Source organism: Camelina sativa, chromosome 5 (assembly GCF_030686135.1).
Source record: "Camelina sativa cultivar CO46 ecotype springtype chromosome 5, ASM3068613v1".
NCBI classification, from domain to species: domain Eukaryota; kingdom Viridiplantae; phylum Streptophyta; class Magnoliopsida; order Brassicales; family Brassicaceae; genus Camelina; species Camelina sativa.
In genome coordinates this window covers 36,349,891-36,476,474 of record NC_141884.1, presented here as the reverse complement: position 1 = coordinate 36,476,474, position 126,584 = coordinate 36,349,891, and the positions used below count along the sequence as shown (strand labels likewise).

Below are 126,584 nucleotides of genomic sequence, written 5' to 3'. Positions count from 1 at the left end.
GCAAGCAAAAAATTAAATCGGTAAAGTATTTTTATTAATTGTATTTATTTATTTTTTTATAGTGGTGATTGTTATTCAATTTTATTCTCTTGGTTAAACATGATCATATTTTTATTCCATGATTTTTTTTTATTCTACAAGCAAATGAGCAAAGACAACTTTTGAAAATTTTATATGATTCATCGGATACTAATTTTCTGCTTTTTTTTTTTTGTTGTAGTGGTTGTTTGGAAAGCAAGATCAAGCAATCATAGAATTTGTCTATGGATTCTCCATCTTTAAAAAATATAGGTTGTATTATTTTCTATATTTTGTTTTGTAGTTTAGTAATTTGAAATAAAATTTTATATGTAACCTAATACATATTTTTTTTGTTTCAGTTGAATTCATGGAAGATCATTGATCATAATTGTTGATCTACAAAACTGGATATAATAAAATTCAGCTATTAATTTTTGCTAATCTGAATCTTTATTTTTCTAAATAATATTGTTGCTAATGTTTTTTTGTAATAATTATAGTTGCAGAAAATTATGGTGGATTCTGTTCATAACAAATTTATGGTAATTTTCTAAAAACTTGGATTTTTTTCTATTTACAAATAGATTTAAATTATAATTCTATTTATATGTAACCTATTACATATATTTTTTTGTTTCAGTTGAATTCATGGATGATCATTGATCATAATTGTGGATCTACAAAATTGAATATAATGAAATTTAGATATTAATTTTTGCTAACCGAATCCTTAATTTTTTAAAATAATATTGTTGCTAATATTTTTTGTAATGATTATAGTTGCACAAAAATTATGGTGGATTCTATTCATAAAAAAATTATGGTAATTTTCTAAAAACTTTGATTTCTTTCTATTTACAAATAAGCTAAATATTTTTTTATGACTACTATTTAAATAAATATTTGTGACTAATATTCCTTCTTCCTCTTAAATTGATAGAAAGAAGAAGGAAGGAATATTAATTGGATTTGGGACTTTATATCTCAGAGATTTTTCAAGAACGAAAGAGATTAAGGAAGATTAGGAAGAGTTTTTTTTTTAACAATTTACAATTATTGTTTATTTGAAATTGCTTTAGACGGATAAATAATATATAATAGATAGTAAATTTCTCATATTTATAATAAAAAAAAATCAGAAATCTAAATTTTATGTCTCATTTAAAATTTAAAAGTAATAGAAAATAAATACTAGAATATATTACAAATATTTCTTTGAGAATATCCCTGTTTTTAAAATTAGTAAATTTCTACAGACCTTTTGTTTCACTTTTAAAATTATTTTTCTTTTAAAAACAAAAATTAGAAGAAAAAAAAACATAAATCAAATATTCATATCCAATTTAAATTTTTTTTAAAAATGTGGAAATAAATACTTAAATCTTTTGTAAATATTTGTTTCAAGAAATTTTATATTTTCTAAAATGTTAAATTTCTGTAGATAATTATGACGGTTTGATTTGGATAGAAGAAATTGAAAATCTCGAGAGGGTATACTAAAAATATCCATTTAATTTGATGATATGATACAATCTTTTGTGATATCGACAAAATCTCATAGGGTTGATGTAAATCTCCGGAAAACCCATGTTATTCCGGCTGGATACTCTATCACCAAAAGAAGGAACAAAGATTCTAAATAAAACAAAAGGTCCTGACAATTAAAATGTATATATATTGAAAATATAAATGAGTAATTTTAACAAATTATTTTTCTTTCACTTTTAAAAATAAACTGTTTAAAAAACGTATTATTAATTTTAAAACAAAAATTAGAAAATCTCAAAAATAAAATAACCGAATCCCATTTTAAATTATTAAAAATGGAAAATAAATACTATTTTTGAAGATTAAATTATAGCTTCTCTTTTAGTTAATTCTTTTCCATTTACATTTTTGTTGGAATCCTTTTTAGCCTTATAATTAATTTACTTTTTGGTTTGTTAAATTAGTTGAACTATTATATATTTGCCCACACAAATTTATAAAAGAATTGAATTAGTAATATATATTTGACCACAAAAAAGTTTAGACAATAATTCTTTTTAAAAAAGTTTTTTCCCGCACAAGTCAAATTGTTATTTGGTTAATTGAATGTAATTTATTTTTCACAAAACAAAATTATAAATAAGTGTTTAACTTTACTGTTGTAGGTCTAATGTTGACACATGCTCAGATAGAAAATATATGTTTAACTAAAATAGAATTGATGCTGCGATCGAATGGAACGTCTCTTACGGTGTTTGAGAAAATGCCTAAACCAGATAATAGTATGATAAACACATGTGTAAATAGGCTTATCGCAGATGAGAGAATATATTAACCTCATAAACAACAGGAATTGTACAATGAGTTATTACCTATGCTAACTGAGGAGCAAAGACGTGTTTATGAAGAAATCATTCACTCTGTGAATCACGACAAATGTGGTATGTTTTATGTTCATGGATTTGGTGGTACTGGAAAACTTTCTTGTGGACTATTCTTGGTGCTGATATAAGTTCTAAAGGTAATATTGTTATGAATGTTGCTTCAAGTGGTATAGCTGCTTTGCTTATGGAAGGTGGTAGAACGGCTCATTCAAGATTTGGTATTCCAATCAATCTTAATGAATATTCTGTGTGTACTATCGATGCCGAATCGGATCTTGCTGACTTAATTAGAGAAGCAAAACTCATAATATGGATATTGAAGTAATAATTTTAAGAAATACTAATATTAAATACATATCTAAAATTCCATCTTTATTTTTTTATTTACAGGTGAGTAGAGACGATATCTTAGGTCTGATAGTATTGAAACGTCAGATAAAAATGCTCATGATAATATGATCTACACTCAAAAATTTCGAAACAATATACAAGTTTCTGGATTGCCAAGCCATGTTTTAACGTTGAAAATAGGAGCACCTTCATGTTGCTAAGGAATATAGATCCTAAGGGAGGTTTGTGTAACGTTACAAGGTTAATTATTACTCAGATGGCCAATCATGTAATCGAAGCAAGAATCGTGACAGAAAAAAGATTAGTGATAGAGTACTTATCCCTAGGATGTATGTTAGTCCACCTGATGCAAAGTTTCCCTTTCGTATGAGGCAACGACAGTTTTCTGTTACTGTGGCATTTGCAATTACTATAAACAAAAGTCAAGGTCAGACGCTAGAACATGTTGGATTGTTTCTACCAAAACCGGTTTTCACACATGGACAGCTTTATGTTGTCTTCTCTCGAGTCACAACCAGAAAAGAATTAAAGGTGTTACTTACAGATAAAGATGGAAAATGCCAGAATAAAACACTTTATGTTGTTTTCAAAGAGATATTTGAGACTGTATAATGATGGTTTGTAGTTGGATAATTGTTTTGGATATTTAGACTTGAATTATATTTCTTCTCTTAAATATAGTGATTTTTAATATCTTTAACACTACCTCTATTTTATAGTCAGATATAGACTTTCACATTGGAGAAAACCATTTTCTAATTTAGACTTATTCTATATTATAAAATAATAGATGAATACACTGTAGATGGTCTAAGAACATATTATTTAAAATTTTCACATGATTATATTTTATTTAGTTTCAACAATGTTGTTTGAAAACATATAATTGTTAGCTGTATCATAAAGTGTATATATAATTTTACATCATATCTATTAACTACAAACTTTACCTTTAATCTGTAATTATATATACTAGGATTTCAGCTCATATGTTATCGTACGGGAAAATGAAAATTTAAAATGACTAACTTTATGGTAATTCTTTAACTGTATAGTATAAAAATCATAAATAATGACTAAGATTAATCAACCAAATAGTTAAATAAAATATTTGTTGTATATATAAAATGAAAAATCGATTTAGTGAAAATAAGAGAATAAGGTTAAACATATATAAATCTAAGTTTACTGAATCATACTCAGATAATCAATTTTGAAAGATATTTATATTAAAAAAAATAATCATTATTCTATCAAAATTTATAAAAAATAATAAGAGAATCAGGGAGAAAGAGCTATAGCTGCAACAAACTAAATTGACTAAAAAGATAAATCTATAAAAAATTAGAAATCACAATTAATTACCTAAATTAATACTTGGAAGAGATGATCAATACATGTAGATGGAAAACGACACCAAATAAAAGTTAGATGAATAAATCATAAATAAAACAATTCAAAATTTTTTAACAAAGATGAGTGAATCAATGTTGATTAATAAATTGAAAGAAAATAATACTTATAATTTTTAAATTTGGAGGTGTTAAACAATACTCAAAGAACAAAAACTCTTTTCAAGGTCCATAATATATATATGTCCATAATAAATGTGAACACTGAAAGTTGTGAATACAGCAAAGAAACACAATTGTTGGATCAAAATATTACAACATTTAATATCATTAATAAATCTAAACATCTATATGAGATAATAAAAAACAATCTTATCCCTTATATTTAAATTTACACCTAAAAGTGAGTTTGCTATAATATATAAACATATAAATCTATGAAAAATTAATAATCACAATCAATTACCTAGATTAATAATTGAAAGAGATGATTGATGCATGAATAAATGGAAAACGACACCAAACAAAAGTTAGATGAATGAATCAATAAATAAAACAATCCAAATTTTAACAAAGATGAATGAATCATGTTGATTAATAAATTAAAAGAAAATATTACTCATAATTTTTAAAACTTGGAGGTGTGAAATAATACTCAAAGAACAAAAACTCTTTTCAAAGTCCATAAAAACAAAAATGTGTGAAAACAAAAAGAGGTGTGAAACAAAAAGGTGTAAAACAAAAAGATGCGAAAACTAACAAGTGCAAAGATTGAAAGCTAGGGTACGACGAAGAAACACAATTATTGGATTAAAACATTGCAACTTTATATAAACTAAAAGATGTAAAACAAAAAGGTGTGAAACCTAACGGGTGCCAACATGGAAAACTGGGGATGCGACGAAGAAACACAATTTTTTGATCGAAACTTTGCAACTTTTGAGATTATTAACAAAGAGTGAGATAATTAATGATACTCAAAGAGCAAAAACTTTTTTTAAAGTCCATAAAAATCTGTATATATATAAAAACAAAAATGTGTGAAAAAGAGGTTTGAAACAAAAAGGTGTGAAACAAAAAGGTGCAAAAACTAACAAGTTCAAACATTGCAAGCTAGGATACGACGAAGAAACACAATTGTTGGATCAAAACATTACAAATATATATAAACAAATAGGTGCAAAACAAAAAGGTGTGAAAACTAACAGGTGCCTACATGGAAAGTTGGGGTGCGACAAAGAAACACAACTATTGGATCAAAACTTTACAACTTTTGAGATCATTAACAAAGGGTGAGATCATTAATAATACTCAAAGAACAAAAACTCTTTTCAAATTCCATAAAATATAAATTAAAAAAAAAGGTGTGAAAACAAAGAAGTGTGAAACAAAAAGGTGTAAAAACTAACAAGTGCAAACATTGAAAGCTAAGGGTACGAGAAGAAACCCAATTTTTGGATCAAAACATTGCAACTTTATATAAACAAAATTATAAACAAAGAGGTGTAAACCAAAAATTTGTGAAAACTAACGGGTGCCAACATGGAAAGCTGGAGGTGCGACAAAGAAACATAACTTTTGGATCGAAACTTTGCAAATTTTGAGATCATTAACAAAGGGTGAGATCATTAATAATACTCAAATAACAATTTTTTTCTTTCAAAGTCCATAAAATTCTGGTATATATATAAAAACAAAAAAAGTGTGAAAACAAAGAGGTGTGAAACAAAAAGGTGTGAAACAAAAAGATGTGAATACTAACAAGTGCGAAAACTAACAAGTACAAACATTGAAAGGTATGGGTATGAGGTAGAAACACAATTGTTGGATTAAAACATTGCAACTTTATATAAACAAAAAGGTGTGAAACCTAACGGGTGCCAACATGGAAAACTGGGGATGCGACGAAGAAACACAATTGTTGGATCGAAACTTTGCAACTTTTGAGATCATTAACAAAAGGTGAGATAATTAATAATACTCCAAGAATAAAAACTCTTTTCAAATTCCATAAAGATATGTATATATGAAAACAAAGACGTGTGAAGACAAATAGGTGAGAAACAAAAAGTTGTGAAACAAAAAGATGCGAAAACTAACAAGTGCAAACATTGAAAGGTAAGAGAATGACGAAGTAACACAATTTTTGGATCAAAACATTGCAAATTTATATAAGCAAAGAGGTGTAAAACAAAAAAGTGTGAAAACTAACGGGTGCCAACATGAAAACTTGGGGGTGCGACGAAGAAACACAATTGTTGGATCAAAACTTTGCAAATTTTGAGATCATTAACAAAGGGTGAGATCAATAATGATACTCAAACAACAAAATTGTTGGATCACAATTGTTGGATCACAACTTTACAAATTTTGAGATCATTAACAAAGGGTGAGATCATTAATGATACTCCAAGAGCAAAAACTTTTTTCAAAGTCCATAAAAATCTGTATATATATAAAAACAAAAATGTGTGAAAGCAAAGAGATGTGAAACAAAAAGGTGTGAAACAAAAATGTGCAAAAACTATCAAGTGCAAACATTGCAAGCTAGGGGTACGACGAAGAAACACAATTGTTGGATCAAAACATTACAACTATATATAAACAAATATGTGCAAAACAAAAAGGTGTGAAAACTAACATGTGCCTACATGGAAAGTTGGGGTGCGACAAAGAAACACAATTGTTGGATCAAAACGTTGCAACTTTTGAGATCATTAACAAAGGGTGAGATCATTAATAATACTCAAAGAACAAAAACTCTTTTCAAATTCCATAAAAATTTGTATATACATAAAAACAAAAAGGTGTGAAACAAAAAGGTATGAAAACTATAAATTGAAAAAACATTGAAAGCTAGGGGTACGAGAAGAAACTTAATTTTTGGATCAAAATATTGCAACTTTATTTAAACAAAGTTATAAACAAAGAGGTGTAAAACAAAAATTTGTGAAAACTACGGTGCCAACATGGAAAGCTGGGGGTGCGATAAAGAAACATAATTTTTGGAGCAAAACTTTGCGAATTTTGAGATCATTAACAAAGGGTGAGATCATTAATAATACTCAAAGAACAATTTTTTTTCTTTCAGAGTCCATAAAATTCTGTATATATATAAAAACAAAAAAACTGTGAAAACAAAGAGGTGTGAAACAAAAAGGTGTGAAACAAAAAGATGTGAATACTAACAAGTGCGAAAACTAACAAGTACAAACATTGAAAGATAGGGGTATGACGTAGAAACACAATTGTTGGATTAAAACATTGCAACTTTATATAAACAAAAAGGTGTAAAACAAAAAGGTGTGAAACCTAACGGGTGCCAACATGGAAAACTGGGGATGCGACGAAGAAACACAATTGTTGGATCGAAACTTTGCAACTTTTGAGATCATTAGCAAAATGTGAGATAATTAATAATACTCCAAGAATAAAAACTCTTTTTAAATTCCATAAAGATATGTATATATAAAAACAAAGACGTGTAAAGACAAATAGATGAGAAACAAAAAGTTGTGAAACAAAAAGATGCGAAAACTAACAAGTGCAAACATTGAAAAGTAAGGGAATGACGAAGTAACACAATTGTTGGATCAAAACATTGCAACTTTATATAAACAAAGAGGTGTAAAACAAAAAAGTGTGAAAACTAACGGGTGCCAACATAAAAACTTGGGGGTGCGACGAAGAAACACAATTGTTGGATCAAAACTTTGCAAATTTTGAGATCATTAACAAAGGGTGAGATCAATAATGATACTCAAACAACAAAATTGTTGGATCACAAATTTACAAATTTTGAGATCATTAACAAAGGGTGAGATCATTAATGATACTCAAAGAGCAAAAACTTTTTTCAAAGTCCATAAAAATCTGTATATATATAAAAACAAAAATGTGTAAAAACAAAGAGATGTGAAACAAAAAGGTGTGAAACAAAAATGTGCAAAAACTATCAAGTGCAAACATTGCAAGCTAGGGGTACGACGAAGAAACACAATTGTTGGATCAAAACATTACAACTATATATAAACAAATATGTGCAAAACAAAAAGGTGTGAAAACTAATATGTGCCTACATGGAAAGTTGGGGTGCGACAAAGAAACACAATTGTTGGATCAAAACGTTGCAACTTTTGAGATCATTATTAAAGGGTGAGATCATTAATAATACTCAAAGAACAAAAATTCTTTTCAAATTCAATAAAAATTTGTATATACATAAAAACAAAAAGGTGTGAAAACAAAGAAGTGTGAAACAAAAAGGTATGAAAGCTAACAATTGCAAACATTGAAAGCTAGGGGTACGAGAAGAAACTCAATTTTTGGATCAAAACATTGCAACTTTATATAAACAAAGTTATAAACAAAGAGGTGAAAAACAAAAATTTGTGAAAACTAACGGTGCCAACATGGAAAGCTGGGGGTGCGATAAAGAAACATAATTTTTGGATCAAAACTTTGTAAATTTTGAGATCATTAACAAAGGGTGAGATTATTAATGATACTCAAAGAGCAAAAACTTTTTTCAAAATCCGTAAAAATCTGTATATATATAAAAACAAAAATGTGTGAAAACTAAGAGATGTGAAACAAAAAGGTGTGAAACAAAAAATGTGCAAAAACTATCAAGTGCAAACATTGCAAGCTAGGGGTACGACGAAAAAACACAATTGTTGGATCAAAACATTACAACTATATATAAACAAATATGTGCAAAACAAAAAGGTGTAAAAACTAACATGTGCCTACATGGAAAGTTAGGGTGCGACAAAGAAACACAATTGTTGGATCAAAACGTTGCAACTTTTGAGATCATTAACAAAGGGTGAGATCATTAATAATACTCAAAAAACGAAACTCTTTTCAAATTCCCTAAAATTTTGTATATACATAAAAACAAAAAGGTGTAAAACAAAAAGGTATGAAAACTAACAATTGCAAACATTGAAAGCTAGGGGTACGAGAAGAAACTTAATTTTTAGATCAAAATATTGCAACTTTATATAAACAAAGTTATAAACAAAGAGGTGTAAAACAAAAATTTGTGAAAACTAACGGTGCCAACATGGAAAGCTGGGGGTGCGATAAAGAAACATAATTTTTGGATCAAAACTTTGCAAATTTTGAGATCATTAACAAAGGATGAGATCATTAATAATACTCAAAGAACAATTTTTTTTCTTTCAAAGTCCATAAAATTCTGTATATATATAAAAACAAAAAAACTGTGAAAACAAAGAGGTGTGAAACAAAAAAGTGTGAAACAAAAAGGTGTGAAACAAAAAGATGTGAATACTAACAAGTGCGAAAACTAACAAGTACAAACATTGAAAGGTAGGGGTATGACGTAGAAACACAATTGTTGGATTAAATCATTGCAACTTTATATAAACAAAAAGGTGTAAAACAAAAAGGTGTGAAACCTAACGGGTGCCAACATGGAAAACTGGGGATGCGACGAAGAAACACAATTGTTGGATCGAAACTTTGCAACTTTTGAGATCATTAGCAAAATGTGAGATAATTAATAATACTCCAAGAATAAAAACTCTTTTCAAATTCCATAAAGATATGTATATATAAAAACAAAGACGTGTAAAGGCAAATAGGTGAGAAACAAAAAGTTGTGAAACAAAAAGTTGTGAAATAAAAAGTTGTGAAACAAAAAGATGCGAAAACTAACAAGTGCAAACATTGAAAAGTAAGGGAATGACGAAGTAACACAATTGTTGGATCAAAACATTGCAACTTTATATAAACAAAGAGGTGTAAAACAAAAAAGTGTGAAAACTAACAGGTGCCAACATGAAAAGTTGGGGTGTGACGAAGAAACACAATTGTTGGATCAAAACTTTGCAAATTTTGAGATCATTAACAAAGGGTGAGATCAATAATGATACTCAAACAACAAAATTGTTGGATCACAATTGTTGGATCACAACTTTACAAATTTTGAGATCATTAACAAAGGGTGAGATCATTAATGATACTCAAAGAGCAAAAACTTTTTTCAAAGTCCATAAAAATCTGTATATATATAAAAACAAAAATGTGTGAAAACAAAGAGATGTGAAACAAAAAGGTGTGAAACAAAAATGTGCAAAAACTATCAAGTGCAAACATTGCAAGCTAGGGGTACGACGAAGAAACACAATTGTTGGATCAAAACATTACAACTATATATAAACAAATATGTGCAAAACAAAAAGGTGTGAAAACTAACATGTGCCTACATGAAAAGTTGGGGTGCGACAAAGAAACACAATTGTTGGATAAAAACGTTGCAACTTTTGAGATCATTAACAAAGGGTGAGATCATTAATAATACTCAAAGAACAAAAATTCTTTTCAAATTCCATAAAAATTTGTATATACATAAAAACAAAAAGGTGTGAAAACAAAGAAGTGTGAAACAAAAAGGTATGAAAGCTAAAAATTGCAAACATTGAAAGCTAGGGGTACGAGAAGAAACTCAATTTTTGGATCAAAACATTGCAACTTTATATAAACAAAGTTATAAACAAAGAGGTGAAAAACAAAAATTTGTGAAAACTAACGGTGCCAACATGGAAAGCTGGGGGTGCGACAAAGAAACATAATTTTTGGATCAAAACTTTGCAAATTTTGAGATCATTAACAAAGGGTGAGATCATTAATAATACTCAAAGAACAATTTTTTTTCTTTCAAAGTCCATAAAATTCTGTATATATATAAAAATAAAAAAGTTTGAAAACAAAGAGGTCTGAAACAAAAAGGTGTGAAACAAAAATATGTGAATACTAACAAGTGCGAAAACTAACAAGTACAAACATTGAAAAGTTAGAGTATGACGTAGAAACACAATTGTTGGATTAAAATATTGCAACTTTATATTAACAAAAAGGTGTGAAACCTAACGGGTGCCAACATGGAAAACTGGGGATGCGATGAAGAAACACAATTGTTGGATCGAAACTTTGCAACTTTTGAGATCATTAACAAAAGGTGAGATAATTAATAATACTCAAAGAACATAAACTCTTTTCAAAGTCCATAAAGATATGGATATATAAAAACAAAGACGTGTGAAGATAAATAGGTGTGAAACAAAAAGATGCGAAAACTAACAAGTGCAAACATTGAAAGGTAAGGGTATGACGAAGTAACATAATTGTTGGATCAAAACATTGCAACTTTATATAAAAAAAGATGTGTAAAACAAAAAAGTGTGAAAACTAACGGGTGCCAACATGAAAAGTTGGGGGTGCGATGAAGAAACACAATTGTTGGATCAAAACTTTGCAAATTTTGAGATCATTAACAAAGGGTGAGATCAATAATGATATTCAAAGAACAAAATTGTTGGATCACAACTTTGCAAATTTTGAGATCATTAACAAAGGATGAGATCATTAATAATACTCAAAAAGCAAAAAAAAATTTCAAAGTCCATGAAAATCTGTATATATATAAAGATAAAAATGTGTGAAAACAAAGAGGTGTGAAACAAAAAGGTGTGAAACAAAAAGGTGTGAAACAAAAAGGTGAAAAAACTAACAAGTGCAAATATTGCAAGCTAGGGTTACGACGAAGAAAAAAAATTGTTGGATCAAAACATTACAACTATATATAAACAAATAGGTGCAAAACAAAAAGGTGTGAAAACTTATTGGTGCCTACAAGGAAAGTTTGGGTGCGACAAAGAAACACAATTGTTGGATCAAAACTTTGCAACTTTTGAGATCATTAACAAAGGGTGAGATCATTAATAATACTCAAAGAAAAAAAACTCTTTTCAAATTCCATAAAAATTTGTATATACATAAAAGCAAAAAGGTGTGAAAACAAAGAAGTGTGAAACAAAAAGGTGTGAAAACTAACAAGTGTAAACATTGAAAGCTAGGGGTAAGAGAAGAAACCCAATTTTTAGATCAAAACATTGCAACTTTATATAAACAAAGTAATAAACAAAGAGGTGTAAAACAAAAATTTGTGAAAACTAACGGTGCCAACATGGAAAGCTGGGGGTGCGACAAAGAAACATAATTTTTGGATCGAAATTTTGCATATTTTGAGATCATTAACAAATGGTGATGGTGAGATCATTAATACTCAAAGAACAAATTTTTTTCTTTCAAAGTCCATAAAATTCTGTATATATATAAAACAAAAAAGTGTGAAAATAAAGAGGTGTGAAACAAAAAGGTGAAAACCCTAATTTGAGAAAATCATGAGATTCGATAAAATTGCTGATCTTCTTCCCGGAAAAACTAATTGGCGTATAAACGCCAAGGTCTTACATTCTTGGAGTATCAGCGAGTTCTTTACAAAAAAAGTACTGCTTCTTGTGGATGTAGAGGTTAGCGTTGTTAATTGAACATCATTCTTACTTAAATTTCAAATTTTAACAGTTATATATGAATTATTACACAATTGTTATTAAACTGTGAAGGGTAACACAATTGAAGCTACATTTTTACCAAATACACTCGCTAAACTTCAAAAATATATCGACGATGTGATTGATATGATATTAGAACTTTCAAAGTAATCAATCCAACTCTGAATGAGAGGAATACTCATCATCCTTATCAAATTAAATTCACGGACGATACTACTATGACGTTGGTCCAACAATTGAGTCCAAAGAATTACTTTTGATTCGAGGATTTGGATGATATATATCGTGGAAGCACAGTTAATATTGATATGGTACAATCTGTGAGTATAGTTAATTGTAACTTTGTGTTTGGGAATCTAGAATCTTTATAGGATTTGTTGTAACTTTGTGTATTGGCCCCTCCCTTAGAAAAGTATGAATTAAACTTTTATAAAATGTAGATTTGCAACACTTTGGAAAACTAAATTCTATCTTTTCCCCAAATTAGATGTTTGTGGGTGTATAGATGTGGAAGATAAAAGAAGACCTGAGAGTGCCATTAAACGTAATGAATTTGTTTTCACGTTGTTGAATTGCAGGTAAAAGACATTTACTCTACCTTTAGGACAGTTACGTTTTAAAATTGTCTATTTTAAGATTTTTTATTAATTTGATAAATATGTAGGAATGAAACTGTGAAGTGTCGTGTCAAAGATAACTACGCTTCTGAATTCATGTCTAAATGGCAATCAAACAGGTGCCATCTCATATACAAATCCGAACCTGAGTCTTGTGTAATGCGGTTTGTGAAAGTCGGAGAATATGAAGGTATGTAACATAAAATAGTTCTGATATAATCATCATAAGATAACCAATATATTCTCTCTGCAAATGTTTAAAGGTGCACCATGTATCGAAAACACATTGACCTCTTCGAAGATCTTTATAAACCACAGTTTGAAGGACTCGTAAGATTTGATTATGTAAAAATAACTTTGTATACTTTATATATGATTATGTATGATGTTAAAATAATTTTGTTTCATACACTTAATATATTTATAGGTCTGAGTTTGTTGGACGTTATTACATAAACCATGTAATGGAGCATCAAAGTGAGAGCTCGGAGACTCAGTCATAAAGAATGTACTCAGAAATGAAGTTACCGTGGCTTAATGAACTTTTTGTATATGCAAACTTTAGTATAATTTTGAATGTTTGTAGTACCAAACACAATGGTCTAAACGAAAGTATATTTATGGGTTGCTTAAAATATTATTTTAATGGTCTAAACAAAATTACATATTATATTGTCCCAAATTATTATATCAAGGTAATTAAAATTGACCGTAACAATTGTATTTGGCTCATTTAAAACTTTGTTACGGTCAATTTGGGCTTAAACTTTATAAATGAACTTTAAAATTTCAATTAAACTTTAAAAATGGACTTTAAATTTTAATTTATATTTTGCATATGTAGAGTAATACTATCAATAAACATTTTATTAACTATTCATTTTATTATTTTAAAAAATGAAAAAAAAATATTTAATACGAAACTTACAAAAAATAATTTATGTCTGAACATACGAACTAATATAAAAATTAAAAAAAATTAAACAAGCTTTTAAAATATAAAAAAATTTTAATTCAATATTTTAAATAATTAAATTAATTTTTTTTCTTTTTTCTATTCAGTTCTTGCCCGCACAAGCGTGCGGGTAAATCACTTAGTAACCTCTTAGAATTCATAATCTTGTGATTTTTCGTCGTACAGATATGTTGTAATTTAAAAAAATATATAACAAAAAAATATAAAAAATCATAAATCTTGTTGAGTACGTAGTAGAAAAAACCTTTAATAAAATTTATTATTATTATATTTTTGTTCGATAAAATTTGATGATTAGTAGAATATATCCTTTAAATTTTGGTTCTAAATTCCATCAAATTTCCTTTGAATTCATTAGGAGAGAAAGTAATAGAGTGGCACATGTTTTAGCTAAATTTGGCTGTAACAAATTGTTTGTGCCAAATTAGCTATTTCAAACTTACTGATAATCAATATTACTCTAATACTGTTTTTGTGCCAAATTGGCTATTTCAAACTTTCTGTAATGATTTTCCTTAATCAATATATATCATTTGTGGAAAAAAATAGTAGAATATATCCTTTATCATAAATAAATTAAAAACTTTTAATAAAAACCTTTACTTAATTTTGATGATAAATCCTGTTGCATAGGAAAAAATTACAACGTATTTTTTTTTGTTGTTTTCTTTTTTCCGCAGCATTCCGTGAGAAAAGGAAAATACTTTTATCAAAATTTTGTTTTTTGTTTGTAAATAAATTAAAAAACAGAAAAGAAAAAAAGGAAATTAGGGTTAAGTCGGTTTATCCTCCTTATAAGTTACTCCCCAGTCCCCAAGCTACTCTCAGATTTCAAAGCTTAGCTTTTTCTATTTGTTGTCGCTTAACTTTCTATTTGTTACGATGGTGGTGTTAGATTTGAAGTTTGAGAAGTTTCTGGGACAAGGTGCATTCGGTTCGGTGAGTCTCTTTAAGCACGAAAGACAACGCGACGGCAAAATTCTCCACGCCGCCGTGAAAACTTCCGACGATCAACACGCCAAGGCTCTCTGCCAAGAGTTTCAGATCCTTTCAAAATTCAAAGGATATTCGAGAATCGTCCAATGTTACGGGAACGGAGTGCAAGCGAAAGTCAACCAAAAGGGTTACGTGGAATACAAGATTCTCATGGAGTACGCGGCTGAAGGAAGCTTGAGCACTTTCATGGACCGTTTCGAATACGGGAAATTGCCTGAGCCGATGATCAGAGAGTTTACACGTATGCTTCTCGAGGGTTTAGCCACGATTCATGGACACGGCTATGTTCACTGCGATCTCAAACCCGAAAACATCCTTGTTTTCCCTAGCCGTGTCTACGACTACAAGACCGGTGCGTGGAGAACGTCTTACGAATTGAAGATTTCTGATTTCGGGTTGTCGAAGAAAGAGGGAGACACTAAGTGGTGGCATCCCGATCAACCGTTTGCGGGAACACCGATCTACATGTCCCCTGAATCGATCTCTCACGGAGAGATAGGGAAAGGACTTGACCTATGGTCGTTGGGATGTGTTGTGTTGGAGATGTACACTGGAAAGAGACCATGGTGGCATACACACGATTACTTGGAGGATCTCATGAATTGCTACGAGCCACTGTTTCCGAGTAATCTTTCTTGCGATGCAAAAAACTTTCTCATGACCTGTTTTGCGTCCGAACCAGATGAGAGAAAAGACGCGTTAACATTGTTGAGGCATAGCTTCGTACCTAGAGATAAGTTGGCAAAGCTGAAGACTGACAATCCCAAGGATTTGACCCTGGAACTGGAGAAAATTAGACTGATGCTTTGCGAAATTAAGAGTATGTGTTAATTTCAAGTGTTGATGAGTTAATCAGCCAGAGCCCTCGTCAGCATTGATATGATTCATTCACTTTTACTAGAGTTATGTAAAGATTGTTTTTTCTTTCTTAATTAGTAGAGTTATGTATAAGAGTTGATGTCTTTGTTCTACAAATATGTTTCTAGATCGTTTAGAATCTTGTAATAGTTGAATTGAATGTACCAGATTCATATGTTCTCTTTAATCTTCTCTGCTACTCACAGTTTACTTATTTAGAGTCCTAATATCTCGATTATGCAGCTTCCGCTGTTTCTTTTTCTCTGTTTTTCATGGGTTAAACAAATTACATATAAAAAAGTTCGGATCTTTGATATTGTTTGCTTCATATATAACCTCAGTAGAGTATGAGTGTGTTGTACTTTACACCAGTTTACAAGGTTTGATGAGTTTTGTTTCCTTCTTCTTCGGCAAAAGATATTTTTATTTAAGTTTGTTGTATTTTTACGACCAATGCTTTTTGTTTCCTTATTTTTTTGGTTATATATTATTCTTAGTGTAGCGAAAAAAGACAAAAGTAACGGATGAGTATGGCGTCGAACTACTACTCTGCTCAGATAAAGCAATGCATTGGGTTTGGAACTAGAAATCAGTGTCGCCATGTGAAGATGATCCACGGGAATATTCTCAGAACTCTTCCTAATCTAGAGACGTTTTTGCATAACAACATCGTCCACGCGTATGCTGTAATCAGAAGCTCAACTTATGCACGCCGAGTGTTCGATGGAATTCCCCAGCCTAACCTTTTCTCCTGGAACAATCTTCTTTTGGCTTATTCAAAATCTGGGCATATCTCAGAGATGGAACGTACCTTCGAGAAGCTTCCTGACCGTGATGGTGTTACTTGGAACGTTCTCATTGAAGGGTACTCCTTGAGTGGGTTGGTTGGTTCAGCTGTCAAGGCTTATAAAACGATGATGAAAGATTTTTCTTCTAGTTTGACTAGGGTTACGTTGATGACAATGCTGAAACTTTCTTCTAGCAATGGACATGTTAGTTTGGGCAAGCAGATTCATGGTCAGGTTATCAAGCTTGGGTTTGAGTCTTATCCTTTTGTTGGGAGCCCATTGTTAGATATGTATGCAAAAGTTGGTTTTATCTCTGATGCAAAGAAGGTTTTTTACGGGCTAGAAGATAGAAATACGGTTATGTACAATTCGTTGATGGGAGGGCTTTTGGCATGTGGGATGATCGATGATGCTCTGCAGTTGTTTCGAGGAATGGAGAAAGATTCAGCTTCTTGGTCAGCGATGATTAAAGGTCTTGTTCAAAATGGACTTGAAAAGGAGGCTATTGAATGTTTCAGAGAGATGAAGATAGAAGGCTTGAAGATGGATCAGTATCCTTTTGGAAGTGTGCTACCTGCTTGTGGGGGATTAGGAGCAATAAACGAAGGGAAACAAATTCATGCTTGTGCGATCAGGACCAATCTTCAGGATCATATATATGTAGGCAGTGCTCTGATTGACATGTATTGCAAGTGTAAGTCTTTAAATTATGCAAAGAATGTGTTTGATAGAATGAAGCAGAAGAATGTCGTGTCTTGGACAGCGATGGTTGTGGGTTATGGCCAGACTGGGCGTGCTGAAGAGGCTGTTCAAATTTTCCTTGATATGCAAAGAAGTGGAATTGACCCAGATCATTATACTTTGGGACAAGCGGTCAGTGCATGTGCCAATATAGCTAGCTTAGAAGAGGGCTCCCAGTTTCATGGAAAAGCTATAACTTCTGGCCTAATACAGTATGTCACTGTTTCAAATTCATTGGTGACTCTGTATGGAAAATGTGGAGATATTGATGATTCTACTAGGCTGTTCAACGAGATGAATGTCAGGGATGAAGTCTCTTGGACTGCAATGGTTTCCGCGTATGCCCAATCTGGAAGGGCCATTGAGGCTATTCAGTTGTTTGACAAAATGGTACAACATGGATTAAAACCTGATGGAGTGACTTTGACTGGTGTTATTTCAGCTTGTAGTAGGGCAGGATTAGTGGAGAAAGGACAGAGATATTTTGAGTTAATGATAAATGAATATGGAATAGTGCCGAGTAATGGCCATTATTCTTGCATGATCGATCTCTTTAGTCGATCTGGAAGGTTAGAGGAAGCCATGCGTTTCATAAGTGGGATGCCTTTTCCTCCAGATGCAATTGGTTGGACTACTTTACTCAGCGCATGTAGAAATAAAGGTAATTTGGAAATAGGTAAATGGGCGGCTGAATCACTCATAGAACTAGATCCACATCATCCTGCTGGCTATACCCTATTATCAAGCTTATATGCTTTAAAAGGGCAATGGGATTGTGTGGCCCAGTTAAGGCGGGAAATGAAAGAGAAGAACGTGAGAAAAGAACCTGGACAGAGTTGGATAAAATGGAAAGGAAAATTGCACAGTTTCTCAGCTGATGATGAGTCAAGTCCATATTTAGATCAGATTTATGCTAAGCTTGAGGAATTGAACCAAAGAATGATATGTAATGGTTACAAACCAGATACCAGTTTTGTCCACCACGATGTTGAGGAAGCTGTTAAAATAAAGATGCTTAACTATCACAGTGAAAGGCTTGCAATTGCCTTTGGATTAATATTTGTACCCTCAGGCCTACCTATTAGAGTGGGAAAAAATCTTAGAGTGTGTGTGGACTGCCACAATGCTACTAAACATATCTCCAGCGTCACTGGTAGAGAGATACTTGTCAGAGATGCTGTTAGGTTTCACCGTTTTAAAGATGGAACTTGTTCATGCGGAGATTTCTGGTAGTTTTCATCTTGGAATTTTCATGATGACTGTCCCTTGCTAATCTGACAAATCAAAACAGATTCAGGAAGATTCAGTTGTACTGTCAGTCATTTTACTTGGATAATGAGCATAAAGAAGCGGAACAAGTAGGACTTATCTCTCTTTGCTTCCAATATTTTCTCGCTTTCTAATAATCCTAGCCTGATTTTATATATGCTGTCAATATTTGTGAATAGGATTCTGAGCCTGATTAGTTGCATTGGACTTCAGTTGGTGAATTGGCTGAGAGATACAGGGTGCATTCATATAATTTGACTGCAACATCGACAGAGTTGGAAAACATGAATGGTAAGACCTATCTGGATTTGTGACTTTATGTATTATAAAGTTGAAGATGGGTGGTGTAGTTTCTGTTTTTTTCAGTCCGCTAACTGGAAATCGGTGCATTATAAAGGCACTATAGTTCTTTGAGATTTTAGTCTACACGTAACTTATATGTATAAATTGCTGAGCATCTTTAATTTAATGATGGTGGGATCTCTTTTACTAAATGATTAGAGTTTGTACAAGGATAGGGGAATCCTGATCAACCTTTGAACTTTCTAGTCCGGTCACTGACAACCTTTGAACTTCATCACTTGATGTTTTCATCAATAAATCAACAAACACTGATGTCAAATCGTAGTTTCTGGCTAGGTACATCATTTGGGGCTCGTACAGTGTAGTTGTGAATCTCACTAAGATGCCAACGAGACCTTCCAGAAAATCAGTTGCATATCTGCTTCTTCGTGTTCCACTTCTTTGAATCAGATGGATTGCATGCAGAATTTCAGACACTATGCTCTCGTTGACCAGTGCTAAATTAAGATTCAGATTTTGATGAGGCAGTTTAGCAAGTAACTTGGCTGAAACAGCATGCTTTTCTGTTATCTGATTTGCTTCTATTGGGCACTGGATAAGATTTTCTGGCTGGCCTCTAGTTTTGCATTGTCTCTCTGATAGCATGTGACCAATGTAGGGGGTAAGTGCTATCAGAAGTTTTAATGCCCCAACCCCCAATTCTTCATGAGGATTGTTGATGAGTTCTATCGTGGCAAAGCTTGCGTCGGTTTCTTTGATCACTGAGACAATTGTTGCCATTGATCTGGGTGATTTGGGCAAGGATAGGAGAATCCTGATCAAATCAATGTTAAGATCATCTGGGCTTGAGTTCTTGAGCATGTGGATGATGTTGTATACAAAGTAATCCGAGCCTAATGTGTGCCCATAGTATTCATCTCAAATGTCTCATGTTCCATATGTTGGCAAGCATTGTAGCAGCTTCATTCCTGGAGTTCATCAGATCACTGAACATTCGCTTGGTGAACATCTCTTCGACCATGAACTTGATGATGCCAACTTCTACCAGTATCTGGTTGTTGGGGTGATACAATGAAATATGAGCAAGTGCTTTGAAGGCGGCTCTTCTAGCGTCAATATTTTCATATTGCACCACGCCAATGAGCGCAGGGCAAGCCTTCTCAGCTACGTAAGTTTTTTTCTCATGTCCAAATCGATTTCCACAAGGTACGCAGCCATCGCCACCTGAGTCTCTTCGCTCCCTGCCACATGTCATTCGGAAGTAAACTGATGTTAATCAACATCAATTCTATGCTTCACAAACTTTGGAGAGAAAAGCATTATGTATTTACCTTCTGCTAGATGCCCCAGAAGAGGTTCCAATCCAATTAATAGTCCACTCTCTGCCATTTGCTTGATGTTCTCAGGACACTTCTCTAGATATTTTAAGATTTGGTCTGATGTTTCACACGCAAAGGCATCCAACTCTCTGTTATACTTTGCGGTAACTAACATCAGTATCGCCCCCGTAGCAGTCCCAATCTTCTCACATGCATGTTGGGATTTCGAAAGCTCAAGCAGTAAGGCTAGTGCTACATGTCTTACAGGCTGGTGACTGCTTCCCAATAATTTGATTATGCGTGAGATAGTTATGGTATTTCCTGAAAGATAACTTTGAAATATAAAAGTCTATTGAAACAAGTATTGTAGAAGTGTTGTGTCTAGGAGAAAGAAATACAGCAGACAGCAGTGCATATCATGTAAGGTAGTGCTTTTGCATAATAGGTAAATAAAAGAGATCCAACCTTTCCATCATCAGTGTCTTCATCCGCCAGTGACCTTAACAACTGTAGCAGTTCATACCTCACATCTTTACTTCTGTACGTCAGGTATCTATCAAGAAGCTGAATGATCCCAGCTTCACGAACTTGTACCTTGTTGTACTCTTTCCCTTCACAGGTCATTTGGAGATTTCGTAATGCATCGATAACCATACTTTCTGAACCGCCTAAGGATAAAGCTGCATGAGCCACTTTGATTCTTGCTGCCTCGTTACGTACTTTCCATTCCTGAATAATGGTTTTCAAGACAACATTTACAGTCAATTCAGTGGTCAACTTTTCCCCGGTAACTGGACAGCTAATCTCATCGGCGTTTGCAAAACTGTCAAACCACTCTGTTACTGCTTTTCTCTCGCAGGTTACTCCTGCTTCTGTTGTGACTGGATCTTCCATTATCTCTTTGGTCAATGGGCAGATGAAAGCTTGGTATGGAGGCTCCATGAACTGTGTCACCTGTGGTAACATTGACAATGATTCACTAAGATTACCATACTTTCTCTGGCTTGGAATATCTTGTAACTCGGTAATTTGTTCAGGTGAAGTTTTGAAGTTTCTCTTTTATTTTTTTTGTTTTCTCTCTGCCTTTATAAAAGTTAACACTCTTAATATTTCTCTGTTTGTAGAATTCTGAAGCAGCTCAATCACACAGATCAGAGCAGTCTGAGGAAGAACCAGACAACAATGGTGATAAAAAGAGGAATAAAGATCAAAGTCCAAATTCACCTGGGAATAAGACAAACAGTGGGAAACAACAGGGCAAACAAAGTTCTGATCCTCCAAAAGATGGATATATTCATGTGCGGGCACGAAGAGGCCAGGCCACAAATAGCCATAGTCTTGCAGAAAGGGTACAATTTCTAAAACTATCTTGGAAGTTGAAGTTGAATAGAAAGCTATCTCTTCTTGTATTTTCGTCTTAACTACTTTGTAATTATAGGTTAGGAGAGAAAAAATTATTGAAAGGGTGAAGTTTCTTCAAGATCTTGTACCGGGTTGCAACAAGGTAAGGTCTTTTTAAGTGTTGATAATGATGGATATTAATATGTAAGAACAGCTAATGCAGAAAAATGAATGTGTGATTGCAGGTGACTGGGAAGGCAGTTATGCTTGATGAAATCATAAACTACGTACAATCGCTACAATGCCAAGTTGAGGTATGACAATGTCCTAATTCTCAATGAAGTGTTCTTTGTGTTTGCTTTTTATGCTCAATTCTTTTTCTCATTCTCTTTTGCTTAAAACAGTTTTTATCGATGAAACTTGCAACTGTGAACCCACAAATGGACTTTAACCTTGAAGGTCTTCTTGCAAAAGATGTAAGATATTTTTGCAAGTCTTTCAACTTAATTCTCCTTATCATTTGAATCATCATCCTACTAAGGTTCTTATAAACTGAATTCTATGCACAGGCACTTCAACTACGAGCTGGTTCTTCATCTACAACACCATTCCCATTAACTATGGAGCTGATATTGTTGGTGATTGTTTATGCAAAATAGGAAACAACTGGATGGGAGTGTGATTTGCAAAATGTGATTCACATTAACTATGGAGCTGGTGATGTCACACCCGACCCTCAAGCAGCAGCTGCAGGTGGAAACAGAAACCTGTTTTACTCTTTTTTTCGCCAAGTAATAATAGTTTGTTTTGGTAAACCTTCTATGTAATTTGTTTTCTTGTTACAGCATCTCTTCCAGCTGCAAATATGAAGGTTGAGCCATAATATTTCTTCTTGTTAGATAGAATATGAAGTTATTGTAATCTTTTTATTTATTTAATTAAAGTTACTATGTAGTATATTATAATGATGTTATTAACGAATATGATACTGTGACTACTTGTACTACTAAGCGTTTGAGATTAGTGGAAGAACCGCATAACAGTATAAATTGTGAACACTAACAATGCAAAATGATAGTTTTGTATAAGTCATAATAACATTTTAGTTTGCCATCTATCTCCATATTTGTACAGTATTGTGTATTGGGCAAGCCCGGGTATATTAAAATTTGATGGAATCAAATTCTAGTATACACGTAACAAACTGTAAAATTATTAACAATGTAAAAAATATAAGAAAGATTGTATATAGCAAATTGTTAAAATATACAAATTTGTTTAAATCTAACTACACTTATTTTCTCCACAGTTTCAATCTTCCAAGCTCATCTCTAGAATCATCCCTTTGTTTTGCATTTCGTGGATGGGTGGTAATATCTGCAACCGAGTAATCATCAGTTAATAAACTCAAATTACAACACGTACTCTCCTTCCTGTAATTTTTTGGTGTTCTCGAATCAATTCTATCTCCCATCTCAAATAAATTATGAAATGTTTGGATCAGATTATTTTATTAAGAGGGGTTATTGGTTCTATGATTTTAATGGATTTGGAAATCCAAACAAAAATCATGTGTTATTCAATCATTGATTTTAAAATACTCATCAAAATTTTGTGTTATTGGTTATATGATTTACAAATACTTGTTAAAATCCCATGTTATTCATTTAATGATTTGTTTTTGGATTTCAAAATTCACATTATGTTTTAAATGGATTTATATGGATTTGAAACTGTAAAATAGAAGGATTCAAATCCAAGGATAAAACATGTTATTTCAAAATTCATCTGTTATGATTTTTAGAATTTACAATTCTATATGTATTTAGAAATCATCTCTCCAATAACAGCCCCTAAGATAAATGAAGATACAATTGATAAACAAACTAATTGCGTTTAACTTCATGTTTGTGTACCGCATCATCCTGAGAATAACTTCCATGCAAATAATTACTCCAGGTTTATCTTTGAAATATTGGAGCTCTAATCTTTCATTTCTTCAACCTGAATCAATAAAATTAAAGAGAATTAGTATAAGATAAAGAAAATTTAATATAAATAAAGATTAGTCACAAACCTGTATAGACTTTTGCGTTTTGGTTAGCCTGTGGATATTGCAACCTCACAAAAACCGATGTAGAGGAAGAAAGACTACCAAAATCCAGATGAAAAATAAAAAAAAAATGATCAGATGAATATGAGAAACAAAAAGATAATGATCAGATAAATTACGAGAAACAAAAAGATGAATAAATTAAAGGTTATGAAGAAAATAAATGAGAAAAAAAAATTAAAATGTTGGAGAGGAATACGAAAGGAGATCAAATAGGAAAAAAAAATGAATTGAATTAGAGTTAAATAGGCGTTATAAACCATGAACGGTTTTATCTTGGTTTTTGAACCTGATGGTGGTGGTTACATAAATTTAGGAATTTAGGTGATTACAGATTTTTTTTAAAAATTTAATAGTAAAAAAATAGAAATAGCCCATACATTACAATCATGTTTTTTTTTTAATTAATGGACTTTTATTTTTTTCTTAATTTAAAAAGTAAAAAAAAAAATTGATGTGCTTTCATTTGATTGGCCAGGTGACTTATGCTTTATAGGATAAAAGATAAATCGTTTTAAAGTTTGCAAAATAATTGTTATAATGTATAATATAATATATAATAGACAAGATTATGGTTTGTGCTACAATATGGGTTAGATGTTTTTCTCTACGATCGAAAATCTGTAACTTTATATTTAAAAGATAGTTGATGTTATTGTAAAAAAATATATTTATCTCTTATTCACGTTGAATTTTTATTTTGGTTAGATTAATTTTGGCAGAGTAGTATTTGATTTTATTAAATATTTCGTAATGCAGTGCTTAATAATATTTTGCTTTGTTTTTTGTTAGTTACTTTTTAATGATATAGTTATAATTATGTGCGGAACAATATAATTATGAAAAAATAATATAATGATTGTTGGGCATAATTTTAATCATATAAATTATAATGGATAAATTCTATTATATTTATGATATATTCTATAAAGAATAGAGAATTATGCATTCTCTAGAACATTGAGTCAATACCGGCCGTAACGGTAAACATTGAGTCAATACCGGCCGTAACGGTAAGCATCAAGCCAATACGGGTCGCAACGACAAGCATCAAGCCAATACAGGCCGACACAATAATTAACAAGCCAATATGGGCTGTAACGACAAACAACGAGTCAATATGGGATGTAACTGACTTTGTGACCGACTCTGATTTGCTACGACATTATCAAGAGAATATTTGACTCAATCTTATAGAGAGAATATTCGGAACGACCTTATCTCATGAAGAGGCGGTTACTCAAACCCAAATCCCATGAGGATTAGGGTAAAGGGACTTCCCTATAAATAGGGAGCGATTTCGACATGATAGGGGAGGGAAATCGAAGCCAAAACAAGAGACCAAAAACACAGCCACACGACTCAATTCCAAAGCATTGCTAGGGTTCCTAAATTGACTCGTTGTGCCTTAAACTCTTGTATTTGAGCTTGATATTTGATCAATAAAAACAACTATTCAACATCTATTTCTTGTTTCCGTAGTCTCTAAACGAATCAATTACTTTTGCCCAAACAATTGGCGCTAAAGAGAGGGGTAAAGTAAACTACATGAGATGACAGGAAACGGAAGTGATACGGCTAACATTGATGCGAATGTCGCTGCTCAGCTTGAAGCCCTGAATACTAAGCTGAACGAAGCAGTCAGAAGCTGACACAGATCGAGGCAGATAACGCTAGGCTTCGGGAGGAGAACGCCTCGCTGGTGACAGCAGGGAGAATTTTTATCGAAGCAAGCACTAGATTTCGCGGCGTGCAAGTGAATCAGATGCAAGACCTTAACTCAACACCTATAACCAATAATCGAACACCCACAACGGAAGACGGACGGCTGGAAACTCCTCGTCAGGAAGAGAACGACGGAGGAAACCATGACAGAAGGCAGGCACATGAAAGTCTAGTTCGAGAAGAAAATTTGGATCAACAAGGAGTTGTTAACACACCGCGCATGACAGGAATCGAGTATGGACAATTCGCCCACTTGGAAGCAATGTTCAACAAACGATTTGGAGAGATGGAATCTATGATTGAACGACTACCAGGTGTAGCTCAGCCAATTCGGAAGAGCAAATTACACTTGTATGCTGACACACCATTCTCTGATGAAATCACACTCACTTAGATGCCAAGAAAATTTGTGCTACCAACAATGAAGATGTTTGATGGAACATCTGACCCAGATAACCACATAGCGCCAATACAAACAACGAATGTTCACGACGGCCATTCAAAGAGAATATCAAGAAGCTACCATGTGCAAAGGATTTGGCTCAAGCCCCGTGGTTTATCAACTTGAGAAACGGCTCAATAAATTCGTTTGCATCATTGACAGATTTTTTTGTTGAACAATTTGCAAGTAGCAGGAACCTCAAAAAGACAGCAGATGACCTTTATGAGGTGCGACAAAAGAGAGATGAGTCATTACGTGCCTATGTGGGACGATTCAACAAGGAGAAGGTGTTAATACCAAGTTGCAACATGTCTACTTCCATATCGGCATTCAAGAGAGGTTTACTCCCATATGGCGACTTGTACAAAGAGCTAACCAAATATCAATGTAGAACGATGGAGGATGTACTCTCACGTGCATGGGCACAAATAAAATGGGAAGAAAATACACCGTATCGACATCAACATTCGTCACATTTTGACTCTCGCATAGTAAAAAACGAAAGATCGACACGAGATGATAAACCTTGACAAAGACATCGAAGCGAATACACTAGCGTCATAAGTAATGGTGAGGAACCTTATCAAACTTTAAACAAAACTGAAAGTGAGGAGCGCAAATCGTCAAAATGACAAAGACATCAAGGACGTCTCGATTTGGTTAGGCATGGTGGTATCAGGTTATTGAAAGGTTTAATAAGTTATTATTCATTTTTGTTTTTAGTTCTAGTTTTACTTCTTTTAACATTGATAGATTTTTTATATAAAATAACTAAGTTTTTAGTAACTCATTACCAATTATGAGAGTATACTTTGTCAACTTGGTAGCCATGTGCTGATGACAAAAATCAGTAAGAAAATGCTTACCCTTGGAGAACCAATGCTGACGAATCAACAAACTTGAAAAGTTTATGGATGCTTACCCATTGAGGAAGCAATTTTTCAATATGATAGTCACTGCTAACCAGTTGAGGAAGCAGGCACTAGCAAATTATGTGACGAATCAATGGATGCAAAAACTTGACAACGAAACACTCGTTAACAAGAATCTTATGGTGAGACGCTTGATGCACAAATCTTCAAGACGTTTTCTACTAAAACTTAGAACTCATGTCATGAACATGAGCAATAAATCTTGTTGCAAGACAATAAAATCATGTCATTCGATGTGAAGTTTGTCACGATACAAGATAAACATGACTTACAACACAGGACATGGTCCTGAAGTTGTTCATATAGTAGTGAGGCCATTGATACACGAATACGTGAACGATAGGCTCACTACGAAAATTGGATAATCACCAGAAACGTGAAACATTCGCTACAACTGCCTATTAGCGAGACGTCGCTCTGGGAATGTAACAAATCTGGAATCCACCTGATGGTCGGATCCAAACTTAGCAAACTTGACAGCAAAACGCTTGCTAACAAGAAATGAGCTATGAAACACTTTAATTGGGTCACGAACCCAGATCATGTCACGAGCATGGCACTAATGATTTGGCTATGACAAAATCGTTGATGTATAGCCATTATAATTGGCATTTTAGGGGCAATGTGTAGCCAATTCTTGAAATTGGTTAAGAACCGCATTGTCATTTAAAAGCCAATATAAAGGCAATGTGTAGCCAATTCAAGAAATTGGTTAGGAACCACATTGTCATTTAAAAGCCAATATAAAGGCAATGTGTAGCCAATTCAAGAAATTGGTTAGGAACCACATTGTCATTTAAAAGCCAATGTAAAGGCAATGTGTAGCCAATTCAAGAAATTGGTTAAGAACCACATTATCATTTAAAAGCCGATGAAAATGCAATGTGTAGCCAATTCAAGAAATTGGTTACGAACCACATTGTCATTTAAAAGCCAATATAACGGCAATGTGTAGCCAATTCAAGAAATTGGTTAGGAACCACATTGTCATTTAAAAGTCAATGTAAAGGCAATGTGTAGCCAATTCAAGAAATTGGTTAAGAACCACATTGTCATTTAAAAGCCAATATAAAGTCAATGTGTAACCAATTCAAGAAATTGGTTAGGAACCACATTGTCATTTAAAAGCCAATGTAGAGTCAATATGTAGCCAGTTAAAGAAATTGGTTAGGGACCACATTGTCATTTTGAAGCCAAAGCTGACTCAACATAAAGCCAATTCACGAAATTGGGTAGGAGCCACATCGTCTATTTAAAGCCAACGCGCGTATAGCCAATTCAAGAATTGGGTTATGGTTGCACAGTCGTTTCCAAACCAACTCGGAGTCAGTGTACACTGAATTCGAGAAATTAATTATAGCTGATTTGTCATTTTAGAATAAATGCAACAAATGCAGGGCCAATGTGCAGCCAATTCAAGAAATTGGTTAAGGCCAAATTGGCGTTTTCGAGCCAATCCGGAGTTCAGGTGCGGCCAATTCAATAAAGTGGATATGGCCAAATGTCAACTTAAATCAACACTGAGTCAACCGTGTATCCGATTCAAAGAATTGGAGCCAATCCGAAGTGAAGTTGTGGCCAATTCAGGTAACTTTGGTTATTATAACTTTATCGTTTTAGAGCCGATGTTAAGCCAATTCACCAAATTGGCTAAGGCTAAACCAACAAATTGCAGCCAATGCAGAACTAATGTGTAACCAATTCCAGAAATTGGTTATGGCAGCATATTGGTTTGAGAGCCAATATGGGATCAGTGTGTAGCCAATTCAAGAAATTGATTACGATAACTATATCGTTTTAGAGCCAATGCGAGGCCAATTCATTTAATTGGCTATGACAAAATTGTCAATATAAAGCCAATGCGCAATCGATTTGATAAACGGTGATGACAAACAATGTCACAGGTCTTGCCATGGGATAAACATCGTTCCAAAGTTACAAAACTACAAAACTACAAGATCACGATGTGGATCACAATATCATTATAGGAAGGCAGTGAATTAATCAAGTGAGAGAAAACGGCTACATCTAAAGGTATGTCATGACTTATACAAATATTTAGCTTTTATATTTATTAAAATGATACCATTTGTCTATACTACTCTCTAAATTCTTACTAAGAAAATAGAGAGTGGGGGCAAACTGTTGGGCATAATTTTAATCATATAAATTATAATGGATAAATTCTATTATATTTATGATATATTCTATAAAGAATAGAGAATTATGCATTCTCTAGAACATTGAGTCAATACCGACCATAACGGTAAACATTGAGTCAATACCGGCCGTAACGGTAAGCATCAAGCCAATAAGGGCCGTAACGACAAGCATCAAGCCGATACGGACCGACACAATAATTAACGAGCCAATACAGGCTGTAACGACAAACAACGAGTCAATATGGGATGTAACTGACTTTGTGACCGACTCTGATTTGCTACGACATTATCAAGAGAATATTTGACTCAATCTTGTAGAGAGAATGTTCGGAACGACCTTATCTCATGAAGAGGCGGTTACTCAAACCTAAATCCCATGAGGATTAGGGTAAAGGGACTTCCCTATAAATATGGAGCGATTTGACATGATAAGGGAGGGAAATCAAAGCCAAAACAAGAGACCAAAAACACAGCCACACGACTCAATTCCAAAGCGTTGCTAGGGTTCCTAAATTGACTCGTTGTGCCTTAAACTCTTGTATTTGAGCTCGATATTTGATCAATAAAAACGATTATTCAACATCTATTTCTTGTTTCCGTAGTCTCTAAACGAATCGATTACTTTTGCCCAAAAAATGATAATTATGTAATACATTTTAAAGACAAAATTGTACCATAAAGACTTTATATTATATTATTTTCTATAAAAAACAAGAAAACTAGTAAGTATATTATTTTCTATAAAAAAACAAGAAAATTTGTGAATTAAGTTGATCATACAATTGTAAATCTATCTATTAAGTTGACAATACAAATGTAAATAACTGTTATGTCATAATGTAATCGCATTTATATGAACAAAATGATAAAGTTTAACAACCAATTTTTCAGTATAATCTTTAACATTTTTTATTTAATTCGCCGTATATGGCATATGCTAATCCATTTTATCTCATCACCTGCGAGCTCTTAGATTTTGTTTCTTTCCTTAATACATAACTAGGATATATCCCGTGCTTAAAGCACGGATCAACATTTTTAAAAAATTTATAATATAATAATAAAAATTATTGTTTTATTTAAAAAAAAATATATGAGATAATATTTATTTTGAATTGTTATGTAAATCTATTAGTCTATTTGAATACTTATTATTTTAGAATATTATAGTGTTTTATTTTTGATGTATTATTACATTTTTATATTTTTTATTTGTTCTATTTGCATCATTATTTTATGAAATATAAAATAGTAATTTTAATATTATAATTGTGAGCAAATAAAAAATATTAAATTATCATTTATATAAATTTAGTTTTACCAACCCGCCGATGTGGAAATTAAAACACACATTTTCATACATTGAGTAATATATTTTCGTTTTTAAAAATTCAAATCACAACATATGCAAAAAAAATATGCATTTTATTAATTATAAGTATTATATGAAAATTCCACAAAATTTGTAAATAAAATAAAATAAAGATGATAGGAGAATTATAATTTAGTTATTAAAAATAATTGTATTGTATACTTGGATATAAAATCTTAGTTTTTAAAATGCTGATTGGTTTATATATATTTTTAAAAAAATAATTAGTAATTTCGTCCATAATTTGTTAGAGAGAGAAAATATTTTTTTAGATTTTTTAATATTTGATCTGTGAGTGTTTTTTATTTTTAATTAATTATATTTATTTAAATTAGTTAATTAAGCTTAATTAATTTTTTCTAATGGCAATTGAATGTAATTTTTTACGCATTTTAAGGTTAGTTTCATATTTGTACTTCTCAATTAATATAGTAGGATTTCTTGAAAGCTTGATTAATAATAAAATAAATGAGTTAAATTCATAATTCTAATAAATAATAGATTTTTTAAAATTAATAATTAAGTTATGGAATATTCATTTTTAAGTGGGAAATAAATGAATATGCCTCGTAAACACAACTCTATTAATAGTTAAAAATAGAGTAATGGTTTATAACTTTCATGAAATATTTTTTTAAATTAGAAACGGTTTACACAAAACTGACCGTCAGTCTTTTGAGAGATGATAAGAAATCAAATGTCGACTCGAAAGCCATATCGAAGGAACTCTACATGCAAAACCTACAAATTTCTAAACAGACTAACCAAAGAACTCTAAGTTTGAAAAATCCATGAAACCTAAAAAATTGCCTAGACATATTTATCTGAGAACCCTAATTGTACTTACAATCTTTACCGATTATTTACCGAAAATTCTGTGTTCAAATATATCTTTTGTCTCCTTCTACCTTCACATGATTAAAATATGATATTCGTTACCTTGGAGAATGAGAGTAACTAGTTTACCTATAACTATAATAAGCACTTTTTTTAATAATGTGAAACCACTTAATATTCAACAAAAAAAACATTGCACATAATTTCACTTCCCAACTGCAATTGCTAGATAAAGATTTGATACACGGTTAATATAAAGTATAAACTAATAAATTGTAGTAGTGTATTGATCTATGTTAATGGTAAATGAAATATTATGTTGGACATACTAACATAAAATTGGAGCCATATGATCCACGATCTCATCGATCAAATATATGAACTTTACACAATAGGTCATATGAGACTATTTTGTTTATCATTTGTACATAATACATGACGTTTTCATGCTTATTTTTTGTATTTTGAAGAAGAGAGTTTTCAAATTTGAAAAATTCTTGAGCACAATAATAATGATTCCCCAATCAGATATCTAGCACCGATTCTAACAATTAATAATGTCAATTTGCTGAGTATGGGTACTTTTTGTTGTATCAGAATGTGATTACTTTAGACTACCAAAAAAACTCATCATTAGATCAATTTATACTTTAATATTTAAGAGATTAATTATGATAAATACAAGATTAAGATACAAATTCGAGAGTTAAAGAACATTAGTAGATCAATTTGTGTTTTAAACTTTGTGGAATCAGTAGACATATAATGATTTTGTTATAATTTTTGACTATTATATTTTCTACATGTTTTGCATTAATAGTACTAGTTCAATATAATACAAGTAGATGAGATTAGGAGTATTGAGAGCACCTTATACCTCTCACTTTATTTTATCCTCTAAAATAAGTAATATCATTTTAAATCCTATTTTATATCATACTCGAAAATAGATTAATGAGTATTATAAAGTAATATTATCTATATTTGGAGTAAACTATTCTCTATTATAAAGTGAGACTTTTTATTTACAAAATGATTTTTAACTTTGAAAAGTTTTTATATTATACTTTGAAGATTAATATTATAGAATAATTTTTAGTCATCTAATTGCATAATTAACATAAAAAATTAACTTGCATCATAAAAGAATTCGTCATATTAAAAATTACATAATAAAATAACCTACTAAATATTTCTTTACTTGCATAATAGATTTTTATTTGTATTACGCCATTGTATGTATATATATATATATATATATATATTTAGATACAAATAAAAATCTACAGAATTCAGATATTTAGATATATATTTCTTTACTTGCATAAGAATAACCTATAGAATTCAGAAATTACATTACGATCGATTGGGGAATCAATACTTCTTGTGTCTCTCGACGATGGCTCCTCGCGAAAGAAAATCATGTGTTGATGATGATGATAATAAAGAAAATCATGTGTTGATGATGATGAAAATCCTAGATTCTCGGAGGCCTAAGATTAAAAAAAAATTATACATTTTCGTGATCAAGAGTGTTATAACTTATAACTAAAATTATATATATATTTTTATAATAAATTATAGATAATTGAGATTTTATTTTTCATCTATGAAAATAAAATTTTATGTTACATACTATAAATCTATAATATTATACAAATTTTTAATCTATTTTCTTAATTAACACTTTTTATATACGAAAATACTATAATTTTTAAAAATATATATTGTAAAATACTAGAGATAAATAGCAATACTTTTTAATATATTAAATAAAATTTTGAAACTTAAAATACATATTTTACAAAGTGCTAAGATAAATCGACACAATTCTAAATTATATTTTAAAATTAAAATTTTATATTGCTATAATCATTTTTAAAATCTCTAAGTTAGATTATAGAATAACATTGGATACTGGATATTAATATATTAATATTTAAATTATTTTGATTTATGTTAATGGTAAATGAAATATTATGTTGGACATACTAACACAAGATTGTAGCCATATGATTCACGATCTCATCCATCAAGTATATGAACTTTACATATAGGTCAAATCAGACTATTTTGTGTATCATTTGTACATAATACATGACTATTTGAAGCTCAATTTTTGTATTTTGAAGAAGAGATTTTTTATATTTGAAAAATTCTTGAGCACAAGAAGTAATGATTCCCCAATCAGATATCTAGCACTGATTTTTTTTTTTCAATCAAATTTCATATATTAAGTTATCGGAGATGAATCTCTAAGAGAACCATCTATCACCGATTCTAACAATTAATAATACCAATTTGCTGAGTATGGGTACTTCTTGTTGTATCCGAATGTGATTTCTTTAAACTACCAACAAACTCATCATTAGATCAATTTATACTTTAATATTTAAGAGATTAATTATGAGAAATATAAGATTAAGATATAAATTTGAGAGTTAAAGAACATTAGTAAAGACTGCAACATTTGAATTTGTGTTTTAAACTTTGTGGAATCACTAGACATAAAATGATTTTGTTATAATTTTTGGCTATTATATTTTCTACATTGTTTTGCCTCTCTCGTTGATAGCATGATATTGAATTTGGCTTTAACCAAAAAAAAAAAAATCCAAATTAATAGTACTAGTTCAATATTGAATTATAGATAATTCAAGATCAAAAGTGTTATAACTTATAACTAAAATTATATATATATATATATATTTTATAATGAATTATAGATAATTAGTACTTTGTTTTTAATCTATGAAAATAAAACTTTATGTTATATACTATAAATATATAATATTATACAATTTTTTAATCTATTTTCTTAATTAACACTTTTTATATACGAAAATACTATAATTTTAAAAAAGTATATATTGTAAAATACTAGAGATAAGTAGCAATACTTTTTAATATATTAAATAAAATTTTGAAACTTAAGAAAAAGAACATTGAAAATATATATTTTACTAATATATCAAATAATTATTTAAATTTGGGGACCAATAAGAAGGCCAAAAATTCTTAATATTACGGGTCTAAGGCAATTAGCAAATGCCTTTTTTAACTTACTCATATAATAAACTCACTTAATATCCTAAATCCTGAATAAACTCATTACGATCACTTATAGGTTTTGGTATAGGTTTTCGATCGAATAAACTCATTAGGACTACTCGATCCAAGTCGTGTGTTGATGATGATGATAATGATTTGAAGATGAAGAAAGAAAATTTCAAGCAGAGATTTCCAGGCTTTAAGAAGAAAGCCATAGAGCTCTCTATCCTCTGCGGCAACTCTGTTGGTTTCGTGTGTTACACTCCCGACGACAACAATCTCCATATCTGGCCAGAGCCGCAAGAGAAACCAGCAGCTGTTGGCCAAGTTCAATGCGTTGAGTGATCACAAAAGAAAGAATAATGCTTGCGATCTCTACGACTTCCCTGATATCAAGGGTTTGTCGGGTGAGGATTTGAGGAGACATGTCGATAACCTTGATTCTCACCTAGTTGGAATCAAGCAACTAAAGATAAGTATACTAAGAAGAAGAGGGAACACGAAGAACCCTAAGCCGAAGGAGACGGAGGGAGAAGATAGGGTTTCAGATCGATTAGGGTTTGGTCACGTCGTCTTCGGTGGCTACCACGAAACAGCTATGGGATCTTCCGAGGTTTCTAAGGATGTTGGTGTTTCGGATTCTTCTCTGCTCGATCCTTTCACGTCCGGCAGCGATTATTTTCCGGCGGATGACTTTGGGGTTTGTGCCAACGATGGTGCTTGGGATCTTTCTTGGATGGATTTGGACTTTTCTTCAACATTGTTTCCTGCAGGCTACGATCCACTTCTGGGAGCCACTGATGAGGCGGGCACTTACCAAACATTGGTCACAGGATCCGTCTTCTAAGATTACGATTTTGACGGCATGATCACTATTAACTAGGTTTATAATTCACCTATAGTATATGTATTCTCAGTGTTGATCATTATTATTAGTATTTTTTAACTTGTATGTTTTGCTCTAACGCAAATCCATGTTTGTCAAGTTTGTATTTTCTGATTTTCTCTTGTTTTATTATTAACTGAGTGAATGAATGAAATCTCTGCAATTGCTTCTTGTGATAAAAGGTATTACTAACATTCACGTCGCAAAATATGCAAACTTGAAGGTAAAGGTATAAAAAAATATGTAAGAAAACGAAGCTTTCCCTTTTTCTCAGCTCTCTTCAACCACATGCTCCTCTGTAATCCTCTGTTTTGGTAGTCTCTTTAGTTTCTCACCACATGGAAACAGTAAGATGAACACAAATCAAAGAAGAAAACAAAACCGGAGAGAGAGAGACTCTTACTGTTTTAAGCACTCTTACTGGGATGTTATTGATGGGTTGTTGCTGCCTCTAATGGCGAAAGAAAAAAAAACAAATCTGTGTGTATGATATTTACACGTTTTCGTCTCTGCTATTGTAACTACTATTAGTGCCAAATAGTAGTGCGGAGTACTGTGATAGGGTAAGGCAAAGATCGATAAGACCTACAAACAGTTCGGTTCACTGCCAGATTAGAAGCTAAAAAGAGATCAGTCAGGATATCTGAGCCTGAACCATGACAACGTAATCAACCTGTCTCCTCTTGAATAGGTCTTTCATATTCAACTGACTCGCAAAACGTAAATAGAACCATATAGATGTGGAAGGAAGAAGGTTTCTTGCTTCAGAGTTCAGACTCTGGACCGAAGAAGGCTTACCAACTAGTTGTTGTACATTCTGATTCTTGCCTGGTCATGAAACGAGATCTTACAGGTCCGGTAAATTGTGGTTTACAGAACAGCTGAAGATTATACATCAGAGTTCGAGTTAGAGAATGCATAGATATAGTTCAATACCGCTTTTTTTTCAGTCCTCTTAACGCTTCATTATGTGGATTCTTGAATCCAATATGACATCTTGTGCAATGAGCAATGACAAGGAATGATGATCTCTGTATGTAGCTATTTCGAACTGTGAGTTTCCGAAATCCAAATCATTTGCAGAGTCTCCCTGTCTCCAGAAACTCCCAAACACAAACTCTCCTTTCATGGAAAGTTCATGCATCATCTCCTCAATGTCTTGCATGCAACTTAATCTCGACACATGCTCCTCTCTGTCTCTGCAATCATCCTCCTTTGTCGGTAGGAAGATCTTCGCGTTTCTTCTCTTCTTAATTCCTCGAAGCCTTCTGGTCACAAATCTCTTCATTTTATGTGCAAGTTTACAAGGAATCTTGAAGAAGACAAAGATAAAGACTTGTAGTATAAAGCACTCGCAGCAGCAACAAAGGATAACACAATCTGCTGCAAAAGCACCACAATCTTCTTCCATTACTCTTGATGCATTGAAATAACATGTTAAGCTGAAAACAAAGATATATGGAGATGGAGAAAACAAAACTTAAGAGGTGATATCTTATTGTGTCAAAGGAATATGTTCCTTGCCAATATTGGTATCAACAAAAGGCAAGGCAAAGCAACACCCATGTGTTTGTTTTTGCACATATTACAGAATCACACATGTGATCTTAGACGCTTTTAGAAGCATTGTTTTAGGAAGCTTAGACGTCAAAACAACTAACAATCTTTCGTTTTCGGGTAAATCAGCCTTTCTGCATCTGGAAACTAAGCCAGATGAACACACAATTGACACAGTGAGATATAGATGGAGCATTCAATATAAGTATAAGATTGAGAGATAATATGACAAGGAAGTAAAGGTAAAGGTATAAATAAAATAGATACAAAAGTATTTCCATGTAAGAAAACGAAGCTTTCTTGTGCCAGAAGCCTAGAACATAAGTATATTACCCATCTATATATCTCTTTTTCTCATCTTTCTGTTCAACCACATGCTCCTTTGTAATCCTTTGTCTCTACAAAGTCTCTTTAGTTTCACCACATGGAAACAGAAGGAAACAAAACCAGAGAGAGATTCTTACTGTTTTAAGCACTCTGTGAAGGTTCTGCTTTGAGAACAGGATGTGCAGGTTTGAGGCGCAGGATGGGAAGTTTTTAGACAAAACTGGGATGTTATTGATGGGTTGTTGTTGCCTCTAATGGCTAAAGAAAGAAAAAGAAAAACAAATCTGTGTGTATGATATTTACACGTTTTCGTCTCTGCTATTGTAACTACTATGTGTGAAAAAATCTGTACTGTAGTTTTGGCTACCAAATGCCATTCTTCTAAATAATCTGATCTCTGCTGACTGTTGAGCTGAGTTAAAGACTTCGCTTTCGCCTAGTCTCATTCCGTTGGTAAGGTCTTCTCCAGCTAAACTTTCAAAAGCTCTCACAATCTGCAAAATAAAGGTATGATCAAGATTAAGTTTTAAGCCAAATAAACTCATCAATCTCGAGGAAAGAAGAAAAGAAAAATGTTTTGTACTTGTCCCATCCGAGGTCTCTTGGCAGCTGAATGGCGCACGCAGGCTCCCGCTGCTTCTATCATTCTAAACATTTCAGAATCCACATAGTTTTCTCCAAGCTTGGGGTCTGCTAAAGAATCAAACTCCTCGGTTTCAATGGCATGACTTATCAGAGGCCGGGCCTGAACAACAAATAATGCAAATGTCAAACGACTTGATGACTTGTACATGTTAATGGAGGTTTAAATAGCAAGTCGTACCCATTCAACAAGGCTCTCCTCTCCCAGTGGTTGTGATGTATCCACCGGTTTACGTCCAGTGATTAACTCAAGCAGAACAACTCCAAAGGAGTATACATCTGATTTCTCTGTTAGTTTTCCACTTGATGCATATTCAGGAGCCATGTAGCTGTGAAGTAGATGAATGAAATATATCAACCAAATGCCAAAATATAAGACCCTTTAATCAAACAAGACAAGCACCTACCCAAATGTTCCAATAACCCGTGTTGTGATATGAGTGTTACAATCAAGAGCTAATCTCGCAAGACCAAAGTCAGAAACCTACAAAAAAAAATTGAGAGATATCAAAAACTGTTTTAAGTCACAATGTAACAGAAACCTTACAAATCTTAATATAGTAGAGACTAATAATGTGTACCCGAGCATCAAAGTTGTCCTCTAAAAGAATGTTAGACGACTTAATGTCCCTGTGAATGATACGCGGGTGACCTGACAATAGACAATTTAGTAAGAAATAGCCATAAACCACTAAGACTAGTTCTTGGTCCTCACAGTTGTATGCTAAATTTAGTAACTTTTTCCAAAGAGGTGTGAGGTTACAAACTAGTGGGATGAGCATCAACTTACAGTCTTCATGGAGATAAGCTAGTCCACGAGCCGCACCAGCAGCAATTTTTACACGAGTTGCCCAGTCCAGAGCAGATTTTGAAACTGTTTACGAGACATGGTAGATAGTGTCAGTCTCAGTGATGTGCATATATATAAAGAGTAATCTTGGAGATGTTTTTACTTTACTTTACCATGAAGGTGGTAGTAAAGGTCGTTGTTAGAGACATAATCATAAATGAGCAATCTACGGTCACCAGAGATGCAATGTCCCACGATAGAAACCAAATGGCGATGATGAATCCTGCTAAGAGTCTCAACTTCAGCTTTAAACTCTCGGTCGCCTTGTCCTCCACCAATTTTAAGTTGTTTCACAGCAACTACTCTCCCATCCGGTAATATCCCTTTATATACACTACCAAATCCACCTTCACCCAATAAATTTTCTTCTGAAAACCCATTTGTTGCCTTCACAAGTTCTTCATAAGAAAACAATGCTTTCGAATTGCCTAAGCCGCCAGATTGTGACTGTGAGTAATGATGACTGCCAGAACGCTTGCTACCTACAATAGGTGCAGATGACTGCATCCTAAAAAACGCTGAATCTGTACATAAAGAATATCAAGAAACGTAATGAGAATCAAGAAACACACAAGTAACAACTTTTATGATTCCTATCAAACTCATAATACCTGATCTTGCGGTAGAGCTCATTGGTGATGGCGTAACATCGCCACCACTAACAGCTGAAAGACGTTTCTCTCGTCTCCTCAAGCACCAGACAAAAATTCCAATAAGACTGAACACAACAAGCGCCACTGCTACGCTGATACCAACAACAGCACCAGCACCAAGTCCACTACCATTAGTTGAACTTGAAGTATCATGAGGAGGCCTAAGAGCAGGGTTGTTCTGTGATGGGTTGTCAGAACCTGGGACAAGTATTTCAGGAGGAGAACGTGGAGGAGGAGAAGAGATTGTTGTTGGTGGAGTATCTGGACTTCTACTGGGAGGTGCAGGTTTAGGATCCTCTAGTGGTGGAGGAGGAGACTTCGTGGGACGTTCTGAAGGCGGTGAAGGAAGAGGAGGAGGAGGAGGAGGAGACCGAATGGGACGGTCAGAAGGCGGTGAAGGAGGAGGAGGAGATTGAATTGGACGCTCTGATGGCGGAGGAGGAGATTGAGTGGGACGGTCTGAAGGCGGAGGAGGAGATTGAATTGGACGCTCTGATGGCGGCAGAGGAGGAGGAGAACGTTCAAAGATTGGTGGTGAAGGCGGAGGCCGTGGAGGAGGAACAGAAGCAGGAGGTGGAGGGACTAATGCAGGTGGTGAAGGCGGACTACTTGGTGGCTGCACCGTTGGCGGTGGTGGCGGCGATGAAATTGAAGGAGGAGGTGAAGGGATCACTGGTTGCGGTGGTGGAGGAGAGCTCTCAGGTGGTTTAGGCGGTGGTGCTCCATTCGGTACCGGTGGCGGTGAAGTCACAACCGGAGGAGGAGCTCTATTTGGCGGAGGAGCTGACGGAGGAAGCGGCGATGTTACTGGTGGTGAAGTGTCGTTATTCATCGGCGGTGAAGCCACCGGAGGAGACGGTGGAGAATTAGAAACCGGAGGTTGTACCGGTGATGTTGCCATCTCAAAATCTACTTCTCATCCAAAACAAAATTTGAAATCTTTCCTCCAAAAACACTAAATTTTAAGAATCAAAAGCCTAAAAAATGCAGAGAGTTTGAGTAAGACAGTATCCTGAAAGCACCAAACTTTACCAACCAAAGGAAACACTAAACGTGAAGGAAGTTACAACTCTCAAGATCACACACAGCTAACAAGATTATACCCTAATTTACTCTAAACACACCAAAAGCTTCAACACAAAGCAGAGTAGATCAAACCCCCCCAGATCGTTTAAAAAAAATTAAACTTTAATTGCTTCCCACCAAATTCTAGATCACTCACGCAAAACCAGATCACTGAGATTATAGAAAATGTAATAACTCAGATCTGTAAGAGCTTTTTCTTCACTTAAAAAATCATAACTTTTTTAAACATCTTCAGCCATTGAAGAACACAAAGTAACTAACTTTTGTCTTGTCTCTTCTTGTTCTTCTTCTTGTCTCAAAGTTGGAATCTTGAATCAAAGTTTCATTCTTTCTTTTTTTTTTCACTTTCTTACGAGCTTCCTGAAATTTTAATTTTCTTTTTTTTTCTTCAGCGTCTTCTTTCTCTGGGGGAAAGCTTCAATGCTACGTTAAAAATCAACGGTCAAACAAAATTGAAAGGCTTTTAATTCGTTTTTTAAGAAAAATAAATAAAATTTGTTTCCACTTTCCATAACTGATTTAAATCTCTTTCAGCTACTTTCCAAATTCACCGTAAGCTGAGCTCTCTTATTTTTCTCAATTATTTTATGCATTTTATGTACGCGCTTTGTAATCAATCTCACATGACGACTGATCTTTTGTTTTTTTTTGTTTACCCTTGATCTGAAGAGGCTAAAATTGATTCTTGATTAAATTGTGTATCAGATTTTTTTTTTTTTAATGACAAGTAGTTGTCTGCTCAATAATAATGGCGGTTAATATTATATCGAAATGTGGTTCTTATATTATCTATTTAATATTTCTATTGTAGTTTTAGTTGACTTTTTATATATGTCGTAAGTTGTGGTTTGACTTGACCGCTTGTAAAATTAATTTAAAATTCTACAGCTTTGCAATATATGTTGAGTTTTTTTTTGTTTTGACATCGTATATATTGCGTTTAAAAGGACAAAATTTCGTGGGAATATAATAAAGTATAGCAGCACATGACATCTAAAGGACAAAACTATTAAATGGAGTACATTTATAAATTAGAAAAAAAAAAAAACGTCTAAGATCTCATTTTCCGAACTAGAAAGATTGTGATGAGAGCACTTATGTCATTACCGGGTGTCTTCACGCTAACCCTTACGAAAACGAACACTATAAATCAATTTGTGGACAACAAACAGAAATAGATTGGGCAAGTTAACGTTGAAATGGTCCAAATATTTTGGGTAGAAAATTAAGGAATATTTCAGGTTTGGATTAGATAGTGTGTTGGACAATTAAAAAAATACACGTGGTTAACCAACAAATAATGAAATCTGAACATAAGTATTTGCCACATAATTATAAACTAATTCACATTATACTTCTTAAATTAAAAATTTGAAGATCTTCAAGACGGTTTAACTGTAGTGATGTTCGCTAAAGAATAACGTTTTTGTTCTTTAAATTCTTCAAAAACAACGTTATTTAGTGAACATCACCACATCGACTAAATTTGTCTTTTGTCATTGTTGGTAAAAAAAATATTTCAAGGCTTGTAAATTGGTGTTAGGTGTCTTTGGTGGTGTGCTTCTTATTAGTCTTTCTTTAATGTTTGAGATTTTCTTTTTGTGTGTCTTGTCTAAGAATAACATGGTCATATGGATATTTTTTGGGTCCGGAAGAGCCATCATAATTGCAAAATGTTCTCACGAGAAAATTCTATACACAACAAGAAAAATAAAGTGCTATGGCCTATGGTGAAAGGGAGAGACTTTGATAGTAACATGAAATATACGTGTCGCCTTCAAAACCTTAAAACCAAAAAGAACATTCACTAAGCCGTGACGATCCCAAAACATTCCAACCACATTTTTTTCTTGTTTACACTCTCGCTCGTATCTCAGCACCACGTGCCATTTCTCCATCGTTACTTTGTGAACAAGTCATAAAATTAAAAGAGGAGACATGTGGTGTGAGAGCTAAGTGAGGATCTTAAAGGAAAAAACAATTCTAATTATATAAACGCACTTGTTGATCCCATCATCATTGCTTGCATAAGAGAGGTGTAAATTCAGAAACACCTGCCACCTCTCTCTGTCTCTCCACTTATATATATATATATTAGTATAAATTATATTCTTTGTTTCTATCATGACCATGTGTTCATGTGGAATGCATACTATGTCAAACTGGAATGATGTGAAACCAAGAATGGGACTGAAAAATGTAGAAGCTGATACACAAGATGACTAATGGATTAATGTGTCATGAGATTTTAACCCAAAAGCAAAATTTATTTATCTGAAAAATAAAAAAAAAAAAGACATCTGAGAAATATAGAGCTCTTGTTGAATGGCTGCTGCAACTCCCAGTTTTTTTTCATTTGCTCTCCTGATCATATATATCCGTTCTGTGTTTCATCATTAAGGAACAATCAAAACAAAATAACAACATTCCAAAGAAATCATCAAAACTATCAAATTCATGTAGCCACTTTCCAAATCCATATAACAGACTCTACTGTATATCAAGCGAAGCTTAACAACAAAAGGAACCAACATCAGCTCAAACTATTATCAATAGATTCACTGAAATGTTTTTGCTCTCACTACTATCAGGAACTTGACAGGGTATATAAGAATTTTCAAGAATCACATCATGGAGAAGAGAAACATACCAAACTATGATCACTACAAAACTATCATAAGTGATTTTTGAAACCTAAGAATATCTGAATCCATCAACTTACTTCCTTAACATCCTCAGATTGGTATATAGATGGTTTATAGTTTCAATTCTAGAAATAAGATGTATAAGACACACACAGATTGAACAAACTTCAACAAAAACATGATGCAGGAAATGAGAAAAATGGTAAATTTCACTATCTACACAACCATATTATGAGTTCCTGTGATATAATTCAGGATCCACTACCTTAAGTCCCTATGCTTACACATATCTTATCACAATGCGAAACCTTAATAAGCATCGGTTTAAATTATTCCTCTTCTATGCGATTGAAAATAAACCATTTCACAATCTACAATGCTAACTAACATATCAAATTGAACTAACTAAACCCAAAACCCAAAACATGCATTTTTCCAAACCCAGAGCCTCCTTCACAAGTTCACTACTTTAGAAGCTAGTCATTCCAACAAAATTATAACAATCCACTAGAGATTCCAAAATGACACGATAAAAAGCAAACCAAAAAGAGGATACACAAGATAGAAGCCATGAGCGAAAGCACCGGCGAGGACAAGACCGAAGAGACGGTCTCTGAGAACTGGTTTATGCCTCAAAGTCAACCGGATCAAAGGAAGAGCAGGCGCGTAAATGAGAGGCACCAAGAATTTGATCGGAGCTCCTTTCTTCTTCCTCTCCATTACTACTGGTTTCGAAGGATCGCTTGACGACGCCATCACCACCGATACAGCCCAGAGATAGAGAGATCCCTTTCCCTTCCCTAATTGCGATTCAATTTAGGGATTTTCAATTTTTTTTTTTTTTTTTTTGTGTTTCTTTTTCTTTTAACTGAAAGGTTTAAGGAATATCATAAACGGACCTAAATTAATCAAAGCCCACGACCAAAGTAGTGTTTACTGTTTGTAATAACTAGAAGAGAATGATTTATAAGGTTTTTTCAAAATCGTTTACAAAAATTTAAGTACTTTATAAAGTTTTATAGAGTTTTAAAAAAGATTTTACATGGTGACGTCAAGAAACACGCATGACGCATCTACTATATGCACAAGATTATTTTGTAAATTAAATTGTCAATCAGTTTCAACTTTCAGAGCAAAAACACAGTATAGTATATATATCCTAAGAAATTGAACCATATGTAAAGCAAGTCTCTAAGTCTCAAGCAGATGTAGCTAGCAGAGACAACTACAACTGTGAGAACTGAAAACGAGCTTCTCCTTCCGAAGTGATTTAACTGTGGAGGAGCTTATCACCGTTAAGTAATTCCGAATTGATTTGAGAGAGTTTTTGAGTATTTGATTTTGTATTGCTTTTTCGAAAAAAGGGTTCGATCCCTTACAAGTGACACCCCCCTTACATATTTATACCGACCAATTAATTACCCAATTAATGTACAATTAATAAGACACGATTTGCGCGGACTAATTAATCCTCTTGAATGCAGGAATCTTTGACCGGGCCCGAGCTGCGAGCTGACCAGCATGAAGCGTCTCCGCGCTCTCTTTCTTTCTCCGGGCCTGATTGGCCGATCGGTAACATGCTTTCGGCCCATTAGACAAGCCCGGCCTAGGCCCTCTTGCCTATTACCCGAGATGGCAGATCGTGGGTACAACAATTGCCCCCCAAGTCTCCCGAGCTGAACAGTTCGGGGGACTTTTAACCTTCGAGCGATCAATTTCGGGAAACTGAATATTTCCCCATATCTCCACGATTTGATTGAGGTAATGATGGGATTTGCCTTCCCGAACAAGCCTCAGGGCCCACTAGGTGGCGTGTTGGTTATAAGAGAGAAAAGAAACGGTGCGAGACCTTTCACTTCCCCAGGCAATCATTGCTTTCTGGTGCCGTGTATAAAGGTAATCCTCGACTTCTCTCTCACCCTTAATCTTCAATCGTGTTTATGTTTTTATGCTCTTAGATTTTCTCTCTTTTCTCCCGTAAACCTCTCTACTTTCGCCGGAAAAAACCTTTACTCTTCCTTCGTTCTTCACTAACTTCCCGGAAAAGAATGTCTCCTCCGAAATCCTCGTCGGGTAAACCCACAAAACCCCTGATTCCAGGCGTTTTTGGCCCTCATCCGCCGTCAATTCTCTCGGCGGCGAACCTGGCCGAGGTTAGAGGCTCCACCGGGATTTTGTCTGAGATTGAACTCAGATTCCCGGAATCCCACGAGTCCCCGGAGAACCCTCCTCCGGGATACTGCTGCGCGTTCGAGATTTTCTTCTCCGCGTGTGGCCTGTCGTTTCCCCTTCCCGAACTCATCGTTAAGATGATGTTCGAACTGGGCTTCGCTCTCCCCCAAATGTGCCCGAACTTCGTTTGGACCGTTATGTGCTTGCAAACCCTGGGGGAGGAATTCAGTTACCAGCTATCACTGGCGGACTTCCTCCAGGTATACACCGTGAAGACGGGTCGCACTAAGGGTACACTCTACGTGAGCCCGCTCTCCGGACTGAAGGTCTTTGATGACCTGCCTGAGAAAGACGAGAAATGGAGAAAATCTTACTTCTTCTTCCCGGTCAACGAGCTCACTTTCGGCCATCGCACGAGCTCGTTCGTTTCGAAGTGGACCTCGAAAATTGGTAGACTAGCGTTTCCTACTAGGTCCAACTCGAGTGTAATTTTGTCTCTTGTCTCATTTTTAATTGTTTCCTTTTCAGATCACTTCGAACGCGGATTGCTTTGCCCTATGTTTGCTTAGTTCTTTTCGAGGTTCTGTAGCCAGGGACAGATCGCTTGGGATTCTTTCTCCTGCGAGAGGATCAGAGAGTCCGCGGCGAGGCTCGGAAGGCGTTCTCTCGTCTGTTCCACGCCCTTGAGCGTTTCGGAGATGAATTACAGGAAAGAAAGGGCGTGCCGAATTGCCGAAAAAGAGGCGAAGAAACAGATGGCGATGGCCCTCGCCAAAGGCAAAGCTCGCATTTCTAGCAAGAATCCCTCCAGCTCCTCCGTTCCCGAGGTGAGCGGGACTTCCGCGCCTCCAACTGGCTCTCCCGAGCTTGGTATTGAATCAACCGGGGCTCCTGTTGGCCCGGTGATCCCCCCCCGTGATTGTCATTGCTGATTCCAGTGATGAACCACGGGAGGTCGCTCCTTCCCCCCCAATACCGAAGAAATCCTCCGAAGAGGCCTCCTCTCAGCAAACTGATTCATCAAAGAAGAGGAAGGAGCCTGAGACCGCCTCCTCTTCGCGTGAAAAGGGGCGAGCCCGGACTGGCCCGTCAAGGGATGAGCGAAGTAAATCTAGCTCGAAAGACAGGGGTCCTTCCTCGGAGGGGAGATTTAAGGAGGCCCCACCGCCTAAAGACTCCGGACGAAATCCTCCGAAGGAACAACGTCCTTTCGCCCGAGGTAAATTTTCTTAACATTTACTTTTATACTTTTGACTGTTCGATAGTTGTTACTGAAATGACTTGCCCAAAAAATCTTTCAGCCCCTCCTGCGTCCCCAGCCGATCTAATGCGGAGCTACGTTCGTCCTGGAGTTCGGATCCCGGCATTCGCGGACATGACCGAGGTCAATCGCGCAAACTTCTTTCGCTTCGCGGATAAAATCGGCGAGGTAAATATTTTTGTTTCTCTTTGCCCCCTTTTTTTGTTTTTGCCCAACGGTCGCTTAATAAGCTATCTTTTCAGCTGATGATCGAGTTTAACTCCTCGGTTGCGTCCTATGAGGAGCAACTGTTCGCTTCCCCCTCGTCTTCCGAAGTACACCTCCTTCAAGAAAGGATCGCTGACTTAGACGCTCAGGTTAAGGAATATGCCCGACTGGAAGCCGAGAACGCTGACACCTTGGCGAAAGCCGAACGGATCCGAGCTCGGATGAAGAAGGCTGAGGTAGATGTGCTCGACCTCGGGGTTGCTAATGAAGACCTTCGCGACAAACTAAAGAAGGCGGGGGACCTTTACTTTGAGGCGGCGGAAGATGCCAAGGCAGCAAAAAACAGACTGCACGAGATCGAGCTCCGCAACCAGTTACTCGAAGCTGGCAACAGCTGCGAGATTGAGAGGGTACGGAGGGAGGAAAGGCAGGCGATGAGGCGAACTCTCCGCCCCTTGGTTGAGGAGGTGAAGGTCACCTTCGAAGAAAGGGAGAAACTAGCCTCGCTCCAGATCCGAGCTGCCGAGATCAGGGCTAACCGGATGCTGGTCGAGGAGATCTCTAGAGGCGAGATCCAAGACATGGAGGCCGAGCTCGGACTCCTGAAAACTGACGAGGAAGAAGCCGATGAAAAGGTTTCCAAGGTAACTCCTCGTGATCTCGACCTTGCTGCCTTCTCTGATCTTTTGGCGGATACGCCCGACCTCTTGTGTAGTGAGCACCCGCTTAGTGTCACCATAGACGAGTCAAGTACTAACCTCGGGCGAATCTCGAACCAGGGGACGGACGACTACCTAGCGAACACCAGGTCGGAAGGGGAGCTCGCAGAGATGGGCCTAGCCCTATCCGAAGCGGCGTCAGATCCCGCTCTCCCTGATCCTTAGTTTTTAATTTTGGGGTTGTTTTGGCACGAGGTGCCCCCCGTTTGTAGTATTTATTTTGAGATTGCTTTGGAGTGTTTTGGTCGTTGTGACCACTCCATTTTTTGTTGTGCCATTCGAAATGTGAACTGAACTTCCACAATCTTTTGTTTTGAAAAGATGACTAGCAGAGAAGAACACGAAGTGAGAACTTCGGTTAAATAATTCGAAAAATGGCACCCCCAACTTTAGTAAGTAAAACTGAGTACGAAGTGAATACTTCGGTTTAGATAGGAATTTGCGAAACTAAACGGAATTCGATGTGAGAACTTCGGTTTGAAGTTTTCGCAATCATTAATCTTTTATAGTAAAGCTGAGTACGAAGTGAGAACTTCGGTTTAGGTTTGCGAAGTCGGACTTCGGCTTTAAATGATAGGTGCGAAGTTGGAACTCGGCATTCTTTTTTTTTTTTTTTTTTTGGACCATTATTAATAAAAAAAACTTTAAGAAAACTTTAAATTTTATTAATATGGATAGCTGAACCCGAAGTGGGCTGTCTACGTACCCTTATCGGGATCAAGCTAAATCGTAGTTCGATACAAATAAATTAGCTGTAAAAAAGCTTAAGGTGTAAAGAATTCCATGACCTCGGGACTGGCTTTCCCTCTGAATCCTCGAGCTGATAGACCCCATTTTGGACTTCGCGAGTAATTTTGTATGGACCTTCCCAGTTAATTCCCAGTTTTCCTGCATTGAGCTCCCCGGTGTTCTCATGGACTTTCCGGAGGACTAGGTCGCCAACTGCCAAGGGTCTGCCTCGGATTTTGGAGTTATAGTACCGAGCTACTGCGTTCTGGTAATTTTGGATCCGAACCAAGGCCTGATCCCGACGCTCGTTGATTGTGTCGAGAGTATCTTGTAGGAACTCCTCATTCTCCTTAGCGCAAAGTGGATTTAGCGAGGTACGGACTCCGAGCACTTCTGTATCGGCTGGGACTACGGCATCAACTCTGTAAACCAGGGAGAAAGGTGTCTCATTAGTGGCCCGCCGAGGTGTTGTTCGGATCGCCCAGAGGACGCCCTGCAGTTCGTCCGGCCAGCGCCCTTTACGGGCATCGAGCCGTTTCTTCAAGTTGGCAAGTATGACCTTATTCATCGCCTCGGCTTGCCCATTACCTTGCGGGTAACGAGGAGTTGATTTATTGAGTCGAATTTTCCACTTCGCGCAGAACTCTTCGAACTTCGAGGAGATGAACTGTGGGACATTGTCCGTGATGATTTCACACGGGACGCCGTAGCGGTAGATTATGCTCTTAAGCACGAACTGTTCCACTTCGTCATGTTACTTTCGCATAGGCTGCCGCTTCTACCCACTTGGAGAAATAGTCAGTAAGAGCGAGCACGTACTGGACTCCTCCTGGTCCTCGATGTAATGGACCGATGATATCCATAGACCACCTCATGAAAGGGTAAGGTGCGGACACCGAAGACAGGAGCTCGGTAGGTTGATGGATTGACGGGGCGTGCTTCTGGCACTTCTCACAAGTTCGAGAATACTTTTCGTGGCCCGTGACCATGGTAGGCCAGAAGTAACCTTGCCGTTTGATTTTGAAAGCCAGAGTCCAACCTCCGGAATGATTCCCATTGGGACCGTCATGAACAGCTTTCATTAGCATCGCGGGCTCTCTGCCAGCCACGCACGTTAGATAAGGACCGGCTATACTTCGGCGTAGAAGTATTCCGTTGTGAATGCAGTACCGCGCACTGATGACCTTGCGTTTCCTAGCTGCCCACTTGTCGGCTGGGAGTTCCCCTTTTTCCAGGTAAGCCCAGATCGGGCTCCGCCAGTCGTCTGCCCCCCAGCTGTTAGAATTCGTGCCGCTCGAGGTGGCATGTGGGATAACAGCTTGATTATCAGCTGGTGAGCTCGATGATTCCGGAGTTGAACTTACGTTGAGCTCGGCGAGAGGTGGGTGAACTTCCATTGGAGTAGGCAAGACAGGGTCCGGATCTTCCGAGGGTAAAGAGTCCGCAGCCGTCTTACGAGCTGCTTCCTCAGCGGCCAACTGTTTTTTCATTGCTCGGGTGACGACGTGTGTGCTCTCCAGCCGGATGCTTGGGAACTGGATGACTTCGACGGGGATGATCCTTGTCGTCGCAGTATCCGAAGTGGATGCCAGAGATGCTAAAGCGTCCGCAGCGGAGTTCTCACTTCGTGGGATCTTAGTGATTTCGAACTCCTCGAACTTGGCGACTAACTCCCGAGCTGTGGATAAATAAGCCTCCATACGACCATCCTTTGTTTCGTACTCTCCCAAAAACTGGTTGGTGACCAGCTGCGAATCGCAAAAAGCCCGATGTTTTCGGATACCAATCCCCACTGCGAGGCGTAAGCCAGCAAGGAAAGATTCGTACTCGGCTTCGTTGTTGGACGCACTGAAAGCCAAGCGGAACGATTGCTCGATCACTTCGCCTGTAGGAGAAGTGAGGCGGACCCCAATTCCTGCCCCCGATTTGGAAGAAGCACCATCAACATACAACGTCCATGGAGCCTCGACGTTGTCGCTAGCCGAAGAGGCTAGTGGGAGTTCGATCAAGAAATCAGCCAGCACTTGTGACTTCGCACAGGTTCGAGTCCGGAACTCGATGTCATATTCGCTCAACTCGACAGACTATTTAGCTAGCCGTCCGGATTGGCTCGGACTATGTAATACCGTTCGAAGTGGCTGCGTTGTCAGGATAATGATTGTATGGGACTGGAAGTAAGGCCGCAGCTTTCTTGCCGAAGTGACCACTGCTAGGGCCAATTTCTCCATCATAGGGTACCTGGACTCCGCCCCAGTAAATGACTTGCTGATATAGAAAATTGGCCGCTGCTCCCCCCTTTCCTCACGAACCAAGACTCCGCTGACTGCACTGTCCGAAACGGCTACGTAAAGAAAGAGCGACTCACCGAACTCGGGCTTAGCCAATACCGGAGGTTCGGACAGATAGGCTTTGAGCTGAGCGAACACCTCCTCGCACTTTGCGTTCCAAAAGAAGTTTTTTCCCCCTTTTCGTAACAGCTGGTAGAAAGGGAGGCATTTGTCCGTAGACCGGGAAATGAAGCGGTTGAGAGCTGCGATCCGTCCGTTAAGGCGTTGCACTTCGCGCAAGGTCCTAGGAGAACTCATAGACAGGAAAGCGTTAATCTGCCTCGGGTTTGCTTCAATTCCTCTTTCTGTGACGATATACCCCAGAAATTCCCCTGATGGGACCGCAAAGAGGCACTTCGTGGGGTTAAGCTTCATCCCGAACTGATTCAGGATGTCGAAGCAGACTGTCAGATCAGCGAGATACGAGCTGGCTTCCATTGATTTCACCAGCATATCATCGATGTAGACTTCCATGGTCTTTCCGAGTTGATGCTCAAACATTCGATTTACCAGCCTCTGGTAAGTTGCTCCCGCATTTTTTAATCCAAAAGGCATCACCTTGTAGCAGTAGATTCTGCGGTCCGTAATGAATGCAGTCTTTTCCTGGTCGTCCGGGTTCATAAGGATTTGGTTGTAGCCAGAGAATGCATCCATGAAAGACATCAGCTCGTGACCCGAAGTGGATTCAACCAACCGGTCGATATGCGGAAGTGGAAAGCTGTCTTTGGGGCACGCCTTATTCAGGTCGGTAAAATCAACGCAGACTCGTGACTTTCCATTCTTCTTTTTGACTACCACTGTGTTTGCGAGCCACTCAGGGTATTTTACTTCGCGTATCTGTCCTGCCTTCAGTAAGCGCTCAACCTCTTTGTTAACGATTTCAGCTCGCTCAGGGCCTAGCTTCCTTCGCTTCTGCTTTACAGGTCGGAACGTAGGGTCCACATTCAGCTCGTGGGAGATAACTTCTGGACTAATGTCGGGCATCTCGTCTACGGACCACGCGAAGGTGGTCATTCTTTCTTTTAGGAAGGCTATCAGACTGGCGCGGAGCTCGCTATCCAATCCTACTCCGATCTTTATTTCCTGATCCGGGAACTTGTCATTGATGAAAATGGACTCAGTGAGGTCACCTTTTAGCTGCTTCCGAACTGGATTCTTCGGGACCTCGAGCTGTGGTTGCTATTGGATCAGGAGCTTGTGACTTGCGAGGTAACAGCTCCTGGCCGTCCTTTGGCTTCCTAGAACCTCCCGGACTCCTTGTGGGGTCGGAAATTTGACGCACTGATGGTACGTCGAGGCCACCGCCTTCATCTGATAGAGCCAGGGAGTTCCCAAAATAACATTATAGGCCGCAGGTCGGTCGAAGACCGTGAACTCCACCATTTTGACCACTCCTTGAGTGGACACTGGTAATGTGATCGTGCCCAAAGACATTGACGTCTCGCTAGTGAACGAGACCAAAGGTGAGGGCGGTCCTGCGATGTGCTCTTTCCCAATACCCATTCTGGTGAGTGTCTCAAGGAAAATCAAGTCTACCGAACTCCCAGTGTCAATTAGGATTCGGCAGACTTCATGGTTTGCTACGTCAAGCGAGATGACGAGCGCGTCGTCGTGCGGAGTGTCCAGCCCCTCAGTTTCCTTCTCGGAGAAAGAAATTTTAGGTAGATCGCTTGCTACCAACTTAGCTCGCTTCGGCTGGGGGCTAGTGAGCTTCCGCTGATGGTCTTTGATCGCAGTGACGGAGTTCCGAAATAGACGCGATCCTCCCATTATCACGTCGATTCTTTTCTTGGGAGCTTCACTTCCATCGGACTGCTTCGGTTTCTTTGAAGGTGGAGCGTCCTCGTCCAATTCGGGAATCGCTTTTTGCTCCAATTCCTCAATTGTGACATTCGGCATTTCTCCTGCCACATATTTTTCTGGGAGGAGATGCATCAGCTTCTTACAGTCACGAGTAGAATGACTGTTGGTTTTATGGAGCTCGCAGTACGTGTCCTCATCTCGGACCCATTTGTTACTTGGGAGTACACCACTCTTGGAGCGCGGTGAAAATGGAGGTTTGGACGGTGAATTCTTTGGAGAATTTTTTTTGGGAGATTGAGTGACTGCGAAAGTGCTCGGCCCGGACTTCGGAGTCGTAGGCGGAGTCTTTTTGGCAGGTGCTTCGAACCGTGGCTTTCCTGCTGGCGGAGCGTTTTGTTTTTGCGCAGCAGCGAGTTTGTCCTCCTCTGCGACTATCCAGTTCGAAGCCCGGTGTAATGCGTCCTGAATAGTTGGGAAACGATTCACGGACAGCTCTTCGCGGAAGCGAGATTCATACCAGAGGCCGTTCTTAAGCGCGGCCAGGGCAGTGGAGTCCGAGAGTACGGGAATCTTGACCTGGATCTCCTTGAACTTTGTTATGTAAGACCGCAGGGACTCTCCAGCCTTTTGGCTTAAGTTCCAATACTGAGCATCTGTCACCGCAGTTTCGATTAGGCTAGAATACTGCTTGACGAATGAGGTCGACAGCTCGGTAAAGTTTGTTATGGAGCCAGCTGCTAAAGATGCGAACCAAAGCAGTACCGGTCCACTAAACGTTTCTGCGAACAGCTTGCAGTACCCAGCGTCTGCTTCGTGGGGCTCGAGGTCCACCCGGCTAGCTGTTAGCAAGAAAGTCTTGAGATGATTGGTAGGATCTCCTTTTCCTTCGTAGCTCGAGAACTTAATTTTGCCGGTATCTTTGATGCGGACTCGAGCTATTTGATCGGAAAAGGGAGTTCGCCTCGATTCCTCGATCACCCGAAAAATATCCGGAGCCGAAGTGGTTGCACTATGCATCACAGACCGCATATCCCGGATTTCGCTCTGCATACGGAAGATCTCGGGATTGGTGACATACCCCGGAGTCGAAGTGTTTCCTTCTACAGGGAGAGGAAGACGGACTGGGACCTCAGAAGATCGGAGGACACCAGGCTGAACCGGAGTATGGCCATCGCCAGTCAGCGGTGGCGCTGTTTGTGTGTTGGTTTGGGGCGGGAACGAATCTCCCGGAGTGACATTTGTTGCTGCCACTTGCGAGGTGGAAGGTGGAGTCACACCAGAGAAATCCAAAGCACGTCGACGCGGGTTTTGGTCGGAGGACAGGAGGTCGACCCGGTCGGCGTACGCGCGGTGGGAGGCCGAGAGATCGGCTACGGACGTAGTGATTTCCTCCAGACGAGTGGAAATCTGGCCCTCCAAGCTGTCGAAACGTTCAGTAAGAGCGGCGGAGGCGGCTTGCTGACGGTCGGACTTCTCGGACAAGTCCTGCAGGAGCTTCTGGATCACCTCCAAGGATGCCTGATTGGGAGAGCCGGTTGCCATAGCGGTGGTTGTGTGGAGTGAGCTTGTGTATGAAGTCGGAACTAACGAGAGTCAGGCGATAACTCCCCCTCCTTCTAGCGCCAAATGTGAGAACTGAAAACGAGCTTCTCCTTCCGAAGTGATTTAACTGTGGAGGAACTTATCGCCGTTAAGTAATTCCGAACTGATTTGAGAGAGTTTTTGAGTATTTGATTTTGTATTGCTTTTTCGGAAAAAGGGTTCGATCCCTTACAAGTGACACCCCCCTTACATATTTATACCGACCAATTAATTACCCAATTAATGTATAATTAATAAGACACGATTTGCGCGGACTAATTAATCCTCTTGAATGCAGGAATCTTTAACCGGGCCCGAGCTGCGAGCTGACCAGCATGAAGCGTCTCCGCGCTCTCTTTCTTTCTCCGGGCCTGATGGGCCGATCGGTAACATGCTTTCGGCCCATTAGACAAGCCCAACCTAGGCCCTCTTGCCTATTACCCGAGATGGCAGATCGTGGGTACAACAACAACTTTTTTTTTGTGCGTCAAAAGCAGTATTTATCGTAACAAATAAAGTTTTGGTCGCTCATCATGACTTGGAATGTCTATTATAGTAACACACACTGATAGTCTGATACAAACAAAGCGCAAAAGAAAACTAGTTTTCTCTTTTATCAGACACTAGGAAATATCCCGTGCTTAAAGCATGGATCAATATTAGAAAAAAAAATTATAATAAAATAATAAAAATTATTATTATATATTTTAAAAAAAATATTTTGTTTGAGATAATATATTTTTTTAATCGTTCTGTAAATCTATATATGTATTTTGAATACTAATTATTTTAGAATATTATATTACTTTATTTTTGACGTATATTACAGATTTATATTATTTGTTTGTTGTATTTGCATAATTATTTTGTGAAATATGAAGTAGTAATTTTAATATTATAATTATGAATAAATAAAATTTATTAATTTATCAGCTATATAAATTTTGTTTTACCAACCCGCCAATGTGAAAAGTAAAACACACATTTTATTTTCATAGATTGAGTAATATATATTTATTTTTAAAAACTCAATTCACAATACATACAGAAAAAAATCTGCATTTTATTAATCATAAGTATTATATGAAAATTCCAAACAATTTGTAAATAAAATAAAATAAAGATGATAGGAGAATCATAATTTGAAATTATAAGCTGGTTTCATAGATCCTTAATAACTCTTGTTTAGGATCATTTTGACCGCTTGTTGATTTGTTCCTTCCTTTGGTCTTTTTTTTATTTATAGAAAATTAGGTTTATGTATGATTTTATCTCGTTGGTGGGTTTTATAAGCTGTGAACTACTTGTTTAATTATATTTTGATAGTTTATCCTGTCATGTTTCATCATTTGTTCTGTGTTATTTTTGTAGTCATTCTTCGATCTGGAAATGTCTACGATCAAGTTCAAGTCCAAGAGTTGGTATCCGGAATTTACTCCTAATCGTAATTTTGTTACATGTTCTTGCTGCGGAGAAAAAGATGTGCACGGTACAATCTGCAGACATGCTACTTGCAAGTACTCACTCTGCGTTACTTTTGCTACGAACCAAAAAAATTCAAATCTGGTGTGCTGGAACATCAGTTGTTTGGTTGAGCCACCAAAACATATTATATTGTAAGTTTAGAAGTTGCATTGAATTGAATCTAATCATATGTATTTGCTGGGTTAACTTTTACCTTACACGTTGATGATTGTTTTTTTTTTTTTTTTTTGCTGAGATTATCATAAGCTTGTGCACTAACTAAGCACCCACCTTCCATATCTGTTTCTTTTGTTACCATTTGCATATGCTTCTAGATTGTAGTTAACAACGAAAGAGAGCAATTACTTGTACTTGAAGATATTTGGCTATATAGCCATATATCTATACTAGTATAATTGCATCACTTTTTGCTCAAAAATATGTTTTTGGAAATATTTGCCATTAAATGCTTATATTCATATCTAAACAAGTTTAGTTAACTCTCTCTACTATCCTTATAACCAAACACAATTAAAATATTTTAAATATCCATATATATAATATTCTACAATTAATATAGATATTTAGAAGATTTATCCCAGATTAAAAAAAAATATTCTCCTATCATCTCTTTTTGATTTTAAAAGTTAAATGTAGTGAATCATCATATAATACATAAAGTTAATAAAAATGAATATTTTTCTTGATAAATTGTGATTTGAATTTTTAAAAACAAACATATCTTACTCAATTAATATGTGTTCAACATATATACATATATAGTACATTTATCGCATATAGTAAATTATAAAATTTTAAGAAGTTTACGATTTATATTTGATATATCTAAACTTAATAAAAGTTTAAAATTTTGAATATTTAAATATATTAAAATTTTAAAATAACACAAACGAGTTATATTACATGACAGGTTATATGACATGACAGGATTAAATTGATAATACTAAAAAAAATTATTATTAATATGATAGTTACAGGTTAAATCCTCATTTTATTATTTTAACAACACCAATATAAAATATGTCGAATGAAACTAATTTAATTAAGATTATATTAAATAAATATTTTTGTGCAGTATACCGCGGATTATATACGAAATCACTAAAATTAACAAAATAGTACATTAGCAGAATTAGTATTAAAATAGTATATTAACAAAAAAATTTATGTAAAAACTTACTTCGGGTCATAATCTAGTAATTTGCAAATTTATAAGTAGTTATATGACTAGGATCAGTCCAAAGTAGGTTTATTACTTGTACTTGAAGATAATTTTTATTCACACATGTTAAGATAGTGATTAAACACATAGGATGATGATCCTAAATCCCTGCGATTTGTATAATAATTACACTAATAAATTTGACAAAAACTAAATCTTTCTTTTGTTTGAAACCTAACCATAATAAGGAGTATGTTTGGTATAGCTTTTTGAAATAGACAAAAATATGGACCACTATGACAAATGATGTATTATTATTGGTTGTTAAAGTTTTTCACACTTTTAATTTCATCCTAACTATTTGATATCATTTATTTTATAGTAATCAAATTTTTATTTTATTTTGCTTCACATCAAAATTTATTACTTTTCATACTCTATAAATAGAGACTTGATTTATATTATTTGAAAATATTAAAATGAATAAAATAAGGTGTTAAATTTTATTAAACAAAACCATTGTAGATGACAAAAATTAAATAGATGTTGAACTATTAGGTGGAGGAAAGAGATGATTATGTGGATTGTTAAAAAAAAAAAAGGAATGTGTTGAAAATAAAAACATATGTATATAGTCTTATAAAAACATTGTCTTCAATCGTTTAAAAAGGTGATTAGATTTTTATTATATTTGACATACGGTATACCGCTAGACAAGTTATTTGGTAAAAAAAAAAAAATTAATATTAATTATGTGTTAGTTTTGTTACTTTGTTTAGTGTTTAGAATTGTATTTTGATTGTTAATTCTATGATTTACCTACATTATACTAGAGAACAAAAATTTCTTACATAATATTAATTTAGTCAAGTTAATTAGATATGTCTATTACTCTAATATTGATATTGTTAACAAAATATTAAAAAAAAAAATTACCCATCTATTACCGAATGAATGATATGTTAAATTTATATTTATATTAACCAAAACCTGTTATGTATATTTTAACTTGTGACAGGACAAAATTCTTAAAAATTTAAATATATTTTTGATATTTTAAAATTTAAAACCTTTATAAAGTTTACTTTAAAAAAAAACAGAAATATTTGTAATATTTAAACTTCTTATAATGTTTATAAAACGTTTTGAATCACATCATATGAATAAAAAATCACTAATTTTATTAATTAAAGATATTATATAATAATTTAAATAAAAAATGACATATTTATGTTTTAACTAAGTTGAGAGATTTTCTTATCTTTTACATCTTGCCTATAAATAATTTTAGAATTTTGGTAACTAAATTTTGTAAGGATTAATATTGGAAACAAAAATTTAAATAAGCATAACTATATTTCAAAAATGTCACTATAGATAAAAATGTCATTTGGGCTAACAAATACAACGAGACATGTATCCTTCTTTTAAAAGTTCTAAGATCTGTCTAACAAAATTGGGCTGTAGCTAAAATTCGACACCAAAAAAAACAACAAATAAATATAGGAAAATATTAATTACTTAAGCCATGTACATACTATATAATATATAACATTCGTCTATTTTATTCAAAAAATTCAACCTACAAAAAACACATTTCTTGGTCACAAAAACAAAACGGACGAAGACTTTTTTTACACTCACTTGGCATTATTAAACCTACAAAATCCAAACCACGGACTACTTGACTAGTAGTCTAGTACTATGACACAGGAGTTGTGGCTGTATTTGTAGAGGAAGATGCCCCCGGCGAGTTACAGCTTCTCTCCACGGAACGCTTTGGAGATTGCGCCGTCACCGCAATGGGAGCATATACACCACCACAGTTGTTGGCTGCATCTGTCGGTGGGTGAAAATCTTGTGGCGACGGCACCCAAATGCCTCCAACCACCACGAATTGTGGCTGTTGCGGGTTAACATTACTCTGTGCCGCCACTGTTGTGGCTGGCCTTCTTGGTATAAAGTCTATATTTCTGAATTAATATTCCACAAAAATGGTTAGGACTAAATATTTGAGTAACAACATTTCATTTAATTACCATATAACGTGTGATTATTAAAACATAAAAATTTGATTAGTACTAACCTGTAAATGGCTTTTAACTTCGTCATTTGTTAATCCATCAACTTTCATATGATCTCTAATCTGTTTAGGGGTAGCAACTGCAAAAATTAGCCAATAATTATTACTAAAATCAAAACATGACCCTTTTACTCTAAAGATAAGCCCGGGTTCGAATCGATTTGATTATGGTTACTAGTACTATTAAGTAAGATTCAGAGGCGGCCACCGGCCACGTTAGAGTTATTTTTCAAGAAGACTTTATTTATAAGATTGCCATGCAAAAAGATAGATTTGTACAAATTCTATTATGTGAATGGTTTGGTTTAGTTGGTCAATGGATAATCGATTCATAACCTGCCACGTTGTACGTGTCCTTTCTTCGAGCAAGAGTAACCAACTTACCCATAAAACAAATCACATCTAATTGTGACTCTAATTAGCTACATCAAGATTCGCCCACGTGATTCTCGTACATCTTATATTAGATCCTTATAAAAAATTTGTCTTCAATCGTTTAAAAAGGTCATTAGATTTTTATTATAATAATAATGTCATCTGGGGTAACAAATACAACACAATCTTAGCTTAGTCGTTACGAGACATGTACGTTGAATCTCTGACCCTTCTTTTAAAAGTTCTAAGATCTTTCTAACTAAATTCGACACCAAAAAGAAAACAACAAGAAATATAGAAAAGGATTAATCACTTAAGCCATGTACATACGAATACTATATAACATTCGTCTACTTTATTCAAAAATTTCAACCTACAAAAACACATTTCTTGGTTACAAAAAAACAAAACGGACGAAGACTTTTTTTTTTACACTCACTTGGCATTATTAAACCTACGAAATCAAAACCACGATACTTGACTAGGAGTAGTCTAGTACTACTATGACACAGGAGTTGTGGCTGTATTTGTAGATGAAGATGCACCGGGCGAGTTACAGCTTCTCTCCACCGAACGTTTTGGAGATTGCGCCGCCACCGCAACGGGAGCATATACACCACCACCGTTGTTGGCTGCATCTGACGGTGGATGAAAATCTCGTGGTGACGGCACCCATATGCCTCCAACCACCACGAATTGTGGCTGTTGCGGGTTACCATTACTCTGTGCCGCTACCGTCGTCGCTGGCCTTCTTGTATGAAGTCTATATTTCTGAATTAATATTCCACAAAAATGGTTAGGACAAAATATTTGGGTAACAACATTTCATGTAATTACCATATAACGTGTGATTATTAAACATAAAACTTTGATTAGTATTAACCTGTAAATGGCTTTTAACTTCGTCATTTGTTAATCCATCAACTTTCATATGATCTCTAATCTGTTTAGGCGTAGCAACTGCAAAAATTAAACAATTAAAAAAAACAATTAGTTGATTAATTTAATTACGAATCAGTAATGAACCAATCAGGAAAAGAAAAAGAGAAAATCCTGTAATTAAAATTAATCTTAATTACCATGAGATCCTCCGAGCTGTTGAAGTGCGTTTAGGAATCGTCGGTGTAATTCCGGCGACCAGCACCGTCTTTGTTTTCTATGCGTTTGCGTTTGGTGCTGCTGTGTCATCTGTATCTGCTCCTCTCCAACTTTATCCAAATCACTTTTAGCACCACCAGTTTCAGTGGTGGAGCTAGTCGTCGTTGCCGGCGCCGGCGCAGAACTGGCAACTTTCACCGCCGCAGGTTGCAAATCAGTTTCCAAAACGCGTTTTTTATCCTTTTGAAACGGTTGAAACGCACCGCTTTTTGGTTTCACCTCCACCACTTTCGCTCTCTTAACTACACGCTCCTAATCATTCGATTTAACACATAAACATAATTAATTTAAACAACTCATAATCAAGAATTATAAAAACTCCTTTGGAAAAAGCTCAAAAGATTTAAATACCTCTTTAGGGTTAAGATCCGGTGATGGATTCCATAACTGAACAGATCTAAGCCAATCAGATTTCTTATTAGTCTGTTCAAGTTCTGGAGAAGATTCATGTTCTTCTTCTTCATCTTCTTGACTAAACGAACGCTTCTTGATTGGAATGAACTCTTCGAAAACAGGACCACCACAAACACTTGTGGTCTGTTCAGAACACTGTTGTTCTGATGTTGTCGTACCAGATAACTCCTTCCGACAAGCTTCGATCGCTACAGTAACCCATCAAGAAAAAGTGATTTTTGTAAGAAACTAGTATGTGTGTTGGGAGATATTTGAATTGAGAATGATGATACAAACATACCTTGAGTAACGAGTTCTAAACATAAAGGAAGCTCGCGTTGAAAGACTTGGATTTTTTTCTGTTCTTGTTCAAGTGCTTCAACGTATTCATGACATTTCTGCATTTTCTTAGCGTAATCAATCTCCACCATCATTACTAAAAAAGGTAACCAAAACCAAATGGGTTGATAGATCTATAGAGAAGAAAAAAAGAAGAAGAAGCTTTAATTAATCTCAAATGGAGAAAGAATAATGGATCTTTTAAATGGAATCAAAGCATAGAGTTGAAGAGAGAAGGGTTTGGTTTTGGGTTTTGGGTTTTGGTAATTGAAGTGAAGGAGATCGAGGTCGGGGCGTCGCGTACCTAAACGAATCTTTCAGAGTTTTATTTTTTCTTTTGGATATTTTTAAAAGGGTAAAATGGTAAATGAGGGAGGGTTGTGGGGTTAAGGGGTGTTTAATGTGTGTGTGAATATTCGGAGGATCAGATTCGGTTTTTTTTTTTTTTTTTTTTAGGTTCGCATCTGTTTTGTAATGATGGCTGGAACTGACGTCACTATTCTCTCTTTTAGATAAGAACGAAGACTCAACAATTCTCTCTAATTTGTTTCTTCCTTCTCTTAAAAGATTCACACTCCTTTTTTACAACAGTTTTAATCCTTTGTTTAATTATTTACAAACATTATTGTTTTTTCTGTTTTTATTAATTAATGAATAGTAAAATATACTTTGTTATTTTTCTAAAATCCATAAAAATAGACATTCACCTAACAAAATACGCTCATTAAATATATTCAAATACTCTTATAAGAAAACAAATATAATATTTTGATGACTTTAAATTAACCCCCAAATATTATGGTATTATTCACTTCTTTTTTTCTTTTTTTTTGACAACTGGAATCATCCACCTAATTCACTATCTGATATTTTTGCGTGTGATATATATTAAAAACAGATACTAGAAAGAAAGAAAGTAAAAAAAATTGAATTGGAAAGGAGCTAATTTTTGGTGAAGGAATATTCTAGGGAACCAAAAATAAAAGAGAGAAAAGAATCTTATGTAAGGAAGTGTGAGATTCACATTTGCCCACGCCGCGTAGTTTTAATTTATCTCCGACCTTTCGTTCTCCTCAAGAGCCAAATTCCACAAAATATGCCAATGTTCTTTTTCACGCGTTCTTCCGCGCGTGCCCACGTTGCCATATCTACTCTAGCGTATTCAATTTGATGCAACCAGATTCTGCTTTTGTCATTCATATATCCTTTCTTTCTTGGCTTTATTCATTTCATCTTTATCTGTTCAATTCATATATGGGATTGGTTCGACTTTTTTTTATCATTAAGAAATCAAAGATGTTTAACTAATAACTAGGATGATAAGCAAAGATCAGATTCATTGCAACATTCTATTAAATCAATTTGTTATAAAACTTAAAAATATCTTACTTTACATATAGACACATTTGTTGTCTCAGTTTGATGGACAGAGGAAGGAAGCAAATAAATACATGGTTGGTCTTATTGTTATGGTGTGGGACATAAATTTAAACGAGTCCATCAATTATTACTTTATTAGCTAGCACATATTAATTGTTTTTATGGAAGAAAAAAAAAACGACTACCTAATATCTATAGTTACATTTTTTATTTGTATGAATGTCAAAGTTTTAAGAAGAAAGCAAATTCTCGCACTGATTGGTAGCTTACTTTTAAGACTTTAATTTTTTTTAAATTATGACAGCCATTTTTTTGCCAATCATGCTTTTTTGGATTTTAATTTTTTTTAAATTTTAAAAGTCACTTTTTTTTTTCTTCCTTGTTTTCCTCTTTTTTTTTAAGCGTCAAATTCATGCTTTAAAACAAAACAATTTTTAAAGCATTCTTTTTTTTCACCCTTTTATATTTAAAACCTCTTCAAAAATATATATAAATATTTTACATATTTTATTTTTATAAATTAATTATTTTCATTTTTTTCTCTTTCTTTTAAGACCCATTTCAATAATAAATTTTATTTTTTCATCATCATCACTAATAATACTATAAAAAAGTTTATGAAATTCATCATTAATAAGAGAATAACATTCAAACAATGCATTGATTAGTGGTTAATAGATTTTTGATTGCTCATATAACTACTCAATAGAAAAAAAACATTCAAAACAATTAAAAGACACTATTGATATTTGCTAGTATAATCAAGAATCAATCACCAAAAACAAAAGAAAAATCAGAATATTGTTAGCGAAATTTTATATTGACTATTGTATTATTACTATCTTTTAATTTATTGTTGATGTGTATTGTTACCGAAAATTATTCTTATAGTTGTTTGTTTTTAATTAGTTTCCAAACAAAATTTCATATTTGATTGATTTATATTTTTAAAAATTTTAATTTATCATTAATAAAATTTATTTTGTCATTAAAATGTTATATAAAGTAATTTCTGACATAATATATATTTATTATTAATACTTATAATAATAATAAAAATAACAGCTACAGCTTTAAAAGTTGCTGGTAAACAATCAGATTTTAACAGTTAAAGTTTCTACAGTCAAAGCATCTACAGCCAAATTCTCTACAGCTAAAATTTTAAAGTCAAAGTCTTTACAGCCAAAAATAACAGCCGTTACCAATCAGGGCCTCTAAAAGCTGATCATAATTATTTACATCTATATATGCATCTTCATGTACTATTATTATTTTGAGTGTTTGAATCTGGAGACATGATCTCCTCCAACACACGCATTCAGGAGCTCTCATCACAATAGTTTCCATGCTTAGCCACTAATGAAGAACAAAATCAGGACTGTCAATTAGGATAATTCTATTCAACAATAATATGGTATCAAGGATATTTTTAAAATATCTGCATGATTTAACAGCTGGACGAAGCAAATGCAACAACAGTGAAACCAAACTAAGATCACAACATGATTCCCAGAGAGTTAATAGCTTTAGAGGCATTGAGAATAAGATGAAGAGAATTAAATCTAGTGGCCACGTATGGACCTTCTATGTCTTAGTGGACGCTTTCACTAGGAAGCTCATTGGACGGACATTCAGGCAAAGTTCAGAACTGAATATCATTTGGAAAAGAAAAAAATATCTTTGTGTTTGATCTTTTTTTGTATATTGTGGATGATTCAAATTTATACTGACTATAATAAATGATTCTACTAGAACTGCTTGGATACATCATGAATTACATCGTACATCTGCTTAGAAACAACATACAATTATGTTTTTAAACACAAGTGACACTAAAAATAATCAGGGATTAGGTAATAGTGATACACACAATCAATTGTTTGTGAATTCCTTGTAAATGTAATAATTTATCACAGGAGGCACACATCTAATACATCAAATTACCCTTTTTCGGGAAACCTTGTTGTCTTTGAACATATAGCCAAATTAATGATGTGTCTTTGTAAATTACGTTCATGAAGATATAATAGTGCGCTTTTTGATGAGCACGTATAGAAAAGACTAGATAAACAAGAGGAGGAAGAGTTTTGTCCAAAAAAAAAAATCAAAAGGAGGAAGAGTAAGCACCAACCTTTATAATTGAAGCAGTTTCAGAGACAAACCCCATCGTACTTCGAATCTTTGCTTAGTTAGCTTATCTTATTAGAAGAGGGAACCCTCTTAATTAGCACCATATTTCTGCCTTGGCCGCATATAGAAAATAAAAAGAGAGAGATGAAACAAGAGTCAAACGAGAACCAACCTTTAGAGTTAAAGGAACCGATCTGATAAGGCCATGGATACCACGAGATCCCAGTCCATCAATTCATATTGTGAAAATATCTTTTGTCACAGAGAACAATGTAAATTTTTGAAATCCAAGGTTTACATATAATGTGCCACCTCAAGCTCCAATTTTTTGTTTGGCTAGAGTAGTATGAATCTAATCATTACATGTAAAAAGAAAGTCGCGGCCCAAATCTCTATATCTAATTATGATGGCGAAACAACAATATGTTATCATTCAAAAAAATTGATAGCTTGAGTGTTAGTGTTTTGAAAAAAACTCTCCACTCTAAAGTTCATTTGACATATAATGCATGTTTTATTAAATCTACTTCTTCATAAATTTATGATTGGTCAAGGTAGTTTTTTTTTTTGGTCAAGGTAGTTAATATGCAGAATGTATATGTTTTGAGTTGGATTTTCATTGTTCACATGTGTATATTATGTTTGAAATCATAAAGAATATAGGAAATTTCTGATAGAAATGAGAGATTTTTTTGGTAAGTTTTTAGATATTCATAATCATTTATTTCTAGCAAAATCTGATAATTTTTCCTCTACTTACATAGAATGAAAATAATAATTGCTCTCAAATACTGTTTACACTTTGTTATTAAATTATTGTAAGATTTAAATACTTTTTATTGTTGGTTTGTAAACTGTGGATATGAGCAATTTTTGTTCAATTATGTTTTTAATTTGACGGTAAAATTTCTTAGTTCTAAAATTAGGAGTCACATTCTTAATCTGATATGACAAAGATATATACTAAAATAAATAAGTGATGATGTTAATTAAAGGATTGAAAATTAATTATGGTTTCAAGTATTATGAGCTTGAGATATAAAGATAAATGTGTTTAAAAAAAAAAAAAAATCTTGTGGCAATATAGATTACTAAAATATGGAGAAAATAAACAAAAAAATAAATGACTATTATATATGTTTATTATTATAATATATGAGCGATCAAATCTATGAGGGCATAAGCAAATTATCTCTATCTCGATTACCAATTTGTTAATGAGATATGTACTCGCTATGATATTCTCATGTCTAAAATGGATTCTAAAAAAAAGAAAATTGTTTTTGAGACAATATCTAGACAATATCTCAAAACCATTTCGATAACTATCATATCATTCTATGACTTCTTTGCTTGTTGGTATTGCTTTGCATTGTGAAGTTAACTGTTTGGTTTCACTTTCAGAATTACTTGAATACTTCTTTGCTTGTTGGTATTGCTTTGCATTGTGAAGTTAACTGTTTGGTTTCACTTTCAGAATTACTCGTTATTCGGTTTAACTTTTGAGTTTGGTTTTTCTTTGACAATTAATTGAGTTAGCAAGTTTTTTCTCTAAGACCCCTTAAGATCTCCCCTTCTTGGCCCTTCACACCTTTAATGTTGTTTGAAAACATGATTTTTTTTCCTTTGAGAACAAATTTTCCAGATATATATCATCATAATCTTGTGCACTAACTAATCACCCACCTTCCATATCTGTTTTTTTGTTACCATTTGCATATGCTTCTAGATTTTAGTTAACAACGAAAGAGAATGGAAGATGATAAGCAAACAGTTAGGATAACTATATCTCAAAACCATTAGGATAACTATCAATTCATATATGGGATTGGTTTGATTTTTTTTTATCATTAAGAAAACAAAGATGTTTAACTAGGAGATAAGCAAAGATCAGATTCATTGCAACATTCTATTAAATCAGTTTGTTATTAGAACTTATCAATATCTTACTTTACATATAGACACATTTGTTATCTCAGTTTGATGGACAGAGGAAGCAAATACATTATACATGGTTGGTCTTATTGTTATGGTGTGGGACATAAATTTAAACGAGTCCATTATCTGTATTTATTTAATTGTCGTTCTAGGCTATTTTGAGTAGATTAAGAATTTAAGTTGACTATATTAACCTTACAAACAACATTAATTTTTTTAAAGTGATTTTTGAGATAGTTTTAGACGTGAGGCTATAAATGAGATTCTTTAACAAAACTTACATTGAAAAATGTGAACGACATGTATTGTAAAACATGAAAACAAATATAGAACGACAATTAAAACAAAACGGAGGGAGTACTTTATTAGTTAGCACATGTTAATAATTGTTTTTATGGAAAAACAAACAACGACTACCTAATATTTATAATTACATTTTTATTTATATGAATGGTAAGTTTTGAGAAGAAAGCAGATTCAAAAAACTGATCATAATTATTTACATCTATATATGCATCTTCGTGTATACTATTATTATTGTGAGTGTTTGAATCTGGAGACATGATCTCCTCCTCCAACACACGCATTCAGGAGCTCTCATCACAATAGTTCCATGCTTAGCCACTAATGAAGAACAATAGTGTTAGAACTGTTAAGGAAATTATTACATTTACAAGGAATACATAAACTATTGATTTTGTGTGTATTACCTAATCCCTGATTATTTTTAGTGGCACTTGTGTTTGAAAACATAATTTTAATGTTTTCAATGTTCACGTTGCCAAATCTTCTCTTGTGTATTAAATGTTCTTGATGCAACCAAATTCTGCTTTTGTCATTCGTTTTATCTTCTTTCTTGGCTTATTCAAATTTGTAGTATTTGGTTTGATCCTTATCTGTTTAGTTTCTTTCATTATGAAATACAAAATGGTTCATATATATATATATGGTTCGATCGATTCCTTGATTAAAAAAATAAAGAGTAGTATGTATTTTATTAGACATAATCGATAGGGTCATATAGATTTTTCTGATGGATGATGATAAGCAAAGATATGATTCACTTGCTCACTATGTTCATATTTTAAAATAGTAGTATGTTATAAGAACTTGAAATATCTAAATCCATGTATAGAACCTTTCTTTATTTTCTCAATTTGATGGACAGAGGAAACCCAGGAAGCACATATATACATGGTTGGTTTCGTTGTGGTGGTGTGGGACATATAAATTTAAACGAGCTTGCTCCCATCAATTATTAATTCTATTAGCTTTTTTTTTTTTCACTGAATGGATTATATTAAAAATGAAGAATACGGAAAGATTACAAATCACAAGATAAAAGACGAGAATGAAATTATAGAGACACAATGATCTTTCAATAACCTGCAACTAGAAGAGGAAAGGATTTTACCGATACATTGTTTAAACCAAAAACATCTTTTCTCGAGACTGATTGAGCTCTCGAAAAACCATAAGGACTTCCTGCATACCAAAGGATGATAACGGGCTTCAACACAAATGGCCATAACAAGAGAATAGAACTTGGTTTTCTCCGCATAAGATGCATCTTTCTCTATAAGTGCTTTGTCAAGAGTCTCCCGAGATATAACCATAAGATAAACTAGACTCACTTGAACCTTTCAACGCCACAAAGACCAAGTAATTAAGCTAAAACAAGCCTTAATTCTAAATAATCTAATCCAAGCACAACAAAAGCTCAATCCCCAAACTAACAAAGAGATATAGTCGAAGATGAGAAACTTAGCCCAAACAAGAGAGACTACAGCCCATAAAGGGAAGCTACATAACCTGAGCAACTGATGATACCAGATCTTAAACAGTTACAATCTGATCAGAGCAAATAGGGGATAAAGTAAGGAAGACAGTAGGGACGAACAGGATACCGAGATAATGAAGAGTCGAGATCCAAAAATGCAAAGATTTGTCGAAGAAAAGAGAGGGAAGAGCCGTCGCAAGGAGAACCATGAGCCTCCAATTTCGCGTATACTCAGCAAAGAGAATCAGCGGTCATAATTGAGCCTAGCCAATATTCCCCTCCGTGAATCGCAAACACAAGCAGCAGCCTGAGCACACCAACAACCATCATATCCAAAGAATCTGGAACCCAGGACACAATCTCGCTAGATTTGAAGCTCCACATCTGCAACTCCACATCGCCAAAAACCACCATACTTCCACCACCGCAGGATACAAATACAAAGACTGAAAATTAAGCATGAAATTGAAAGAGGTGACTGACGCCGTCGCTAGATGAGCCGCCACACGCCGGTCGGAAGCTTGACGAAAGTTATGTGTTAAGAGAGGCGGCGAGAGAAAAAACATTGTTTTGGTTTCTTTGTTTGTTTTTATTTGTATCATTACATACCCTATTGGAACAAATTTAGTAGATTACTATAAATTTTGATATTAATTCTATTAGCTAGCACATGTTAATAATTGTTTCTATGGGAACAAATACATTTATAGTTTTATTTATATTTTCTTTTCCAATAAATTATTATAGATTTGGTTCAAACTTCAAATGAATTTGTAATTTTAACAATACACTCCATCTATGTGAATAATATGGAAATGATATACTCGTTTATATTTTCTGATTTCAGAAACTACAAATAACGATCAAACGCAATGTAGGTGAGATCCAAATTCTCCAAACTTCCAAAGATGTGTGCAACATGAAAGGGACATCGAGACAAAATAGCACAGTGAATTAAAATGGTTATAGTCACACAACTAAAAAGGGATGACAACATATGCAAACATTAAATTCTAAGTTGATGTTGTTTTTTTTTTTTTTTTATCAAACAAGTTTCCATTAAACTTAAATCCTCAAAGAGAAGGATTCATACAAAGAGAAGCATAAGAGGTTACAAAGCTTAACAAGGTTACAAAGCATATATAGATATTGGTTCTATGAGTTTTCCAAGAACGTGCGAGTCTTTGGGAGGCTAGCAAAGCTTGAAAGATCTGTTTAGACCATGGTGGAAGTGCATTTGAAGGCAAGCTCCGTGATTTCTTCGATCAGCAATTGATCAACAAGCTCTTGCAATATATGCAGTGGAGCGTTTACATAGGTGGTACATAGGTGGAGTGAGGGAGGATGCTCTCGCAAATAAGAGAATGTTCAAAACAAATTGATCAAAGTTTAAATCAGTTTCTGGCAGTTCTCATAACATGGGATGAAGCTACATCCGAGGCTCTAAGAAGATATGTGCAATATTGTAACAAAGCAGGAGGGTCCTCCCTCTCATGAAGCCAATGGCCATGGAGGTTAAAGAGTCCCATACAAAGCTTGTAGCCGATATTGCATTGTAATATTAAGACATACCCGAGCTTACATCCTAGTGGTAGTTGAAGGAGATTGAAGGATATGATTGTTTTAAGGTTGAACCTAGGGAAAGGAAAGCAAGATCGTAACAGAGCAGGTGGGTCCTCCCTCACATGAAGCTCATAGCCATGGAGGTTAAGGGTTCCCACACAAAGCTTGTTGTCGGCTTTGTTGTGATGCATTAAAATAGACACTAGGTTGGAACCAAGAGGCAAGTGGTAATGATACAGACTAAGGGGTTCGGTGGGATGTTGGTATACACTTTCCAGCTGATCTTGACAAAGGAATTTATCTAACCATTCTAGAAAGGCAATTACACATCTATGTGATTGTTTGCGGCCAACCAAAATAGAGTCAGAGTGACCTAACCGAGGTGGGTTCGATAAACTTCTATAGGGTCGAAAGAGCTTCAGGATCAGACATGTAACCAAGACTAGCCGAAGTACTCTATCTACCAGGGTTTGCGGATGAGAGTTGGGCTCAAACTTGGATTGAGGGGACAGAGGAAGAATTTGGTAGGGAGCTGCATTGAGGGCGTGAGTCGTCAAAACTCAGTCCAGCAACAGGATCGACATAAAGCAGAGTGGTTTGGTTTGTGAGGCAAATCGTCATTGGATAAAGCGGCAGATCGGAGGAGAGCATAGCCAAAGCACAAACTAAAGAGACCAAAGATGCAGGAGGGGGATACAAGGTCACCATGATTGACGTTTTTATCGACCAGATCTCGCGCAGTTCCAGCGTCAAAACAGAGCTCACTTCTAGCATCAGCCAAGTAGAACCCTTGGTGATGGGGTTAGGACCCAAGGAGGGAGGAGGTGATGGGATTGACTTCAAGAGGAACCGGTAAGAGAGGCAAAGAGCAGTACACACATGGAGCCCAAAGATCTCAGATTTATAATCGAATGGCTGGAGTCTTGAGAGAATCACCTCGTTGAGACAAACTACCGGTTGAGTAGACGAGAGAAAACGGAGTTGAAGCTGGAGGATGGCCGGAGTAGCGTGGCAAACCAAAGAACCTCCGGTGAATTCGAAAGCGGTCCAAAAGCAATTTTGATAACAGAGGAGAGAGAGGCAGTGAACGGGAAGCAGCCCAGCGGCGCCGATTTGAGACGACTCCGCCGGGAAGAGGAGTCTCGGGAGTTGTGCCAGGGAAGAAGCGGCTAGGGCGAAATCTCTATTTTTAGCCCCCTAGTAACTGACCTCAATTCTTGATGTTGTTTTTAAGCCTTAAACATTAAAGTTTTACGACTTAAAATATACCAAAACGCATTTAACCAATTAATTTGAGCAATTTTAAACGTGTTTTGGTAAATTTTAAGTCGTAAAAGTCACTCACTCTAAACCATTTATGTCTATTGTCTTACCAATAGATGTAGTCTTTCCACCTCCGTTCACTCCAACAATCATTATAACAGATGGTTTTCTGATACACCACAACACATAACCGAACTTAAACCCTAGTCTTCCATAGACCCAAGGCATATGATACAAAGTAACAGAGCAAAATGAAGAGAACCTGAAAACCATTTGAAGCTCTGTCTTGCTGTTTTTCATAGCCAGCATCTCTAACACACTTTCCTTCAATGCATTTACACCATTCACAATTTTGGATCAACTAAGCTATAAATCCTAATTCCTAACATGTAGGTGTGCTACATATTTAAAATATATAGTTTGGATTAACCTTGATCTCGCTTCCTGATTTGAGTTTCCTTGACATAATATCCTCTCTTAGCTTCTCAACAATTCTAAATGTAATCTTGGGTCCAAAATCAGACACCAATAGCGCGTGCAATTGCAAATTCCACGATTAGATAAACTCCATTCACATCCGAAACTTACAAAATCGACAATAAAAATTAAGAGGTTAAAAGGACTTTTTCCAATTCATCGAGAACTCAGTATGTTTCGACGAGATTCCAAAAGAGCAGAAACTCGTCGATAAATGCTAGATTCTTCCTAGTTTGGAGAATTCGGAGAAAACCTTCTGCACGTCGCTCAATGTGAACAAGATGGAAATGATGTATTCATTTATATGCTTTGATTTCAAAACATGAGTAACGATCAAAACTGTGTAATGATTGTAAAAGAGACATAAAGACAAAATTGTGTAATGAATTATAATAGCTAAACCACACAACTAAGAAGGGACAACAACTTAACCATTAAACCCTAAGTTGATGTTGTTTTTAAGTCGATAGATATCCTAATAGTTCTACTAAAATTACTTATCATATTTAATATAAGTATATTGAATAATCCAAAATATGAAAAAAAAAAATCAGATTTTTATGTGAACCAATTTAAGGGATTAAAGTGCACACATCTTGACCAAACACACATATCTTTTCATATGAGCAATTCTTATATTATTTTCATTTTATCTTTATAATTAGATGACAGATTATAGAAATCTTGCTACAAATAAAATTTTTAGTTTCTTTATGATTTCTCATATACATATGTGAACTACGAAAATCCAACCCAAAACATACAAATTTCCATACTAACTACCTTGACCAACCATAAATTTATGAGAAAGTATATTTACTAAAACATGCAACATATGTAAAATGAACTTTAGAGTGGAGAGTTTTTCTACTGAAAAAACAGGGTGTACATTGCGCTAATTGAGAGACAGTGAACAATCTCCAACAATTGTGTGAGTTAATAGTATCCTCACATGAATATGTGAGGATAGATTTAGAAGGTAAGATAGTGGTTATAATCAATTTAAACTCTCACAAAAAGTCACATGATCAGCTCTTGAAGTCTCATCGGGTGATCTTTGCTATGTCTGAAGACATTGAAAACACCCTTACTTGCCTTGGAGAAGACCAAGAATTATCTGACTAGCTCCATCTCTATCTCTTTTAGCTTTATTGTGTTTAATTCTTGACAGACTCCTTCTCTCACTTTTATTGTGTTTAATACTTGTGTGAGGCCTTTTATTGTATCTAATTCTTATATGAGACGCATTAAATTTTTTTTTTTGCTTAAATGAGAGTGATCTTCGTGGACATTTATGTTGATTGCAGCAGATGAATGTTTATATAGCCATGAACCTATTATAAATTGTCGTCGAACATATTATGGAACTAAAATTTGTCACTGAAACATTTAAAACAGCCGCCGGAATAAACCGCAACAGTTAACAATGTCGCCGAAATAAGTCGACTATCGCAGAATATTAGACGACCAGTTATTGTTCCAAAACAGTAGCTGCGTCTCTTTTTTTTAAACACCACCACCATTATTTTCTGCAATTTTGTGTTTAAAGTAACAAAAATACGGTTTTTTTTGTTGTTATCGCTAGTTCAGCGATCATCAAAAAAACATGGTCTAACGCTTAAAAAGTTGATTTTTTAATAATAACACTTTAAAAGTTGAGTTTCTAAACTTAATATTGTTGTTTTTCCAGCATGATTTATGTAGAAGTATAGGAATGTCTAGAATATTCTAGAGTATATTTGTTAATAATTATTATATCTTTATATATAGAAACTAGGTTAATTAGCTTCACATTCTATTCCCTATATAAGCATATGTAATTCATTGTAATCATCATAAGAGTCAATATACAATTCTTCCGTTCCTAAACTCTCATCAATCTATAATATGGTATCAGGGCATATTTGCTCTTGAGTTTAGATCTAACGATCAAACTCGTTTTATTTTTATTAGCCAAGTGCTTCCACATTCAAGTTAATCATGAACCTCTGAATCTAAGCTATCGAGCTTCTCTTTGTTCAGATTTGTCATCATAGATCTCTGAATCTAAGCCAAGTGCTTCTTCTTTTTATTTTTCTTTATTTTGTTAAAAAGAAAAAATTATCTTATTCCAGTTTTCAAGCTATCGATGCTTCTTCAAAATTTTATTTATTATGTTTCAATTCAGTTTAAAAAAATATATAAAATTGTTATTATAATTTTCTCATGCCAAAGTGCTTCTTTCTATTTAATTTTCTTTTAAAAAAAACCAAAATATATATATATATATATATATATATGTATATATATTTCTTTTAATATTTTTGTCGTTCTTTTTTTTCTTTCAAAAAAAAAAGAAAAAGAAAACTTCATCGGATCTCCTTCCATAATCAAGCAAACTCCAATACAACGATCTCTCTCATAAAGACGTTTCCAGATCTGGCTGTCACCACCAACAACATTGTGTTCATCCGTCGTCTCACAATTTCTCTCCGTCAAATGTTTCCACATCATTGATCAATCTCAAACTGCTGATTCCACCGTCTCTTCATCACTCTTTTGAGATTAAGGAGCCGTGTAGAAGTATAAGAATGTCTAGAATATTCTAGAATATATTTGTTAATAATTATTATATCTTTATATATATAAACTAGGTTAATTAGCTTCACATTCTATTCCCTATATAAACATATGTAATTCATTGTAATAATTATGAGAGTTGATATACAATTCTTCCATTCCTAAACTCTCATCAATCTATAATAATTTATATCTGACTAGATGTATAGACTGGCATCGAGAAGTTTTGATTCTAATTCAACCTAAAATTGGGAGATTGAAGTCTCGTTATTAGAAGTAAACCTTTGATTTCAAATTTTGTTGTTGTTCACTATGGAAAAAAGATATTAGCACACTATATATGGCATAAGTAATTTAGAACATGAATCAGGAATTTAATCTGTAAATAATCGGTGAAATTATGAAAAATGATTTAGGATAAGAAAATGAAAAGAATAGCAAAAATGTTGTGATACCATATAATTGAGATTAATCAACTGTAGATTAATAGAGAATTATAAATGTTTGTATGATTAAAATTAAACCGGAAATATTTTACAGATTCTAATTTGGGTTGAACAAACCGAGACGGTCAGACAAAAGTGGTTAAAATCCCAACAATTAAAACGCAGCGTTTTAAAGGGAACAAACGTGAAACCCCATAAACCACACCAATTTCTGAAATTTTTCTCTATGTGATTATAATTGTTCGGTCCTGATTAATTCTGCGATTTTTGAGAACTGAGAAGAACTCGAGAGAGAGAGAGAGAGCGAGCGAAGAAGAGACCAATGGAGACTACGATTTGTGGGAGATTAGCTCTCGCACCATCCACTCTCTTCAATTCTAAATCAGGTTTCTTCTTCTTCTTCTTCTTCCTCTCTTTATCTCTGATTCCGTATCAACGTGAATCAAAGTTGGAAACTTGAATTAGTAATCAAATTCAGGACTTTTTCTGTGTTTGATTTGCTCATTCCAATTGCTACAAACTGATTTTGACGGTTGATTTTTATTATTTAGACATATGTGAGGGCAAATTAGGTGTTTGGAAAGAGGCATGCTTTACACTTGTCTGAAACTATCCTTTGTCCGAAACGAAACAGAGAATTATTATTTGTACAATAGAACTTAAATCACTTATGTGTTTATTGAAAGGTTATGTTCTTAAAAGATGTGTTGATGTTTCTGAGTTCTGACTATTCCCTTTTAAAAAAAGATTCAGACACTTTATTATCTTTGTGGCTTTTGTAGTTTGTGATTTAGTTTTTTACCTGTTTGGTTGATTGAGTATTCTTGTGAATTCTAAAGTATTAGGGAAGTTCATTAGTCCAGCAACACACTTGAATCTTGAAAAACACTTAAAAATGAGTTAATTGGGATATAATATGAGGGTGCTGCAGCAAGATAAGCTTCAATACCAAAAAGTGGTTCCTTATTGCAAAAACGTCATCTTCGACCTTAGGGATCTTTTTTTCTCTGATATCTTGTGATAACAGCGGATCTCTCTCTCTCTTACGTGGATGTGTACAGGAGGGGACAAACATTCACTCTCAAAAGGACCATGTTTGAGTCGTGGTGTTCTTATGACCTTGTCTACATCTGCCGCATTAGGTAAAGGAGGGGGTGTCTTGGACAAACCCATTATAGAGAAAACCACTCCTGGTCGTGAATCCGAGTTTGATTTGAGGTATGGCTCAAATTGCCAAATTCATATGCTTAAATGGGTAGTATTCATCTAGGACAGATTCTCGAAGAATGTATTGTAATCAAGACTGCATAGTTTTATGATCAAGATTTAGGTTGGAAAAAATGCTTATTGTGATTCTTTCGTTGCTGTGTGATTCAGGAAATCAAAGAAGATGGCTCCACCTTACAGGGTGATACTACACAACGACAACTTCAACAAGAGGGAATATGTGGTTCAGGTGTTGATGAAGGTAATACCAGGTATGACTGTAGACAACGCAGTTAACATTATGCAAGAAGCCCACATCAACGGTATTGCAGTTGTGATCGTCTGTGCTCAGGCCGATGCAGAGCAACACTGTATGCAGCTGCGTGGTAACGGCCTTCTCAGTTCTGTTGAACCCGATGGTGGAGGCTGCTGAAAATAGTTAAAACTCAGTATAGATTTTCCCACCTCCCATGGCTCTCTATTTTAGTCAAAAAAATTTGTCCTTTTAATGTATATAATATCAGTGGTACAAGACTGTTACTATATGCAATGAACCTTGCCCCTACATAGATCTGTTATTGAGTTTAAGTTTTTTTTCATATGGAACGTTGGAACTTCAGAATGCAAATAAACAAAACTTTATTGAAGTCAAATGGTGTTACATAAGAATCTTTCTGATTCTGTTATCACTATTGTTAATGTATCTAAGCGTAAGGCAACGACGTGTTTCAGCTTCATCTTGCCATAAAAGCATTCAAATCCGAGAAACCTGCAGTTTCAAGACATGGGGAAAACTTAAAGAGGATATGACTGTCATTGCCAAAAAGATAATAGTTGCAACTGAGTGAATACCATATGGAGGTATCAAGCATCAACCGGAGTAAGAAACGACTGGATGCCAAAAATAATGAAAAGCATTCCACCGGAAAGAGCCACCTGCAACACATTAGACCCATTAGATCAAAACTCTTACACATCAGAACTTTACTTCAATAACTGAATAAAGAGAGGTGATATCATAGAACATTACAATTCGTTCGGATATTTGAGATGCTAAGCTCTTGCCACCAAGCACAGCAGCTGTGGTGCACAATGTTTGTGCCCTGTGCAAGCAGAGAGATTAGTAAGCTGTAAGCAGTAGAGAAAGAGCTATCAGTTTGATATAAATCATTATGTGTAGAAGGCTTACAAAATTCCGCCAAGGACCACGCCAACTGGATTTTCATCTGCAGCCAAACCAATTGTCGCAAGCTAGAAATAGAGTAAGTTACAGTGAGTATATGTGAAGCAGTAGCTAAAGTGGAACCAAGCAAACTGATGCAGAAGGAAAGTTACCTGACTCTTGTCACCCCACTCACCAAAGAAGTTAATTGAAAACGCCTTGAGAAAAATGGGAGAGAAGAATGCAGTAAGGAATGGTCTTTTCTGCTTTTTCTGTTCATCTTCAATCTACAACAACAGAAACAAATTATATAAACCTTTGTGTACCCTCCCTCAAGCAGTCTTGAATTTTTTGAAGATCAAGTTCCATACCTTACTGCTGTCTTTTTTCGATTGATCTTTAGTCTTCTTCATATCAGAATCCTTTGATATTGAACAACAAGTGTCAACCCAAAAGCATTGTCTCTAAAGATGAAAAAAAAGATGTACAAGAAGAACAACTAACCAGTTCTGCTTCAACTTCTGCCAATTCTTCAGAACCCCTGTATATATAAAAACAGATTTGGATGAGAAAATGCTAACTGAAATTGGTGGAAACAGATATTGTTCCTCAAAGTCATCTAAATTCTCTTACCCTGCTCCTTTAAAACCGTCCCACAAAGACCATAACCCGAAGCCAAAGAACAAAATTGTTGTTATATGATGGGTCCATTTACGAGAGATCTGCAAATAGTAAGTTCGAATCAGCGTCTGTGTAGTTGCAAATTCATAGAGATTCTATTCGTAACAGGCACAAACATCTTACCAGATTTGGAGCAGCCCAACCGAGTGTAGCAGATAGAATAGTCATGACCTAAAGTATAAGCAACAAAATGAGCTTTTTTCTCCACTGAACTCAACTCAACAATTGTATTAAGACATAGGGGAAAAAAAAAACTTACAATCAAAGCTGATAAACAACCAGCCAACACAAGTCTCCTAGGATAACGCATCGCCAAAATCTGGTTACAGAGTAAAAAACATTAGCTCACAGAAGAAAAACATCATCCCTACAGCAAGCTACTACTACTGTTCATGTTGATAACAAAAAAAAGTCAACAGCTTTGATCAAAGAACATAACCACATCAACATCTCAACTTAGCTAAAATTCTCCAAAACTAAACAAAGAAACGATCATCAAAGCAAAATTTGGATTTAAATTGTTGCTAAAGCTTCAAGCTTTTGAGTATACAGAGAACTTACAGCAGCAGCAAAGAACGTTTTGTCACCAACCTCGGAGAGGAAAGTCATAGCGAGAGATTTAGTAAAACCCTACAGAAGAACCCTTCATCAATTTTAGCTTTGATTCCAAAACCAAAAGTATAAAACTTTGAATTTGAGAGAAGAAAAGTAAACAGCTTCAAACCTGCAAAAGCGAACCCATGACTGGCGAGAATCACGGCGGAGCGAATCTGTTGCCGGCGAGGCGTTGAGCTATCTATAGTCGCGTAAGAGAAGGTAAATGTTTTTTTCTTTTTCTTGGGATCTGTTTGGTGGGAGTGTGGAGAGCATTAGGAGGACTGTGTTAAAAAAAAATAAGATTCTCATTGGTCAGATCTTGCCACGTGGAAGAATACGATTCGAAGATTTTTGCTTTGTAGGACTCATTGGAACGAACCTTAGCTTTAACAGGTTTGACTCATAGAGTATGTTCATTTATTAATGTTCCACTAAGAGGCAATTAGTACATAGGATTAGGAACCATACATGAGTTGTGTAATGTGTTACAGGTTTTTTATTTACAACAAAAATAGATGAGACAATATATAAGAACTGATCACAAACTAGGGCGGTTTACCAAATTGTGGATAAAAGCATTGTCACATAGGCTCCAGCGGAAACTCCAGTAGAAAAGAAACCATGTCGACTGAGGATTCATGAGTTTCCGCTTCATTATATGGTTCTTCAAAAAATTTCATGTTGCAGCTTATGTTGGTTGTTTGTCCACAGTGATGAGGGTTACCTAAGTAGCTCCGAATATATAAAGGGTTAAATTGTTGAGGCCTGGAGGGAGGCCTGATTAAAACTAGGTGTGTAAAGGACATAATGAAGTGTTATGCTTGTATTGATAATAGAATGTATACTTCTCGTTCACTAAACCAAAACGATGTGTTGCTAAGAAACAAAAGTACCACAAAAGTTACATGAAACTAAGAATAATGAGATAAAATCTTTCATTTCTAGCTTTCTTCTACACTCGTAGTTAAACAGTCATCAACCAATGAGGAGAACTATATGATGTTGTTTCATATAGTAATTTTCGTACAAGTTTGCATGGATCAGAGTAACTAATTATCTGACAGAGTTATAAAGGTTAAGATCTACAGAAATGTTGATGGAATAGTCCCGGTAAGACACCCTACTGAATCCGAAGCTCTAGGGCGCCTCAGACCATGTTTATCGGCAGTCTTTTAGAGGGGTTCATATTGTTTTGGAGGAAAAAAATAATTCAGAACAAAAGAAAAATGCTAAGGGAGGTTGCTATATAATATACTCATCTTTGCTCTAAGAGGCGCTACGTGTCGTTTTTTTGTTGGCCAGAAAACAAATACACAAGAGAATTTTTTTTTTTTGGGAAGCTTGATTTTTATTTACTTTCGTCTCTCTCTCTTTCTCTGGCGATCACAATCCCGAAACGAGAAAAGATGGAATTTGAATGTGTTTGGAATCGAAGGAGAAGGTTCACTTCCTTTGTTTCGAAATTGTAAGGGTTACTTCGATTCACACTTTTCTTCTTCGTCTCCGTCTCCAGGTATGAAAAATTGGGTTCCGATGTATTTTGATTCGATCTTTACTTTGGGATTTGAATTGGTTTTGTGCTTCCTTTCCTCTTTAGATTTCTTCAATAGGTTTCTTAGGCGTAATCTGATTAGGGATTTACATTATTTCCTCTCGGCATAATATGATTTGTGTTAATATGTATATGCGTCTGATATAATTATGGTGGAAAATTTTGCAGCTTGACAATGCCTCGCTATGATGACCGCTATGGAAACACTCGTCTCTATGTTGGCCGCTTATCATCTAGAACTCGTACCAGGGATCTTGAACATCTTTTTAGCAGATACGGAAGGTAAATTTCTCGATATCCTCCAGGATTTTCTCGGTTTTAACTTTAGTTTGGTTATGATCATGAGTTTTAAAAAGAATTTAAACTTTTTTACCAGTTTAGAGATGGATGTGCAATTACTTACTTATTGAAATGAAAAAAATTGTGTGTTGTGTTGTGTATAGGTGTTGTGTTGTGTTGTGTTGATGTGAACTTTATGTGTTGTACCAGTTTGAACTTTATGTGTTGTGTTGTGTATAGGTGTTGTGTTGTTCTGCAGCTTTGCTAGATGTTAGATATGAATTTTGATCTAATATTTGCTTTCACTTATTGTTCTGCAGCTTTGGAAGTCACATATCGTTTCAATTGATGTGCATCTATGCCATGATGTTTAAAGAAAGTCTTGAACTTGACCTTCGTTTAGGAGAGGTTTTATTTTGTTTGCATTGAGAGAGCCACTTTGACAAAGCTAGATGGTGCTGCTTTGAGTGGTTTAGTTAGTTCATGTATGCTTTTAAAGGATGAGAGAGGGATTTAGTTAGGGATGATTATAATTGGGGGGTGGTTTTAATTGATTGATTGAATGTGGTTTTGTTGTTGTGTTTGATTTTTTGCAGTTGGTGCTGATTACAAAGGACTCTCAGATTGAGCTTTTGTTGAAGGAAGTGAAAGGAAAAGACTTAACTGAGCTAATTGCTGGTGGAAGGGAGAAGCTTGCTTCAGTGCCGTCTGGTGGTCGTGGTGTTGCTATGGCTTCTGCTCCATCCGCTGGAGGAGGAGGCGGTGGTGCCCCTGCAGCTGAGTCCAAGAAAGAAGAGAAGAAGGAAGAAAAGGAAGAATCCGATGATGTAAGTTTTCTTTATATTTCTTTCTTATGAGCGAGCTAGCCTTATTAAAGGTCTCTTGAAATGAGATGAGATGGTGCTTACTTGTGTATATTTTCTTGTGTTTTAACCTTATTAAAGCTGGTAGCAAACGAGTTCCGGTTTTGTTGTACCCTTTTGAAATCTATATGTTGTTGTTTAGTTTTGTATTCCATTAGACCAATGCTGAGATTCTCAAGACGTTTTTGACTCCAAACGTCAGCACCTTATCGGTCTTGCTGAAACTGCTGTTAAGGTGTGTTTGTTACTTCAACCAGATTTGTTATCGGTCTTGTGATCGCCTTATATTATTAGCAAATGATGTTCTCTCTTTGGTGTTGTTGTTGATGGTTCTGTTCTGATATGGGTGTGTGTTAATGTTATGATCTCGTTGTTTTATTTTACTAGACTTACAAAAAGTTTTGATCTTGATGATCTGTTTTTTGTGATCTTATTGGCTAAACATGAACAGCATTTTGTCTCGGGCAAAATTTAAACGTCTTCTTTAATCATCATCACCACTTAGCATTTCAAAGGTAGCTCTTTTTATTACTACAATAATGTAACGTCTTCTTTATTCTTTTCATCGTTTTGATTCTGTCTTTCATGTGTGTCGATGCTATCTGATTGATTTATCATCCTCAGGCCACATACTCTTTTAAACTCTTTGCTTATTCTGTTATCAAGTTTGCATATTCTCATTTGTATAAGTTAGAGAAAACAAAAAATGAGAGTAGTCAAAAAAACATAAATGGCCGCCCATACATCTCTCCACCAAAATTTACTTATTTCTTTCTTCACAACAATAGTCAAGAAATCCCAAATATTGCTAAACCATTGTCAATTCGTGGTTTTCTATAAACATTGTCAATGTTGCTGTAATGTTTTCTCACCATTTTGTGTAATATATGTGCTCCATGTTAGTTGCCTATATTTCTCATTTACAAATCTTTAACAAAACAGATGAAGAACCTCTGTTTTTAAAGTTTTTCAGAAACAGAAAATATAATTCTAGTTTTGTATGTTTGAAAATTAATTAAAATACAATATTTTTTAATTTTATAAAATCTTAAATGTTTACACATTTATACTACTTCTATTCTATTTAAAATTTTAAAATTTAAAAAACAATATTTTCAAAAATAAGATACCCAAAATAAGAACCTACCAATAAAAGAGAAAATTTTATCTAAGAGATCATGAGTTCTTATATTCTAAACAGTACACAATTAATTCATAAAAAATTTAAGAACTCCCCTTGTATGAACCTCCCAATAAACTTGCTCTCAGTATTTTTTTTTGTGTTGGCTTTACAAGTACAATGGCTATTAGACCATGGGCAATGGTGTATATTCGGCCCGTCCCAGGATATTTATAGATTTAAATTTAATTCAAAAAAGCCCAATTTCGAAAAAACGGTTCTTATTTGGGGACGATCTTCGTCCGTCCTCTTCGCCACGTGGACTCGTTTGATTGGTTGTCGAATTAGCTAGGGTTAAACCAAAAAACTCATTTGGGACAAAAAAAAATTTTCTCGAGTTCTTTCTTCTCTCTCGACGGCGACGATACACATCCCTTCTTTGACGAAGCCGTTCCGTTCTTGTCACCGGAATTTCTTACCATATTAAGGTTTGTCTTCTTCCCCCAATATGAGATTTAACCTTGATTGGATAGTTTTTGAATCCATTTCTATGAATGAAGTCGTATGATTTACTGTTACTATTAGTGAGAGCACACGGATCTGAGTGCTGATTTAGCTATGGATTTTGTCATGTAGATAGGTCTTATCAGAGTGTTATTTTGGTTAACTCTATAATAGTCACCGTCTTTGCAAAAGAAGTGGTTCATCTTCATTGTTCTGTTTTTATACTCTAAAGGGTCTGTTTTGGCATTACCTTTTTCCTGATTTCACTCTCTTTGAAATTCAGGTACAAGGGTATATCTCATTACGAAGGAGATGAAGCAAACAACCATACAGCTCTTATAGCATCACAGTAACTATGGTGAACCATGGGCAGGTGGTCGTGATGTATTTGAGTTTTTGGCTGAATCAGCTAAGCTTAAACCAAACTCCCGTGTTCTAGAAATTGGATGTGGCACTTTGCGTGTGGGTTTGCATTTTATCCGTTATCTCAGTCCCCAACATTTTCACTGTCTTGAAAAGGATGAGCTTTCGTTAATGGCTGCTTTAAGATATGAGCTTCCATCTGAAGGTCTTCTACATAAACGACCTCTTATAGTAAGAGGCGATGATATGGAATTCAGCAAGTTTGGTTGAGGTACAACCTATGATCTGATATACGCAAGTGCTGTCTTTCTCCACATGCCTGATAAACTCGTGTGGACTGGACTGGAAAGACTAGTAGAAAAGTTAAAGCCTTACGATGGGAGAATCTTTGTTTCACATAACGTAAAGTTTGTTCGCGGTTAGGAGGAGACAAGTGTGCGCAGAAGCTAGCAAGTTTAGGACTTGAGTATCTTGGTAAACAAACACATGATAGCTTGCTGTTCAATCACTACGAGATTTGGTTCGGGTTTAGACGGTTCAAAACATAAAGCCGGTTGAAGTTTTTGCTGAGTCTGTTTCAGTTTTCTTGACACGCCATTGTTCTCCATTCTCTGAGGATCGGATCAAGACTTCAAAGGAGGTTTAGCTATTGTTTTGGTGAACAAAAGCAAAGAGACTCTACAAAGGTTGTGAATTAGAAAGATTGTTCTGTATCAGTTACTTTTATTTTTGTGTCTATGGTCAGATCAGAGAGATATTTCACGTATTGTTTATATAGTAGCCAAATGATTTAAGAAATTCTTTTGTTTGTAACCAAAGACAAATTCTTTTTCATAAACTAAAAGTTGTTACCACTTTGTTTGCCAGTAGTTTGATATAAAAATGTTAACAATAATACTGCAAACAAGATTTGATTGAGCATATTTGGACTAACTTTGGACATCTTCAAGATTGATTTTAAAATTTCTATGAGTTGAATAAAATGTTTGTTATCGTATGGATGTTTTTATGTTATATGTTTTCTGTTATTAATTTCTTAATTGTATGTTTTTGTTTTTTCAACTTTAAATAATTAATCTTTAAACTTTCAAAATATTATTATTTTATTCGGGGGACCAAATACAAATAAACACCAATGCTCATACTAAAAATAAGAAACTATCAAAATATTATTATTAAATAGGAGGGACCAAAAAAAGTCCCCCACCAATGTGGATGCTCTTAGTCTTTATGCTCCACAGCTAAGTGATGACTCTTTTTTTTTTTTTTTTTTTTCTCTTCTTGTCAAATCATCAATAAGAAGAAGTTGCGGAAGATTTGTTTTGGTCAAATGTACTGTTTATAATATAACTTCGGAAAAGAGAAAAATACTCTAAAACTTTCATGAAAGAAAAAAAAGAAAAAAATGGTACATAGAATACAGCGAAATGTTCTCACGAATACTATTAACTTACTTCTCCCAAAAAAAAAAAAAAAAAAAAAATTCAAAAGAAATGAGAAGAGAAGAGAAAGAGAAAGAGACAAGATCGGATTCTGACGAGTAAAAAACAAGAAATACCCACAAGACTAAACAGAGCCTAGACGTCATTGACTCTGCCAATGGTACTAAGTACTACTACTACTACTCTCTTGTCCAAAACCATTTCATTATTGGTACGTTCCCCCCTCCCCCCGGTTTATACCAAATAACAACATTTGCATCTTTTTCCAAGTTATGAGTGAATGTTTTTGGTAAAAGAAAAGTCAATGGTAGCTTCCGAGAGAAACGAGAGTTGCTGGTTTTAGAATAGGGGAGACAGTAATAAATGTTAGTAGTACTTAATTTTTGAGTTCATCATTAAAAAAAAAAAAAAAACAAAGCTAGTAATAGTTTCTACATTTATAGAGATATGAGGAAGATGTTTCTTTCAAGCAAAGCTTTTCTTTTTAATGCTCTCTTCTCTTCTTTCATCGGTCCACTGAATATAAAGTTAATATGGTTTTCTTTTTTAGTCATTAGAATTCACTCATTTATTAAAAAGATTACTATGATAATGGGAGATTTTTAATTTGCTTTCAATCAACATCACATCAACTTCAGGGCAGAAGCCACAGCCAGCCAGACTAGTGCCCGTTTTATGGTAACTAGATTTTATTAATATCTGTTTTTTGAATTTTAACTTAATATAAGTTAATTAAGTTAAATTAATAAATATAAATACTCATTGTGAAAATAACAGCTTTTAGGAGGCTATATAGGCTTTTGACAATTATACAGGAGAGAATAGAAAACGCATCGTTCAACAATACATCATCATGATTCATGAGTATCTTAATTACAAGTTTGACTAATCGATTAGAAGAAGTCATAATAATAAGCTTTTCCTATTTATGCTAGTTAAAATAATTAGATTATATAAAAAGAAAAAAACAAAATTTTTGAAACATTTTTTTTGTAATCTTTTGTGCATGGGAAAATAAAAATAAAAACCGAGAGTGGCAGTGGTCGAGAGGCCATTTTCAACTTTGGCAGACAGTAAAACAAGATGGAAATGACACTCTCTGTATCAGGCTCTCCATTACATATACATACAAAAATATATACACATTTTTATTCCATGCATATAGTACAAAATATGTTTTCTATTTGTAATAATAACAATTACTATTATAAAATCGTTTATTTAAATTCTCGAAAGACACTCGAGACATTCGAATACGATTGTCCTCCCCACAATTTCTAACTTTAAGCTAACCGACTAGAAGCAATTAATCAAATTTCAAATAGGGTTTTCTTAAGTTTAATATTTTGTTGATTGTTTTGTTTATTGTTTATGTGGATGTCTTTATGTCTCTCATGTAAATATGGGGAAAATTATGGGAAGAAAACAAAAAGAGACTTTAAGCAAGCTTTATACGATGATTAATATCTGATGCAACTTACAAACTCTAAGTTGACCCCATGTTTGGGTTGTTCATAACTACTTCATGAATATTGGATGTGTGAGAATTACTGGAAATAGAATATGAGACTCAATAGTAACAATAGTTTTTGATAGGAAACTCATAGAGTACTTCCATCTATAAATATTCGTGACTCGGAAGGTTGATGCGGAAGTGTGTAGCACCATCTCCATGTAATTTTATTTTATGTGTCTCTATTACTAGAAAAAAATATTGAAATGTTAGCAGTGAGTTGTCTGTTGTGGTTCAATGTTGCCAAAAAAAAAAAGAAATTTGTTACAACGTTAATATTACATTATATCACTAGTATTAATTTCTTCAAACTTTTGTATTATAATGGTTTGATATAGATATAAGAATTTTTTTTTACAGAGTCTTAAAAATAAAGAACTCTCAACTTATGAAGTTTTATAATAAGTCAAGAAACAACTAGTACTTCTCTATGTGATAATAATTTAACCAATTCACATTCTCATCGCACTAATGTGGAAATATAATCTGAAGTCAGTCCAACTGCATATATCAGTGAGAATATCTCACATCTCCTTGATCATTAACGCATAACTCATGACTGTTTCAAAACTACATGACAGCAAATTAGTAAATACACATACCAAAAGAGAAAAGAGTAATAATAACAAAGGATCTTTATGATTTAAAATGTTTGTAAATCAGTAAAATACACCCTTAAAAATACTGGAAAGAGGTGGTACCGTAGCTGTGTGTGCTGGTTACTGGTAAACTAGAATCCCCCTTCATTAGCGCATAATGAAAGATGAAAGAGTTATTATAGTTATGAAAATACTCACGAATGTTTCAAAACTACACAACACAAAAATATCAAATTAGTAAATACACATACCAAAAGAGAAAAAAAGAGTCATAATAACAAAAGATTTTTTAAAAATACTGAAAAAAACCGTAGTTGTGTCTTGTGTGTTGGTGATTGGGAAACTATAATCCCCCTTCATTAGTGCATAATCAAAGCTGTAAGAGTTATGATTATGGAAATGTTCAAGAGTGTTTCAAAACTATATGACACACAAAAGACAGCAAATTAGTAGTAAATGTAACATACCAAAAGAAGAAAACAGTAATAATAACTATAGATTTTCTTTGTGTATGTTGGTGATTGGGAAACTAGAAATCCCCCTTCATTAGCGCATAATCAAAGCTGAAAAGAGTTACGATTATGGAAATGTTCACGAATGTTTCAAAACCAAATGACACTAGACAGCAAATGTTATACATTACCAAAAGAGAAAAAAAAAGAGTGTAGTAATAAGTAATAACAATAGAAAGAAATTAAAAAAAGAGGTGGTACGTGGGTGTGTGTGTTGGTTATTGGGAAACTAAAATCCCACCCTCTCAGACGCAATTCATTTAATTTATATATCATCAAATTAAAATCTCAAAATCTCTTCTCTGATTCTTCTCTCTCTCTCTCTGTCTCTGTCTTTGTGTCTATATATATAATTCGTATATTATTTATAATAATGATGAACCCTCCTCTCCTCATAAAGCCGTACTGATTCGCCATCTTTTCACCTCTTTAATGAATTTTTTTCATTTCTCCCTCTCTTTTAACTTTCTGAAAACCCAACTCTAGAAGAAAGCTCACTTCTTTTCTTTTTCTCTGATTTTGTTGGTGTGGTGTTGTGTCTTTGTCTTCTTCTTCTTCTTCTTTAAACAATGCAGAGCAGCTTCAAGACCGTTCCTTTCAACCCTGATTTCTACTCTCAATCCTCTTACTTCTTCAGGTATAAACAAACATCTCCCAAGTTTTCAAAAGCTTAGACAAATAAAATAATATTTTTTTTGTTTCTCTGTTTTTAAAACAGAGGAGATACTTGTCTTGAAGAGTTTCATCAACCAGTCAATGGGTTTCATCATGATGAACCTCTCGATTTAAGTCCAAGTCAGCTTCTTTCTTTCTCATCTTACTTTTACATACACGTACACAAAAAAGGTTTAAGCTTTGTTGGAGGAATCTCAAGTTTGGTTGTTTCATTTTTTTCTTTTTTTTGCAGATGTCACTATTGCTTCTTCAGCCAACTTACACTACACGACGTTTGATACGGTAAGAGTTTGATTCCATTTCACCAAACTCAAAATTTTTATAATAAGCAAAAAAGAAGTTCTTTTTTCTTTCCTCATACTATGTATGTATACTCTGTTTTAGGGTATGGATTGTGGTGGCTTGAGGAAGAGACTTGAAGTAGAAGGTGAGTGTTTGGATACAGGGCAGTTAGTATATCAGAAAGGGACAAGGTTGGTAGCAGGAGGAGTAGGAGGAGGGGGAGGAGGAGAAGTGAACGGCAGTTTAGAGAACTGGTGTGATTCGGTTTCAGCTATGGCTGATAACAGTCAACATACTGACACTTCCACAGATATTGATACTGATGACAAGACTCAGGTTTTGTTCCTTTGTCTTCTTCGTTTAAACCATCCGCTAAAAATAAGATTAAAAGATTCTGTTTTTTCTTTTCATTTCTGTTTGTTTCTTCACTTTGGTGTTTTGTTTTGTCCCTTTTGGTTTTTATAAAGTTTTTCCTCATTGATATGTCACCTTGGAATTCGATCTATATTGTTTGCTCAGATTATGTCTGTTTCAATAAGAGCTTGTCTGTTTTTTTTTGGTTCTTTTTGGTCTAATGTGACACACCATGGATGATTTGGTTTGTTGAACTTACAAACTTCATGTAAAGTTTCTTCCTTTTTATGTTTATGATGATATGAACTTTAACTGACCCACATTGCTTATAAAACTGTAGTTGCTTGTAAAGTTTCTTGCTTTTTGTTGATATATAATATGGAATTCAGTGGCCCATGGCTTTTAAAAAATGGAATTCCTTGTAAAGTTATAATGCTTTTTCTACTACTGGCCCATGGCTTTCAGTTACAATGATGCATATTGTTTGTTTGTGTTATATAGTTAAATGGGGTTCATCAAGGGGTGGTTTTGGCTACAAATTGTTCAGATCAATCCAAGGTGAAATCTAGTGAACAAAGGGTAGATTTTCTTATTGAATCACTTTAGTTTTGGATCTGTTTTTGGGTGGAATGAGCATTGATGTATTGAGTTCTTGGCAGACACTTAGAAGACTGGCTCAGAACCGTGAGGCTGCTAGGAAAAGTCGATTGAGAAAAAAGGTATAGTGTATCTGAATCATTGAACTGTGTTTTTCATCTTCCACCATCTTTGTATTTATTTCATATTTTGGATTGCATTGTCTGTTAATAGGCATATGTTCAGCAACTTGAGAATAGTCGAGTCAGGCTAGCGCAGCTGGAGGAAGAGCTCAAACGAGCTCGCCAACAGGTCTGAAACTGACTAATTCAACACTGTTAACTTCTTTAAATGTGTTCTGTAAGCTTCAAGTTCTATTGATTTGTATTAATGGTCTTCTCTTGTGTTCAGGGAAGTGTGGTTGAAAGCGGAGTTACAGCGAATCACACACACTTGCCAGCTGGAAATGGTAAGACTTATCAGAATCCCACATAAAACACATCTTGGCTCTTTTGGTGACATGGAAGTGATCGTCTTACTAAGGATGAATTTTTGGTTTTTCTGATTTTTGCAGGTGCCTTTTCATTTGAATTGGAATATACACGTTGGAAAGAAGAACATCAAAGGCTGATCAACGACTTAAGATCGGGTGTGAATTCTCAGTTAGGTGACAACGAGCTACGCATGCTAGTAGATGCTGTGATGAGTCACTACAATGAAATATTCAGGCTAAAGGGAATTGGCACTAAAGTTGACGTCTTTCATATGCTCTCAGGCATGTGGAAGACGCCTGCTGAGAGATTTTTCATGTGGTTAGGTGGATTTAGATCATCTGAGTTACTTAAGGTAAAAAAAAAGAAAAGGTTCAAAACATTTTATTCTCACAATCATTGGTTTTGTTCATTTTTTTTTCATAGTTTGGTAACTATGTTGTGTTAGATATTGGGGAACCATGTGGATCCGTTGACTGATCAGCAGTTGATAGGCATCTGCAACCTTCAACAGTCGTCTCAGCAAGCAGAAGATGCATTGTCACAAGGCATGGAAGCGTTGCAACAATCGCTTCTTGAGACACTTTCCTCTGCTTCAATGGGTCCAAACTCTTCAGCAAATGTTGCTGACTATATGGGTCATATGGCTATGGCTATGGGGAAACTTGGCACTCTCGAAAACTTCCTTCGCCAGGTAAAAAAAAGACAAAGCCTCTCTCTTTCTCTAGACAACCACAATAATTGTTATTACAAATCAAGAACCTGAAAAAGGTTTTTACGTTTTTGCAGGCAGATCTATTAAGGCAACAAACTCTGCAACAGCTACACAGAATTCTCACCACACGACAAGCTGCTCGCGCTTTTTTGGTCATCCACGACTATATTTCTCGGCTTAGAGCACTTAGCTCTCTTTGGTTAGCCCGACCAAGAGACTAGAGAAGCTTTGTTATATGAGTCATCACCGAAGGAAAGCATAGTTCTGGTCTTAAGATTTTCACAATTCACATATTTTAATGAAAAGACCAAAAAGCTCTCTCCTCTTTAGCGTCTTAGATCATCTGTTTATTTTAGTCGGTAGTGAACGTTACCATTCAGAATCAATCAACGTTTTTTTTGTTATTTACTTTCCCCCTAACTAATCTGAGATATACAAGAAGCTTACATTATCTACATAAAAGTTAAAAACCGTAAGAGATAATGGCTACATCGTATTACAAGTATATCAGCTAGCGCATCATGCCAGGTACTACTATGGGAGGAGTCACTTTTTCTCGGCTCCATTTCTCTACATTCGAAACCCAACCTGAATATCACCAAAAACAAGATTACATATTCTGTTAATCTTGTGGAACCTTAATCTTTTGTTTTTTTGTTTTTTTTTTTTGTAGTTTATGTTGGTTTTTTTTTTTTGAATGAATGTTAAATTTATTCAACCAAAAAAACAACCTTGTTTACAATATATGCATCTGGTCTTTGATTTTTTTTTTTTTTTTTTTTTTAAAGATGTCGTTAAAGGATTTAGAAGAATACCGATGGAAGGGTCAGCGCCGCGGTTCTTGAGCTCTCTAGATTCTTGACAAATAGCGCAAGGGGTGCAAAAGATATGGACCCAAAAGTCACGGCATGGTTCCTCAGGCAATGCGAAATGTTCCCTAAGGGTGGTCCGGCTTGGGAACGCATAAAGCCAACAACAACCCACAAAGCCTAACGCTAGATGAATCAAACCTGCGTTCATACAAGCTGCATGTCCCCCCAAATCCAACTTTTTTAGATTTTGTTTTGTTTACACAATTTTGATGTTATTATCTAAAATATTGTAAATTCTTACGTATGGTTCCTCTGTTTACGATCTCGACGTTTTGAGCGAAGGAGATGCATGGCATTATAGCTGTCTGAACACCTAAAACAAGAAACAAACCCATTTGATTTGAGACAACAAAGAAGATAGAAAGATCAATCAAACATGAAGAGATACGTTTTGGTATATATATATATAAACGTACAAATGTGAGCATCTTCGTGACAATCGCAAAGACCGGTGGTCCATAGTCCCTGAGGAAGCTGTTCGGCGTACGGTTGATCCCGGAACGACGTCCCCTCCGCCTTAAACACCGGCCCATTCCCATACATTTTCAGTTTTATTAATAACAATTATACCAAATTCAACTGATTTTCTCGACGTTAATTGTTAGAACTTTTTTTTGAGCAGAAGAAAATAATAATTTTTTCTCAAGACTTGTGAGAGAGAAATATGGAAGAAAAAAAAATTTATACTTGTTTTCGATTGGAGCTGGACATACGCACCAAAAAAGACCTTCAACACAAGATTAGCTAGAGAAGAGAAACGTCAAAATTGTTGGTGAAAAAACTTATAGACGAAGATGAGATATCAAATGGTTGATAACGATTTATCTAAATGTAGTAATAACTTTACAGTGTAATATGTAAACTAGTTGTTGTAATAATACAAAAATAGAAACCTGTTGTTACATAAATAGTTTGACCATATTAGACCCAAAAAAGAAGATTATCCACATTATAATTTGTAAATGTATTTAGTTGACCAGTTGACCAGAGAGAAGTTAAAAATCTCTTAAGCAAGTTGACCACATCAATTAATTTGCTTCTACGAGCTAGAAAAAGTATTTGCTTCTAGAAAAGGTTAGAAGTAGCTTAGAATTAGGGAAGTATAAAAAGGAAAGAAAGGTAAAGATATGGTACTTAGTGGTGAGTGAGACACTTCGCTTTTGCTTCTAGTCCAGGATAGTGGTTTATGCCCAAACACCTTAGTAAATTTGAGAAATGAAAGAGAACCTTCACTTGTTCAAGGCGTTCATCAAATTATGGTTTACTGCATTCGACTTTTTCTAATCATTTTCTAGAGAAACAGAATATAAGTCAACCTTGATGCATCTTTATTAGAACTTCTTACAATATCTAATATAAGTAAAACTGTGGCATACAAAAATAAATTAGTTGTGAAGACACTCTAAATTTTATAAACATTTAGTCAATTATATAAGGGTTTTGTGCAAAAAAACCCTTCAAATAATTTTTTTTTGCAACTTTACCCTTCAACTCAGGAAAATGCAGATCAATAACACCAAATCAAAAGTCACCCGCAATATAACCCTCGAACGTGTATAGATTTTGTAAACTGTGTATGTCTGTATATGAGTCTTAAAACTACGTCGTTTCTATATTTTAAAAATAAGGAAAAGGGTTGCAACTGAGATCCAAACCCAAGACCCCCACGACTGGCCCATACACTAACAACCACTATGTTGCGTCAACTTTTATTTAGCTACCAGACCAACATATATATATCTCATCGCCCCTGCGTAAACTAGCTGAATTGGAACACGAATCGGCGCTGTCACGGCGTTGAAACCCCTCCTCCCTCATCTCATTTGGATCTGGAGAAACCACACCATCGGAAGCAAAGATCGTCCCTGCTGCCACCGCCAATTCCGTTAGCATCATTCGCGTGAGGAAACTCGAAACAGAGGAAAACTCTTGGTTAGGTGAGGAAGAGCAGGATTCTCAGATCCATAAGCTCCGTCACCATTAAAAGAGGAGAATCCACCGGTGGCTGACATTTGGAGAAATTATCGTAGCCAAAGCTACCGTGCTCGGACGGAAAAGGGGTTTGAGCAACGAAATCTCCGTCATCAGAGGTTTTATATGTTCTTTGGTCCGCTTCTTCTGGAATGTTGTTGCAGCTTAGTGGTTGTTCATGTTTTAATTTGTTATGAAGGTCTACGGTTCGAATCTCAGTTGCAACCCATTTCTTTAATTTTAAAATATAGAAACGACGTAGTTTTAAGACTCATATACAGACATACACAGTTTACAAAATCTATACACGTTCGAGGGTGTTATATTGCGGGTGACTTTTGATTTGGTGGTATTGACCTGCATTTTCCTGAGTTGGAGGGTAAAGTTGTAAAAAAAAATTATTTGGAGGGTTTTTTTCATAAAACCCATTATATAAAGGCTGGACCCTAAATTCTTAAATCTAAGTAAGCTGTAAAATGTTAAACTAATCAAGTCCTAAAACGTAAACACTAAATTCTTAATCATAAATCCTAACCCATAACACCTAAACAAAATGGTCTATATATATAGTCCACAACATGTTTTCAACTTTGCCATTATATCCAAAGAGAAAAAAAAGTGGCAGAAAAAGATATGGTCAACGTTAGTGTCTTACATTGATAATGCTGGTGTTCCAAAAGTCACGAATGATAATAATGCTGATTTTGTACTCTAAGAAATAAAATAAAAAACATAGGTTAAAATGGAGAAAGAACAAGAAATTGAGGTTGCCTTCAAAACCAACCACGAACTAGTCTTTTTGTCTACAATTTGTCCGCCACTAGAAGTGTCTGATTCATTCCAAGACATTATTTAAGTTATTAGTAGTTATATTCTTACATCTTTAATCTCAAATCTCAACCTTTTAACAAAAAAAAGCCTTTGAATTTCATATCTTAATATTATTTTTTTGTGCTTGAACCTACAAAGTGTTGTCCAGATTCATCAATCCAAGCCATGCACCTATATGGGATATGGCCCATCCAACAGCATGCACGCTGCTCTATTGAGAAGTCTGTTTATCTTCTTTTTCTTCTTCTTCTTCTTCTTTTTTTTTTTTTTTTTTTTTTTTTTTTTTTTTTCTGAATATCGTATTTGTTGAAGGTGATCTATTGAAAGTTAATTAAAACAAATTTTTAAAATAATTTATACTACAAAAATTATTCGTAAACCAATTTTATAGTGATATGATGATATGTAACAATGAACCTTGATTGAATCAACACAACTTACATCTTCTAGGAATCACTAAAGACTATATTCACTATATGATATACAACACAAAAATAGTACGTATGATACAAATATATAAGAGAGAGCCACTATGAAAAAGAAAAAAAAGACTATACCATAGACAGAACTATTTTTTTTTTTTTTGACGATCAGACAGAACTAATTAAAGGGCTCGTAGTGGTTGATAAAAGCGTCGATGTGGCACAACATCTCCAGAGTTGTGGTGTGCGCAAGCTGATGAGACTTACCGAGAACATGAAACGCGTGACCAACGCCTTTATACACCACGCGCTTGATCACTTCCTCATTACTACCATCGCACATCTCCATGTTTCTGTCCATCAGCAGATCCATCTCCGCCACGCACACCAGCGTCCTCATCATCACCGTCGACGACTTGGTTTTCACCGGTTTACAATACGGATGCTCTCTGTTTGCACCACGTGGCAAAGACAGCCTCCACCACGCGTCAGAAGACGACAGTGTCAGAACCGATCTTTTGTTGTTCCCCACGCGCTTCTCGCTCTCAGTACGCGCCTCCCCGCCGAAGAAAGGCTGGATCAGGATGGTTCCTTCTATCTCCAGTGGCTTTAGCTCGGTGGATGCTAATCTTGCTGCGACATGGTGCGCGATGTTGCCTCCGGCGCTGTCTCCGGCCAAGAAGATCCTGCCAAAGTCACATAGCTTGGCCCACAAGGTATCGTTTCTTGCTTTGTTGAGCCAAATAATGGCATTGACCCCGTCTTCGTAAGCTGCCGGAAGAGGGTTCTCAGGGGCTAGACGGTAATTTACAGACATGATCAAGCACCGCGAGCGAGCGGACAATCTAGCCAAGAACTCGTGGTAACACGACCATGAAGCTGAGCCGATGCAGAATCCTCCACCGTGGAAGTAGACAATCAACGGTAACTTAGAGACCGTCGTCGTTGTCATCATCGGGACATAGAGACGTGCCCATACGTTGGTCAACTTGTCTATGACAATATCGGAGCAAGCGACGCCGAGCTCGAGGGGTAGTGAAGTACCCACACACGGCACGACTTGAGAACGTTCCACGTGGCCGTCTTTGTAAACTCTTATAAGGCCTTCCACTTCGTCTACGACCGGTCCATGAATGTTTGTGTTATTAGGGTTAATGGTGGTCACATGGGTCAATGTGGTGGCTCCCATGTTTCTGAATTTTATGTATGATTTGTGCAAGTTTCGTGACACAAAGAAAGCTTTCTTAGTAGAGTTTGGGAGATTGATGTAGTTGGAGACTTCTTATATAGGAGGAGGTTGTATAATGGAGGGTGATGGAGACGGGGTAAGGTCGAAAACATTTTCAACTATACTTTATCATCAAAACACTATCAATAATTGAAACCAAACTAAATTTGTTGGCTATTACTCTCTTTGTTATTTATTATGTAGTTGAAATCTCTAGGACCAGAAGGTACCACGTGATTTTCTTCAATATAACAATTTGACGATTAATACTTCTATACGATCTAACTCTAAGTCACAACTATCTCTGTTTAATTTTTTCCTTTTTTTTTAGAATGTATTAATTTCTCTAAAACTTTATTTTAAAGAAATTGTCGTCACTGCTGATACAACATAAACGTGTGAATAAGACTTAGAAAAGGGTTGTTCTTATCCAATGAGCGTGGGAGGCAAAACTCAACGTGACTATTTCGTTGTGAGCTAGTCGATGGACTGTAGTGATATTATTATTAGTTTCTCTTATAGCTTTCCATTCACCAAATCGTATGATAAATAATATATATTGGAAAGTTGAAAGTGGCACGTGGACATGAAAAGATTGTGGTGGTGGGTGATAGTCTCCCATTTTTCAACGGCATAGAGTCAGACGAAGTATGGGATTGGTTGTGAAGGGTTTTGTCAAAATGCACTTACCAAAAAGATGCATTGCCCACTTTTGTTCGACATTGTTCATGCACCAATCTTTTCATTTTCTTTTTATCATTAATATATTATCTACGTAAAGGCAACATTTTAGCATGATTTTCTTTTTATAAAACATTACAATATGTTGTGTGTATAGTAACAGTTTAGTTGTTTAATGTACAGTTAAGTTAGCATGATAGCATCATTAATAAATATTAGAGATCTGTTTGGTAATTGCTCTTTGAAAGTTTAATATAAATGCAGGATTTTTCGGTAGCTAAAATCATATGGGTATATGATAATGTTGTAAACAGGAATGAGGATTTAAAAAGCAAAGTTTGGTGAAAAATCGTAATGTGACAATAAATGGGGTTACATACAATTTTTGTGAATAAGTTTTACATTCATTTTAAAATAACAATAAATGCATGCTGAATAACTTAATTTTTCTTTGTTAAAATTACTATGAAAAGTTGGTTGAAGTTTGAGTAGTGAAAGGTTGATTGGTAATTTCTGTGTTAAGCCAATCAAAGAGTGGGCAAGTAGAAGGGAGCTTAGGTGGGAATCGTGGGATATATAATGCATCATAAGAGGATGACAGTGTTGACAAAAGTGGGACAAACCCATTTTCATGTTTGTTGAGTTTGATTGTTTTTGTTATATATGTATAAAGGTCTCAAACATAATAATAGTGTACACTTCCTTCCGGTCTGCTCCATATATCAACATTGCACGATTTAAAACAGTAAAGTTGTATAATCAACAATTCCACTTTCTACATGTTAGCAATCAATTTTAATTTGATTTTTGTCTAATTTGTTGGAGTTCGTCCTAACTGGATTTACAAGTTTGCAATGTTTTTTTTTCCATACATATGTATTTTCAACGTTGTTGAGATTGTTAATATTCGCCTAGTGTACTTAAATATACATTTTAGAGAAAATATTAAATTCCCATATTGGTTACTTTAATTTGTCCTTTCGAAAGATTCCGTAGAACAGAATAACGAGAAAGCTACACACCACAAGGACAGACACGCAGAGAATATTAATTATTAATCAGCAAAATATTCAACACACCAAATGCGATACAAATAACGTCACGGGATCCAAACAACTTTAATAGACATGCATAGTGTCTCGTAGATATGTAACTTGTTGTTGATATATAGATAAACAAATCTAATTCAATCTAGACATGGGCTCTTGAAGCGATGGAGGAGCGGAAGGCGCAAATGCAGATGCAGCCGCAAGTCGTGCTTGTCGTTCCATATTCCCATGCCACCCGATGGACAAGTCGAAGGCTTTGTTGTTTTGAAGTTGCCTATACTCTTGACAAAGAGCGCATGGCTCGCAGCAAAAGTGGACACAACAGTCACAACAAGGTCTCTCCTTGAGATTGTACTGGGCTCTTAGTTTTGTTCGGTAAAAGCAAGAGTAGAGACTGCTTCCTCCGAACCCGGTCAGCATGAATATGATCATGTACAATGCTCCGCTCACACCACAAGACGTGGATCCTCTGTCTACAACCTCTGCGATGCGTCCAAAGGCAACACATGGACACCAACAAGTCAAGCAACATGAGTTTATGTTTATCCAACATTCGCACAAATCAGTCGACCAAGCCTTGGCCTTGACACGGCTTTGGATGGGTTGGTCGCCGTTGGAGGAATTCTTCATGGTACGTATGATCTGTTTGTGCTATGAAGAAACGATGTTTATTTACTTGTGATTCTCTTTTCGATGTTTTAAATATGTATTTGAGGTACCTTTTCATGAACTAACCGTCAGAAACTGCAAGGAAGCACGTAGGGACGCCTCGTTTAATTGCTTTTTTTTTTGTTCTTTTCTTTTTCACTGCCTTTTAGTTATTTAAACCTAAATTGCATAAGTTTCTAACCGAATCATTTTGTTTCATAAAAATAGGCCATGAATGTTTCTAGTATTTGAAATGGTTTATGTTTTTTTTTTTTTGAAAATTTGATGTAGATATTAGCGTTTTGAACATTTTGAATGGTAATTAAAATTTGGTGTGAATTTTAGTTTATCGTTTTAATCTATTTTCAAAAGAAAGAAAAGGAAAAAAAAAACTAATTAAGGCAATGCATTTTTCAAAAAACTCATAGAATTTTTTTTTTATTCAGTAATTGATATAACTAAAGACAGTCCTCCAAAAGATGTAAATGACGATTTAACCAGAAAAACATAAAACAAAATATAACGTAACTTATAATTGTTTTATGATGCTTTCAAATCACTTACAACATATATTCACAATATTAAAGTGGCGCCATGCCCGAATCACATCTTCTACACATTCAAACCTTAGGAATCTGATCGACAGGATCTTTGAAACCAGCTTTTGTGCTAAGCTCCTCAAAGGCGTTGACAACATTCTGCAGCCTTGCAACAAACTCGATCAGAAGAGAAGAAAACGTAGCCAAAGACAACGAACTCGCACTTTCGTATACTTTACATTCGATCTCATTCACAACAGTACCACCAATGAAGGACGCGCTTGGCCACACCTCCCGGTTCTTGAACATCATATTCTCTGTTGACATCCAATTCCGAGATTGGTCATTACTCTGATGATTGTTGTTGTTGTTATTATCCCAAATCTGGCTTAAGGAGGTGATCACTTTGGTTTCGTCGTCTTTGGCTTCTTGGTCTTTCTCTCGAGCTTCTTCGGCTTCAGCTTGCTCTTTAATAGCTGCCCAGCTTTCTGAGTTGACAAGAAGATATGACTTACTGTCTATCTTCATTTGTAGTGCCTCTGCTGCATGTTGAACGTCTTTAAGAATCTCTCCGAGGCTTAGGTTTAGCTTCTCCATTTTCTCAACTTTTTCTCCAAACAAACGTAACACTTTTGCTCCTTCGTTACCAACTCTCCGAAGCTCGTTACTAAAAGCATGTCTTTTCTCTGGAGCTGCCTGCCATATCACACAACTGGATATGTCAGTGTCATGTATCATTCAACTAAGGTGTAAAAGATTTTCTTAGAAGTTTTTTAAATCTATAAAGAACCAAAACAACACCTATAACAAAACAGATGGAACTACTACTGGACTTCTCTTTCTCAAGTTACTGAATTCATGTGCGTTTAATATAAGGTGAACCGATACATTTACGTTCTGATAGTGTAATACTTTCCATAGGAGAAATTATCAAATGATATATATATATATATATATATATATATATATATTGGTTTAGGGCCAATTCACTTTCTAATAATCAATTCACCTTATACTAATTCATGTACTTGGAGAAATTATCAAATGTAATACTTTCCAATTGATTTTGAGTTGACAGTCAATGACAAAGCCCAAATTTAACACTTTCTAATAATCATTCACTTTACCAAAAGGGAGCAATGCATGGTAAACATAAAGACTCTTGTTTTATGAAATAGTATAATAAGGATCGGAACCTGTATCTCTGAAAGAATGCAACCATGCATTGCCATGACTGTGAAAACGCAATGTCTCACAGCACCACTAAGTTTGACATAGTTTTTCCATGGGTGGTTAAACGTTTTGTAAGGTCCATGTGGAGGCTCCCATATGGCAAAATCCAGCTGCAAAAAACAGAGGTTTCTTTAATACTATATATATCACCATAATTCTTAATATAGTAAGTTGTCTCTACTGCAAAATTAAAACATACCAGAGAATCTTCTTGGCTTATCGATTGAACAGCAGATCTGTACCCGCTGTATAATGGATCATCCGAAGCTTGGTACGTGAGAATTTTCGAGGATATTCTCTCGTATTCCACACATTCCAAGTAGCCATTAACACATCCTAAAGGATACACACAAAAACCTGAAATAAAGGGACACTAAAAAAAAGAAAAAGCTAACCATGTCATGATAGATTATGTTTTATCTAACCTTCTAAGGAATTTGCCACAGTCTTGAAGTGTTTAGCCACCAGTTTATGGAGATCTTCCCCGGCCCATATCGGAAACAGAAATACATTAACAACGAAACAAATTGTTGCACCAACACATATAAGCAAAATCCTGTAATAAGCAGTGCTTAAGAAATCTCTTGAGTTGTTGCCGGAAACAAGAACGATACAATATGTTATCTTGAACACCCTGAATGCATATTCGTATGGTTTCATGGCCGCGTAGAGTTTCAAATAACTAGCACCAAAACCTAATATAGACAAAGGAAAATAATAATATGTTTGTTTGCTTGTATATCCTCATTTTTGTGTAATTGAATTGTGGCGATATATATAAGGGCCAATGTTGCAAACCTGCAAGGAATATGCAGATTACGATGATGACTTCTTCAAACTCTCCTGCTAAAAGAGAGAGCTGCGCGACGCCAAGAGCAAGTCCCACGGCTAACAATGTGCCTAAAGCTCTATTGAATCCTTTAACCAAAGTTGCTCCTGAAAATTGAACGTAAAAGTTACTCAAAGTACTATAAGAACTGATCTGAACATGTGAAGAAATTAAAACAGCATAATACAAGTCAATAAGTAAATCTGAATAGAGAAAATAGAAAAAGAATGAATCCAGAAAAATAAGAGCGGAATTAATAAGTCACTCGAAAACACGAAAATGTCTAATCCAATTAAGTAACAAACAAGCAAATAAAGTATAAGAGTTGATTTGAAAATGTGATTATAATACAGTTAAATGTAACTTAATATAACCAATCAGAATGGAAAAATTGAATCCAAAAAAAAAAAAAAGGAAATAGTCTTAGGATTAAACGATTTGTTGCACGTGTCTTGAACTCAAGATTCCAATAAACATATCACAAAACTTAAAGATCCAATCATAAAGAGTGAAGATAACAACGTAAGAGGATAGCCCAAATTGGGTCAGAGTTATTAGGAATCAATACCAACGTAATACTCGAAAATGAGGACAACAGTGAGGATAGCCCAAATTGCAAATTTACTAGCATCTTGAAGAGGCTCTTTGAGGAAGATGAGAAAAGAACAGAGTGCGAGAGCAACCCCCATCTTGAAAGAGAAGTAAAGCTTCCGGCGATCAGAATGTCCCATTGCGTACAACTTAGCCGGAGCCTCGTAGAGAGCCCTCCACGAGCAACACCGGTACTTGGAGTCACCACCATCGGCTACGTCGCTAGACTGCCAAAGAAGCTTCTCTCTGTTTTGCTCTGGGACTGGGAGTGATCCCATGTGGCCTCCTAAAAATTATTCGGACAAATCTACAGAACCTAAGAGATTCTTGTCGTCCTTACAAGTTACAAATAGAGAGAGAGGGATATTTTAGTAATATAGAGAGATATTTGTTTTGTTACTATACGATCAATCAATGCATGCCTTTGGTTCATCATCTCAATAGTTTTACAAATTGATTTTTTGTTTTTGTTTTTGTTTTTGGCGTCAAAACTGCAAATTGATTTAAAACGTGAGAAACTGAGAATAAAAACTTTTGTGGACCTGTAATATATGAATGGACAAGTAATATGACTTGTTGTGACAAATTGTATTTTTTTGTTTTGTTTTTACTATTGATTAGTTTGGTTCTAATTTTATATATATGTAAAGATAGACTAACATAGTAAGTATTATAAATCTAAAAAACCTCCACGTTTTTAGCTAAATGGTGGAATTACAATTTTTTGCTCAGCTACATAATAATTTTGATAATAACACGATTTACTAAGTTTTTTGTTTGTTTGTTAAATCTAAACATTAAACATATTTGACGAGTGAGATTGTCCCAAGAATAAAAGAACAGATTAGATAAACAACTTGAGAATTAAATTTTTGTGGACATGTCTAATGAAATGTAAATGGACCGATAGGACTCAGAGTCTCAGACAAGTAACCCCGCATCACTGGCGGACCTACATGAGAGGAAGGGGACCAAGGTAAAGTTCTTAAAAAAGAACATTTTACATAATATATAAAGGGAACTTTACTCTAATAGCTTAGAAAAGTTTAAAAAAGACTAGAATGTCATTTTTTTTTTGGAAAATTTTAATGACATATGAACCTTTTGGAAGGTATGTTAGGAAAAAATAAATTACAAGTATGCCATTAAAAAGTGATACCACATATGTGTTTGTTCTACAACTGTTTAAAATTTTTGGGGGGAAAATTTCTGCTCAAATAATCTATTTAACGATAGACATATTTTTTCTAATAGAGTTATATAAATTTTGGCAGACTTATTGGATAGAGTTTGAAAATTAAGTAGATTAAATTGGTAGAGATAGATTAGTGATAGCAGACATAAATATAGTTGACAGAGTTATGGTTATCGGTAGATATATTCGATAGATATATTCTAATGATGATAGAATTATTAATTTTTGATAGAGATATTAGTACAATGGTGACAGATATAATAAGTTAATGTCCGGTGGCAGATTTGTTTAATCTATATATATAAAGTTACCTTTTCCTCTATTCTTGTGCAGCCATGTCATCACGTCTATTAGTTAACTAATGCCATTTTTTTGAAGTCCAATTTTAGGAGAGAACCCAGTAAATAATTCCTACTTGGTTCTTTAATTAGATTTTTAAGCCCTTTTCGAGTCGATATGTATTAAATGTTTATTCTGCTCATCGAAGGAAACCCTTTTTTCCTGGCAGCTCCACTCCGCTGCCGTTAATGTGCGACCTCAACCGTCCCCCTATCTTGATTCCCTTCTGTCATCTCATACGTCCCTCATCTTCTTCATGAATTCCTTCAAACCCTTTCACTATCTCCATCGGATCGTCTTCCTCTAAAACCGTTACTCAAGTCTTTCAATGCCCTGTCATTCAAATGAAGCCGCACAACTTTTCTTCAATGGGTGCAAGGTCCAGCCCTATATAATACCCTCTCTTCCAACCTCATGCCTCTCACAATTTCCTTACTCTCTAAATTTTATCTTTACTAACATGGAATCCACTGTTGTTTCATTCGCAGATCTCAAAGCTGGCTGCCTACACCAGCAGATCGTTGGAAGATTGCTTCGTCACTGGCCTGCTCGCAACGTCAAAAAAGGAGGCCAACTAATGTGAGTAGATTTCTTGCTAATAGATCAAAAGGTTGTATCGATCTCAACTCTTTTGTCAATTACTCGATTATAATATCTTTATCTAACTTGAGGTCTTTTTTTTATAGTTTTGTCATCCAAAGGATCCATCAATGTCACCCATCTTTCAAAATACGAAAAGTCGTTGTGTGATGGGGCAATATATATTCTCTCGGATTTTGAAGTCACCAGAAGCAACACCCGTTTCAAACTAACTGACTCCCCTTTCTCCGTACGTTTCATAGCAACCACTGCTTTTCATCAGGTCAACGAGTCTTTCGGTATTGTTCTGGAAGAGTTTTACAGGTTCCGGACTTATCAACATCTGGTTTCTCTTGCCAACACCAATACAGATCTTCAAGGTGAACCGACGTTTAAACTCTTTTAATATTTCCCGTCTCCTATATTATCTTCATCTCTTAAAAGAAAAACTTCCATTATTAAACGCTCATGAGTTTGTTTTATTTATAAAAAGAAATCGACAACTTCTCTATATGATGTACAGGGCGTCCGTGTTAAACTTTCCTACATTATGTTGATTTACGGTGTTGTTATTTTATTCCATACATTAGTTTATAGCCTTATGGTTTTCTCTTCTTCCCTGTTTTCTTGACGCACATTAGATGTCATTGGCCAAGTTTGTTCCACAAAAGCATATCGAAATGGTATGACACAAACCTTGGAGAGGATGTTAGTTCACCTATGTCTTGAGAGGTCTGTTCCTCACCTACTTCCATATAACAATATTTTGGTACTTAATGCTTCCCGTTTCTTCTTGCTTATACTTTCTCTTCTTCCTCCTTATTCAGGTAAAGCTTGGAGAGCTAGAAGCTGAACTTGTTGAAATCAATGCTAATAATGACAAGTTGCAGCGGTCTTATAATGAACTTGTGGAGTACAACCTTCTTCTTGAGAAGGTAATGTCTTTTCATTCTACTTAAATCTGAGTTTTTGTAGATCCTGCAATGCCGCCTTACATGTAGAGTCTTGATATTTTTCTGACTTGGATTTAAATTTGATTGACAGTTTTCTGGTTCTGTAAATATATTTACCTGAGGATAAAAGTAGATACTAATGCCACCACACTATATATAATGTTTGTTCCACAGTGTTTTAGTGAGTGTAAAGGGTCTTCTATAGTGCAAAATGCAGATTTTACACTGTTATGGTTAAAGCGTTGGATGTGCATCTCGTGATATATTCATGTGGATGTTATTGTTTTTTGGCTGGTGAGTTTTTTGCTTCAGCCCATAGAAGTGCTACCGCACAACAGAGTGAGATAGAAACACAGGAAGCTGGTGAAGACCTCCTTGAGGCTCCTTTGTTGCAGGAAGTATGAAAGCTGCGACTGTTTTTCTTCGTCGAGTTTCGTTTTCTCAAAATAGCCTTACAAACTCTCCCGTTTAACATGAGAAGTCTTTTGATCCAATTATCACTCCAGGGGATCTATATCATCAAGAAACCAATCTACTTCCAATCCATAAGAGACAACAGACCAAACAGGATAGGTGCAAGAAGTGCTACTACTATAAGCAGATGAGGAAGTTTGTAAACCATCATTAACAAAAAAAAAAAACATAACATACGATGAAGAACTATTTTCATTGTTTTCCAGTTCTCCTCCTTTTCAAGTTGTTTTTCTTTTCATTATCTTTTATAAAGGACACGGGAAATAAATATATGAGCAAATTCAGTTACTATTCTCCATATGAAAATACGACCGACTCTAAACAGAACTGTAGAAATTCATATGAAACTGATGTAATCAATTTTTTTTAAAAAAAATATCAAAACAGAGTTAAGTAGAACATTTTTTATGTCAAAACAATGTACTCTGAAAATACAGGAAATGGTTTTCATAAAAAATTCCAGAATCTACCTAAAACATACGACTACTCTGTCAAACTAAATCGAACTAAATAAACATCCAGTCATTTTATAAAAAAATATATAACCGTGTTACTTTACAACTAATAAGAAGAACAACAAACAACCCATATTACAGAAACTTTTATGGTACGTCAACTTAAACAATTAGCAAGTTAAGAGCCGACAATACACAAACGAAGATGGGCCATCTTCGAACTTTTTATATAAAACAAATACCACGATCGGACAAACCTCCCGTACAACCCAAATTTTGGGCCCAAGCCTATTAACATAAGGCTTCGATCTATAACCAAATCACTACGAGAACTAAAAGTTGGAAGGCCCCAGTTCAAATATGTAAAATTAGATACAATTGTCAAAATTCAATAAATGATAGGAAAAATAGTTTATAAAAAATATATTATAATTACCCCAATTCCCATGGCTGAGGCAAAACAATAAGCTAACCAATGTTATCATCCTCTACAAATTTTCAAACTTCATAACAAAGTTGTTGTTTTCCTGCTTCCTAAACAAAGAATACGCCTCCATAATAATATAAACAAGAGAAGAAGATAAAGTAACTGAAAGTATACCATAATAGAAAAGATAGGGAGAAAATAATAAATAAGCCGACCAGTTACCATGAAAACAAAACACAACATGCATACAAGATCAACAAATTGAGAAGAGAGCTCGAACAAACAAACTCTAAAACAGGTCTTAAACGATCTGTATGAATATTAGCATTGACGTATGGAAAGAGGTCTTCAGATTCAGCAACAAGTATAGCATTTAAAAATTCTCATTCGTAAAACAAGCATCCTTAAAAAAAATGATAAAACAATTCAATCGAATAACTTACAAACACGTTCATAGAATAAAGGAAACACAGCTAACATTAACATTACTCGACAAATATATACGAAACCATTACCAAGCTGGGGAAAAAACTACGACCTACACACACCATTAGTTAAAGGAAAAGATGCTAATATTCAAGTTCGAGATTATCTTAGCATTAGACCTTAATTGATTAACTTTCTAAACCGGCGAACATAATACTACACCTCACAATTTTTTGGTGGAAAACCGTCATAGAGACAAACATTTAATTTAACAACACACAATTCACATCCGATCAAAGCCCACACTCTGGAGACCAAACGAAACAAAATCAAAACAAAAATCGGCAATAAAATTCACAAATTAATTCTGAAATGAAACCCAAAAAACAAAATTAAAGAAGGCCAGATTTGAATACCAACAACCACTTAACTGGAACAAAACCAGCAGAGAAGAGCAAATTAACTCTTACGCATGCGAAGGCAGAGAGATAAATTATGCATCTCTAAAAGGGATGAATGAAGAAGGATTAGCAATGAAGGGAAAACTTTCAAAACTCTGACTATACTGTAGATCGGGAAAATTACTTTACCGCTATCCGTTCACACGACATCATATTTTGAAAAGGCCATTCCCATATCAAAGACAAACCATATTAAAGAAATTAAGGTCCAATGTCAAACAGAAAAAATAAACAAATTAAAGAATAAGTAATTGAACTGGCAAAACATTTGACATAAAAAACCACGAACACATTACTCCAAAAACAAAAGCGTTTCGAAAAAAACAACAACCACAGGTCAATTATTTTTTTTTTTAAAAACCAGAAACATTACCTACAACAACATCTAAGAAAACCAAAAAAATATGGAACGACAAAAAAAAAAGAAAATAAATAAACCAGAACAAAAGACAAAACCAATAAAACAATTAATAACTATACAAAACTTAACTAACTTCGTATTCTATATTTTATGAATACAAAAAAGGATCATCATGATTTTAATAAATTTTAGATTCCTAAAATAGAAAAAAAAATACAAACTTGAAAAAAAAACCCAGAAAAAACAACAAAAGAACAAAGAACAATATACGAACACCATAACCACACGGAAAGATGGAAAAAACATACAAAATATCAAACTAACACAACAACAAAAACAAAATCAACCTCATGAAACTTCCGCGCGTAGCGCGGATCAACTGCTAGTAGATTTATATAGTCATTATGGCAGACATATATACTGAGATAGATTTATATGACAGATATAGTTATACGTGATGGTAGATATTTCCATATGGATAGACATACTTAAAAGCGATAGAGTTATGACTTAATGAAGTGGTAGACATATTTGTTACTGAAATAACAAAAGTTAAGTAGAGTTAAACATATAGACGTGATAGAGTTATTTGGTTTGACAGATTTATACTATTGCTGTTTTAGGTCAAAACAAAGCATTTTACGAAATATGCTGTGTTTTTATTTAATATTAGGTTTATATATAATTTTAATTGATAATAACATTGTAAGATAAGGTAGTGCAGTGGTTATAGGTTGTTTAAAAGTGTTTCAAATCTACGGTTCAAAGCTTAGCAATTGGCAAATATATTTTTAAAAAAACCTAATATGAAAAGGTAAATTCAAAATTTGCTCAAGTCACCTTCTTCCCAAAAACCCAAGTCAGAGTGGCTAATCTCCGCCTTCATCGTAGTCACTTCCAATCTACTGATGCCATTCTTCGACTGGTTGATTCCATCATCCGCAATAAGATCAAAAGCCTTAAAGAATCAAACCCCTCTTTATCATCGTCGATGTTCGAGCTCTGGTTCTCGTACTATAAAGTTGATGGTTTACTCTAACCTCCGAATCATAAGAATATCACCTGATGTTGCAAAGAATCCAGTGATGGTTTGTTGCAACGAATCTTGTTTTTATTCATGTGTTATCCAAGACATTCTGTATCATGCAAATTGGGACATGTGAACAATTAAAATGATTCGAAAATCTCCCAAAACCAGTTCAAACCTAAACATTAAAATTGGCATTTTAATCGAATCTATCATCAGAATAATATAAATATTACAAAAGATTAAAAAAAAAACCAACAAACCAAACTAGAGATTTGTTCCTAGATTGATTGATTCACCCTTTGATTAATGGAGAACTTCTCTCCTTCTGTTAATTTTCCTCTGCCGATCTCAGATCCATCCAAGAGATGCATCAAATTCTTCCGGTTCTAGAATGAAGCTCTTCAAATCTTCTCCAAAAATCATCAACACTGGGAAGGTCCACCACCGATTACATGCATATTTGGTGTGATTCTTCTCTTTAATTTGCTCTTATAATATGAGCAAAATAATCCCCTAAGACACAACACAAACTGTAAGTCATCCAAACAAGATTGAGCATAGAATCAGAGCTCCACTAAAAGCACCGTATATTGCCATATACATCAAAACATATTATGAGACATAAACGTCAATTACCTTTCATTGATACATAAAAGCCGAACATGGTCGCCACTTATGTTCGATTCAGAACTCTTCATTAATTTCCATGCCCATCACTATCACAAATACGAATGTGTTATGCTCTTTTTGATCAAATCCTAAATTAATGGTAATCTGAATCCAAAGTTCAAACAAAATACTAGATCTTTGGAATCAACAAACTTGTTTTGAATCAAATCATTTCTTTCCTACATGTTAGCTATCATTAACACTAAGGAACCAAAAATTACAATAAAACATTCTTACCAACAGATTGGATAGTGGCATGGCCTGGATGTGGAACAAGATACGAAGACGAGAGACTCCATTGACAACCCACACCTCGGCGGCTCCACAAACCCATAAACAAAGCCGATAGGCTTTATTATTAAATACAAAATAAAACTAGAAGGGAAAAGAAACGCACTCTGGCTGCGGCAATGACGACGAGGGCTTGTAAATCGCTAGAATAAATCGGAAACCCTAAATCACGATTTGGGGGCGGAGAGAAAAATAAAAAGGATGAACTTAGGTTTTTTTTTTGTGTTTTCTTATACAATTTCAGTCTTTTTTTCTCTGTTTTTAATTTTAAATGGCATGAATTGTAAAATACAGAAAAATAATAAAGCTTTAAAGTCTTTTTCAAATTTATATGTGTTGTTTGAGTAAAAGTTTGGTCACAAGTATTGTTTGAGTAAACTACGAACTTATAAGTGTTGTTTGAGTAAATTTCTCATATATAAATTCCAAAAGTTTCAAGTTTTAACAGCAAAATTGGTCTTCCTTTCCATGTTGACACCCAAACCCAAGTTCGATTCTCCTATATCACACTATTTTTTTTCTTTTTATATAACTGTTTCATTTTTTGACCCTGGTAAAATTTTCTTCTGGGTCCGGTAAAAACGGTGCAAATACTTTTGTCATAATCAAAATCTCAAAAAAAAAAAAAAAAAACTGATTATCATAATAGAAACTATATAGACAGTCCTTTAAACATATAATCAAAATGATTTAACCAGAAATACACAAAACAAAAGAATAATGTAACTTATATTTGTTTTATGATACTTTCAAATCACTTACAACATTCATGATAATACTAAGGTGACACCACGCCCGAATCACATCTTCTACACATTCAAACCTTAGGAATCTGATCAACAGGATCTTTGAAACCAGCTTTTGTGCTAAGCTCCTCAAAAGCGTTGACAACATTCTGCAGCCTCGCAACAAACTCGATCAGAAGAGAAGAAAACGTAGCCAAAGACAACGAACTCGCACTTTCGTATACTTTACATTCGATCTCATTCACAACAGTACCACCAATGAAGGACGCGCTTGGCCACACCTCCCGGTTCTTGAGCATCATACTCTCTGTTGACATCCAATTCCGAGAGTGATCATTACCCTGATGATTGTTGTTGTTGTTGTTATCCCAAATCTGGCTTAAGGATGTAATAACTTTGGTCTCGTCGTCTTTGGCTTCTTGTTCTTTTTCTCGAGCTTCTTCCGCTTCAGCTTGCTCTTTAATAGATGCCCAGCTTTCTGAGTTGACAAGAAGATATGATTTACTGTCTATCTTCATTTGTAGTGCCTCTGCTGCATGTTGAACTTCTTTAAGAATCTCTCCGAGGCTTAGGTTTAGCTTCTCCATTTTCTCTACTTTTTCTCCAAACAAACGTAAAACTTTTGCTCCTTCGTTACCAACTCTCCGAAGCTCGTTACTAAAAGCATGTCTTTTCTCTGGAGCTGCCTGCCATATCACACATCGGAATATGTCACGTATCATTTAACAAAACAGATTAAGTACTACTAGACTTCTTTCACAAGTTACTAAATTTATGTGTCATTTTGGTATAAGGTGAACTGATACGACATTTACTTTCTAAATATGTCACATATCATTTAACAAAACAGATTAAGTACTACTAGACTTCTTTCACAAGTTACTAAATCTATGTGTCATTTTGGTATAAGGTGAACTGATACATTTACTTTCTAAATATGTCACGTATCATTTAACAAAACAGATTAAGTACTACTAGACTTCTTTCACAAGTTACTAAATTTATGTGTCATGTTGGTATAAGGTGAACTGATACATTTACTTTCTAAATATGTCACGTATCATTTAACAAAACAGATTAAGTACTTCTCAAGTTACTAAAATTTATGTGTCAATTTTAGTATAAGGTGAATCGATACATTTACTTTCTAATAATCATTCACCTTAGTAGCAAAAGGGTGCAATGCATAGTAACATAAAGAGTATTGGTTTAATGAAATAGTAGTAATAAGGAACTGAACCTGTATCTCTGATAGAATGCAACCATGCATTGCCATGACTGTGAAAGCACAATGTCTCACTGCACCACTAAGTTTGACATAGTTTTTCCAGGGATGGTTAAACGTTTTGTAAGGTCCATGTGGAGGCTCCCATATGGCAAAATCAAGCTGCAAAAAACAGAGTTTTTTTAGTGCTATATATATCATTATAATTCTAGATATTGTAAGTTGTTGTCTCTACTGCAAAAACGTACCAGAGAATCTTCTTGGCTTGTTGATTGAACAGCTGATCTGTACCCGCTGTATAATGGATCATCCGAAGCTTGGTACGTGAGAATCTTCGAGGGTATTCTCTCGTATTCCACACATTCCAAGTAACCATTCACACATCCTAAAATATAAAACATGCACAAACCTGAGATAAGGGACATTGAAATAATAAAAGCCAACCATCTAATGACAGATTATGTATTTATCTCTAACCTTCAAGGGAATTTGCCACAGTCTTGAAGTTTTTAGCCACCAGTTTATGGAGATCTTCCCCGGCCCATATCGGAAACAGAAATAAATTCACAAGCAAACAAATGGTTGCACCAAGAACAATAAGCAAGATCCTGTAATAAGCAGTGCTTAAGAAATCTCTCGAGTTGTTCCCGGAAACAAGAACGATACAATATGTCAACTTGAACACCCTGAATGCGTATTCGTATGGTTTCATGGCCGCGTAGAGTTTCAAATAAGTAGCACCAAAACCTGATATAGACAAAGCAAAAACTAATGTTAGCTAGTATTCTCATTTTTGTGTAATGGAAATGTGGCGATACATATAAGTGAAAATGTTGCAAAACCTGCAAGGAATATGCAGATTACAATGACGACTTCTTCAAACTCTCCTGCTAAAAGAGAGAGCTGCGCGATGCCAAGAGCAAGTCCTCCAGCTAACATTGTGCCTAAAGCTCTATTGAATCCTTTAACCAAAGTTGCTCCTGCAAATTGAACAATAAGAGTGACTCAATAAGTAAATCGGAACAGAGAAAATACAAAAAATATTAAATTCAAAAAAAAAAAGGAAATTAGTATTCAAACAAATGGTGACTTTATTTCACAAAAAGAAAACAAAGAAAGTGTAAGAGTTGATCTAAAAATGTGATCAATACATTAAAATGTAACTCAATATTCAGAACCAATGAAAATGGAAAGATTGAATCCAAAAAAAAAAAAAAAAAAAGTGAACAGTCTTACAATTAAAAGAAACTTTGCTAGATTTGGTTCACATATGTTGAGTTCAAGATTCCAATAAACATACCACAAAACTCAAAGATCCTATCATAAACAAGGCTCAGAGTTAAGAATCAATACCAACGTAATACTCAAAAATGAGGACAACAGTGAGGATAGCCCAAACTGCAAATTTACTAGCATCTCGAAGCGGCTCTTTGAGGAAGACGACAAAGGAACAGAGTGCCAGAGCAACCCCCATCTTGAAGGAGAAGTAAAGCTTCCGACGATCAGAATGTCCCATCGCGTACAACTTAGCCGGAGCCTCGTAGAGAGCCCTCCAAGAGAAACACCGGAAGAACTTAGATTCACGACGACCATCGGCTACGTCGCTGGAGTACTGCCACAGAAGCTTCTCTCTGTTTGGCTCCGGGACTGATGATCCCATTTGGCCTCCCATTATTATTTTGTTTCCAGAAATTATTCTGACAAATCTACAGAACCTTGAGAGAGATTCTTGTCGTCCTTACAAATAAGAGAGATGTCTCTTGAGGCTTGATATAGTATTTATCAAGGATTTGTTTTGTAATACTACACAATCAATGCATGCCTTTGGTTCATCATCTCTATAATTTTTATATATGTTTTTTTTATGAATATATCATTTGTTGCAACTAGTCTACATTATAGTTTTGATGATTACCCCATTTATAATTTTTTTTTTTTTGTTGTTGGTTGACATCAATCATTAAGCTATTAACCACTAAACGTGTCAAAAAATGATTTTTAGACGTGAGAACTTTGTGGAGCTGTAAATGTATGAACCGGAAAAGTAATATGCCGTTTTGTAACTAATTAGACTTTTTATGTTTTTATAATTGATTGATTTGGTTCTAATGGTGTATGTAACAAAAAGACTAATATAGTAATAATTATTATAATCTCTAAATCTACACGTTTTTAGGAAAAAGTCGAGTTACTTGTTTGGCTCAGGTACATAATAATAACATATTGACGAGTAAGATTGTCCCAAACAGTTTGGATAAACAACCTGAGAATTAAATCTTCGAGGACCTGTGCGATGTAAATGGACCAATGCGAAGGTGAGTAAATTACACACATTGGCAAGTTTCATGGTCGTGACACTCTCATGAGTGTGACATTTTTTGAAACTTACTACCGCATCGCATGTACTACTCCCTTACTAATGCTCAAAAGCCAAGCCTACCCTACCCAGTGTGCCCATCCTCACATGAGATTGATTATTCCTAAATTCTAAAAACAATATGATCTGTGGATTTTGACTGACGTCGACAGTTTTCTCCAAACTGTTTAAATTATTGGTATTGCTCAAAAAAAATAAAATAATTAAAAGCATTATTGCACAATACATAAATAGTTAAATAGATCATTTACAATCAAAGTTTTAGATAATGTGAATACGTTTTCAGCTTATTTGGGTTCATGCATGGTGTGTCTACGTTTTGGTCTCAGGCTCTCAGCAAACCTGTGAACAAAAAAAAAAAAGAAAAGAAATAGAAGACGACGACCTTTGGAGATGAATCATGTCATGTGTGACATAACGTAATAGCCACCTTCACGAAATTAAATAAAAATAATGCTGTAGAATATCTTGCAGTTTACTATATTTTGATTAGGATATTTTGTGAGGAAAACATGTGTCCAATGAATAAACCAAGAACAAAATATTTTTAATTCAATGAGAAATATAAATAACACAAAAACTTTTGTTTGACTTTTACGAAATCATTGATCAAATAACTCTAAACAAATAAAACATAAATTTTATATAATATACGTGGCTCGAATCAAATATGATTTTGAATATTCTACATTAAGATTCTATAGTGATTAAAAAGAAAAGATTCTAATGTGACCAATAAAAAATAGTTCTGGAACTTTTTATTTTATTTTAGTTGGATCTTAAAATTGGGCTAAAAAAATACTCGATTTTGGTGTGTCATTATGGGCTTGTTGTCAAATAAAAATATGGGCCAAGTCAGTAAAGCCCATATATTTTTCAAACCAATGTTCCAAACTACACTTTGAAACTCTCCACCCAAAACTGTGACCATATCTTCCTTATCCATATTCTCTCACAAAATCTTCCATTGGCTCTCTGAGAAAACAAAAATGATGTCATCAATGGCACTTTCATCTGCTTCTTTCTGCTCTTCTATCGTTTCTCAACATCCCAAACTCTCCTTCACTGCTTCTCCTCCATTGTTCCATTCCCAAACAACCAAACCCATCTCAGTGAAACGTAACATCGTTACTCTAGCAGCTCCAGAGACGCTCACGGGTGAAACAGTCACAGGAATTGAATCTTCAGACAACACTCCACAACCAACAAAAAAGGTAATAACAACAAACACATTCTTATGCTTCTTCTTCTTGTTCTTGTCTCTTCTTGGTGTTTCAAAACCAATGAATTGAATCTTTGTTGTTTGAAGGAGGTGAAGCAAGATGAGAAATCAAGAGTGGTTCTCAAGTTTGTGTGGATGGAGAAGAACATAGGATTAGGATTGGACCAACATGTACCTGGACATGGTACAATCCCACTTAGTCCTTACTTCTTCTGGCCTAGGAAAGATGCTTGGGAAGAGCTTAAGTCTACTCTTGAAGCTAAGCCATGGATCTCTCAAAAGAAGATGATCATTCTCCTTAACCAAGCCACTGACATCATCAATCTCTGGCAACAAAGTGGCGGCAATTTAACTTCTCAATAATCTCTCTTTTTGCATTTCAAGAATTCACTCTGTTGTCTATGACTATTGCTATTGAGAGTTTTTTTTTTTTTTTGGTTTATCTAAACAATATCCAATCACATTTCAACATAAAAGATTCATTTTATTGCAAAGAGGATCATAATAAAAGCTAAAATTTAGCAACTCTGAGTTGTTGTTTCCTGGAAGGACATATCAAACGCTTGATGGTTGAGATTTTGCAAAGAAGAGCTTCACCATATGACTTGGAGACTCTCCGGTCACCGGAATAAGTACACGTCAGTGTCACTTTCTTCTCCAAGACACTCACCAATATTGAATATGTTTCTGGTCCACAACAAAAACAGAGAAAACAAACATGAGACGAAGAACATCAAGTGTCTCAGCTCGAGATGTAAGCAAACTAGTTCTTACCGATCATTCTTGACATTATGTCGGCGACTTTCTCTTGGCAGTCACTACATCTGATGTCTGCTGACAGAACAATCTCCTGAATCTGATAACAAGGCAAGATCACTAAAAGAATCCACAGAGTTGAATCATTCTTAAGGAAAAGAAGTGTTATAAGAGTAAAGTAACGAACAAGAGGCATGGATAACGATGCAACAGAAGCGAGACTGGTTCCACTTGTTCTTGAAAGTTTGCTTCTTAGTGATGTTCCAAGTTCTTCCTCGACGATTTCAGACAGAATAGCCATGACACTCTCGTTGTACAAGGAAGATGGATAAAATAGGAATGAAGAATCCTATATAAACAGTCTCCTTGCACAAGGAAAGATAAACAAAACAAAAACTGAAGAATCCTAAAGAAACCACCAAAGTGGGAAACGAAGAGTGTCCTTGTCCGAAAAGGATGAGTTAGCAAAACTTGTGACAGAGGAAGCCCATCTTTGCTTTTGCTTTAATCTATGGAGAAAACTAAGTTTAAAGACTCACAAGAGACATGTTAACACACAAAGACAGATATTAATATGCTTTGGATCCATGACTTAGTGTTAATTTTTGTGGGTAAGAAAGTCCAGACCTTTTTGGTTCCTCTGGTTTTTTTCTCTCTGCATTGTTTGAAAAAGATGCTTCACTCACCAAAATGCAACCCCACCAAAATCACTCAAGTGGTGTATTGCTTCTGAGATCTGACTAAGTCTCAACAATTTATATAGTTCTTTACCTTTTTCTCCTTACCCCACCTTTGGTAAAGCCAATCATAGATAGATCAAAAGGGATATTAGGTTTAAAAGGGGTTTAAGAATAAGACAATTGGTTTATTTTAGACGCTCCTAAAGTCTTTTGCACAGGCTGTAAACTCTCAGTAAATTATATCAAAACGGAATAAAATGTTGGAAATAACAAAACTTGTTGGATTCTCTTATGGTCCCAGTTTCCATGAAACATCAATTGTTACCAGCTACAAAGTTACACAACTTACCACCAAAGAGCATCAGTTTCATTTGTTGGTCCCGTTTGGATGCTGCACAAAACAAAAACCTTACGGGACATGACAAGGACAGAGTTAACTTGCAGACCATTAAGATAATCTAGTGTCCTCAACTTTTGAGTATCGAACTATTCAGGAGCTAATCATAACATTCAACACAGGTAAGAAATCAATGTATCATATGGACCACTGAAGATGAAATTAAGGTAAGAAGATAGTTTTATTTGATGATACATAGGTTACATGAAAATAAAAATCCCACCAGACCAAAAAGAAAACAAATCATCTCTATGCTAAAGAGAGTTGAAAAAAGATAACTTAATTCTATGAAAAAAAACCCACTGATTTAATGCCTAAAACACTAGCGAGGTAAATGCTATTACCTACTTCTACTGCATCCAAAATTTGCTCTCTGTATTAAAGCTCTAAGCCCTACTGTTACAACATACGTACACAACGAATTTGGATGCCATTACGAGCTAATCTATAATCCATTCCAAGAAATCTTGCGAGTCACAGTAATCTAAAAACCCAAAATCGCATTGAGCAGATGCACATCAGGTGATATGTACCTCACAAGAAGAAACGCAACTTCATCACCAAGCTGATCATCTCGATAATAATAGACCACTAGTCAAAGGCTGCCCAACCGAAGAGCCAAAAGAATCTCCTTCCATGAACTTGCAGTTCTCACAATCCAAAGATCTTTCACTAGAGAAACCATCAGTCAAGCTAGGATCGTGTGGACAGCAACTGACAACTCGATTCCGCTTCCTCGATTTTTTCCACTTTAAGTCAGAATTACCAAGGACATCGTTTAGAAGATCTGGAATTGGTCGCTTAGGTAATGACTTTTTGGTTGTTGCTACTGGAAGACACATGGTGCCTTTAGCCTCCCCATTTGGTGACATCCCACCATTACCAACACTAGCTTCAGATGGCTTTACATCAGGTTTCACCTTCATCTCTTTTGTCTTCATCAAAGATAAGACCGTACTCACGAGATCAGATCTTGATCTTATATTAACCCACTCATCTTCCAACCATTCCCGAGATTGTCTAAGGTCCCTACGATGGAAGGCAGACATTTTCTTTTCGCCTGAGAGAAGACAACCAAAAAAAACAATAATTAGTCCCACAAAATAATGATATTTAGATCTACAGCAAATCTGCGATAAAGAAAAAATCCATTTAGAGGTGTCTTAACTCACCTGGCAGGTAAACTTCAAATTTGTCTTCAGACACTTTCTGCATTACGATCCCTTCCCACCATCCATCACACCACCACACATCCACAGGCATACCAACACCAACAGCGCCTACATCATTTTCTATGCTGGGCTTCAGCATTGGACGTACCACTTTCCGTCCTTTAATTCTAAGACCCTCCAGACTATCACCAGCAGCAATCTGAGATGTCAAAACCCACTCCTGCAAACGAAAAGTGGGACATGTTAACAAACTGGACAGAAGAAACAAAACCAAAAGGTGGGTTTCAAAATGTGTACCTCTAGCTTTTTAGATTCATCATCTGCATCCTGAATATCTTGGTACTGGACCTTAACCTTATCCTTGTGTTTCTTTAATACCAGTGCCCTAAACCAACAACCTCTGATGCCACTATCTTCGGAGAGAACTTCAACAAGTGAACCCTTTTTGATGTAATGGGAAGAACCATCTTCTGCAGCCTTGCACATAGAAGCATCTGAAACACCCAAAACAGAATCTGGACTAGATTTGCAGTCACCTTTCATGTCACCTGCAGTTGCTACATCCAAAGTACCAACAGGACTAGGACGACGCCTTTTCCTTGATCTAATCCCAACACAACCCACCAATGGAGCTCCTAATCCTGGGTCATTAACAGGTGCTTGAGCACCGTCAACTGATTTTAAATTGGATACATTCAAGTATCTAAGCATTTTTTGTCTCCAGTAACCTTCTAATTCTGTAATGTCATACGGCTTTATGTCATCATCTCCATATAATTTCTGGCAGAAGAAAGCTACTGGCTGAGCATGCATTGGCACCTTAAGAAATTTCTCATAATGCTGAGGACTAAGGACAGTAGCAAAATCATCTATGCACTCAATGTTGAGATCTTGACGATAAAGAGACAAGAAAATCTCTCTCTCACTAATATCATCAGATGAAACAAAACCAACCTCCTCAGTTTTGTGAAACCATCGTGCCACGACCATCTTTTTGCCTTTAGAATCCTCATAAAGGTCTTCTAAATATGCAACAAGTCTCTTACCTTGCTCAACTAAAACATACACAAAATCGTTCACCTACAATAAATTTGTAAAAAAAGGATGGTGAGCTATATATATAGCACAAAGAAAACTAATAGCAAAACAAACACCAGCTGAACTTTCAATAAAGACATTAAAATAAACTCACAGAAATTCTAACACCATTCCGGAGAAAGGATGGATAATGCTTACGCCGTTTCTTGCAAGTCCAAGAAGAACCCATCCACGAGTCTTTTTTGGTCTGACGAATAGACTCCTGAAATTTCCCATTCTGTAAAGAATCAAAAGAGAAAAGTGATTAATATTTCATACTCCAACAAGAAATCACTCTAAACTCACAAAAGAAAACTCTTAAGAAATAGTTAAAGCAGTACCATAAAAGAGCTCATATTAAATCCTCCAGCATCTTTTTCAGTCATAATAGTAGCTGGTACATCTGCTACATGAGGCATCACACCTAAAAGTTTGAAGAAAACCAGTAACAAAAGATCAGTTAATACATATACAAAAAAACGTTAATCTCAATTTAGATAATCAAACAAAACTTGAAGAATAAAAAATATCAATTCGTGCAGACATTGCTCAGTACCAAAAGGTGGAAACCGGATCTGTCTGCAGCAAAATTTAAGTCATTAATAGGTTTTTAGCTGCAAAAGGCGCAACGGAACCATGTAAGATCTCTAAAAGCACAAAACACAATATATCTTCAAGTTAATCATATAAACAATACCTCCATCGAAAAAATCGTTCCTAAACTACTTAAAGAAGGATGATTCTAAATACCCACAAAATCAAATTATCAAAAGAACGAAAAAAAACAAATTCTACAGAAATCGATACGAACCCAATTGAAAAAATCCCATATTTGAGCTCTTCAGATCTAAAAGTTCAAAACCTAGAATTAGGGCAGAGATTGAGAAGAAGGAAAAATTACCAGAAACAATAGAATCGAGCCAATTGGAGACATCTTCTTTAGAATTAAGCTTCTTCAAAACAGAGCGATTCTTCTTCAAAGCGTATCTAAAAGAGATGCGTTTAGAGCTTTTGACCCTCCCAACAACAGCTAGATCTGCAATCCCATCTTTCCTCTCTAGATAATAATGAACCTCGACTTTGCCTTTACCGTTCTTCACATGCAGCTCATTCCAGCCGCAATACGACGGCGTTTCTGAAGACCACGCCATTGTTGTTTTCTTTCGATTTCTCAAATCGGAACCCAACAAAAAAAAAAAAAGGAACCCTAATTTGATGAGCGCTCTTGGGTCTCTCTCTATCTCTGTGTATACGCGTGAAGTGATGAAACCAGAAGAAAGAGAGGCGGAATTTGAATAATATACAAAAAAAAAATAAAAAAAAAAAGTAAAAACAGAGGAGGGAGAGAGAGAGAATTAGGGTTTCGAATTTGGGGATAAGGATTAAGGGTGGTGATTGGATCCACGTCTATGATCCGTAAGGAGCGTGGTTTCATTAATTACGGTAATATCCTCTTTTATGCATGAATTTACGATTTTATCCTTAGAGAGGGGAATTTAAAATTTTATCTGCTTTCGTCATGATTTTGGGGATTTTTTTTAATGAAAAAAGGCTATAAATAAAAAAGAGACAAAGGACAAGTTGTGAAATAAAAATTAAATAAAAAAAGATCGAAACGCGTGATTTACGGAGTTTTTTTATTTATTTAGTAGAGGAAGACTTGCTCTATCTGTTTGACAGCTGTGCTTTCACGTCTTTTTTGGATTTTTTGTTTTTCTTTTTTTTTAGATTTGAATTTTTCTGTTTGAATTTAAATCATGGATTTTGCGATATTAACAAATAGTAAAAATACCAAAAAAATCTTCAACTTTCAAATTTGGAACAATATTAAATCAACAATTATAATTTTGTTGAGAAACCACTATATAATAGTGTATAAGACAAGAGAAAATAAAGAGTAGTAGAAGAGAAGTGTTGTGAACTATGACTACAAAACACTTATAAGTTTTGTGTTTTGTAACACTTTGTAAAGAAAACAAGAACTAACAAAGAGAGAGAGGGAGAGAGCAGCCGAGAGAGAGAGAGACTTTGAGAGTGTTTTTGATCAAGGAACTTATATATGTCATTCTTATTACACAACTCCTATTTATAGTGCATTACAAAAGACATGAGTCACACACTTAGACACTTGGTAATGACAAGTGGAAGTTGGTGTAATATTACAAAGACAAGTGTCCTAACATGTGTCTTGTGATGGATTAATCACAATTCTATTTCATAATACTCCCCCTTGATTATCCATCACCATTGACGAGTTACGTACTACCTCATTAAAAACCTTGTCATGGAAAAACCCATTGGGATAAAAACCATGACAAGGGAAAAAGAGTATAGTAACGTAATTTCCCCCTCGAAAAGATAAGTATAATCTTTCTTCATAAATCTCGTAGATGACGCATTCCAATACTGTGAATATGCTTTCTGAATGTGGTAGTCGGAAGCGCCTTTGTGAATAGGTCTGCTACATTGTCACTTGAGCGGATATGTTGGATATCAACTTCCTTCTTTTGCTCGAGTTCTTGAGTGTAGGAGAAAAATCTGGGAGGTATATGTTTTATTCTATCGCTCTTGATATAACCTTCTTTGATTTGGGCGACACAAGCAGCATTGTCTTCGAATAATGTTGTTGGCTCTTTCTTGGTGATTATTCCACTTGATTCTTGTATGTGGTTAGTCATCGATCTGAGCCATACACATTCTCTCGATGCTTCATGAAGAGCAATTATTTCTGCATGATTTGAGGAAGTGGCGACCAAAGTCTGTTTCTGTGAGCGCCATGAGATTGCAGTTCCTCCAATAGTGAAAACATATCCAGTTTGGGATCGGGATTTATGTGGATCTGATAAATATCCTGCATCTGCAAAACCAACAAGACCAACCGAAGAGTTTCTAGGATAGAATAATCCCAAGTCAATCGTACCTTGAAGATAACGGAGAATATGTTTTATCCCATTCCAATGCCTGCGAGTAGGGGATGAGTTGTATCTTGCAAGTAGATTCGTAGCAAAGGCAATATCCGGTCTAGTGCAATTTGCAAGATACATGAGTCCACCGATAGCACTCATATAAGGTACTTCGGGACCAAGTATTTTCTCGTTATTTTCACAAGGTCTGAATGGATCACTATCGATATTCAGAGATCTATTGACCATTGGAGTACTCAAAGGAGTCGCTTTGTCCATATTAAAGCGCTTTAAAATCTTTTTCGTATAATTTGATTGATGCACAAATATTCCATCTTGGAAATGTTCTATTTGGAGCCCAAGACAAAATTTAGTCTTTCCATGATCTTTCATTTCAAACTCTTCCTTCATATGAGTTCTTGCATCATTAATCTCCTTTTGAGTTCCAATTATATTTAGATCATCAACATATACAGCAATGATCACAAATCCTGATGGAGATTTCTTTATGAAGACGCATGGGCATATTTCATTATTAACATACCCTTTCTTCAATAGGTATTCGCTTAAGCGATTATACCACATGCGCCCGGATTGTTTTAATCCGTAAAGTGATCGCTGTAATTTGATCGCACAAATTTCATTAGACTTAGAGTCTAATGCCTCAGGAATCTTAAATCCTTCTGGGATTTTCATGTATATATCATTATCCAATGATCCATATAAATATGCTGTCACTACATCCATAAGGTATATTTTTAAATTCTTAGAAGCCGTTAGACTCATTAAGTACCTGAATGTAATTGTATCCATGACTGGAGAATATGTTTCTTCATAATCAACTCCGGGTCTTTGAGAAAAACCTTGTGCAACAAGTCGGGTTTTATATCTTGTGATTTCATCTTTCTCATTTCTTTTTCGCACAAATACCCACTTGCAACCAACAGGTTTTACATCTTTAGATGCAGTGACAAGAGGTCCAAAGACATTTCTTTTATTGAGGGAGAACAACTCAAGTTGCATAGCCTTTTTCCATTTCTCCCAATCAGGCCTATGTTGGCATTCTGATACGGACCTTGGATCTGGATCATCTTTTTCATGATCGATCTCTTTAGATACAGAAAAAGAGAATATTCCATCATCATCATCGATTTCATCTCTATACCATAACATCCCATTTTGGGCATAGTTAATAGAAACCTCATATTTTTCTGTATCATCCTGAGGACTTTTCTTTTTATTTGGTTCTTCCTGAACCTTTTCATCTCCCATTTTCTTTTTCTTTCGGGGATTTTTATCTTTAGAGCCCATTGGCCTCCCCCTTTTCAATTGAACCTTAGGTTCATTAGCTTTGCTTCCATCAAGTTCCTCTCTAGGAATTTCAACTCTTGAAGGTGCATTTGCAGCGGGGATATATGACTTTGTCACCCTTTTTGTATCTGTGAACGCATCTGGTAATTGATTTGCCAAACCTTGTAAATGTACAATTTTCTGAACTTCCAGTTCACGTTGATTTGTAGGGGGATCAATGTATATCAAAGATGGTGTATACCATGTAATATCTTTTGGTACTTGTTTAATTCCTCCCCCTAACGCTGGAAATTCATCTTCATTAAAATGGCAATCGGCAAAACGTGCCGTAAACATATCACCAGTTTGCGGTTCAAGATATCGAATTATACTCGGAGATGCATAACCGACGTATATACCCAATCTCCGTTGTGGCCCCATTTTTGTTCTTTGTGGTGGGGCTATAGGCACATAAACCGCACATCCAAAAATACGGAGATAGGATATGTTTGGCTCTTGGCCAGATGCCAATTGTAAAGGGGAATATTTATTATATGCGCTTGGTCGTATTTGGACCAATGCCGCAGCATGCAATATAGCATGACCCCATATAGAAATTGGAAGTTTTGTTCTCAATATTAACGGTCTAGCAATGAGTTGTAGCCGTTTAATCAAAGATTCAGCCATGCCATTTTGTGTATGAACATGAGGAACCGGATGCTCCACATCGATTCCTATTGACATACAATAGTCATTGAAAGCTTGTGAAGTGAATTCACCGGCGTTATCAAGCCTGACTTTCTTTATGGCATAATCAGAGAATTGAACTTTCAACCTGATTATTTGGGCAATGAATTTTGTGAAGGCCGTGTTTCTTGTTGTCAATAGACACACATTTGACCATCTACTAGATGCGTCAATCATTACCATAAAATAACGAAACGGCCCGCATGAAGGGTGGATAGGTCCACATATATCACCATGTATTCTCTCTAAGAACAATGGTGATTCATTCCCAATTTTGGCTGGCGATGGCCGAATTATGAGTTTTCCTTGAGAACATGCATCACATGAAAACTCATCAGATCTAAAAATCTTTTCGTTCTTCAATGGATAACCATTGGAATTTTGCACAATTTTTCGCATCATAACTGAACCAGGATGTCCAAGTCTTTCATGCCATATCTTAAATGTACTAGTAAACTTAGAGTTTACTGTAACATAAGATGCGAAATTATTTATTTTTGTGCAATACAATCCAGAGGATAACATTGGTAATTCTTCCAATATATGTTTCTCCTCAGATGTTATGCAAAGATACTCAATGCCATTCTTATTCAGAGTCTCTATATGATATCCATTTCTTCGGATATCTCTGAAACTAATCAAGTTTCTATGAGACTTGGGGCAATATAATGCATCAATTTCAAATTTTGTTCCCCTTGGCATTGAAAAACTGGCTTTTCCAGAGCCTATAATAATCTTTGCATTACCACATATAGTGCTCACGCTTCTAGCGGAGTCTTTTATTTTGAGAGAGGACAAATATTTTTTCTCTTTAAGTATTGAATGCGTTGTAGCACTGTCTGCTAGACACATATCTCCATCCTCAATCTCAAAATTTGACATTTTCTGAGATAAAATATTTATAAAATAAACATTAATAAAATAACATAAAGTCTTACGAAAAAAACTTATCATATATTACAATAAAACTATTATCCAAAAAACATTTTATAAACATAAAGTACATATCAAACTATGACAAAGCATATCATGGCATATAGGCCTTATTCGCATGATTTTCCGTTTTCATTATCAATGAGAAAATCTGCTATAACAAGATGGGGTTCATTGTTTAGGCCATGGTAAGAAGGTCCAGCTTCATCAGAGATGAGGTTGGTCTCTACATTCCTTTCTTTTGCCTGTTGAGATGCTTGATACAGATCGGCCAAATGTTTTGGAATACGACAGGTCTGGTACCAATGTCCTTTCATGCCGCATCTGTAACAAGTACTTTCATCTTGTTTCTTTATAACGCGACCAACATTATTAATTTGAAGATGCTTGTTGGTTTTTCTTGCGTTGAAGTCATTAGGAGAGAAACCTCTTCCTCTTCCTCGTCCACGACCTTCTCCACGACCTCCTCCACGACCATGACCACGGCCTCGACCGCGTCCGCGTCCACGTCCTCGTCCTTGCCAATTATTATAGCTGGATGTAGCAACATTCACTTCTGAAAGTGGAGCTGATCCAGTTGGACGGGTTTGATGATTTATCATCACGAGCTCATTATTTTGTTCAGCAACATGCAAAACTTGCATTAATTCAGAATATCGAGTATACCCTCTTTCTCGATATTGTTGCTGTAGGAGTACATTTGAAGGATGGAAAGTTTGGAATGTTTTCTCGATCATATCATAATCGGAAACTTCTTCTCCGCATAGAGCCATCCTTGAAGTGATTCCGAACAAAGCGGAATTGTACTCACTTACACTTTTGTAATCCTGAAACCTCAGGTTTAGCCATTCATGTTTGGCTTTTGGTAAGATCACATACTTTTGGTGATCAAACCTATCCTTGAGCACGATCCAAAAATCTGCAGGATTTTCTCTCGTGATGTATTCATTTTTTAAACCATCGTGGAGATGATGACGCAAGAACATCATGGTTCTTGCTTTTTCCTCTTCTAACCCCGTTTCTGACGGATTGATGGTTTTGAGAAGCCCATTCCCTTTCAGATAGAATTTTACATCTAATGCCCATGTCATATAATTTTTTCCAGAGATATCAAGGGCGGCGAATTCACGCTTTGCCAAGTTTGACATGATTACTATATAAATAATAAAACAAATTGTTAAATATAAAATTTTATGAAATAATTTTGTAAAATCTTGTTTTAGCAAAATTTAAACTATAAAACATAATTATAAATTATATAATATATTTATAAATTGAAACAATCAATTTAGGAGGCATAGCCTTCCATATAATTCAAATCTATAGATCTGAACATATGATCAAGGAGGCAGAGCCTACCATAATGATCAAGAATGTAGATCTAAATGATCAAGGAGGCAGAGCCTACCATTAGATCAAGAAGTATGTATAGATTTTTACTCTATAGATTATACATATAGTAACATGCATGTAAAATAATTAAATTCAAACAATTTGAATAAAACTTAAATCTTACCTCAAACGGATGACGGATCGAGAGTTGATCGTGCTGATAACGTGTTGAGAAACCACTATATAATAGTGTATGAGACAAGAGAAAACAAAGAGTAGTAGAAGAGAAGTGTTGTGAACTATGACTACAAAACACTTATAAGTTTTGTGTTTTGTAACACTTTGTAAAGAAAACAAGAACTAACAAAGAGAGAGAGAGGGAGAGAGCAGCCGAGAGAGAGAGAGAGACTTTGAGAGTGTTTTTGATCAAGGAACTTATATATGTCATTCTTATTACACAACTCCTATTTATAGTGCATTACAAAAGACATGAGTCACACACTTAGACACTTGGTAATGACAAGTGGAAGTTGGTGTAATATTACAAAGACAAGTGCCCTAACATGTGTCTTGTGATGGATTAATCACAATTCTATTTCATAATAAATTTCTGTTAGTTCGTTTTGATTTTTAAAATTATAATACGGCTAAGAAAATCGAACCTATGACCCTTTCAAATATAACAATATACATAACCGTCTACGATGAAGACTTTATTGGTAATGTGTCAACGACAAACATTTAAATATGTTACAAAAAAAAAAAATCCCAAATTAAAAAAACTAATTAAAAACAAAAAAAGAGAGTGAAGAAAGATTGATCGAAAACGAAACCATTAATCCAACCGAATATTAGCAAAAGAAACAAACATACACAAGATCAGTGATTTTTATATTGAACCATGCTTTCATTCTACTTTTCAAAGATTGGATAAAATTTTATTAAACCCATCACGATTTTAAAAAATCTTCACCAGAAGATATTCCCAGTTCATTTATAAATCAGTTTTTGTGTTGATTCACAAAAATCCGAAACGATTATCCCAGATTTAGAAGATCTGAATGTTGGATAGACTAAGTTAGAAAGTCATCATATTCCTAATTAGTTTGTGTTTTATTAAGAGATAAGGATGTGTTTAGTTTGGAAGTTATCCAAACAAAGGTTTTCCAATTAGGAATAGGCTTTGGTGTTTTATATAAATAAGGGTGTTGAGATGTGACATACCTTAAGAGAGATTTGAGTTTGAGAGATTAAGGTTTTGAGTGATTTTCCTTAATAAGAAAAGAGAGTTGTTCTTTTGAAAGTTTAATCTCAAAGCTTGAAAACAAGAATTGGTATCAGAGCTTCAGAAGAGAATCAAAGATGGGAGATCTTACCGTCTCAACCATC

General features: G+C 35.0%; 19 protein-coding genes, 1 long non-coding RNA gene and 4 pseudogenes across 32 annotated transcripts; 7 read left to right on the top strand and 17 right to left on the bottom strand.

The window, feature by feature from the left end:
- Window positions 1-14,955: 14,955 nt before the first annotated feature.
- Window positions 14,956-15,900, top strand: LOC104789714 (mitogen-activated protein kinase kinase kinase 20-like). Its single transcript, XM_010515367.1, has one exon. The coding sequence runs from the start codon at window positions 14,956-14,958 to the stop codon at window positions 15,898-15,900; it is 945 nt and encodes a 314-aa protein (XP_010513669.1).
- A 418-nt stretch (window positions 15,901-16,318) lies between these two features.
- LOC104789712 (putative pentatricopeptide repeat-containing protein At1g68930 pseudogene) lies at window positions 16,319-22,709 on the top strand (annotated as a pseudogene). 5 transcript variants are annotated; one of them, XR_015557769.1, is made up of 11 exons: window positions 16,319-18,814; window positions 18,905-19,016; window positions 19,354-20,792; window positions 20,897-21,134; window positions 21,264-21,384; window positions 21,472-21,696; window positions 21,786-21,851; window positions 21,934-22,002; window positions 22,093-22,164; window positions 22,258-22,441; window positions 22,534-22,709. The product of XR_015557769.1 is annotated as a putative pentatricopeptide repeat-containing protein At1g68930 pseudogene, transcript variant X5 (transcript). The 5 variants fall into 5 exon arrangements; XR_015557768.1 differs by having other exon boundaries at window positions 22,258-22,709; XR_015557767.1 differs by having other exon boundaries at window positions 19,354-21,134; window positions 22,258-22,709.
- On the bottom strand, window positions 19,189-21,645 carry LOC104789713 (putative U-box domain-containing protein 42; annotated as a pseudogene).
- A 776-nt stretch (window positions 22,710-23,485) lies between the features above and the next one.
- LOC147944820 (uncharacterized) lies at window positions 23,486-23,892 on the bottom strand. Its single transcript, XR_015557023.1, has 2 exons — window positions 23,766-23,892; window positions 23,486-23,692 (listed from the first exon to the last, which is right to left on the bottom strand). It is a non-coding gene; the product is annotated as an uncharacterized LOC147944820 (long non-coding RNA).
- Window positions 23,893-35,350: 11,458 nt separating this feature from the next.
- On the bottom strand, window positions 35,351-36,735 carry LOC104787921 (uncharacterized). The gene is made up of 2 exons (XM_087451150.1): window positions 36,145-36,735; window positions 35,351-36,036 (listed from the first exon to the last, which is right to left on the bottom strand). Exon 1 carries the CDS (start codon window positions 36,617-36,619, stop codon window positions 36,164-36,166), a length of 456 nt encoding a protein of 151 aa, XP_087307276.1. The 5' UTR covers window positions 36,620-36,735; the 3' UTR covers window positions 35,351-36,036; window positions 36,145-36,163.
- Window positions 36,736-36,955: 220 nt separating this feature from the next.
- On the bottom strand, window positions 36,956-40,983 carry LOC104787919 (proline-rich receptor-like protein kinase PERK9). Its single transcript, XM_087451149.1, has 8 exons — window positions 39,196-40,983; window positions 38,698-39,108; window positions 38,525-38,608; window positions 38,316-38,386; window positions 38,142-38,218; window positions 37,916-38,063; window positions 37,676-37,837; window positions 36,956-37,586 (listed from the first exon to the last, which is right to left on the bottom strand). The coding sequence occupies exons 1-8, from the start codon at window positions 40,136-40,138 to the stop codon at window positions 37,392-37,394; spliced, it is 2,091 nt and encodes a 696-aa protein (XP_087307275.1). The 5' UTR covers window positions 40,139-40,983; the 3' UTR covers window positions 36,956-37,391.
- Window positions 40,984-42,491: 1,508 nt separating this feature from the next.
- LOC104787917 (uncharacterized) lies at window positions 42,492-43,822 on the bottom strand. The gene is made up of 2 exons (XM_019246078.2): window positions 43,525-43,822; window positions 42,492-42,706 (listed from the first exon to the last, which is right to left on the bottom strand). Exons 1-2 carry the CDS (start codon window positions 43,722-43,724, stop codon window positions 42,676-42,678), a joined length of 231 nt encoding a protein of 76 aa, XP_019101623.1. The 5' UTR covers window positions 43,725-43,822; the 3' UTR covers window positions 42,492-42,675.
- A 1,194-nt stretch (window positions 43,823-45,016) lies between these two features.
- Window positions 45,017-47,492, top strand: LOC147944819 (uncharacterized). The gene is made up of 5 exons (XM_087512734.1): window positions 45,017-45,625; window positions 45,734-46,042; window positions 46,095-46,359; window positions 46,442-46,569; window positions 46,644-47,492. Exons 1-5 carry the CDS (start codon window positions 45,017-45,019, stop codon window positions 47,490-47,492), a joined length of 2,160 nt encoding a protein of 719 aa, XP_087368860.1.
- A 583-nt stretch (window positions 47,493-48,075) lies between these two features.
- LOC147944818 (uncharacterized) lies at window positions 48,076-48,624 on the bottom strand. The gene has a single exon (XM_087512733.1). The coding sequence runs from the start codon at window positions 48,622-48,624 to the stop codon at window positions 48,076-48,078; it is 549 nt and encodes a 182-aa protein (XP_087368859.1).
- Window positions 48,625-48,805: 181 nt separating this feature from the next.
- LOC147944817 (uncharacterized) lies at window positions 48,806-53,728 on the bottom strand. Its single transcript, XM_087512732.1, has 3 exons — window positions 51,629-53,728; window positions 50,183-51,562; window positions 48,806-50,086 (listed from the first exon to the last, which is right to left on the bottom strand). The coding sequence occupies exons 1-3, from the start codon at window positions 53,726-53,728 to the stop codon at window positions 48,806-48,808; spliced, it is 4,761 nt and encodes a 1,586-aa protein (XP_087368858.1).
- A 5,437-nt stretch (window positions 53,729-59,165) lies between these two features.
- Window positions 59,166-61,188, bottom strand: LOC104787916 (transcription factor HHO2-like). The gene is made up of 5 exons (XM_087451148.1): window positions 60,725-61,188; window positions 60,382-60,632; window positions 59,952-60,282; window positions 59,756-59,832; window positions 59,166-59,643 (listed from the first exon to the last, which is right to left on the bottom strand). The coding sequence occupies exons 1-5, from the start codon at window positions 60,855-60,857 to the stop codon at window positions 59,374-59,376; spliced, it is 1,062 nt and encodes a 353-aa protein (XP_087307274.1). The 5' UTR covers window positions 60,858-61,188; the 3' UTR covers window positions 59,166-59,373.
- A 13,204-nt stretch (window positions 61,189-74,392) lies between these two features.
- LOC104787915 (ATP-dependent Clp protease adapter protein CLPS1, chloroplastic) lies at window positions 74,393-76,151 on the top strand. Of its 2 annotated transcripts, none has more exons than XM_010513575.3 (3): window positions 74,393-74,684; window positions 75,360-75,516; window positions 75,676-76,151. In XM_010513575.3, the coding sequence occupies exons 1-3, from the start codon at window positions 74,621-74,623 to the stop codon at window positions 75,935-75,937; spliced, it is 483 nt and encodes a 160-aa protein (XP_010511877.1). In that variant the 5' UTR covers window positions 74,393-74,620; the 3' UTR covers window positions 75,938-76,151. The 2 variants fall into 2 exon arrangements, with proteins under 2 accessions (XP_010511877.1, XP_010511878.1); XM_010513576.3 differs by having other exon boundaries at window positions 74,520-74,684; window positions 75,363-75,516.
- Window positions 76,127-78,211, bottom strand: LOC104787914 (GDT1-like protein 5). Its single transcript, XM_010513574.3, has 12 exons — window positions 78,072-78,211; window positions 77,909-77,977; window positions 77,607-77,666; window positions 77,471-77,518; window positions 77,300-77,388; window positions 77,171-77,207; window positions 77,038-77,088; window positions 76,840-76,953; window positions 76,694-76,755; window positions 76,535-76,607; window positions 76,357-76,440; window positions 76,127-76,273 (listed from the first exon to the last, which is right to left on the bottom strand). The coding sequence occupies exons 1-11, from the start codon at window positions 78,087-78,089 to the stop codon at window positions 76,369-76,371; spliced, it is 693 nt and encodes a 230-aa protein (XP_010511876.1). The 5' UTR covers window positions 78,090-78,211; the 3' UTR covers window positions 76,127-76,273; window positions 76,357-76,368.
- Window positions 78,212-80,138: 1,927 nt separating this feature from the next.
- LOC147944816 (uncharacterized) lies at window positions 80,139-83,479 on the top strand (annotated as a pseudogene). Its single transcript, XR_015598100.1, has 4 exons — window positions 80,139-80,183; window positions 80,372-80,602; window positions 80,797-80,873; window positions 82,546-83,479. The product of XR_015598100.1 is annotated as an uncharacterized LOC147944816 (transcript).
- A 3,465-nt stretch (window positions 83,480-86,944) lies between these two features.
- On the top strand, window positions 86,945-90,188 carry LOC104787913 (transcription factor PERIANTHIA-like). Of its 2 annotated transcripts, none has more exons than XM_010513572.3 (11): window positions 86,945-87,328; window positions 87,410-87,486; window positions 87,599-87,648; window positions 87,751-87,984; window positions 88,504-88,560; window positions 88,662-88,721; window positions 88,813-88,890; window positions 88,990-89,047; window positions 89,153-89,424; window positions 89,518-89,763; window positions 89,859-90,188. In XM_010513572.3, exons 1-11 carry the CDS (start codon window positions 87,261-87,263, stop codon window positions 90,003-90,005), a joined length of 1,347 nt encoding a protein of 448 aa, XP_010511874.1. In that variant the 5' UTR covers window positions 86,945-87,260; the 3' UTR covers window positions 90,006-90,188. The 2 variants fall into 2 exon arrangements, with proteins under 2 accessions (XP_010511874.1, XP_010511873.1); XM_010513571.3 differs by having other exon boundaries at window positions 86,963-87,328; window positions 88,504-88,581.
- LOC104787912 (protein PLANT CADMIUM RESISTANCE 12) lies at window positions 90,037-91,326 on the bottom strand. Its single transcript, XM_010513570.2, has 4 exons — window positions 91,073-91,326; window positions 90,898-90,969; window positions 90,600-90,809; window positions 90,037-90,372 (listed from the first exon to the last, which is right to left on the bottom strand). Exons 1-4 carry the CDS (start codon window positions 91,197-91,199, stop codon window positions 90,296-90,298), a joined length of 486 nt encoding a protein of 161 aa, XP_010511872.1. The 5' UTR covers window positions 91,200-91,326; the 3' UTR covers window positions 90,037-90,295.
- A 2,500-nt stretch (window positions 91,327-93,826) lies between these two features.
- Window positions 93,827-95,282, bottom strand: LOC104787911 (putative carboxylesterase 6). The gene has a single exon (XM_010513569.3). It carries the CDS (start codon window positions 95,067-95,069, stop codon window positions 94,059-94,061), a length of 1,011 nt encoding a protein of 336 aa, XP_010511871.1. The 5' UTR covers window positions 95,070-95,282; the 3' UTR covers window positions 93,827-94,058.
- A 1,538-nt stretch (window positions 95,283-96,820) lies between these two features.
- LOC104787910 (protein PLANT CADMIUM RESISTANCE 11 pseudogene) lies at window positions 96,821-97,498 on the bottom strand (annotated as a pseudogene).
- A 466-nt stretch (window positions 97,499-97,964) lies between these two features.
- Window positions 97,965-101,126, bottom strand: LOC104787909 (aluminum-activated malate transporter 5). Its single transcript, XM_010513567.3, has 6 exons — window positions 100,656-101,126; window positions 100,057-100,194; window positions 99,684-99,953; window positions 99,458-99,594; window positions 99,222-99,368; window positions 97,965-98,721 (listed from the first exon to the last, which is right to left on the bottom strand). Exons 1-6 carry the CDS (start codon window positions 100,954-100,956, stop codon window positions 98,107-98,109), a joined length of 1,608 nt encoding a protein of 535 aa, XP_010511869.2. The 5' UTR covers window positions 100,957-101,126; the 3' UTR covers window positions 97,965-98,106.
- A 7,879-nt stretch (window positions 101,127-109,005) lies between these two features.
- LOC104787908 (aluminum-activated malate transporter 5) lies at window positions 109,006-112,601 on the bottom strand. The gene is made up of 6 exons (XM_010513566.3): window positions 111,663-112,601; window positions 111,152-111,289; window positions 110,787-111,056; window positions 110,558-110,694; window positions 110,325-110,471; window positions 109,006-109,770 (listed from the first exon to the last, which is right to left on the bottom strand). The coding sequence occupies exons 1-6, from the start codon at window positions 111,979-111,981 to the stop codon at window positions 109,156-109,158; spliced, it is 1,626 nt and encodes a 541-aa protein (XP_010511868.2). The 5' UTR covers window positions 111,982-112,601; the 3' UTR covers window positions 109,006-109,155.
- Window positions 112,602-113,552: 951 nt separating this feature from the next.
- Window positions 113,553-114,402, top strand: LOC104787906 (small ribosomal subunit protein cS23z). Its single transcript, XM_010513563.3, has 2 exons — window positions 113,553-113,900; window positions 113,996-114,402. Exons 1-2 carry the CDS (start codon window positions 113,676-113,678, stop codon window positions 114,269-114,271), a joined length of 501 nt encoding a protein of 166 aa, XP_010511865.1. The 5' UTR covers window positions 113,553-113,675; the 3' UTR covers window positions 114,272-114,402.
- Window positions 114,372-115,752, bottom strand: LOC104787907 (uncharacterized). The gene is made up of 3 exons (XM_010513564.2): window positions 114,852-115,752; window positions 114,683-114,764; window positions 114,372-114,595 (listed from the first exon to the last, which is right to left on the bottom strand). The coding sequence occupies exons 1-3, from the start codon at window positions 114,963-114,965 to the stop codon at window positions 114,420-114,422; spliced, it is 372 nt and encodes a 123-aa protein (XP_010511866.1). The 5' UTR covers window positions 114,966-115,752; the 3' UTR covers window positions 114,372-114,419.
- A 151-nt stretch (window positions 115,753-115,903) lies between these two features.
- LOC104787905 (uncharacterized) lies at window positions 115,904-119,606 on the bottom strand. Of its 5 annotated transcripts, none has more exons than XM_019246075.2 (7): window positions 118,892-119,408; window positions 118,547-118,604; window positions 118,332-118,414; window positions 118,106-118,228; window positions 117,211-117,993; window positions 116,914-117,133; window positions 115,904-116,801 (listed from the first exon to the last, which is right to left on the bottom strand). In XM_019246075.2, the coding sequence occupies exons 3-7, from the start codon at window positions 118,407-118,409 to the stop codon at window positions 116,311-116,313; spliced, it is 1,695 nt and encodes a 564-aa protein (XP_019101620.2). In that variant the 5' UTR covers window positions 118,410-118,414; window positions 118,547-118,604; window positions 118,892-119,408; the 3' UTR covers window positions 115,904-116,310. The 5 variants fall into 5 exon arrangements, with proteins under 5 accessions (XP_019101620.2, XP_087307271.1, XP_087307272.1 ...); XM_087451145.1 differs by having other exon boundaries at window positions 118,547-118,569; XM_087451146.1 differs by having other exon boundaries at window positions 118,150-118,228; window positions 118,892-119,323.
- A 4,335-nt stretch (window positions 119,607-123,941) lies between these two features.
- On the bottom strand, window positions 123,942-125,011 carry LOC104787903 (uncharacterized). Its single transcript, XM_010513560.2, has one exon. The coding sequence runs from the start codon at window positions 125,009-125,011 to the stop codon at window positions 123,974-123,976; it is 1,038 nt and encodes a 345-aa protein (XP_010511862.2). The 3' UTR covers window positions 123,942-123,973.
- Between the last annotated feature and the right edge of the window lie 1,573 nt (window positions 125,012-126,584).

What these genes read in the sequence shown, in the direction of transcription:
- LOC104787913 (XM_010513571.3), top strand. Translation starts at nt 87,261, where the DNA reads ATGCAGAGCAGCTTCAAGACCGTTCCTTTCAACCCTGATTTCTACTCT. An exon ending in ACCTCTCGATTTAAGTCCAA is followed by an intron (nt 87,487 to 87,598) that starts GTCAGCTTCTTT and finishes TTTTTTTTGCAG; the next exon opens with ATGTCACTATTGCTTCTTCA. An exon ending in TCGAAAACTTCCTTCGCCAG is followed by an intron (nt 89,764 to 89,858) that starts GTAAAAAAAAGA and finishes ACGTTTTTGCAG; the next exon opens with GCAGATCTATTAAGGCAACA.
- LOC147944817 (XM_087512732.1), bottom strand. Translation starts at nt 53,728, where the DNA reads ATGGCAACCGGCTCTCCCAATCAGGCATCCTTGGAGGTGATCCAGAAG. An exon ending in CCCCACAAGGAGTCCGGGAG is followed by an intron (nt 51,563 to 51,628) that starts GTTCTAGGAAGC and finishes CTGATCCAATAG; the next exon opens with CAACCACAGCTCGAGGTCCC. An exon ending in CAACGCAGCCACTTCGAACG is followed by an intron (nt 50,087 to 50,182) that starts GTATTACATAGT and finishes ACCTGTGCGAAG; the next exon opens with TCACAAGTGCTGGCTGATTT.
- LOC104787906 (XM_010513563.3), top strand. Translation starts at nt 113,676, where the DNA reads ATGATGTCATCAATGGCACTTTCATCTGCTTCTTTCTGCTCTTCTATC. An exon ending in CTCCACAACCAACAAAAAAG is followed by an intron (nt 113,901 to 113,995) that starts GTAATAACAACA and finishes TGTTGTTTGAAG; the next exon opens with GAGGTGAAGCAAGATGAGAA.
- LOC104787903 (XM_010513560.2), bottom strand. Translation starts at nt 125,011, where the DNA reads ATGTCAAACTTGGCAAAGCGTGAATTCGCCGCCCTTGATATCTCTGGA.
- LOC104787914 (XM_010513574.3), bottom strand. An exon ending in GTTGTTTATCAGCTTTGATT is followed by an intron (nt 77,519 to 77,606) that starts GTAAGTTTTTTT and finishes CTTATACTTTAG; the next exon opens with GTCATGACTATTCTATCTGC. An exon ending in CGAAAAAAGACAGCAGTAAG is followed by an intron (nt 76,954 to 77,037) that starts GTATGGAACTTG and finishes CTGTTGTTGTAG; the next exon opens with ATTGAAGATGAACAGAAAAA.
- LOC104787912 (XM_010513570.2), bottom strand. Translation starts at nt 91,199, where the DNA reads ATGTATGGGAATGGGCCGGTGTTTAAGGCGGAGGGGACGTCGTTCCGG. An exon ending in TCACGAAGATGCTCACATTT is followed by an intron (nt 90,970 to 91,072) that starts GTACGTTTATAT and finishes TTCTTGTTTTAG; the next exon opens with GTGTTCAGACAGCTATAATG. An exon ending in CGTAAACAGAGGAACCATAC is followed by an intron (nt 90,810 to 90,897) that starts GTAAGAATTTAC and finishes GGGGACATGCAG; the next exon opens with CTTGTATGAACGCAGGTTTG.
- LOC104787916 (XM_087451148.1), bottom strand. Translation starts at nt 60,857, where the DNA reads ATGATGGTGGAGATTGATTACGCTAAGAAAATGCAGAAATGTCATGAA. An exon ending in CGGATCTTAACCCTAAAGAG is followed by an intron (nt 60,283 to 60,381) that starts GTATTTAAATCT and finishes TCGAATGATTAG; the next exon opens with GAGCGTGTAGTTAAGAGAGC. An exon ending in ACAGCTCGGAGGATCTCATG is followed by an intron (nt 59,833 to 59,951) that starts GTAATTAAGATT and finishes TAATTTTTGCAG; the next exon opens with TTGCTACGCCTAAACAGATT.
- LOC104787911 (XM_010513569.3), bottom strand. Translation starts at nt 95,069, where the DNA reads ATGGGAGCCACCACATTGACCCATGTGACCACCATTAACCCTAATAAC.
- LOC104787908 (XM_010513566.3), bottom strand. Translation starts at nt 111,981, where the DNA reads ATGGGAGGCCAAATGGGATCATCAGTCCCGGAGCCAAACAGAGAGAAG. An exon ending in CATTTTTGAGTATTACGTTG is followed by an intron (nt 111,290 to 111,662) that starts GTATTGATTCTT and finishes TTCAATTTGCAG; the next exon opens with GAGCAACTTTGGTTAAAGGA. An exon ending in AATCTGCATATTCCTTGCAG is followed by an intron (nt 111,057 to 111,151) that starts GTTTTGCAACAT and finishes TGTCTATATCAG; the next exon opens with GTTTTGGTGCTACTTATTTG.
- LOC104787917 (XM_019246078.2), bottom strand. Translation starts at nt 43,724, where the DNA reads ATGGCGTCGTCAAGCGATCCTTCGAAACCAGTAGTAATGGAGAGGAAG. An exon ending in GCTCATGGCTTCTATCTTGT is followed by an intron (nt 42,707 to 43,524) that starts GTATCCTCTTTT and finishes GATGAAACACAG; the next exon opens with AACGGATATATATGATCAGG.
- LOC147944818 (XM_087512733.1), bottom strand. Translation starts at nt 48,624, where the DNA reads ATGAATAAGGTCATACTTGCCAACTTGAAGAAACGGCTCGATGCCCGT.
- LOC104787905 (XM_010513561.3), bottom strand. Translation starts at nt 119,141, where the DNA reads ATGGCGTGGTCTTCAGAAACGCCGTCGTATTGCGGCTGGAATGAGCTG. An exon ending in TTAATATGAGCTCTTTTATG is followed by an intron (nt 118,229 to 118,331) that starts GTACTGCTTTAA and finishes GATTCTTTACAG; the next exon opens with AATGGGAAATTTCAGGAGTC. An exon ending in ATGAATCTAAAAAGCTAGAG is followed by an intron (nt 117,134 to 117,210) that starts GTACACATTTTG and finishes TTTCGTTTGCAG; the next exon opens with GAGTGGGTTTTGACATCTCA.
- LOC104787921 (XM_087451150.1), bottom strand. Translation starts at nt 36,619, where the DNA reads ATGGAAGAAGATTGTGGTGCTTTTGCAGCAGATTGTGTTATCCTTTGT.
- LOC104787909 (XM_010513567.3), bottom strand. Translation starts at nt 100,956, where the DNA reads ATGGGATCACTCCCAGTCCCAGAGCAAAACAGAGAGAAGCTTCTTTGG. An exon ending in CATTTTCGAGTATTACGTTG is followed by an intron (nt 100,195 to 100,655) that starts GTATTGATTCCT and finishes TTCAATTTTCAG; the next exon opens with GAGCAACTTTGGTTAAAGGA. An exon ending in GCATTCTTTCAGAGATACAG is followed by an intron (nt 98,722 to 99,221) that starts GTTCCGATCCTT and finishes GTGATATGGCAG; the next exon opens with GCAGCTCCAGAGAAAAGACA.
- LOC104789714 (XM_010515367.1), top strand. Translation starts at nt 14,956, where the DNA reads ATGGTGGTGTTAGATTTGAAGTTTGAGAAGTTTCTGGGACAAGGTGCA.
- LOC104787919 (XM_087451149.1), bottom strand. Translation starts at nt 40,138, where the DNA reads ATGGCAACATCACCGGTACAACCTCCGGTTTCTAATTCTCCACCGTCT. An exon ending in CGGGTTATTGGAACATTTGG is followed by an intron (nt 38,064 to 38,141) that starts GTAGGTGCTTGT and finishes TCTACTTCACAG; the next exon opens with CTACATGGCTCCTGAATATG. An exon ending in AGAGACCTCGGATGGGACAA is followed by an intron (nt 37,587 to 37,675) that starts GTACAAAACATT and finishes TTTATTTTGCAG; the next exon opens with ATTGTGAGAGCTTTTGAAAG.
- LOC104787907 (XM_010513564.2), bottom strand. Translation starts at nt 114,965, where the DNA reads ATGGCTATTCTGTCTGAAATCGTCGAGGAAGAACTTGGAACATCACTA. An exon ending in CATCGTTATCCATGCCTCTT is followed by an intron (nt 114,765 to 114,851) that starts GTTCGTTACTTT and finishes CCTTGTTATCAG; the next exon opens with ATTCAGGAGATTGTTCTGTC. An exon ending in CATAATGTCAAGAATGATCG is followed by an intron (nt 114,596 to 114,682) that starts GTAAGAACTAGT and finishes GTTGTGGACCAG; the next exon opens with AAACATATTCAATATTGGTG.
- LOC147944819 (XM_087512734.1), top strand. Translation starts at nt 45,017, where the DNA reads ATGTCTCCTCCGAAATCCTCGTCGGGTAAACCCACAAAACCCCTGATT. An exon ending in CCGGGGCTCCTGTTGGCCCG is followed by an intron (nt 46,043 to 46,094) that starts GTGATCCCCCCC and finishes GAACCACGGGAG; the next exon opens with GTCGCTCCTTCCCCCCCAAT. An exon ending in TCGCGGATAAAATCGGCGAG is followed by an intron (nt 46,570 to 46,643) that starts GTAAATATTTTT and finishes CTATCTTTTCAG; the next exon opens with CTGATGATCGAGTTTAACTC.
- LOC104787915 (XM_010513575.3), top strand. Translation starts at nt 74,621, where the DNA reads ATGGAGACTACGATTTGTGGGAGATTAGCTCTCGCACCATCCACTCTC. An exon ending in TCTCTTCAATTCTAAATCAG is followed by an intron (nt 74,685 to 75,359) that starts GTTTCTTCTTCT and finishes GGATGTGTACAG; the next exon opens with GAGGGGACAAACATTCACTC. An exon ending in GAATCCGAGTTTGATTTGAG is followed by an intron (nt 75,517 to 75,675) that starts GTATGGCTCAAA and finishes TGTGTGATTCAG; the next exon opens with GAAATCAAAGAAGATGGCTC.